Source organism: Drosophila virilis, chromosome 2 (genome assembly GCF_030788295.1).
Source record: "Drosophila virilis strain 15010-1051.87 chromosome 2, Dvir_AGI_RSII-ME, whole genome shotgun sequence".
In the NCBI taxonomy this organism is placed as follows: domain Eukaryota; kingdom Metazoa; phylum Arthropoda; class Insecta; order Diptera; family Drosophilidae; genus Drosophila; species Drosophila virilis.
In genome coordinates, this window is record NC_091544.1 from 17,930,791 (window position 1) to 18,051,269 (window position 120,479).

Here is a 120,479-nt window from a genome sequence, read left to right on the forward strand (position 1 = left end):
TTTATCGGTAGTTCGTCGTTCCTATTTTTGGGAATGTTTCTTTTATAGCTATATAGGCCGCACCAGGAATAAGAAAGCCTAAATTCGTAGTATCTCATCTATTAACGAAATGTAAAATATATCGATTCATAATCGAGAACTGCCAATAAAGACTCTCGGGAGCTATTATCGCTGATCCAACATTCATTTCTTCAACAAATTTCAATTATTAATTTTTTATTGTTATAGACTCTGCAGAACACAGCTGCTGGTAATACTTCAAAACTATCGATAGCTACCATTTTAAATAATCGACAGTTGATCGCCTTAAGTCATTTTAAAAGATCATCTCTACTGCTTTTTTTATATATCTCTCCAAACTATAGTGAGATCTCTGTCTACCGTATTATGTTCCACGTAGTGTTGGATTAATGTTTTTGGGAACACCCAAATAATCATAATTTTCATGATTGAGTTGACAGCACGACGTCGAGGAGTTTCTGAGACGGTCTTTGAACGGTTTGATTGGTGTTATTGACACGACCGCTGAGTGTGCGTCTTACCATGGTTTTTTAAAAACGTTTGTTGTTCAAATTATTGTTTCTACTGACATTGACCATAAATAAGGCAGCAAGCATTATATTTTATTTATAAGCTCAATGAAATTGATTTTATTTGAATTTGTAGCATGGTTTAAGTTTGTTGTCTATTTGCAATTTAATTATAAGTTTAATATTAAGGTAAGTCAAAAATTTAAATTAAATATAATAGTCTTAAAAATAAATGGGTATGCATTTTGATTACACAATTCGAATAAATTACGTTTCAAGTTGTTTTTTTTTTTTTTATATATGTATGATATATATTTTCTTGATAATGGGTTCTGAAGATCTTTTAATTACGTATAGTTGTTTGCTTGGCTTAGTTTAATAAACCAATTGCTTTGCAAGCGCTGTAGTTATAAAATTGTTATGCAAATATGTTTCGTACAAACCTAGGTATAACTAAAATCCTTTTTTTCTAAATATGTCGTCATAAATAAATTGTTTGATGTACAAAATGTTGACAGCAAACATACCTAATGGCTAAAAAAAAATGTTTCATTCTTGACTTTTGATTATTTTTGTGATAAGTAATAATATTTTCTTTGTTGCTTGATCGTGTACAATCAAATAATATTTTGTTAATTTATAAATGTAATCAGTACGAGTTGCTCTTAACTCAATTCCGCAGGTCACTACCATCAATTGCAATCTCAAAAATCGAATTGGAAAAAAAATTTATTTAAATTTGTTTGTGTTGTTTCCACTTTAAAATTGTAAATAAAATAAATGGACCTTACAAAGATATTTTTGGCAAATTCATTCTACTGATCCTACGATGCGTTGAAAAAATCTATTGGGTCGAATTGATGGCTGTGATACATCGGAATGCGGCATTATCTGAATCCCGCCGAAAAGTATGCAGCTCAGTGTCGCAAAACGTTGCTCTCTATATTGGTCGAGATTCCCTCACGAAAATGCCGATTCTCGGGATTGGCTAGCACCGAGGCAATGAACTTGGAGGTTTCCAACTGCAGCTGGTTCAAGCGATTCTGCAGAATCTCGTTGCGTTGCACCAGATTGATAGTTTTAAGGGCTATGGATAGCAGTCCATTTTGTGGGTGATATTTTGGGATTTGTTGTTCCTGCTGCATCTGCTGCTGCATGATTGGTTCGCGAACGAACACATAGTCCCGATCTTTCTCCTCATAATTATCATCATCCTCATCCATGTAAGAGCTATGATCACAAAATTTGGCTGTTGCTGTCTTGTTGTTTCCACAGCCACTGCAGTTGCTGTTGCAACAATTGTTATTAGCCGTGGTAGGTTGTAATACTGTTTTAATGTTGAATTGTTTGTTGTTGCTGCTGCTGCTGCTGGAATGTGTACGCACTAACTGAGATCTCATCTTGTTGTAATTGAGCTCCATGCGCTTTAAATGCTTCGTCTGCTCTGATATTATCTCGGCGACATGACCATTTGCAGCTGAAGTCGAGCCCAATGCTACACGTCTTGCGTTTTGTGGCAGTCTGGGTGTCATTCTGACACCACGGCGGCGTTTCCAACGACCTGTTGAGTTCACCGACCCATTGGCAGCTGCAAAACAAAACAAAATCAAACGTTAAGTTAAAGCCAAAGTTCAAGTAACTCAAGGTAAGCAAAGAAAACATTCAACATGGCGTGCGTCAACTTGCACAGTGACACAATCGCAGCGAAAGTTGATTTTCCAAGACAGGCACCCTCGGGACCCGAAAGTATGCAATGCAATATTTTGCAAGTTATTTCTAATTTAACTCTTAAGTCACAATGTTTTGCATATAACATCTAAATTCTTTTTAAAAGTCACAGTACTTAAAATTACTTTCTTGTTATACCCTTGCAGAGGGTATAATAATTTTGTCTCGAAATGTGTCACGCACAGAAGGCGTCATCGCCGACCCAATAAAGTATATATATTCTTGATTAGTATCAACAGCCGAGTCCATATAGCCATGTCTCTCCGCTCTAAAGCTATTAAGGGAACGATCGATTAAGCTTTTACATAATCGATCTTTTTGTTCAAAATATATTACTTTAAGTACTTTCATCAGATATCTTACCAATACCTGACATTTATAAGTCTTACTGTGCCCGCTACATGTATAAAAAATCGTATGAAATTTAGACCAGCACACAGCTATAGCTGTGGAGAAGTAGGATCTATACAAAAAGATTCTGTTTGCAAAAATATTTCAACAAACTCAGCATTTTTGAACTGCACTATTCTCACTTATCTGCAAAAGGTAAAACCCAGCAAGGGTATTAAATCTTCGTCGTATCGAAGATATCATTACTTTCGCGTTATAGTTACCCAAGCTAAACAATAAACTATGGAAAAGTATTGAGGGTTGATCCTGGCTAATATTACAGTACACAAATATTTAAACACATAATAAAACTTAATTAAATGAAAGTCTGATCAATATTAAACAAATGCAAATGACGCCATGCAAAATTAAATATATATATGAAATATATATATTCCCTCACTAAAAAGAGAATTACTATAGAATGACGAATAAAAGGCAGTCGCACTATTTCTTTCTAATTGATTTAATTTGCATTAAGATTCCACCGAGAGAACAACAAAACTATGCCAAAATAGGAAGAGTTCTCAATCTAACAAATAAATGAATGCTTCTCTTGTCAAAAAAAATTGACAGGCGAAAACCCACATTAAGCAAACTGAATCTTATATTGTTTCTGGAAAAAGTTTTAGTTACAAATTATTTGCTCTTTGAAAACAAATTTAATTTTCAGTTTTAGACTCTTTGATTGATGTTCAGCTTTTGCTAATCAGACTACCTGTCTCATTGTGTTCTATCTAAAAACATGTGTTTCTCTCAATGTACACGAAGTGTGTGTGTGTGTGTGTGTGTGTGCTTTGTGTGCTCATCGTGTGTGTCACAAAACGTGACCACAGCCGGGGCCAACATTTAACAACAAAAGCAGCAGCAATTGCGAAGCGTTTCGCATCAATTTGGAATACTCGTATGTGGGCACATGTACAATAAACGCGCCCTGCTTTAATCATAGGCATCGCACACTCGTCCGCATCGGCCACCAGCCTCGTCTGTGGCAGCGTCACCCTCACAACAGAAATCATATTCCAATTGGCATTTCCGTAACTGTGTCTATGGTCAGGGTCAGGCGGCAGCACAACAGAAAAGCTGCGTCGTCGGCAACTGTCAGCTGCTTGGAGCACATGGCAATGCACATTCGTGCATGCGCTGGTGCCTGCGTCAGAGCCGGTGCCGGAATCGGGTCTATCTGACCGCATTCAGAGCTTTGTTTGCCTTTTGCTAATAAAGCACTTTCTGATATACTGCACCAGTGCTGTGAAACGTGAGAGCGGCCATTGGCCCAAGGGCGTGTCCACGGGGGAAAAACGAGCAAAGAATCAGCTCTAAGCGTGTTTCTCTGGGTGCGTGTGTGTGTGTGTGTGTGAAGGTGATGCATTCAGAACGTTATTAATATAAATGCTAAAAAAGCAATCGAGAAACGTAAATAATACAACGAACTAGGCATCGATTAAATCTTTGAAGAAGATTATGAATTATCAATTAATATTCAATCCAGCATTTGCCGGTAAATAAGCTATAGATTATTATTGTCAATAAAATTAATAATTATATGAAAATATAAAATTATATGCTTATAGCTATATTTAATTAGGCTTTATTTTGATTATACAAAAAGTAATGAAAACGTGTTCCTCTCATTAAACTAATAGTTGGTTTCTGATTACAATAATTTTATCACAAAAGGTTACGTACTTATACAAGTTTTATTTATTATAGCCTTGAAGAGGGAACGATAATTTTGTTTCAAAATGAGTAACGCATAGAAGGAATCATCTCCGACCTCATAAAGTATATATATTCTTGATCTTAGTGTTTGTCTGTTTCTAAGAAAGCTAGTCTGTCAGTTTTAAAGCTATCGTCAGGAAACTTTGCTTAGCTGCCATTGGAACGATCGGTGAAATAAGAGTTTCTTCTATTAAAAACTTTTTGTTTCTTAAGATATTTAGACCAAACTCGGTATTTATTATTTTCAATATGCACCTCTTATAAGTATAAGCAAAATCTTATCAACATCGGACAATTATAACATGTATCTGCAATAGCAACGATAGGTCATGTCATGGATGAAAAATCTTATCAGCATTAGTCCAATATATAATATAAAATATTCTGTTTTCAAAGATATTAAAACAAACTTAGCATTTTCAATTTGCACTATTTGCACATAATGCAAAAGGGAAATGTTTGCAAGGGTATTGAATCTTCAGCATGCCGAACATATCCTTACTATCTCGTTTTTTTTTATTAAATTATATAATTCTATTGTTATGCAAATGACAATAAGCATATCAAGAAAAAACAATCGACAATAGCATTTATATGAATTCCAGCGATACGCAGGCAAAATCTATTTCTAGTAACCCCAACTGACTGCTGTGACCTATGACTGCCACCCTGTTGCATTAACTGTTGGGCTAAGCAATTTCCAATGCGAGTTTTAAACATATTCAAAATGATGCGATTTACAATTGAATACGCAAATATTCGGTTTGCAATATTGTTGTGGCGTTGACTACAATATTGTAGCTGTTGTTGCATACCCCCCGCAAGTCGCATAGTTGTCGTATCTTTCTGCAACGCTTTATTCCGGCCGTGTTCGTCATCGACTTATGCAAGAGGCATGCCGAGGTCCCCCACGAGGCACTTGCCCCCACCCGACTAAACAGCCCCAATGAACATTTATCTACCTATTTGTCGTTACTCGCACACTGCGTTGACGTATGGGTTTGTGCTTACGTCGGGGGGTCTAACGGTCTTGAGGTTTGTGGGTCTTATGACATGGCCCCATCATCACCATCAACACGGCGCGTTCCCACGTGCCAGCCACTCGCATCAAATTAGTTACCATTTATGCTTAATTAAAGCAAACAAGGTTCAAGCCATGGCATTAGGCACTTCCAACAAAGTCTGCCTCAATTGCTTTCTAAATGCATGCCATTTATTGCCACAACCGGCGTCTACATATATATATAAAAGTTAACAGGCCAAAAGTTGAACCCGTGCACACTGACACAAAAAGCAGCTACTTTGTGTAAATAAATTGATTTAGGGGTATATCAAATATGTGAATAGTCTACGAATAAATAAAATAATTTTTAAGGCTTTTTGTTAAATGATCTTGTTTTCTAATATTCTTGCGTGTCTTTGTCAATCAAAAATCTAAAGATTTTTTTATCATAGGATACTTTTGCAATAATTTAGAAATATTTTCAGATATTTTCGTATATTTATATTTATATATTATATATAGTTTGGGATCTAATAACACATTACTCTCATGAATAAAGAAATTTAAAACGAAATGGTAATAGTTTATATAAAAAAAAAAAAAAATCAACTTAAGATTGTTTGCAAATATTACTGTGTGATTTGCTGCCCACTGTGGATACCCAGGTTGTTACGTTGTCATTGACTAAGGGGAGAACGGGGGAGAGGCTCACAGTCGCCAGCACGTGGCTTTGTCACACCCATTTAGCATTCAACATTTTAACGTGTTGCTGGAAATTAACAGGAAACACAAAACAAAAACAAAAATAAATATACAAAAAAAAAAAAAAATGAACAAATAAAGAAAGCAAGCAAAGGTTCGCCAAGCAAGGCTGTTTAGCAGATACCCTGTGATATTAAATTTGTTCTACTATTTGAACAGACATATTCATAATTAAGTTAAGTATATATAAGTTTTTTATATCAAATATAACCCTCTTTGAGATAAGTAAGTTGATAAGAGAAAATGTACTTTTGATACTGATCAAGTCGTACACAAATGTACAAATTATAATTACCCTTTTGCTTATTGATTTGGCTACAGGATATGCAAAGAAAATCACTTGGAATGAATTGCGCTGAATATGGCAGCAATAATGTAAACAGCAACAACAAAAAGCATGGCTATAAAAAGCCAAGTCGGCAAAAGCTAAAAGCAAGCAAACAAATGTGGGAAAATTGTAAATAAGCTAGCAAAAGTAGCACAGTTGTAGCAATAACTGCAACAACAACAACAACAACAGCAGAAGCAACAACAACACCAATAACGACAATGAAAGGGCTACAGAAAACGTGCCACATCAAATGACATCGAAATAGAGGTTACGACACACACTCACACGTATATAAACGTGTGTGTACGATGAATTTGTTGTGAAAATAAATGCTTATACAAAATTTATGCAAGATTCTGCTGTGCTCATTCAAGACGCTGCCTTTTCAGCTATTCGTAATGTGTACGTTGCTTTTTACACATTGACCATTTCCCCAATACGTGAAATACAAGAGCTTTTGGTCAATTAGTCTCACACTCTGATGAATGATATTGCGATGATGAAATTACAGCTTGTCAACGTTCAAATACATTAACGAGCCCTGAGCTATGATCGATGGATATTAGTCCGAGTTAAGAGAGAAACCTCTCTCTTTTCTATTTGTGAACATATCTGACTCTGACTCTCTCTCTCTCTCTCTCTCTCTCTCTCTCTCTCTCTCTCTCTCTCTCCGTGCATCTTTATCTATTTATTTCTCTTTCTCGCTCTCTCTATATTCTTTATCTATATTTGAACACACTCAAGCCCCATCTTAGTGAATCTTTCTTTATTTTATTGTTTTGTTCTCCTCTCATTCGATTTTCACAATTTTCATCCCTTTCTAGCGATACGCGTAAAAAACATTATGTAATTAAATTGCTAGACCCAATAATTATTTGATTTACTTTAATTACAGTTTAATATACAGTTCCTAGAACATTAACTATGATATCTATTTAACCCTGTGTTATTCTTTATTAGAGTGCGTGCTGCACTAGCAGCTAGTTTTTAACATCAACTCATCGCAACGGACTGGTGCCTAAGACTTTGATATTTCAAGAAATCTCCCGTTGTTTCAGTCAACGTCAGCCGCTATTCCTATCCTATCTTTACATGTAACCATATACCGCTTATATAAATGTGCTGTGCATAACCACTCAAAGAGGGCGTGTCAGCATGACAAGAAAAGCAGGAAAATGCTGGAATTTCTGACGCAAATGGTTAACATAACCATCTGGCAGGCTAAAGAAGACAGTCACAGCAGCAATAGCAGCTGGAGGCACGTGGAATGTACTTGACATCGATATACTATAACGCAGCTTATTGAGAGCGCCCCCAGCTTCTTAATCTGTCTACATCCCTCACTAACAGTCAAGCTGTTAGCATCAACATAACGCAGGTAGCTTACGTGAAACCCCTAGAAATTTCCTTGCAGTTAACGACAATCGTTATGAATTTCCTATCTAGTCATGTGGCTTAGAACTCTTATATAAATGGGTTGTGCAGGTATATTTAAAAGGGCACATTGCTGACGCAAGTTGCTACCACAACTACGTTGCATTTAAAACAAAAACAGCGGCAACATAAAACACAAAGCAAGGGGACACACGTGAAGTGTACGCAACATTCTGCCACGTGATCAAGCATAAATATTAACGATTGGGATCAGTTGCAATTGAAGATGGACAACAGTGTAGCTTGAACAAGCTTACATAAATTAATTAAACGTGTTCCAGTAACGTGAGTGCCAGCAACCACCTGTTGACATAAGAAAAATCAAACAACAAGCCACACTAACAAAAATAACAACAATGACAACGCATGTCTAGAAACAAAGGTCTCTTCTGTTCATGTTACGTATACGTCCGATGGGACAGTCACCATTTATACTCACCATATCTCAACACTGCGCTGTTTTGTGCGACTCCAGCCGCTTTAGCATTGGCAAGTGCCACGCCCATTTTGCGAAGCCGTCGCCCATTCCTCAACTCCACCCCGAGCACTGTCTTCTCAGAGAAACAGATGGTGGGCGCCATTGGAACTGCAAGCAAACAAAATGCAAAATTAATTGGGCATCAAATTGATTAATTGATTGATTGACTTGTTGCCCAAGTGTCAGGTCCAGGTAAAAATAAGCCACAACAAAAAATTCAATAATACGGCCACGGGTTCAATCAACTTTTTGCAACAGTTATTTGTCTGAGTACTTTGCAAATGTTGATTAGGCTCAACAAAGATATTGTGGAAGTAGTCAAAAGTTCAATCATATTTAACACGTGCCACAAGATAAGTGATGTCTGAAGTGCTAAGTTATATTTTCATGTCATTTCAATGGGTTTCTTGATAAAGCGCATTAATTTATTATTGCAAATATAGTTGAGTAAATTAAGAAGGAATATTAAACAGCCTCAATATTTTTTTTGATAAGAAAGAAATAACTAAGCATCACAGAAAGCAGAAAGTTGCGTACATTAGCCATTCAGCCCGCAGACTTCAATAACTGAAACCGAAACCAGCTGAAGCCATCGTTTGTAGCCATAGCAACTACAGCTAGAACAATATTTAATTGTCTTGTTGTCCCTAAGCGGCTGAAACTCATTAGCCATGCCCCAAATCTGAGCATAGACTGTGTTTATATTAGCGGGTTTTGCCATTTACGCAAAAGGTAAATAAGCCGGGGCATATGCATATATACAAAATTCAAAAGCACGAGAAATTCGCTTGCTGCTTACCAATATATATATATAGAATTTCTCGCGCTTTTGAGTGTTGTTCCTGCTGTTGCGGCTGGCATTGTTGTGCTGTCAGACAGATGAGCCCAAGACAAATTTAAATTGAAGAGGCCCACAAACAACAAGAGCCGCAGCAAAATGTTATTGCCGGCACGTGTATCTCTTGAGTGTAATTACATTTAGAAAGTGTACGGCATTGCGGCCACCAAAAATTATTTTCCTTGGAAATCGCTTGTGGGGCGTTTTGGGGCGTGGGCGTCACAAGGCGTCGCATCACGTCAAATAAGCGGCTTTCACAATGCCAACAGAATTGTTTTCGATATGTCAATATGCATAGCTGAAATTACAATTTAGTATTTATGTGTTTTGCCCTTCAACATCCGGTAGAATAAGAAATATTTTCAAGCTTGTAGGCCCACGTCTAAGCCAACGTCTTAGCCACAGCTACGCATAAAATGTAACAAAAACCATGAAGCGTAACGTATGCCAAGCTCAACGAATAGCCCCACTGGCATATTTGACGTGCACGCGCCATTTTCTGTATCCCTTGCGTGTGTTGAGACGGGGAGAGAGGGTGTCGGGCAAGCTGGATGAGATTTTGGGCGAAACTGAATCATATTCGCACAAGCCGTAAAGAAATAAGCCGGAAATGTAAAATAGAGACAGCAGCTAAATTGAAGCCTTAACGGATCTTTTAATACACTTACGACACTAATTTTATAAATCTTAAAAAATTTATAAAAAGAAAAAAAACATATAAAAGCTTATAGAGTCTCATTATGTTAGATTTCTACAAAATAAAATGCTCCTTTTTGCCCGTTTCTATGTCAAATATTAATCGAGAGTAACTATGCTTAATATTTAAGCATTGACGATTTATATCTCAAAGCAACCTCTAAAGTGGTGATTTATATCTCAAAGCAACCTCATGTGGTTTCGCATATTTCTATCTTGCGTTCTTCCTGTGAGCATCCAGTTTAAGACATAAAGACTGTGAAAAGGCAGTGGAATGTTGTAGCTAGATTTTCTTCGCAATGCCATAGTCAACAGTCTACGTTGACCAACTATCGCTTACAAATATATAAATAAAAAAAAGGTCGGAAGAGAGAAAACCCCCTTGCGTATTCCACTCACAAAGTGGACTGGTGATTCTCGCTTGCGTCGAACTGGACACTAAACGAGCAACACGTGCCACTGCTGGCAAAAAAAAAAAAAAAAACAAAACAAAACATTGACTCATACGCAATCTTAAGTAGATATTACTCATGCTAGAAACAAATACGTAACGGGGTGTGCATGTCTGGCACATGAGTCGGGTATTTTTAAAACAATTTGAAACACGCGTAGGCCTACCTGTAGATACCTGGAGGTCATTTCAATCAATGGCCATAATGAGAACTGCCACAGCGTGCGCATAAATTAGCCAAATAATTATTCGACACGACATGCCAGCAGTCACAAGTCAGGCTCACCTAAGAAACAGAAACCTCCAACTCGTTGATTTTTAGGAAACGGCACGGGAAATTGGCCGCACAAATTGTTAGAGTGTTTTTGGCCAATTACTTTCGCGAAGGCGACTGACAGCCAGGCCAGCATCGCTCTGAGCCCATATTAAATTGATATTGTCAACGCAGCAAAAAAAAAACACATAAGAGAGCAAAAACAAACAAACAAACAAACACAAGTTCAAGAAACTCTTGCTGCTTTAGTTGATTTTGAAGGCGTTTTCATATTGAAGTTTATTTGGCGCACATCTTGCGGGATGACTCGCTGCCGGGGCTATTGTATCGCAACAGCAACAACAACAATGGGACGAATGCTTATGATATGGTATTTTCTTACGTCTGCTGCACACACACACACACACGCACACTCATACACAGATACACACACATACTTAGAGTAGCCGAATCATCTGCCTTTCCTGCTTATGTTCTGAGAGCACGCAAGTCATGAAAAGCGTTTTATATTGCACATGGGCTTTATTTTGTTTAAATGCCGTAATATATTAGCCTTTTAATTTGTAAGCATGTGATAACTCAACATTCATTAGCTTAAGCAGAAGTTTATGTGATACGAGTATAACCCTTAGCATTGAAATTAACACATTAACTATACGCAATGTAAACATAAGAAACGCATGTGCATAAAAAGTTAGCATTTGTAATTTTAAGCTGTTCGTCTCACATTGCGTATACGTTATACTTTCAAGGCACCGCCTCTCATCAGTGGTCCATTTCAGACTATTGAATCGCCATCTCAGTCATCTCAGTCTAATACCCTTACACGTGCCGTGTATCGCAGACATAACAAACAAGAAAAATTTATTTTACTGCTAACAAAAACGTTTTAAGCGTTGAGCAAAAATTAGAAAAGAAAACAAGCGAAAAAAAACTTTCCATTGGCGTTTTTCCCATAAACGTTGTTTGTTTGGGATTTATACACCGACTCGCACGTTGCTCAATTTATAGCCAAACAGTGGGCAGTAAGGTTCATTTTAAATGTTTAAAATTTAGTTTGGACTCGCAAAAATATGAAAATAAAAAGCCTAAATGATTTAATATGTTCAGCCATCAGTTTGGCAATTTATGGGGATTCACATAATGTTAGTCTAATTTTAAGGTCCGGAAAAAAATGGATTATTTCTGATTTAAAATGTATTGAGCATTTCATTATTTTTTTCTGTGGTTCTTTGTTTCAACCTTTATATTACATTATTACATATATTTACATTTGACATATTACATATATTATATATATATATTATATCGCATGCAATCCACATGTGGAATGTATTTGAATATTAAGCAACAAATTTATGTTAATAAAATTAAACTGCACTTAGCGTGCACGTATATTAATTCCATTGGGATTCTAATCTATGCAGAATTGTGTAGACTTCGTTTTTACTATCTAATACTTCTTTGACGTCAGCTCGAACTGTTTGTTGCTAACGAAAATTGCCGACGTCTACAACAATCATAAAGTAAAGCAACAAGACAGGTAAAGTGCTAATTTACTTGTTATCTCAATTCCGTAAAAGGTAAGGAGAAACAAAATATACTAAAAAAAAATGCAAGCTATGAAAGGGACGGAACAAATATACCGAAGCTGAGACAATAAAAATGTCTTGTAATTGTAATAAAACATCTAGAGTTCACAAACGTGTCTTAATTTGGACAGAAGAGCCCAATACAAATGATCTAAGCGTTACAGCGAAATCAGAATATAAATAAGTAGAACCATGTCGCAAACAATAAGAAATCTATACATACAAATAGGACTTATCAATAAAGAGCGAGAGACGAGAACGTTATGGGTTTTGGTAAGTGTGCAGTATTGCCAATTGAATTGCCAGCTAGGCGATAAAAATTTATGATGGCAGCAAGCAAAGCAAATAAAAAGCGAAACATTAAACGAGCCACACGTGTACCAAACGATGACCCAATTGCCTTGGCAATGCCACAAAAAAACCGCCAGCGCCACGCGCAAACTGTGCCCAACGCAAACACAAATACAAATAACAATACACTAATACGAAAGGTTCCACAAACAGCAGCTTGTTAAAGAGTCAGAGAAGTCAATTCCCCTCCCAAAAAAAAAGCACCTACAGACATTGTGCTATTAATTAGGCCGAATCTTATTTAGTTACCCAAACGGACAGCCCACAATAAAAACACACCAGTTTTTCCATATATAATTATGTCACGTACAAAGGGCTTATCACGTAGCTAACGGAATTGCTATTGCTATTTATAATTAGCTGAAATCACAAACATTATTACTTATAATAAATAACGTCAGCAGACTGATTATTTCAAGTCAATAAGTTCCATAAGTCCTGCGTTCCACGAAATATTAATAAGTGTTATTATCGTTGCTTTTCTTATTTTTTCCTAATTGCTTCTAAGAAAGGATTTCCTTGAATTGTTCTAGTCTCATTTCCAGTTCAGTAGATACAAATAAATTAATTAATTAATTACTAAAACTGTCCCAATCTCAAATATTGTCTATAGCTTCAGGTTCCTGTTAGTCCGGGTAACTTTGCTAACATTAATTGGAATTACATGATAATTACGTTATGTGTCCTCCATTGTCACTTGGTACAAAACGAAGTCATATAACATTTTATTTAATACATTTGCTTAACCGCCAATTGTATTGTAATACAAGTTTGTTTGCTTGAAAAAGCAAAAAAGAATCTACAAATTTCAAATAATGAAATATGACAGGGCAAAAAAATTAAAAGTAAAAAATAAATAAAGCAAATAACCAAAACAAAGATTGTGTTTGTTATAGAGCGAAAGACTTGCAATACAATAGATCAGTTGTAGCGCGTCTTGTGTTGACGGCACATGGCAACCAGGAATAATCAATTGAGCTAAACATATCCGACTGTCAAAATGCAATAAAATTGGCATTGTTCTCTGTGGAACCGTGTACGCAAATACAAATTTAAAACATGACACAAAATGCGTCGTCCAGTGATGAATGTTGGCCATTTATTCATACCTATGTGAAGCATTCATTTTCAGTCCCCATTCAGACTGTTTTTTTTTTTCTTCTTTTTTGTTTTTTGTTTGTCTTCTTTTTATGCCCAGCATATTTAATGCATTGATAGCTAATTGGAGGTAGCTTTTCAGCTTAATGAATGAACGCGTTTAACGGCCCATGCATTACGCTAATGTGAAAATTCGAATTTGAATTTGAACCGGAATGAGAATGCGAACGTGAATCTAAATGTGAGCATTTTATTCCGCTCGTTTAATTGGCACATCATAAAATGCGAAACATTTAACGTAATTAATTAGTCTCGCATATATTAAACGCACAGACACACTTATAATACCTACTAGACCGGCACGTGTAGCGCCTGCTGGGCACTGGGGCGTATACTTGATGTGGCATTACTTCCGCTTTCGACGCACCCATAAGTTCTTTGTTGAAACGGCAAAAGCTCTACAAAGCTAATCATAAAGTAAAACAATTCACATCAATCTTCAATCCATTCCTATTAAAAACTCGTCTATTAATAGCTATCACGTGTTTCGATTCAAACAAAAACCACAAAATTCAAATCAACGCAATTTCAACGTTGCCGTAAATTATCAACAATGATACTACAGTTTTAAAATATAACCAATAATTAACTTGCTGCACTTGTTCAGATATAAATAAATACAAATATAAATATATATAAATAAATACAATACAAAAACGTATTTGCAAAAATTGCTTAGTCATTCACTTGTTGTTCATTTAAAAATATCGATCAAATAAAATTATATCTCCGTATTTTTAACAAAATATCTCTTTTCTTCCTGTAAATAGCAGACAGTCTTCATATATTAAGCATACAACGCTGTTTAATCAAAAATTCACAAAGTTCAATGCAAAAGTGACATATACAAGAAAGATAAATATTGACAAGAACATTTACTTCGTATCATGACTGTGCAGTTCCTAGAATTTTCAATAGATAAATTTGCATTGGACAAATGTGAAATTTCCCTTTAAATCCGTTCTAAGCTAAGCAAAAACTCATTGAAAATGCAACACATGCCGCCAGTCAAAGCCGAAAGCAGAAAAATTTGTGTATTTTATTTATAAACTGAATAAATACTATAAGGCTTATCGGACAAAACTATTTATAAGTAACATATGCAAAAATCACATACACAAATATTAGTGTTATTTAAAGCAACAAAAATGCTAAGCGCGGGGCTTGATAAGTCATTCGGGCAAACACGCGAAGCACACTCATGCATATATATATATATATATATGTATGTATATATTATATATACATATATTCGAAAACCAACTCAAGCTTTTGAGTAAGCAAATGTTCGTGGCACAGAAGGAGCTGCAGCTGTGGCAGCCACAGGAAGATAGAAACAGACATAGAAAATACACCGCAGACCATGGCGAAAAACAAAAGCCAACTAAAAGGCGGCGCGTGTGTTTGTATTTATTATTGTTTGGCCATCATCATCATTATCATTATCATTACCATTATCGTTATCATTGTCTTTGCGGTACTGGGTCTGGGACTCAGACCTCTTCTGTTTAATTTATGTTTACAAAAATAATTCGCTAATGTAGCCATTAAATTAGCTAAAATAACAACAGTAACAGAATTTAGAAGACCTCGGGCTGCATGTCTACTAAATGCCCTGTTTTTAATAAGCAACAAATATATAAATCTTCAAAAAAGAAAAAACAATCAGCAAATTTGGAAAAGAAATCACTGCTTACAATATTGTAACAAATACAAATCGATTAATTTTGTTATGCAAATAAGAAAATTTACAAAATAAAATATTGCATAATATGATTTTTTCATTAGTTAAGTGCATTTTTATTTTGATGTTTTCTCAAACAAAATATTTACTAATTGAATAGAATTCACTTTCCATTATTTTAAGGCAAATTACTTGTGTAAGTTCGGAACGCAACTGCAACATTATTTATATGAAAATAATTTGTATTGCCTAACTCACAGTCAAGCTGAAATACCCGTTGCTACATTGACAGGGTATATACAATGATCAAAGACAGCTTCGTGTCTCTGTTCTCTGTTTACCTTCGTCTATTGTCATGTCAAAACTGCCGCACGTGCGACACTTAATGACCGCCGGTCATCACAATGCGCACACAGTGTTCGTAGTGCATTGTCGGCGAGAGACGGCGAAAGACGACGCATACACACTCACAAAAACACAGATACACACACACGCTCGCACACACAAAAGCAAACAGCACGCGCGTGTGGCAATTTACAGTTATATGCGATGGCGTGTGACTCGCATTATTGGGTCAGTAATTAGCTATTCTAGTTATCGCAGTTGTATTTATTGGCGCTACACTGCCGCTAATATAAATGCCCCCGATGTGTACATATGGCCTACGATGTGCCACTGTGCTAATGGCCGCAAATCCCATTACGATTTGTAAATCGTTAATAATCTGTTAGATGTGAACGCCTAAATAAAACGATTTAAAAGCGTTCAGCGACAACCCAACAAAATATTAATCGTGCTGTATAAAGGCCTTGCTAATACTAAACAAGGTTCAACAAATAATTACTCATACACCATGTGGTACTCAGAAGTTATATACACGGTAACCTTATTTGCAAGTTGTGATGAAACAGTTTGAATCACTAAAAATGAATGAATGATAAATTAAATATTTAAACATTTGCAGCCAAAATAATACAAAGATTACACCGTAAGGGAGAACGCGAACAATTGACAGCTGGAAAGCGCTTTATCGATAGTAATATGAATGATTTTGCCTTACTTATAGTCTGGATTTTAAAAACTGACAGCATTCACGTAGTTCAAACTTATTGTATTTTAAAACTGGAAAGCCCTGAGGTCTGCAACAAATTAAACAATATGTATTTTACATTTCAGCATGCAGTCTGTACAACAATGTATCAAATAAATAACAGAATAATATAAGTTTTTATTAATTTAATCAAAATGTATTTCAGCGGCAGTTTTTACTATTTACACATTAAATTAATACCCTGACCCATTGAAAATGGGTAAAGCGGCTATAATGGTTTTGTGCAAATGTATGTAATAGGGCAAAGGACACATCTCCGACGCCATTAACTATATATAGCCGAATCAATCTAGTCATCTCCGTCTTAATATGTATAAGCGGGCCGATCTCAGAACCTGTAAGAGCAGGAGACTGGAAGAAGAAGGTGCAGGGTATCCCATAGTCGGGCATTCCGACAAGAGCACTGAATCTTGTTTATATTTATACCTTTATGCAATGCTTATCTAATCCTTGCACAGTCCAACAAATATTTCGCGAATAACCAGCGTAAGCAATAAAATGAATAAAAACCCGACTTCATTTCCTAATATCCCACGAGCATAAAAGGGACATATAACTAAGCTCCCTAATAAGGCGTAAAATTAACATAAAAAATAAACAAAATTAATTGTCATTGAAAATTAGTCAAAGTTTTATTGGTTTTGCTACCGTTTAGCAGACCAAAAAGCGTGTATTGTATTTAATTTGGAAATGCTTTAACATAGTCCACACACACACGCAAGGCGATTCCATACACGTGTCGCAGCTAAAGCCGGTATACAATTTAAAAGCCAAATTTAAAACGAAAAAGCGAATTAATTTGTAGTTGCCTGCATAAATTAAAAAGACTTTGTCATTCAATCGCAGTTAGAGAAGCGGACGCGGCCGTCAGCTACGTCGACTGTGACGGTGACAGCGGCCGCGGCAGCGGCAGCGACGGCGACTGCAAAATGGCGATAATTTCGTTGCCACGAGCTGCACACATACATACAGACTGTTAATGTGTGTGTGTGTGTGCGCGCGGGGAATGGGAGCGCAACACAAGCCATAAAGTGAGTAAAAAAAAAACAACAACAACAATTCACCCAGCTAAACACTTTTAGGCAAGCAAATACAAAAACATTCCATACTCACTGTCTCTTGCATGGCATTTTCGTATATTCAAATTAAGAATGTAGGGCGCGTGAGAGAACATGCAAAAAGAATCGCAAAAGTTCCGCTGGGTGCACAATTTCAAAGTTAACAAACACACGAATTCACTCTCACATGATGTTAATGAATTTTTATGCTGCTGTCTCTGATGGTCTTGTGTGTATGTGTATGTGTGTGTGGGGTGTGATTTGCTCTTGTTGTTTTTATTGATTCAACGGCGCACGTGTTGCGGCTGGGGTAGTCGATCTGGCAGCGCTTCTCTCCCCTTTTGCCAACACAATGCGGGGCAGAGAGTCAGTTTGTTTGCAGCGATTTTTCTTGTTTTGCTATTTTTCGCTGCTGTTTGTTTTTATTTTCGAAGGCCTTTTATTTGTGTATTTTGGTTAAGCTTGAAGTTTCAATGCACAACGCGTTCGAGCCTTAATTATAAATATATTATTATGGAAACGCCATGGGGTGTCATGTATAGAAGGGCTACCCTGTTCCTGTTACACACTTAAAAGGATTGTTTGCATATTTCAATAACCTCCACTTGGTGAATATATGTATATACTATTAATATTACGTATACGTATTCAAAATGAAGGCCATTCGACTAGTCTGTAAGAAATGAAGTGAGAAATTTAACATAATATCTATTTTACTCAATGGTTAGAATTAATGTGTATAGTTTGCTTATAGCCGATTTCAGACCACTTTAATTTGTTGACTAAGCTTCTATTTCCGGGATAATCAATGTGTGAAATCTCTGAATAATTTGATAACTATTTGCTCACCTCAATTCATTTACATACATCGTTTATTGAAATTACTTTATTATAATTTTCGTTAGATTTACTTAATTCTATTAGCTACGAATTATGTGGTTTTTAGTTGGTTAAATAGTGACCACAATTGCAGCGCCTGCCGGAATCAAAGTGGAATTTGAAGCCAAACAAAGGCCTTGATTCACACAAGTTGTCGAATATGTTGTCAAAGTCACAGCTGGATTCACTTTATTGCTGAACACGATAAAAATAAATAATAATATAATAAAGCGTCGCTTACGACAAGCAATACGCATTTGTTATTGTTTTTTTCTTTTTTTATCTTTCGGTTTTTTGTTTAAGTTTACTTTATGAAACGCTTCGCACGCTCCACTTAATGAGCGGCAATTTCCATTAAGAATTCTACAAGTGGGCCTGGTACCAGAAAACGGGAACGGAAGCATCAACGGGCAATTGACATAGGAGTAGTTCTAGGAAAAATCAGGTGGAGCTGTGCAAATGTTATGAAAAACTCAGCATTTGTAAAGAGATAAAAAATGTTAAGCATATGTTTGGCTGCGCTCTCAACTTTTTATAACAATGTATGTTATTGTTGTTTTTAGTTATTTTTTTACTTGTATTTTTAATTTATATTCTCAACAGTTTTTATAAATTAGAGTGCTATTGTTCATTTTATTTGTTTTCTAACTTGCATTGCTATATTTAAAACAGATATATTTTAAAATGCTTTCAAATCTGGTATATTTTATTTTTAGATTATGCTCACTTGAGAAGTCAACAACACGCATACGCCATGTGCAGCACTTGGACAACTGCAGTCGCAGCGTGCGGTGCGAACAAAAGGCCAAAGGGCTAACATGATGCGTCAGCAATCAAGGGAGAAGCATACACAGGGAAATACATGCACACCCACACTTGAGCACACACACACATATACTTTATGTTCGCCCTTGAGAAGGTGACGCAAAAAATTTGATTAGGAGCTATGCTGCATGGCGGGCAGCATAAGCACAACACAGAGCCACAAAGTTCTTTAATGCATGCCCATACACAAGCACGCACACACACACACACACACACACACACACACAAACACTGTTATATTGATAATAGCAAAAACGAGCTAGATAACGCGAGAGTAAGAAGCGGCGAATGCGAGCTAAAAGCTCTCTTCGATATTGAACTGGTTGCTGGTGGACATTTATTTATGTTTTCATCTTTCTTTTTATGGTGTTGAAAAGCGAGCGGCTAATACTAGAAGATGAATGGGCCAGTTTATGAGAATAGGTAACTTACCCGTTGGTGTGTTGGAAAGCGTTGAGCAGAAAATGTAGCTGGAATGTTTGCGTTAACAGTTGTTGTTGCTTAACAGCTGTTGCCTGCTGCTTTGTTGCTGGGCACACTCTAACACAAACTTAGAAGGCAGGGAGCGGGCGACGCAGCATAAACACGTTTTATTTTATTTATTGCACACTCATTGAAACTAATGAGCATTCTTGTTGTTTTCACACGCTTTTAATCTATTCCTTTCTGGGCAGTCTCACCGACAACAGCAACAACAAAAACACCAACGATAAATGTGGCGCTGACTGCGACGGCGACGGCGACTGCGACGCGAGATGTGTGATTGGAGACAGACGACGCGAACGACGCTACTGTTGGCGACACGCGCGCAAACAAAACTTTCGCTTTCGTTACGCGATAGACACCAGCACTAAAGCACACAAATACATACACACATATACCGATACTATCTTACCAGTTCTCAGTCAGACACAAAGTACGTAAATGCTGAGTGCCTTGGAGCTATGAAGTTTTACTCAGCAGACTTATTTTAGCGAAGCGCATCCAACGACAGCGCACAGCAGAATGAAGCCGCGCTAGCACTGCGCGTCGTTTAAATATACGCTGGCAGCAGCAGTGGCTGTACACCCGACGCAAATGTCGAAAGTGTGTTTACCACAACAGTGGTAGGCAGAGCCATGAGGAAACTATTTTTAGTTAAGCTTAGTCGAATTAAAAAAAAAAAAAACAAATACCACAAATAAAAAGAAATAAATAACTATATGCTTATAAACATATTTTTAAAGCATATTTAAGTTTTGCTGGGCATGTATGTTCATTCATATTTTCGACTCTATCCACGAAATTCAGGGTTAATTGTTTTCATAGCATTATTACCTTAACAGCTCGTGCGGCATTATGCGTACACCTTATCGAAACACTCTTGAATCAATAAAAGAACTGCGTGTGCGAGTGAGCATCACAAAATAAACAAAAAAAAAAAAAAAAAAAACAATATAAACAACAATCAATCGTAGAGCAACTATTTTTAAAACAGTAAATCTAATCTTGGCAAATTATGGACACACATATCATCTAAAAGTGCCCACGCGTTTATTTTTGATGCCTGCCAAAACCAAAAAATGTTGCCAGCAACAAATGTTGCCGCAACAAATGCTGAAGCAGTACAATGTGTAAGTATTTAATCTTTGGGCCTAGCTCGCGTTTGTCTCTCTTTCTCTCTCTTTAGCTCTCTTTTGGTTACACTCGACCTGGCTCCACCGCCCTTTAAGTCAATTTTGTCGCACGTGTCGGAAATTTTGTTACGGCCGATTGCTTTTTCAATGGTTTGAGTTTGTGTTGGTGTATGAGTGTGCTTGCGACTGGTTCTGTGTGTGGCTGTGAATATTTTGTTAGATTCTCTCATGCTGATGCGCGCTGTACGGACTAATAAAAAGGTAATTCAATGCCCTATGCCACGAGCAGGTGACGCTCGCCCAGTTAACGGTAAACATAGTCAGCGGGTCAGCTTTCCGGTTTTGCGATTCCTTGTCAAAATGAGCCGCTGCAAAACCAAAGCAGAGCAATACACACACACACACACACACTGCAAAAGGCGTAGCGAAAACAATAAAGATGAAATTAGCATAACACATGACTTGCCTCTCGACAGTCATCAGCTGTCGCCCCTCTCTTATTCACTATCCACCTACTGACAATGCCTGTGTGTGTTTTAATAGGTGGGTGTGGGTGTGTGTTTGTGTTTCTTTTTTTTTTTTTTTGCTTGGCGGCAGACACTTCTCAGTTTCAATTGCCAACACGTGTGAGAGCGCGAGTCGAACAAAGCACAAGGAGAGCAAACAAATGTAGCTGCTGCTGGTGGGTATTTTGTGGTGGGGGGGTTGGGATCTGGATCATTCCACTCCCTAAAATGGCGTCAGAGTTGCTGTAAAAGTTTTGCGCGCCAACGAAATGGAAAATTAACTTGCACTCGGCGCACGCAGATGGAAGGGGACAGAGGGCGCATAACGGAAACGGGGGCGTGTCATGCTGTTGTCTCGCACTTGCGTCAATGGATAGCGCGATACAAGCATAACGCCAGCCATGACCATTAAAAGTGCGTAATCAGACGGTGGCAAATTTACTTTTGCAAGTCGAATCAAACACGCGCCAGCCGCAACAACACCACCGCCCCCTTTCCCAATAACCAAGCAACCCATCAACCGATACAGCGACACGGTCAATGTTTCTGGTCTTAAACAAACGAAAACAGGAAGGTATTCATATGAATTGAATCCACAACGAAAATCGTATGCTCTTTGAATATGTATATTAACAGAAGTGCCCAATAAAATGTTCATTCGAAATATTGTTTATGCGAACTCAATTTACCTCAAGTATATGAAATAGAGATGAGCTCGTGTCGTGTTGTTTCGCGCGACAAAAGCAAAATATTCTTAAAAGAAATTCTGGAATACAGTGAAACTTTCCATAACGGACAGCTCCCAGAATCTGTCTTTTTGCTTAACTCCAATTAGGCATTTAACATTTATTAAACATTATTAGGGGTTCCGTCTTATAGCCAGACATAAACAACGCCATTTAAGGGAGCTTTCACTGCAAACATTAGATTAACGATAAACCACTTTGAGGATCAGTAAATATGCTATTAATTGTTACATGTTAGGAAACACAACTATGTTTCACATAAATACATTTTATACATTGTGTAGGGTTTCATGCAAACAGTTATACCTAAACAGGTGAAAACATGGTTCGTATTATGTTTAAGCAAAGTAATTTCCCGACACGCGCACAACTCTGCAATACGTATGGACATTGAATGTATGTGAGTCGCTTTTATGTCGGCGCTTGCCAAAATAATGTCAGCAATATGGCATGACAGCCAGCGATATACATATGTACGGTTATCAATAGATGTCCGGCGGATATTTTTAGACGACTCAGCGAAACGCGCATGTAACAATAACAATATCAATAATCATAATACAAATAAGTTGACTTGTACTTGGGTACCGGTTTTTCTTGCATGTGTCGAAGCTAAATTTTGTTAGTGTTCGTTATTTTCGGTGTTATTTTTGTTATTTTTAAAATTTGTTTGGCACTGCAGGCACTTCTACACGCGCAATGTCAAGGCCTCCCCATAGAATGCCCGAAAATAAAATGACCAGGTGTAGAACCTAGTAGAGAGACACGCGCCGAAACATTGGACTCACATATACTTACATATGTGCATATATATGAATTTGTTCACATCAATTATATGCGCGCCAGTGACTCCCGTTGCCCCCCGCAGCTTAATGGTAATACGCACACTGATAGTGTCAAACTGATAACGTCTTAAACACGTCGACATCACAGCCAATTTTGCTAGCTAATTTCTAAATCGCAAAAATGTTTGGCAATATTCTATATAAAAATCAATAACCTGAACTATCAAAGATTAAAAATTTAAACCTGTAACGGTTGCGAAGCGCGTAGCAGTGAGCCTTTGAGTGCCATCACAAATAGCACACTCGCCTTGCAAAAGCTGAGTGCAAAGCAGCATATTAAAACATTTTCTAGAAGCAGTTCACACAAGCAGTTTAAACAAGCAGTGCAGCTCGTTTAACGTATTTTCAACTGGGGTTTGGGTAAATTGCACGCAAAGATACATTTAAATAAAATGTTTTAGACTAATATTAATAAGGCATGCACATTGAAGAGCGAAATATGTTTAAATTATAATGATACACTTACAGAGTTAATAAAGACATGAAGCTTAGCTAATGTTCTCCACTTGATGATAGTTCGTATATATATCCTTAACAGTATATTTTATATTGTCAAAAGTCGTATTGCTGTTCAACAATTTAAAGCATAAATTTGAAATGAACGGAAATATGGGACGTATTCATAATATAGGCGAAAAGGGATGAAAATATGACTTGAGTTTTGAGTTTTGAACATATCAGTAGGCTTTCTATGGATGAAATCTGTTTGGTTTTCATATTTAATACGCGTAGGCTTAACATTTTTGGTAGGTTAATTGTGTTGTTGCCCAAACGGCGCAGAAAAATCAATTTCCAACATTTCAATAAGCAAATGCTAACTACTTGCAGCCCCGTTCCAGTTCCAGCTGAGCCTCCACCTTGGCAAATTGAGCCTTTGCCAACGACACCCAACAAACAACAAATAATGCCCAAAGCACCGAAACTGAAGCTGCGGCCAACAACTGGGGCCGACAATAAAAGCAGGGCAAAAAATCTTAAAAAAAAAAAATAAAAACTAATCAAAGCAGAACTCATTAAGCATAGTAAAAAATTATGCTATTGTAATAAAATGGTTAAGCCGAAGCCGAAAATCGCACAGGCAATCGAATTAAACAGCCAATGGCCGTGGGCGCTGGCCAAGCGCTGCCAAACAAATTGCCGGGAAATCCCAAGTACCCCAAGTATCGCAAGTACCCCCAGAGAGGCACCAAAGTGCCAGGGCCAAGACCGACCAGGTTGCAAGTTAGTTTTCATCGATAGCGAATTTATTATGCAAAGCAGAAGCGGTAAAAGATCAAAGCGCAGCGATAGCAGATAACACGCAAAAAGTACAAAAACTACCAACTGCTGCCCAGCGATCGATGAAGAGGCCAACGGACAAGTCGCTGATGTGGACGAACTGAGCTGAGGGCGGCCCTTTTTTTTTGCCCGCACAAATAGATTAGTTTCACATGGCATCGAGAGCCGGGGTTTTAGGGCGCCATATTGCACACTGGGCCCGCCAGCCGCCGGCCGCCAGCAGAAGTTATGAAAAATTAATAATAATGTCGAATCGATTGATTTCAGCGAGTGCAGCCGGCACCAGCCGGCACCAGCCGGCACCACTGCACCACCTAGACGATCGGTCGTCCTCCGTTTGGATCGAATTGACTTGGTCAAGTTTGGTTGCCTCCGGCGCCTTTTGGACCACTCAACAACAAGCCACACGCTTATGTTCTCTCTCTTTCTCTTTCTCCCTTCATCTCTCTTCTTCGCCCAGTGCGTGAGTGTGAGTGTAACTGTAACTAAAAGAATTAAGAGACGCGAGAGAACCTCTCCGAAACTTGAAATACCCTGTGAACGAGTTAAGCATTATGTATGAAAAATGTTATTTATTTTAATTATTATTTGATTAAATATGTTATAAACTTAAAAATATTCAATTCTTCGAGCTTTAGAAAGATCTTCATAGAATAAGATGTATCAAAATATCAATGTTATATTTTTAATAAGTATTCATGCTCGAGTCGGGAGTGCTCAAGTGGAAGATGCCGTGTGGCGATGCCAGAGCGAAGCTTTCCTCCACACATACATTAATACGTATGTCATGTAATTAGCTTCTTCTTCCCTTATCCCCATACTATATGAAATGTTTACTCGAATATCTCGGTTTTAACAGTTCAATCTTAATGAAATTTGCGGGCCTCAAATATCGGTTTGGTGCAACTAGCTTTTAAAATATTCGAGTTATACCGTCAATATTATGAGAAAGGGTGCCGAAATATACACAACAATTATAATAATAATATACCAGATTTACAACAATATATATTTTTAATTTAAAACCTGTAGCTCGGGCCATGCCGAAGACTCGTACAAATTCAGGTGTTTTTTTTTAGCTTTTTTATTATCAAAGCTCTTCGCGTTTAAAGTTAAAATTGTATGTTCTAACTGTTAGTGGTTAGCAAAGAAGTATCGAATGTTTGAAAATCTTAACTTTTTTTCAACCAGAAAAAAAGGTTTACTAATAATTGAAATCTCCAACATGACCAACGCTAACAATTTGCTTTCAAAAACAGACAGCATCGCCCCTCCTATAAGCAGACTGGATTCTTCCAATATTCGTCCATTTTGCAAAACAAACATTACAAACTCATAAAATCGGCACCTTCAAAACAATAGCCCCATAACACATATTACTAAGCCTACTCCACAAAATATATCCGCAATTATAACATTTCTGAAACAAAGTACAATCTAGCATCTATTTAAACATTGCTAACATAAACAAAACCCAAGCACCTTTAACTTTCAAATGGCTAAATTCGACCTTCTATTATTCAGGCTAATATAAAAAAATGATGATAAACCATGCTACATGTAAAAAGTAAAAAATATATAATATCTGAAAACTACAAGGTCTGTAATAAATATGTATCCTTCCAATGAAAGTCTTGGTTCAACTAGCGTTACATAGTCTGCAAACTAGCTGAGATACTCTTTGAATAAGTGTCCAATGCTTACATATTTGGTGTGCACACTTGGCGCCGCAAGCAAAAGTCGTACATTTTCATCACTCGGCTAGGAAACAGTACGAGAACCTGAACCAGAACCAGAACCAGACGAAGACCCTAAACCAAGTCCAAAGCCCGAAGAAGAGGCTGTCGTCATTGTCTGGCTTAAACTTTTTATGGTCTAGCCGTCTGTCTGGCCCGTCTCGCCCGCTCTCTTTCTCTCTCTCTCTCTCTCTCTCTTTCTATCCCTCTCTCTCTGTCTCTGTCTCGTTTGTTACCGGGTGATGCATTTTTCATGACCAGTTTGTACGATTTCCGCAACGCAATGCGCATTTTCATGTAATTCAATTCGAGGCTTTTCGGTTTTTGTAGGCGCATTGAACCGGCAATTTTACAATTCTATTGGCGGCGGAGTGTTGGGCCCACCGCTGCGCGCCAACGCTAACATGAGCTAATGAAATACGACATTTGACTCGTGCGGCCGTATTTATAGGCGTGGGATAGCTCTCGGCCAGAATGTCTACAACTAGAGCAGGGGTATATCTGCGTGTGAGAGAGGCGTTGATATCTTCCCAGTTTTACGATGCAGCATAGTTATGCCTGCAGGCCCAACAATTACATATGCATACACTAACTTGGCCAGATCAATTGCTGGCCAGGGCTCGGTGCCATCAAAGCCTTAACCAGGCGGCAAACGGCGCGTGCTGCCTGACTTCCGCCCCATGACTGACCCAAAACAGCTGCCGCGACAATGTTGGTGGGGAGTGGACTCAATCTTAGCCCAGCCGCACTTACGTCTAGTTAATATGCACGCTGTCAACTGATAGCTGCGGCCCAGGCAGACGTGTTTGACTCACCACGTAGCCATGTTGCCAGCGGCTTTTCGGAGACTCTTGCTGCGCCACGCGACTAGTTCAAAGGGCGACCGATCGATATGTATGTGATTTGTTTGCCTAAATGACTCATCATCATTCGACGTTTAGAAATGACCAAAAAACTAGCTGACTGACTAGCTTTAAACAAATTATACTTTAGTAGCCTCTGAAGTTCTTGCTTTATAAAATGTTTCATTTGTGCATTTTATCTTGTTTCCAACTTTTTAAGTCCCTTGCGTTTTCAATAACCTTTTTGCTTGTTTACTTTTTATTCATTGTGAAGCAGCTTGATAGTGATTTTAGATGGGCTTTAAAATATAAGCATATAAGTATTTGATAAGCCCTTTACGGGGTCTAAGGCATCCTTGGTTGGAGGCTATTTTTCTGTAGCTTTTGAGCGCTTCTTAATCAGCTGGGGAGGAAACTGCGTATTCCAATATTCCTTTACAGCTCCTCCTTGTTGGCAATCTAGCCACATGTCCCACTTCGCTCTTATCATTCTAATTGCTTTATTACCTGGGCTGCATCTTGTGCCAATTCCCTTTATCATACCTAGTTGGAAAATGGTGATGGGCACTTTTTGCAGTAGCTTTCACATGAAATTCAATAACTGCAGTTAATGACGATCCCAAAGGTCAAATCTTAAACAGCCTGAATACACACACTTAAGACCCATTGTCGGGTCATGATGATGAGTCTTATCTGTTTTTATCTCCCTAGTCAAACATCAACTATTCCACATTCAATAACACTCCATCCCCTTTTTTAAGGCACCATTTGTAGCCAATTAAAGGTTTAATTTGTATTCAATTGCTTGCCTCTTGCTGTCTTACACCTAAATGCGTTCGAAAATCCGTTGATTTGGCTGATTGAATATGCATTGCATATAGCGTCGATCCCATATGCACGATTTGCTTATGTTCCATTCGTAATATGCTAATTTTCTGTCGGGCAGCTCATGAAAGTCCAACATTTACCATAAAACTGACTGATAGCTGAAATTCTAAGCCATCAAATGAAAGACACGAGTCCTGTTTTCGAGTCATTGACTGCGGTTTTATGTTTCTTAGAATGTGCTGGATGTATGTACAGCTGATGTCGTGCCTCCTCCAATGGGTCAGAGCTATAAATTATTGGGCAAAGGCTTCAACTAGTTCACCAAGTTATTTAATGGCCTCAATAATAAAATTGCGATATTTTTAAATTATAATAAAATATATTATAGACGAATTGTCTGAAATGAAACGGTAATAGTAAGCCTATTTTAATTAAATTGTGAAAATAGTATGCTTTTATTGTAATTTCAGAAAAGAGAACAATTTAATGAAGGCCCTGAGCATTGTTAGTAAAAGCTATTTAATAGTTTGCCAAAAATAAATAAACATAACATTTTCACAATCATTTGTGATCGCAAATCTCACAAATCTAACCAAATATTAAAACCTCATTCACACCTTGCAGCGCCATTTTAATTAGCTAATTAGGCACAATTAAACGTCAACTTAATACGAAAACAATTCACACAGACATGCTCACACGCTCTCATACTGTCACACGCACGCGCTGCCCCATTGGCTCACACACAAATTGGCTGTCTATTGTGGTGGAAAGCGAAAACAAAACCAAAAGCAAAAGCAAACAATAAAGCAGTAAATAGATTTTTTTTGAACGGAGCTTAACGAATGTTGACCAATCAGCGAGCCGCATGAAAGCAGCGCACACACAAACAGAAACGCACACACACGCTCACACCGAGCTTGCGGGCTTGCGCAGAGTTGCCAACTCATCTGAAAGCCGCGCTTTAAGTATTGGTTAGTATGGTAATACACAAACAATAACCAGGAATTATTCATATAAAGCTAATCGGCGATTTGATCAATCAATATGCTTGGGTAAATACTCGATGTGGATATTTTTGGCTGACAGTAGTCAGCGGCCGCAGAAATGCAAACTTAATTGATTTATGGCTAATTTGAATAGATTACCAGCTAATGACTTACGAGAGCCGGCAACAACACACAGCTCCGACTGCCTGTCTAGGTGTGTGTGCGTGCGTGTGTATAGGTGTAAAAAGGGGCGTCAACAAATGGCACGCTCGCTCTTTGCATTGGTCAGTTGGCTGTGTGTGTGTCGCTGAGTACCTGTGCCAGCTCAGGCGGATACACTGTCACAATAATAAGCGACATATATGTTAATCTATTGATATGTATTTATAATTTATATCTAAATTTATATTATGTCAATAAATATTATGAATTAAAATATTCTTGTATTTGTTAAATGTTTAATTTTCATATTCATTTTTTAACTATCTGCCTATTTATGCATATATCTCTTTTTACCTATATAATTATATCTATACATATATGAATCTTTCTAAACCTATTCACACACTCTCTATGTAACTCTCTCTATCTGCACGGCGCCCGACGCTGTCTCTCTATCTCTCTCTGTCTGTCTGTCTTCCTCTCTATTCACTTTCTATCTGCCTTCTCTTAACATCCCATTCAATCTGGGTTTTTTCTTCCACTTTAATTGCATTTGAATTTATTTTCTTTAACACTGACCTAACAAATATCCAACACTCATATTTAATGTCTTTAACGTCAACCCTCAGCTAGTCAGTCTATATTTCTCTCAGTGGATGATCGTTGATCGTATTGGGTGAGCCACACAAATACTAATGCATGCATCCCAACTTACGCTGTGTGTGTGAGCTCTTGAGCTGAAACTGAACGAAAGCTACCTTACCTGTTTCGAAATCAAGTTTGTTGCTTCTGTGTCGCTTCGGTGATCCGCACAGAAAGGTGCTCGCGCGCATTCTACACGGTTGGCTACACAGAGCGTTTTGTGAGGCAAGCTGAACGGATTTTCAATAGCCAGTAAGGCACAATAACGACGACAATTCAAAGCCGTCGGAAGTTTAAAGTTATCGTCATCGAAAATGTTATCGGCGGGTCGGTTTCTCGGCTTAACGTTTGATACCTCTTTTCTGCAAAACAAAAGTTCTAAGATTCACAAAGCAATATCTCATTAGATATATGCATAATTAGATTTGCAAATGATTCCGTAAGGTTCGTCGTTTCAAAGAAACCCCATAAATCTTGTCGAGCTACAGATATAATCAAAGTGTTGTGAAGGTCCATGAATATGCAATGTTTGAAATGATTTAAAACAAATTGAAAAAAAAAATAAAATAAATAATAAGCAAAAAATCATATTTTATTGTGCAAAATAAACCATTCGAGAGTTGAGATCTTTATGCAAAAATATTTCAATTGTAATTGAAATATAAATTGTTGAATACAGCAACAAGTTCGCTTAAGTGCCAAACATTGTGCAAAACAAAATAAAAAATCGAAAGATTTATAAATTATAATTTATGCGAAAAAAGCATTAAGCAAATACATTTTAAAATACCCAACGTATACGCTGTGTACTCTGCTGCTGTACCTGCTGTACCCAATGGATATCGCAAATTAAATCTTTCGAGAAAAGGTAAGGAAAGAGCCCAAGGTCCCCGTTAAAGCTCGCACCCGCGCCCGAACTCACACACGCGCTGGGAGATAAAAAAAAAAAAATAAAACCAAAACGCGATTTACCAATTTCATTATTAACTTTGATAGAAATCAAATAACAAAATACTTAAAAAGCCAGCCAACAGTTGCGCACAATCACAGAGCAAATGTAGCCACAACAAAAGTCAACACACACACACACACACATATATATATGGTCACACGGGCAAATGTATCTCGGCGTTCTTCATTTCATTCAATGACTTTTTGGTGGTCCCTATTCAAACAACTCCAAACAAATCAAGCACCAACTCGATGGCACTCCAAACGTCAACTCGAACAAATTTTTTTCAACTCTGATAAGTTCACTTGACAATGAGTTGCAACTAAGCCAGGCCAACCAGTCAAAGCCATATAAACAGACACACACACAAATACAAACACAGCCACAGAGCCAAACAGAGAAATACAGTCTGCCAAAGCCGGGCCCCAAAAAAAAAAACACACACACACACACTGAAGATGGCCGCAGCCGGTAGTGAATATTGAAGTACAAAATTGAAATTCATTTACAAAACTAATTTCAATTGTTGCATTTTAAAGAATATTTGTATAAACGAGCATATCGAGATTTCTTCTTGGCGCCAGCTAAAGTGCCATCCAAGGTTTTCACATGCGCAATGACATGGAAAGTGATAGTGGAGAAGGTATTTTTGTGCGTAGGAAAAGTTGAAAATGTACTAAAGAAAAAGACAAAAACATATAACGTAAATAAAGATAAAGCCTTTCATGCAAATGAAGACAACATATGTTATATAACTATTTGCTTAGCACAAGTATATTTAAAAAAGAAAGCCTGAACTGATGCGCATATTCTGGCGAGAGTTTTGGCAAATTAGTATACCTTATGTTCATGTTTAAAATTCTTCAAGTGCGCTCAAAGCTTACCAAGGTCTACAAATTGAATGCTTGAATATATATATATACATATATATTCCAGATCAACCACAACTGTCATTCTATATGTTTCTATGCGAACTAGTCTGTCAGTTTTAAAGCAATCGTCTTGAAACTAAGCATAGGTTCGTCTTTTTGTTGCACGCAGTACATATGTCAAATTTGATCGGTCAACTATATAGGAACAATCGTTCGAAAAGTAGGCTCTAGTGTGATATCTATAGCATGCTCACTACACATATGCAAAATCTTATCAAGAGGGGAATACTATACCATATATCTTTGATAGGAACGATCAATCGAAAAGTAGGTGCTTGTATGGAAAATATTCTGTATATCAAGATATTTTCATCAAACTCAGCATATATGCAAAACCGTGAGGCACATGTCAACAAGGGTATTAAATATTCGGCTTGTCAAATATATTCTGACTTTCTCGTGGCAACCAATTTTTCTTGCTATTGTATAATTGAAGCTTCAGAATGAAATGCAATTTTAAATGTTATTTTGATACTCGAATTTATTTGATTAAATTTATTAAAACTTGATGGCAAATAATTTTTGTGGATTTTAAGCCTAACGACTCGACTTTTGCTTGGCTAATAAATATTTTTAATACTTTGCGAATAAAATGTAACATGCAGTTATTTTAGAATATATATCTACCTATGCTCATCCAACTTTCCAATTATTGTCTTCTATTAAAACGTTTATGCAAATTTTAAAAAATCCATTTTTTTGTTTAAATTTAATCAAATGTCAAATTTTTTCTATATTTATCAGGAATTGCAATCGACAATTTGGTTTTTTTATTTTTTCGTAAAAACGTATAAGTTTTGAAAACTAATAAAATATATTTGCTAGACGCTCCTTACAATGACAATGATACACATTAAACAGGCTTTTTTTAAAACGCCATAAATAACATTTTGGTATCTAATATACACATAAAAACTGACAAATTTTCCATTAAATTTGAAAAAACAAAAAATTATTTAAATTTAAATGCGTCATCAAATTAATGTGCGCCTTGTTATGTATAGGCTCAACAATTTAGCATAACACGTCTAGAATGCCTAATCGAATTTTAAACAGGCTCCAAGAGAGACTTTTGATTTATGGAAGTGTATTTGAGGCACTTAAAGTGACTCATTTGCCACAAATTAAATATCATTTAAGCTTATGCAATTTGATCTATTGTGGAGCTCTGAAAACCCTTTGGGTATTTAGTATAACTCTTGTAAAGCATTTCGTTAACCTCGGCGTCAACTTACCGAACTCTATGTCGAATCACATGCCATAAATCATTTTCCTTATGCAATCCAGCATAGAGCCATGAAACTGCCAACTCATCGATACGATACATTATACGATAGTTGGGAGAGTGCTCAGATATGACCATATATTTGTATATATGTATCCTCAATCGCTTCCCAATGCCACTGAGCGTTTTCAACGGCTCAATTGTTGACTGAGCAACAACAATGCAAATCAATTCTTTAGATGGCTCGCCCTCAAAATACGCTCTTTTTTACTTTGGCCACAATTCAAACAATACCAGCAAAACTGAACCAATTTCGGTTCATGTCCATGTGTGTGTGTGCGAGTGTGTGTAATGCTGCGTGCTGGTCCCAATAATCAACAATTGTTGCTTCATTTCATTAGCAATGAAAAAAGTCTGCAGACATTTATTAAGACTCGCATATTGATTGATATTACGCTTATCATTATTATTGGCTTAAGAATTTAGACAAATTTTAAACGAGTTTATTAATCGAAAAAACTGTCGATGTCATTCTCAATTTTAGGAACTGCACAAATATTTGCAAACGTGCCGGCCACGAAATGTACGCGGATAAACGTGGCCTAGAGAAGCCCGGCTCAACGCTGTCGGCAGCGGCAGCAGCAGCGGCGGCAGCGGCCGCGGCAGCAGTGGCAGTCACGCATTTAGCCACGCCCACTCATGCGCATGCCCTACAGCAACAACAGCAGCAGCAGCATCATCATGTGCTGCAGCTGCAACATCAGCAGCAACAGCAACACTTGCAACACCAGCAACATCACATGCAACAACATATGCACACGCATCATAACTTCCAGCAACATGAGCCCACCACATTGTCACAGCAGCAACACTTGCAGCAACAGCAGCAGCAACAACAGCAGCAGCAGCAGCAGCAGCAACAGCAGCAGCAGCAACAGGCCAGCCAACAACAGCAGCAACAGGCAGCCGGCATGTTTACACGGTAAGTCTTAGCGCCAATTTAAAGCACGAACCAGAACCTATACACAAACAGCTCCAATTTCGGGCTTATCGCTCGACATCTGGTTGGCTTTCTGGGTCTACAAATCAGCGCCAGCAACGCATCAAAAATGCGCAACATGCAAACTTTTAATTTCAATTTGTTTCGCACGCTTCGATATTTGTCAATACACTTTGAAATACGGGTGTGTGTGTGTGTGTAAGCGAGTGTGTGTGATTGTGTATTTTATGTGTTCTAGAAACTGCAGAGCATTGATTTTCTTCTCGCGCTGCTTTCAATTTCTTTGGGGCTGGGATTTTATTTTTTTATTTTTTGGCCTGCTGCAGGCTGCTGCTGCTGCTGCTGCTGGGTTTTAATGGCCTCTTGTATTGGCAACTTGTAGTTCACATTTATCTGGCACTCGTAATCTGCTCAGTTCCAGCAGACTACGTCTCCACATCGCCAGCCCGTGCGTACCCAGCACCAGCAACAGCGCCAACGCCGTACTGCAATTCTCGCAGAAATTCGCAACAACAAACAAAAAAAAGGCCAAAAACAAGCGAAAACTCGCAAAATTCACTCGTTCGCCTCCTTCGCGGCTGCTGTGCCATTTTATTTAGCTCCAATTAATTAGTGCTTCAAATGTTTTGCCATAAGTTAAACCCGCACAGTGCGATTGACATTGCCACGCTGGCAATCGTACTAAGTCGAAGACGACAACGTTGTCGTCGATGCGATGTCCACCAGGATGAGGCTCACCGTACGGTGGGATGCTGGCGCAACGTCTGCTGGCCGTTTGCTTCTGAAATGTGTAAAACTCACGTGTGATGCTGTTGATGGCTCCGCCCCTCCTGCCACTAACTCCCCACACCGCAGATGCTGCCGCTTGCAACTTACAGAGACTTGCCTCCGCTTGTCTGCCTTTTGTCTTTTGAGTGGGTGCTACCTGTGGGTGTTTGTGTTTGTTTCTCTCTTGTTTATGTTGTGGTTCTTGTCTTTGTTGTTGTCGGTGGTGTGCGCTTGTTTGCCAGGCGGCCAATTGGTTAGCGGAAGCCATTGGCAAAATCATACAAATTTTGATCGTTTTGCCATCATACAATCTCTATTTGGCGCAAACAAAGCTCCTCTGTCAAAAGCACCTAGATATTACTATCTAGCGGCCATTTTCTGAACTGAATCCGTTCGAACCCTGATTTCCAATATTTTCACTCTTATTAAACCCTTAGCCAAAGAAGTTGCCACAATCCACGACAAATCATATGTTTAAAAGAAAAAGATCTTGACTCATATTAAAACAATTGTAGGGACAGCAATTAAAAATATCTCAGGCCCCAAGCATGGAATGTATCCAAGCATATTTGTTAAATGTCAACTTTGGGCAACGCGACTTTTATATAATAATAATATAAATAAAACAAGCAATTATAAATTAAAAATTAATTTAAGCTGATTGATGACAAAATTGAACTAAATCCTGGGTACACGGCTGTGCCAAAGGCAAATATAATAGGTTTAGGTCATTTATGACTTTTTTTCCATAAAAACGAAATTAAAATAAAACCCCAATTCACTTATAATTTTATAATAACGAATGGTACGCAGTTTTCAAAAACTTTCTTTTGATAATTTATTGTATTAAATGGATATATATAGAAATTTTTAACTAGAAATTAATTGATGTTTGTTCATGCTGTTTGCAATAAATAAATCGCGATGAAAGCGGTTTTTTTTTTGAAAATATACATCTATATAAATAAAACAAATCATATTATATGAAAACTATTTAACATTGTCATATTTAGCTTCCGTTCCCTCTCTCTCTCTCTCTCGATAAACAAACTATGCAAGTTCGATGCATTCTTTATTCAAGCTCAATAGGTTCCTGTCTCGCAGTTTCCATTCAGGGCAGCCACTTAGCAAGTGAAATATTTGAAATTCCCATATCGAAATGTAGCAATTTTAACAATTTTCACCGGAAAGATTTCATTGTGTGCTTAAACGGCGCGCGACTCTTTCATACGCGCAGCACAAATAAAAGCCAAATGTGTAAATAGGGGCTTCATCCATAAAATCTCATGGATTTCTATAAATATATTCTACGCTTAGCGAGTGTCGAGTAAACAATCTGCTGTGGCAGCGCCATGAAACCGAAACAAACAACCGTTAAACAACGAAAACTATATCAATATGCTTTAAATAATAAATAACACTAATTAAAGCCAAGAAATTTTTAACACATGCCACAGCCAACAACACAGACAAACAGACAGCGTACCACTTCCAAAAGGAAGCCAAAGCCAGCGCTAAGGAAAAGGTAAAATTTCAATGGAGCTGGCCAACTGCATTGAATGCTTCCTACCGAGTGAAACCAGCCAAAACCGTTGTTGCGTATTGTGGGGTCGGCCGTCCGGCCCAGCAGGCCAGCCAGCCAGCCAGCCAGCCAGCCAGCCGACCAATGGTGTTAATTTTGTCAATTAGCGGCCGCAGATACATTTGTATCTGTAACGTTGCAAGCAGCATTTTATGCTGCTAATTTCATTAACACATTTCGAATCGGTATCGGCGCAAGTTATTTACCTCGAACGCAGTAACAATTTGTGGCTCCAATTCCAGTGCACTGCATTTAGACCAGATAGTTCTCTGTATAGTTCAGTGCATCTAATTCTTTGAGCCAATATTTGATGACGCGCGTCCAAGTTAATTGATGCGCCTCCTATGACTGAGCAGTTTTTCCCCAAACGCTGCTCGAGATGCAATGCTGAGCAAATATGTAAGTGCGCCATGTGCTCCCACCTTCATATTGAGGCGGCCGGGAGTAGCTGCTGCCTCAAACCAAAAACTAACCCCGAGGCGCGTCAAATTATTTAGCTGCGGCATCCTTGTGCTAATTGCCTGACGTTGCCGTTGCCGTTGCCGTTGCTGCTGCCGGTAAAGTGCAGCAGCCGCATCAACCATCAATCCAGAGAGCTTCAGAGTCCAAGTCTGGGACTGAATTTGAGCCTGAGCCTGAGCTCTGGCTAAGTTGGGTAATTTCTGGCCAAGCCACCGCCGGGCAAAATGTAGAGGCCGAAGAGCCAGAGCCCGAGCTGAAAGCTGTAGTCAAAGCCAGAACCCAAGTCATGGGAAAATTTCCGTACACACACAATTTGGGGTTTGGCTTACGCCTCAGTCGCTGCCGCTGCCGCTGCCGCTGCAGCTGTCTCAGCTCGGGAGCAACTCGGCTACGGCACAAAAAAGTCAGTTTCGCACGCAAATTAAGATAATCGAAAGCAAATGCAGCAACGGTAGCAGCTCCATGGTTAGCGCTCTGGAAACGGGTTTAGTACCCGGTAGCAACAAATCATAAAAATATGAAAAATTATGCGGCGGCGGCGGCGTCGGCGGCGGCGAAGATGTTGTCGATGATGACGTCGAAGTGTGCTTTTGGCAGTCCATCATTAAATTGTGGCTAAGATTCCAATCGAACATATACACAATGAGAGCATCAGGAATAGCAATTCAGTTCATTCTTTTTTTGTTCCTCCTCCTCTTTTTTCTCTGTGTATTCTGGCAATGAATTCAAATTCTAGCGGCTCTGCTGCTTGCCAGGGTTGCTGTGGTGCCTTTCTGCTCTTTGGTAATATATATGCATCAACATAAAAAAACAGTAGCTGCCGCATTAACCACTCATGGTTGCAGCTTTTTTTATGCACACTAAATTATATGGATGGCCGCAATCGGCGTCGTAACTTTAGTTATCTTAATTGATTGTGGCAAATGGCAAACAGACCTGTGCACATAAAGTTTATATGTATTCCAGAGGCAATACAGCCTGTCATAATAAGCTAAGTTATGGCTAAGCAACAACGCACTAAACTGATTTTGGATGAAATAAAGACTTTTGAGAAATACTTAAGAAACATCCCAAAACAACAGCTTACGACTTAAATCTTAAATCTTAAAGAATATTTTATTACATTTTGAGAACTTACTTAGCTCAAAGCTGTATGCCTTCCTAAGTGTGCTTATATGATTCTCAAACATACGTTTTACAAGCTTCTTCCCAGCATTTAGAGTAGATTATAAAAGCTGATTACACATATAAAATATATATATATTAAACAATTTATTAAAGCACAGACTCTCTCAGCGCTTCTCAAAGTTATCTATGCATCTCGTATAATATAAAAAAAATTAATACGATTAATCAACAGTTTTTTTTACATTTATAATTGTTTAGGATGGTTAAAAACTGCAGAAAGCTTTTTTTTTTAACGAAATACAAATTTTGAAAACCCAGTTTTAGTTTTCTTTTCATTGTTGATTGCTTGGTTTGAAATTCTTTTGTTTTATTTGAAATGCCTGCTGACTTGTTAAATGTATTTTAATTTTCTATTCAATCACTTTATCAAAAGTCACTTTTTTAGCACATCTCATATATAGTACTTAATACCTATACTTGCAAGAACTGAATTAACAGACAATAATTGTTATAATTTTTTTGGTAACCTTTAAGTCAGACAGGTAGCTAAATGAAAAACATCACAAATCCATAAAACTAATACTTGAAGAAAAAAAGAGAAACAGAAACCCAAAGAGTTGCCACCTTTGCACACATACTAAGCCCAAGCGATACACCTCGGAGCTGCTGCTGCGCTCGGCGGCGGGCCATATAATTTGGTTAAAGGCCGTAGCATAGCACAACAGCAGCACCCCATGGTTATTAGATGGCCAACTTAAACGTGGCAAGGATCGTTTTCATTTTTTTTCTTTGCCCCTCTCAGTTTTGGTTTTTGCTTTTTTTTTGCATACTAAACGTCGCCGATGTTAATCTGTGTGGAGCTGAAGCGGCACTGGCACAGCAAGGTATCGATTACTGCCACCGGGTTACGCAGCCGCAGACGCGTTGCGTTTTGTGGCAGACAATAAGCCACACACAAACACGCACACACACACACTCCTACAGGGCCGTGGAATGAAGGACCGACAAGTGTTTCCCAGAAATTCCAAGAAATTTTGGGGCCGTACCAGAAAAGCATTGTGCGGCGCCTGGCAATTAATTGTGCGCCAACTTGGCGGTGGTCGGGCGTGGGTTCAACGCAGTTCGTTCAGTATAGGATTACAGTCCAGTACAGGCCACTCTGACAGTCAGTCCAGTCTGTCAGTCTAGTCTGTCAGTCAGTTCGTCCGCTTTGCATGCTGAACGCGCGTTCATTATGCGCCGTTTTGCACTATTTTCCTCACAGAAAATCATTAGAGCTGCCCGCAGCGTTGAGCTGGACCCAACTATATCGTGGGAATATGGCAAATAAACTCGCCCAAATTACACACTCACACACACAGAGAGAGAAAGAGAGAGAGAGAGAGAGAGAGAGAGAGAAGAGAGCGAGGTAGATGAGGTGCGAGTGTGCCTAGACAATTCGTAAACCGCAGTCGCTCCAGGAAAAGTGCAATAAAAATTTGCGCAAATTTCGTGTTTCTGTTGGCCGCAATTGCTATTGACTGGGCCTATCCATGGCTGGGCCGATTCCAATACTGACTTGGGCTGACTGACGCCCCATGCATATTAAAACTTGCGCCTTAGATTGATACCTGTGTTTTTGTCTGTGTGTGTGTGTGTGTGTGTGTGTGTGTGTGTGTAAGCAGATGAGATGTAGATCCAGCTACAGATGCAGATCAGATACAGCTGTTGGCCCTGGGCACCTGTGATTTATTTGCTGCGGATTTTAACGATGGCGCTGAGGGACGCCATAAAAACTTAAAGTTCGACCCATAGAGGCGCATTTAAAATGCATTTCCGCTTAATAGTTTGGCATTATGTTTAAGCTTTATGTGCTAATTAGTGGCCCGACGGGTATATTTTAGGCCGAGTCTTAGCCCTTATTTTGTGGGCGTATTGCGTATTGCTTATTACCTCTGCAGAGGGCTGCTGTCCGTTGCAGCCTGCCGCCTGCTGCCCGCTGAGTTGATGATGACAACAACAAGATTTGCGCCTAATTTCTGTGGAGCACGTAAACTTTGTTGGATATCTCTCGCTAGTGAAGCGTAAAACAAACTGCGGTCCAAGTAGCTTGATTAAGATCTTGACTGCCGCACTGAGATTAAACATGTGGCAGCTACCAGTGGCAGTACCAGCACCGGTGGCACTGGCACTGCCTCTGGCAGCCATGAGGGTGGAAGATTTTTAACTGAGAGGCAGCTCCTACGCCCGCCTCCAACAGAAAAACAAACACAGGCACAGGTTGGCTGCTGACGCCTCGCTAAGAATCGTGTTTATGCTTTTAATTAGCAACAACAACTTGTACAGTAAGTAGTTGCAGCAGCAGCAGCAGCAGCAGCACACAGCACACAGCAACAACTTGGTGCTACTTAGTGCAGATTTCAAGGTACCGATAGATATATTAAGAAATGACATGACATGTCTCGCTCACTCCACCTCATCCTGAACCTCGCTCAGATAAATTTTGATGTAGATTACAAGCCAAAGATGCGCGGGAGTTTTCTGGCTTCCATACTTATAAATCTCTTAGTTGTTGCTGATGTTGTTGTTATGGCCATTAACACGTTTTCGTCTTTTTGGCGTGCTTTACTATGGCTGAACATTATCATATTATCGCCCGAGCAGGCATCTTGTTTATGATAAATATTTAAAAACTTATTAATTATGCCACAAATAGGCAGGCGCAGAGGCTGCCAACTGCCCAGAACGGCCAACTAGCTGGCATTTTACTCAGCTAATTGGGAATTGCTCAAGTTGCCTTGGCATGCGTTCCGTAACGAGTGTGGGAGGATGATTCGCCTACGATCCATAGATTTAAGTAGCAGATATTGATTTTGAGTTCAAATTCTAAGTACAATTCATGCTCATGCATATGTATTTAACTGCGGCATTTTATATAAATTAAATAGCGTGAATTTCAAAAGTTATTTCTAAGTTTATGTGTACAAAATAACATCTATATAAATACTAGTCAACACATTTCCGTGGCGAATAAATAAAATATCAATGTTGGCATTTTCTCTCTCCTTTTTTATAAAAATACCTATGGACAAAAATATTGGTATTTTTCATCTCTATAAGAGATTATAGATTGGATTGCTGTTGGACATAGCAAAACATTCGAAATAGGCCCAGTTTATTCCATTGTCAAGCAATACAAACAGTTTCAAGTACGAACTGTAGACAAAATCAGTCAACCAATCAACTAGTGCGACCCTTCACCAACACTAAGCGACCACGCCCACTAGCTGCCCATGGCAGTGCCAAGTGGCATTGCCAGTCGAAAGCAATCCAATCATATGTTGTCTGAACTCAGGCGACTATCGCAGCATTTAAATCAATATTCGTTTTAATTGTACAAATCACCTTGACTTAATTCTGAGTGTGTGTTTATGTGTGTGTGTGTGTATGTTGAGGCCCCCCCTCGAGCCGACCACTCAATTCGGCTCAAATCTGTTCTATTATGGGCTGTTGGCAAATGCCGCCGCCTGGCAAAGGCGATCGGATGCAGGCTAAGACAAAACAGACGGTCCCGTGGCCGTGGCGCTCGTTTGCATTGCATGCGGCAACAGTTTGTTGCATGCAACGCGGACGCACACACACACTTGGGAACGTGTATCTCAGAGATACATGTGTGTGATTGTTTTAAATGTTAACATGGCCATTTAGAGGCAATAACAGCGGCAAAATGGCAGTCCCCGTCTGAGAAAGCCAGAAAGGCGCGGGCACTTGCTGTTATTACAACAATATTACCAATATTTATCAAGCGCTTGCAAAATGCCCCAGCCAAGAGCCAACAATGGCAACAACGTCAGCATAAATAATAAAAAAGAGAGAAAAAAAAAACTAAAATGCTTATACGCCGCGTGCGCCGCAGTCGTCGACGCCGCTGCATAAAAAGACAAATTTATGATTTATGAATTCAACCTTGTAAATAATATGCTCACAAAAGTACACACGGACAGATCGCTAAACGCTTGCGCCGCCGCGTGCTCGCCGGCGCTCCTCGTTCAAACAACTGAGCAACCCAGCGCACAACCGGACAACCCGACAACCAGACAACCTACCAAACAAAACTGACCAACCTACTTGTACAATTTTCCGCACAAGGCATGTGGCAAGTGTGCCCCACATCGACCAGCGGTGCAACAGTGCAACAACAATTGCAACAACTGCAACAACTAGCAGCTAGTTGTATGATTTTTAAATGCGCGATGAGTTATTTATGCATCTCGCATGCGCTTTTGGTATGTGCGAGCAAATTAACCCTTCGATGATACAACATACAACAAAGTGACTTGGAACATTTCAAAAGTGTTAACTGCTTCGATATTCATTTGTAATTATAGTAAGAGGGCTTGCAAATTCTAAGAATGTTCAATAATGATTTTCAATTGTAACTAAGTGATATGCTTTTTTTTTTTTAATTTTAAATATGTACCTGAATAATTTCAAAAAAATGCTAAATTTCAATGATATCCAAGAGTCTTACGGCAATGATAGAATGATGATATAATTAAGTTTAATTAAATATCTTATTGACATTAACGAGGTTTTTAAATATCCTTAAACGGATCCTTGTCTTTGCTATTTTCAGATAAAATATATTGGGAGCGTGAATAAAATACTGTAAATTTGATTGATTATAATATGCCCAATGGAAAGAATATCTGTGGAGAGTACTAAAAATAAGTAGGAGCTAGTATCCACATTGAATATGTGAAGAGAATACTTTTTGACAATTTTGAGGAACAATTTTCGCAAATTACAAACAGAAAAGCAAAAAGGGAAATAAATATTATAAAAAAAATCGTAAAATGATTAAAGAAAATCAAATGACTTAAGCAAAAAACTTACATAACATAAGCAAATGTCAAAAATGTTTGTTGCATGCATTTTATAGCACAGTGCATTGCCATGGGTTAAGCATACAACAGTTGCCAGTTGGAGGCTGTGAAAACATATGCGCCTATGGCGAGTGTCGGCGAGGTCCATTATTAAGCTGTAGCTGTGAACGTGCTCATATATATTCTAATTGTTTTTATATTTCGTTTGTATAACCATCTTTTAATTATTGCCTTTTGCAGGTTCGATGCAAACAAATCGACGAAGGGCGCCTCGAAGATGCGGCGCGATCTTATAAATGCGGAGATAGCCAATCTGCGGGATTTGCTGCCGTTGCCGCAATCGACGCGCCAGCGACTGTCGCAGCTGCAGCTGATGGCCCTGGTCTGTGTCTATGTGCGCAAAGCCAACTACTTTCAACAAGGTGAGTGGAGTGGAGTGGAATAGAGTGGAATGGAGAGGAGAGGAGTGGTGGACAGGACAGGAAGGGGTATTGCAGCTTGATGCATATGCATGTTGATAATTGGCTGCACGTTGATTGAATATGCATGAGTCATGGAGTTTGGCATGGACCCCACGCCGCCAAACATGCGCCATGGCATTCGTTTAGCCAAAAACAACCGCTAGCTTTGGGTGCCCACTGAATAGTACTGAGCCGTTGTAGTTGTAGTTGTAGTTGTAGTTGTTATGGTGGGGATACCACATCATTCATATGTCTATGTCTCCGTCTCTGGAAATTGTTTTTGGCCAAGTAATTGCCTAAGCGTCTAGGCACGCACCCAGGCTGCAAATTGCCACAGTGCCGCAGCCAGTTTTCGATCTCTGGCATTCCCTCACCCCAAGCTCTCTCCCTCTATTTAATGTTCATCCTCCTTTAATGCGCATGCGCACAGGTCAATGCGCAGGCGCAACTGAACGAGATCAACTCAGGCATTGCGCGCTCTTTATTTTTGTTTTGTGGATAATTACGAAAATTGTTTTTCAAATTAGCGTTGTGCGGTACATAAGACCCATAGATAACATACACACACACACACACACACACACACACACGCATACAAATACGTACATACCGTACTGTGCTGTTGGCCTGGCTCTTAACTTGGCGAGCATCTTTGCCAGGCCATGTGAACTCGACGCCAGGCCCGGTCTGCCTCAGCTGCGCTCCCCTTTAGCCAAGGCAATTTCACAATTGCAATGGTAACAACAACGTCTGCCTTGCATTGCTATAAATATTGCGATAAATCAAAATGTGCGATTTATGTGTTCTACAAATTGCAAAAAATTAAACTTAAGTACTGCTTTTTTTCTCTTCTTTGCCATCTCCCTCGCGCTCGCTGGATCTAACTTACTTTTATTTATTTTTATATTTTTTTTTTTGGAGCAATAAGTGTGAGAAATTGTCGGCGTTTGTTAGCTTGTCGTTTGCTCTGGGTATGTGTGTGTGTGTTAGTGTGTGTTTATATTGTTGTTGTTGTTGTTGTTATTATTGTTCATTGTCATTGCACCGTTTAAAAGCATTTATAATCACAAATTGTGTTAATATTGGCACGCTATCGCATCTGTTATGGAACATCTGAGCGCACGCGGCTTATCTTCAAGTTCAGGGCATTATATTTTTTTTTATGCATTGTGGGTGTGGGTTGCTGTGGGTGTGGCTCCAACTCTGGCTGTGTCTGTGGCTGGGGCAGGGGCTGGGGCTGGGGCGGCGCGTTGAGATATGCGATTAATGAAATATTTATAAGCCAAATTGAGTTTTCACAAAACAATTATTAATGCGCGTCGTTTTGTGCAGATTAGCCGACGGCTTGAATTGCATTGTGAAAATACTTGTTAAGCACATTTTCATTCGCTGGCCTATAATACCCTATCGGCGGGTAGCTGGGAAAGTTGCATGAACTCTTAATTCATTTCGTTTTTCTTGAAGCTTGTTTGTCAATCCTCTTTTTCAGCCTGCACGCAATAATGCGCTTAAGAAGCAGTATTTAAACGCAGTATTTTAATATGAGAACAATTTTGTGACTCTGCCTATTAAAACCAAAGAGATTTTCTCAAAAAACTTAATTTCGATATCGATTTTTATCGATTGCTTGGAAACAAGAAAGAAATTCCGCGGAAGCTAGGAAAACCCTCTTATTTCAACACGAACAGACAGACGGGCATGGCTGATCTATTCAGCTATTGCTGCTAATCTCCCTGTCACATACATATGCACAAAATCAATATACCCTTTTTAGCCATTTTCTTTCGATTCAGGGTATAATAAAATAGATATCATCTCGATTTGAAAAGGAACCAGGAATATTTTAATTTAATGCTTAACCAATTAAAATATTTAAAAGAACTATGTTCATCAAATAATGAATTCTAACGTAAATTGTGAAAAATTGTTAGAAAGCAGATAAGAGTTAAATAGAAATTCAAGATATTTAAAAGCAAGCGCTTTAATGAGTTTCCAATGAGTCTTTCAAGCGGGCGGCATGCGGCCACGCCCTTTATTTGAGTGCCTTAACCTGGCTAACAATCGATTCAAAATTGTTTGCGCAAACGGATTTCTTGGTATTGTTGTTATATTAAAACACTGCAAAAATCTGACTGCATTCATGGCCTTTCCGTTCAAGTTCAATGAAATTACCAGTTGCGGTTGCTGCCGCAATGATTGTTGTAGCTAGCAGTTGTTGTTGCTGCTGCTGTTGCTGCTGCTGATGTGACTGTTTCTTTTGCCTTTTTGCCAGGTGCGGGAGTATCTCGTAGTGTTTTAAAAATAATTGATCTTGATGCTGGCTGCGGCGCAGCTGCAAGCTGCTAACTGCAATTGCACTCAGTGATCGCTGTTGATTTTCGCGTTGTTGTTTTTATTCTTACTGCTGCAGTTGCCGCTGCTGCTGTTGCCATCTCAGTGACAATGACACATTTTCTTTTTGTGATTCACTTGTTTTTGTAATGCAAGATCGTCGTCGCTTATTGTATGTAGAATATAATCAATGAATGCACAATCAATTGCATCTAACAATCGCCGTCAGAGACCAAGTCTATTATTAACAGATACTTTTTTAATTAGCTTCACTAAGTTGTATGCATACAAATTACACACAGAGAGGTATGGGAAAATCTAAGATAGTCAAACAGATTTACCTCTAACTTAAGGCGGATGTTTAGGCGCGATTGTAGCTGGGCGCGGCTGTGAAAAGACATTAAAGGTCAATAGCTGAAACTAAATTAATTTAATTAAATATATACATATATACAATTTATTTATATATATTTTTTTGCAGTCTTCAAGCGTCACAATGCGCTGCATCAACATCATCAGACAGCAACACCAAATATTGGCTTCTCGAAGGTAGGAAAAATAAACAAAAACATATTTATAGGATAAAATATAGATATTTCTTAAATTTTACAGAGAATAATATACTTATATATAAAAAAACTATATAATTTTATAATTATTAATATTTATTAAAGTATCAAATAATTATGCATTTCTCGAATTTTCAAATTTATACCAACATTTTTGAATATTGTATTAATTTGCATGTGAAATCATCTTATAATCCCAAAAATGTTTTATTATCCCTATCACTTATGGTTTTTCCATTAATTGTACCTTCATCTATTACTGTTTGTTTTAAAGTGTCAGCAATTCAATCAGTCTAGTTTATTCAAAAGGAGAAAGGTGGGATAATCATAGCGTTTATCTCATTTTTGCAAGATGCAACCAATGATGCGTTGGCAACTCAATTAAAAATTTCTGGTACTGCCACTGTGTCAGTTGAAAACAACTCAATTTAACTGAGGCGCGTTGACAACTCAACTAGTGAACCGAAAGTTCCCGGGAAAACAACTCTATTAATGGCAGCAACTGTGGCATATCATAAGCCAGAAATCATTTAGCCACCGCCACTTGCTGCGCCAAAATAAAAGACAAAAAAAATATAATAAAAAAAAAAGGAGAAGAAAACAATAAATGCTGCTCTTAGCCAAAAACAACAGCAACAGTAAAGAGCAGACAGTAGTCAGAAGTCAGTAGTCAGTCAAGCTGCCTGCCGCTGCCACTGGCTGCTGCGACTCTGGCGATGGTCGGCAGATTGATCTACATACCTGTGCGCACTCGTGACTGAATTAAATACACATATATAAATATATAGGTATATGTGGGTACAAGTAAGCAGGATAGCAACTAACAGAGTCAATTTTCAGTTGTCAACTCCGGCAACTTCTTTGGGCTAACAATTTATTAGTGCGCAGACGCGAAAATGAATTTGCATTTTCAACACAATTGTTGGCCAACTTAATAGAGGGTGTTTCTTTCACAAATACTTTAATTTGATTTCAACATCTACATTCGAAAGATAAACTCTTAAATTGTTTCTCTTGTAAAAGGCTTCGAAGTTGACTAAAATAAAGTCTAAGTTGTTAAGAAGTTCTTGTGTAGTTATGAATATTACATTTAATATAAATCTTTAATATTAAGGATTGGCAAAAATAATATTTTAATCTTATATTTTCAATTTTTATTTTATTAGTTTTTCTTTATACATATTAAGGCATTTATTTTCTTAAGCGCAGTCTTAGTTAACTCCATATTTGTATATTTCTTATAAAATAAGAAATTTATAGATTTGAGTATAGTTTTTTTCAATACAGTCTTAAGTTGTCAACACCCTTTATGTCCAGCTAGTACAAAACATATTCATTTGTCTTACAGGCACTCTCCGGCTTTCTCATGATGCTCACACAAAATGGCAAATTGCTCTATATATCGGATAATGCTGCCGAGTACTTGGGACATTCCATGGTAAGTTGGCGTTTTCTTTTCGTTGTTTTTTTTTTTCGGTTCGCTTTAGAGAACAAAAACGATTTGCGCGAATAATTAGAAAAGCGCAGTCTATGAAAGTTTTTGGCTAAAATTGCTACAGCCGTTGATACAAATCTCTGACAAGCGACAACAGGCAACGACGACAACAACAACAGCTACAACAACAGCAGCAACAGCAGCAACAACTGCAACAACAGCAACATTGATGTCGACCCAGCAACAACAAATATTTGTTGCAGTTTTTGTGCTGGCCGTTTGCTGGTTTGTCGGCTGGCTGCTGCTCCCGTTGACAAGTCAGCAACAACTGACTGCCACAGACTCGATTCATTGAGCTTACATAAATCTGCTGCTTGTACTACACAAAAGTTCCTTAAATCTGTTGCAAACAGCTCAACTTTGTTAGCTGCTGCTGCTGCTGCTGCGGTTGTTGTTGCTGTTATAGTTGCTGTTGCCGCTGTTTCAAGTTTTGTTTATCGCACGTTTACGCTGCTTAAATAGCAAGGTTATACATCGTGGCCTTTCACTTTGCATTTGAAGTACTAAAGCTAAATAAATATATATGCCTGAGCTGCATAAATAAATGCACTCGCATGTGGCACATGTGACATATCTCCGTTCTACATAACGAATACTAAAACGAATACAAGTGCGAGTGCAGTTACTTATTCATCTAAAACAAACAGCCAGACTTTGACAAAGGTACAACCGCTGATTCGTATACATATATGCCAAGAGATTGTTGAATGTTGATGTGCTCCACCGGTTGCTGTTGCTTTCCAGCACGGACCATGGCGGAGGGGGCGTATGAGTTTTCTGCACTGCAACTGCAGCAACTGTCAAAAACTTGTGAGAAATCGCAGCATATTGCCGATAAATCATATTCCATGCTGTCCTAGTTGTGCCCAGAAAAATTAGATACATAGATTGTTTATACAGTTGTCGTTGTTTTTTTTACTGTCGAATTGCTTTATATAGGTACAACTCTTATAAAATAATCGTTATCAATTTTGTTCATAAATAAATGTATATGAATATTTTCAAAAGTTATCCTAGAGAGCATGATCTCAATTTCATAAAAACTGTAGCATTCTGTCTTAGAATAGTACGTTAAGTTAACGCGACTAAATTTCAAAAATTGTACATTTTTTTTTACCAATCACAAAATTGTAATATTGGGCATGAAATATGTAAGTACCTGTTCTTCCAATACCTAAGAAGTTAAGCATTTCATCTATTCGCTGCGAAAGATTGATTCAAAGTGGATATGCTACTCTGTTAGAGTAAAAAATAACTAAGGAATGGGTATGTGGCAAAATTCACAAAAATAACAATTTCGTTTATATTCGATCAAATGTTTTGCTATGCAAGTTTTCTGTTATTATTCCATAAGACACGCCTTGAAAATGTTTGGTGCTGAGTTGCCATATATTAATCAATATTTTAAGAAATATTGTCAATATCTTCGTTTTGACATTTGCCTCTTCTTCTTCTGGAGAATTGGCCTTCAATCCAAAAATGCTTAAACAGCTTTTATTTCTTATCTTAGGAGAAAAAAAAGTGGTTTTAAAAAAGTTTTTTTAATCTCATATATGTTTTAAGTTACTTAACTCTTCCGAGAAATAGTTTGTGGAATTTAATTTTAATTATTATATGCAAAGGCATTTGAAAAATTCAAATAAAAAAAACACAAAATATACTTTACATTTTTAGTATAATTTAATTAATTTTAGTATAATAGTGATGACATTTTAAAAGGCAACGTTAAGGCACTGCACTTTATTAGCCAATGCCAAATTCAAGTTGCAGTAGTTTTCCGGCAACTTGTTGCCCAAGCAACGTCAGTTACCTGAGACTGGACTAACTTTCATATCGAGTAGACATGGAGACCAACATGGGGCTACAATTTTAAGGCCTGTCAAAGGCGAGTGTAGCATAAGAGCCCACACACACAAGCACAGAGAGAGGCTGGCAGGCCAATTGGCAAGCAAGACACTTGACAGCCTTTGGCCTTTGGGCCAGGCCTTATCAGGGGACACCCACAACAATAGCAGCTAAATGGTCAAGCGAGTTCATAAATTGTCCGTATGCCATGTGTTGGCATAATTACGGCACAATAACTGCTCACATGAGCGGGCCCAAAAGTGGATTGCCCAACCTTTTAATTTGTGGCAGGCAGCAAGTCGAGCTCACAGTTAGTTAACGGCCAAAACGGCAGCAGCAACAGCAACAGCAACAGCAGCAACAACAACAAGCAAAGTTAATTAACAAACTGCCAAAAATGTCAATGAAGGCCTTGTTGCAGTTGCAGTTGCTGCCGCCTGCTGTAGTTGTTTTTGTTGTTGTTATTGTTGCTGCTGCTGTTTGGGCATCATAATTCCAATTCGATTTTTGCATATTGCCATAACAAGTTGCCATTGTCATATGTCATGTAGCGACAGCGGCCATAAATAAATTACAAATGCAACAACATGGCATTGTTTATTGGCCGATCGCTTGGTCTATCGCTCGCTCAGTGTTGGCCATAATTGTCAACAATAACAAAAGCACATGCCAGCCCCAAAGCCGATGACCGTGCGAAAGTGGCACTGCATTAGCTGACATATCATTAACAAATTAAATTTGTCATCCCAATAAATTGCTATTAAATACATGTCACTTAAGATTCTTCGACTTAGATTATCTCTCTGTATATACATAAAAATACATTTTTTATTTTTACAAATACATTTTTTGTGTTTTTTTTATATTTTTATCATTTTTGTTGAAAATAAATATATTTCTTAAATTCTGGATTAATTTATTATATTCTCCGAATTATTATTTTTTAAAAGAAAAATATTTTTATTAAATTTAGTTTTAAGAAGATTTTACAGTCGAAAGCAAAAAACTTTATGCTAAAAGAAGTTTGAATTTCCAATAATTAACTCATGAAATATATTTCCTTTCAAAATGAAAATATTCACTTTAATGTTGTGGTAAAGTAAAACACATTTTACTTGCTTTTTTTTTAAAGAAGAGTAATAAAAAATAAAGGCTAAATATCTTTAGGGTCCGATTTATAAAATCAAAAGATGCTAAGCAGAAAGGATTTTTAAGCTTTTAGCATATAAGAAATCCAATATAAATTCAATTTATATAATATAAATCGTTTAACAGCATAATTAGTTGTTATATCATAATGTAACATGACACTTGTTCATCAAATTCAAATTTCTTCTCTTTTGACCTGCGCGCAGGAGGATTTACTTATACATGGGGACTCCGTTTACGATATCATTGACAAACAGGATCACGCAACCATACAAGCCGAACTAAATCGGAACGTGCCACCGCAGCCAGGTGGCAGCAGCAGCAGCAGCAACGTCGGTGTCGGTGCCGGCGTCGGCGTCGGGGTTGGCGATTCGACAGCTAGCAATGGAACTGGCGGCGCCTCAAGTCTGGAGGGGGAGCATCGCATGTTTCTCTGTCGCATGAATGTTAGCCGCAATGCGCGACGGCAAATGCGTTTCGGTGATCAGAAGGTGAGTGCAACACACACACACACACACACACACACACACACAGAGCGCGTTGTGTGTGTATATGAGTAAGCGCGTGTAGTCTCTGACAGAAATTGATGAATGAATCACCTGGGAGCGTGTTGCGTGTAACACTTGGAAACCACCGAGCCGAGAGCCTGCAGTCGCAGTCGCAGTCACTGCTACAGCAGTCACAGTAACAGCCACGCAATGAATTATGCATGAGCCGGGCGCGCATGCGTCGTCTGCCAACCGGCTGGCCAGACCGGGCTGGTCATACATCTTGCCAGGCACACAGCCAGCCAGCCAGCCAGCCAGCTAGCTAGCTAGCAGACACTCAGACAGCCTTACGCTTTACTATAAGCTGACAAACGATGACAGTTGATGTGGAACGGGTGGGTGCCGCATTGCTGTTGACTGCTCTGATTGGCCGCCTCTTCTGATCATCATCATCATTATCAGCAACATGTTGATGATGACGTAAAAGAAAAAAAAAGAAACAGAGAAGCCGCAACAATATAAATGAATGCGAGCACAATATGAAGTTGTCAGCCAGTCAACCAGTCAGCCAGGCAGCCAGTCAACCAGGCTGCCAAGTACTTGGCTCAGCAGGCAGCCAGGCAGGCAGGTTGAACCAGACAAGACCAAATCTGTCAACGTGTTTGCGGCCGAGGCGCGACGAAGACGCTGTTGAAGACGACGCGTTGAAATGATGTGAATGCTACCGTATGGAGCGCTGTCACAATCTTGTGGGCGGTCGCTGGTCTTTTATGCATATCTTATATATATTTTTTTGCCATTTTTTTTTTTATTTTTTCTTGTTGCTTCTTTTTTTATTTGCGCTTGAAGTGCGCAGATGTGCGCTGAGAGTTATGGAGATAAACCGAGGCGTTGACAGTTGCCGCAAACGTTTTTAATTAAGTTGAAAGTTGGCACTTTAATGAGGTGCAGGAAGTGTTGCCTCTGTGGCTTATATTTTCCCAGCTACAGCTTATGACACCACATGTACCCACATGCATTCTGCTGTTTGGTGTAGGCTCTTAGAAAAACTTTAAGATGTAACATCTAAATAAAGATAACAGCAAGTAATTCAGGTCGTAGGCTATGGCTATGCTTGCAATGACACTAGCTTAAAGTGGCACTTAAGCATTAGGGTTAATCCGACAGAAGCGCAAATGACACGGGCAACATGGGTATTAGATGACTGCCAATTTAACTAGATGTAATCTTGAATTTAGTTTAATTACGTTTTCTCAATGCTATTAATCAAGTTTCGAGTTTTTTGAGAGGCAAGCTTTTATTAAAAACTTTTTTATTTATTTAAAATATTTCGTCTACACGGGATTTAATCCCTAAGCTTCGTGCTCAGTGTATCGATTCTAAGTCTACCGAGCTACATAACCCACTAGTTGGAGCATGCACGTCATTAAAATAAGAATGAAATAAGTAAAAATTATATAATTTTAAAATTGCTGCTGTAGTAAAACCGTTATCCTCACTTTCGACGCTTAGACACCTAAACAACACAGGCCAATGACCTTAAGTTAACAATTATAATTCTCTGTTGATTTTTATGTGCTTACTACAAATTTTAGATTCGTCGTCTTACGACGAAATCTACTGAAAAGAGAAGCAAGTGGCCATTCAAGAGGATTCAATATTGCCAAAAAAGTGAAAACTAGCTATTAGCAGATCAGATGTTTAGCAAAAAAGTTGCACACAAGCGTTTTTGGTGAATTTTCCACACTTGCGGATGGAATTTCTGAAAAACCCCTTCTCAACGAGCATATTCACATAAGATAATTACAGTAGCTACAGTGAACATTTCAACTTTCGAGCTCTTATAGTTTCGACTGCGGGTTGTTCACCAATCAGTCAGTCGGTCAAGACAGTCCATACAACAGTTTTACATATAGAAATATAATTGAAAATGTGAATATTTGGATTTTTGCAAACAGCTCTGGTCACACTTTTAAATTGTTGCCAAGCCGCAATTAATAATATTGCACTATTAAGTATAACGTCTAATTGGATATTGATGTAATGAAATTGAGTGTATTACTCATTGGGTTCACACGCTGATTCATAGCGTTTTGTTAAACACAAAATAAGCGGAAGTTATACGGGTTTTAGGTTTCCATTTGCATATCTAAAGACTATTTGGATAGGTTCTACTAAATGTTTGGAGTTTTAAATGTCGCCAGGGATTTGGACCCACATGAACTGGCAGCGATAACCCAGAGCGCAAACCAGAATGCGGCACATTCACCCGGCACTCGTTAATATGCAATAAAAATGGACCAATAAATAATTATGAATGAGGTCAGCATAGTTCAGTGCTAGTACCCAGCAAAGAGCATAGACAAAAGACAAAAAATAAAAACCCCCAACAGCAACTACAACAACAACAACAACAACAACAACAACAAGAGCAAACGATGGCGACAGCGCCGTGGCAGTGGCGCCTGCTCCCCAGCCTAAGGTCGTCTCATTTACCAAACCAGCAACAGCAACAACAACAACAACAACAGTGGCGTCTGCGTCATCGATGGTTTGGGATCGGTTTCGGCATCGGAATCGGTTTGGGATTCGGGCTGCATTTGCATTTAAGCAGAAGAAGCGGCCATAAGCTACGAAATGCAATTGCAATGGAAAGCTAAATGCAGGCACGTTTTAATTGGGAGACAATGGCTGAGGCTTTGACTGAGACTGAGACAGAGACTGGGTCTGGGACTTCCATTGAGACTGCCTGGTGTGTGTGTGGAGGCAACTCCAATTGTGTGTGACTGTGACTCTGGCGTCCGGCTTGCGTATGCTGGCAAAAAACATTTCAGTGATTGCCTTTTTTAAATTATGGAATCAGAGTAAAATGTCTATGAGGCCCGAAGCATGCCAGCCCAAAAATGGCCACAGCTAGCGGCGACAACGTGCGCGCCAATTTTCGTGGGAGCCGCCGCCTCAAACAACAACAACAATATCGAGCCTGGCCAAAGCTGTAGTCGCACTCTCTGTCTGTTTTATTTTTGCAGGTCGTTCTGGTACAGGGTCACTATTTGTCATTCCTGCCGCTCTGCAGTCGGAACGAGCCCGTCTTTTTAGCCACCTGCACGCCCATCGCCATGCCTGAGACGCGCGAGTGTGTGGTTCAGGGCGCCACCAATGTTTTTACCACCATACACTCCATGGATATGAAAATCGCACACATCGACAAGAAGTAAGTAGTGCTCGTTACGGGACATTTGCCCAATCGAAATCACAATTATAATGCATTCCATATGCAAATTCTCAAATGTTCTCATTGCAGTGGCGAGTTCCATTTGGGGTATGACAAGGCGTCGCTACAGGGCACATCCTGGTATAATCTGATACACAGCGAGAATCTACGCGAGGCTCAAAGCAAGCACAGGCTAAGTAAGTCATAAAAATGTTTTTATTCATGTAATTAATGTCAAAAGAGAAGAGGGGGAAATCTAGCTCAAGATCGAAGAGATATTAGGAATTCTAGTGTGAGAACCTTGCAATCAAAATGTTTGTCAAATAGAAAACAGAAAGAAATACTGATATATAATAGAATATTAAAAGGTAAATAATTAATAAAGCAAACAGAGGAGCTAAAAATCTAATTAGCCCACAGATCAAATAGCGTTATAAATTGATGGATCACTATAGAATATATGATCTTAATTTCTATCATATTCATCTTAATAATTTGAGCTGAGTACGCTAAATTCTATTTAGAATTATAATTGGTTTTGCAAGCAGTTTTCGGCCAGTTTCCCATGTTTTCATAAACATATCTATCGCCCTTTTAGTTACACAATCGGAACAGGATCGTAGTTGTATACTGCTCGTGCGCATGCAGCGCTCCAGTGGTGAATACACCTGGGTGCATGTGGTGCTCCAGGTGCGAGATAGTCCAGACTCAACCCAGCAGCCAGTCATTGTGTGCACCAACCAGGTGCTGAAGTAAGTAACGGCCCACATACGCAGTCGACCTTTTGCTAATAGCGCAAATCTTCTTAGTGATCGTGAGGCTTCCATAATGCTGGCCAACTCTTGGCTGTATCACTATTACACAGTGCAGTCGAAGATACAATTTGGCATGCCGCTGGACAGTGCTATGCGTGTACCGCCTGGCAGCAGCTCCACCGGCTACTATAGTTCGCATCAGCAGCCGCATGGAGGTGGTGCCACCAGCGTTGGTCTGGGCATATCCGGCGCGACCGCAGGCATGTCCAGCGTATTCGGCAGCCATCATGCTCATCATCACCACCATCATACAACGGCAGCAACATCCTACCATCACCATCATCCGCATATGGGTGCCGCCTATGGGGGCGTCTACCATGCAGAAGGCACACTCGAGCTTAAGGAGGATCAACAGCTATATGGCTATCAGTCGGGCACCGGTCCGGAGCCTGTAGATTATAGTCAAGTGAACGGCACGCCCACCGGCAGCAGTCAAAAGCCCACACAGTCGGCAACACCGCCGCCGCCCAAGAAACGAGCGCGCAACAAACTGGAGCCGCTTTATTTGCATGCCGAGCGTTCACCGGCGGCAGCCATCACGCCGGAGCCGGACTGCTATGCACTGCATCCGGGCGCTGCTTATGCTACAGCAGCAGCTGGGGTGGCGGCCAGCAGCAGCGATGCAACCGCCTCGGTGATTTATGCGACCATTGTGCCAACACGTCCGCGTTTGCTAAACAAGACGCTGCCGCCAGATCCGGCGGATTTTATTGAACAATGGAATCCCAGTCCGCCATGGTCGGAATCGGCGCAGAAGGCATCGCTGGATAGCTTTGGCTCCTCGCATGAGCTGAGTCCCTGCATAACAACGACGCCACCCACGCCGACCAGTGCCACGCCCCATCATGGCGGCATTAGCGCCCAGACAATCGGACCAGCCTTCAGCTTTGAATGGATGTCGGATCCGCTGGTGCCGGTTGCCTACCAGCAATGGTCGCCAGCAACTGGCGACCATCACCAGCATCTCTCCCAGCATCTGGCAGCGGCACAGCAGCAACATCAGCAGCACCAACATCAACAGCAACAGCAGCCGCATCCACAGCACACACAGCTAACACTTCACGGTGTGCATGCGGAGCGTGTGGAGCTTGCCGCCGAAACGATGGTGGGCACGGGTCGTGCGGATGCCACCGAACCGGTCGAGGATAGAGGTTAGTACAATTTGATTGGCACGTTTCAATCAGCGTCCAATTGGCGACCAACTGTTAATTAATTCAGAGCTCAAAAACAAAGTAGCGCCCAAAAACAGAAACATATCCAACAAATAATGTTAAATCTTTTGATATTCTGGAGCACCCAGCATTAGGAATTTGCGCTTCCGCTAGCTAAATGACACGCTTATGCGCCCTCTCTAAAATATATATATATTTTCTTTCTTCTTTTCTGTATTCCTAATCAACTCAATTCAGATCCAAAAAATTAGTGACCTGCGCATTATGCAAAGCTCGGAAATACCCAGCGCGGCTCGGCGTGCAACGGGCAGGTGATAATCACACTTAAATTAATTGCCACTTGTCATCTTAGCATTTAAATTATTTTTATCTAACTCTAAACAAAAAGAAAACAGACAATAACAAAAACAATAATAAAAACAATAGTAACAATAGTAATATGTAGTATAGATATCGTTTATAAGCATTATTCAATGGCCAGCTCCAGCTATCTACTAACTAATTTGAGTACAAAATGCTCATATAACATTTCTCTGTGCAATTTTGTTTAAAGCTTGAACATTAAAATATAAAAACAGTATGAATATAAGGCTTGAAAATTAGTTTTACGATAAGCACCTGGAAAAGCAGAAGAGCTCTATTAGTTGTAAACCATTTTTAATGGCGTTTTTATGACATTTTTTATGAGTATTTTTCGTATCGGTATTTGTATTTTGTTTCTCTAGACAAATTAGGTTAATTATTTTATTTATGAAAAGATATTTATAAACAATATTTATTACCAATATACACTTTGCTTTTGCTTATACAATAAACAAACAAAAGTATTTTGAGTTGAAAATTAAAAGAAAAAAAACGACAAATTTGATTTTTATTTCAAATGATTTGAGGGGTGACTAACTTACACATAGGATCCGTAAGAAAATATGTTTTCTACTCTTGATTTTTAATTATTTTAATAAATTTGCAAGTCTTTTTTTTTACTTTAAATAATTTTTAATATGATTAACATCTATACAACATATTTAAAATTATAAAAAATATTTATAAAATATAAAATTGCAGATGAGATAAATATTTAACTTTTTAATATATTATAAAAAATATACAAAATTATTTTTTCTAACGGATATACAAAATCTGTGTTGTAGCTCGTTAAAATAGTTTAAAAAATATATGGTTTTGTTTATTCATTTTAACCGCCCACATATATGTTTCTTTTTAGTCTTTGGTAATTGATAAACTTGGCCAAAATTGATTTGCCTAAATAGGAAATATAATTTATTTATGACCGATCGTGATAATCACCATCATCAACTGATATCCAGCAAGCTCATCGCCTTGTCAAATAACATGTACAAATAATTCTCATTGTCTGCCGTTTATGTGCTCTCAAGGCGACTCTCAAAATTTATGATCAGTCTTAGACTTAGACTCAAGCACAAGTTTTTTATGGTAAATGTCATGATTTTTGGTTTCCATTAAATGCATTGCACTCTGAACCAGCCACCGAAACCGCAGCTCGAACAGCCCGTTGGCCAAGCACCCAAACGCTTTCGCCCAAATATCCAAACGCCACTCCCCAATCCCCAAAAACCCAAACAGACTTGGTAATAGCGCCAAGCCGGGGCCAAGTCATAGACATTTTCAATTTCAAACTACTCGTACCACTTCATGGTGACGACGCTGGAGCTGCTGACGCAGAACAGACGACAGTCAGAATCGAAATTCACACACAGCAGCAGCAGCCGTTGCTGGCCAGGCTGCCCGATGAGGCAGGCTCCTTTATTTTTCGGGTTTCGGCTGCTGCGGATGCAGTTGTAGAGATCTGTGGTGATATCCCACAAATATTGTAAGTAGAATGGCCAAGCAAAGCAAACAAAACAAAGCACAACAAATCGAAACGAAACAAAACCAAATAAAAACCCAAGCTAAACGGAACGAAACGCTGGCGACGCAGACGCCGCAGCTGGCGCGATTGAATGACTCCTCGTCGTCGGCCGTCTGAGATACTGACTGTCTATGGACTTGGACTGGACTGGACGACGACAACGACGACACACTTACAGGCGACGACGGGCCACAGCAGCATTCTCAGAAATATTGGTGTAGGTCACAGCCAGAGATAACATGCTGCGCCATCGAGTGTGTGCGCTGGCTGGCTGGCTGGCTGGCTGACTGGCTGACTGCTTGACTGGATTGGGTCTCAGTTCTGGCCTCATTGTATGCAAATGTGCCACGATCAGCGACGAGCCACCACCCGCCCAGGCCGTGGCAGCCCACTGATGCTGCAACTGCAACTGCAACTGTGACTGTGACTGCGACTGATGCTGTTGATGCTCCTGCTCATGGGTGCCAGAATCGTTTTGTGTGCGAGAGTACTCGTACTCGTGTTCGTATTCGTACTCGCTGTCGTACTCATACTCGCATTCACATTCGAATTGGGTTTTGAGTTGTGCGATTTTTGGCATTTTTGCATTTCCTTTGTCCTAGCCCAGACCTTATGTAAGCTCCTTTGACCGCAAGGAGCACGGAGGATTGTTACATATTTTCCTCAGACCTCAATGTGTGTATGTGTGCTATTAGCCCCAAGCACACAATCACAATAAAAACTCAAGGTACTAATACATAACCGAATCAAAGATACCCTCGACAAGTTAATTTTCATTTATTTGATTGCTCTACTTATATTAACTAAACAAGTTTATACATTGTTATAAGCCTGGCGACTTTAACGACGAGCGACCTTTTACTTAGAAGGAATATTTTGATGTGGAATATGTAGAATTGTCTGGAGTCGCGATTGCTGTGAGATCGAAACACAAACAGTTTACCTCACAATTTCTTTTATTAAACTGAAAAACATTAACATTAAGATTGTTAACGCACCATGGATCAATTATATATATATGATATAACAGTTTTAGGGCTGCAAACTATGTTTTGAGGATATTAAACAATTCCAAATTATTTAAAGCTCACCCATTTCCCAGACAGATTCTTAATCATGTACCTTAGGAACCAAATGGCAAAATTGTAATACCACTGCAAGGGTATTCAAAAAAACTCAACAGAAAAAAAAAAACAAACAAAATTTTTAGAAATAAACGTCGACGACAATGGAAATGCTGCACACACAAAACAGAAAACATTTCAACAGGAACAACATGTAATTTTTGAGCTGCTTCAGCCCCAGCCCAGACTCCCCAGACTGCCGCCCGTTGGCCTCCCCCCCTTTAAAAGCCAACTCAGACTGAGCTAACCATATGCAATGCCTGGCTTGGCCCGTCCGGGGTCACGACACTTTTTGTGGCAACCACAGACGATGGCAGGCCAGCACAGTCAAATAGTGGGAGAAGTATGGCAAAGGCATCAAGGCCTAAGGCTTGTGCTGCTCCTGCTGCTGCTGCTGCGGCTGAGGCTGCGGCTGCTGTTGCTGTTGCCCCTGTGCCTTATTGTTTGTGCAACAGCAGCAGCAACAGTTGGCGCGGCTGGACATTTTGGCTAGGGTCTGACCGATGGCAATGGCGACTGCGACTGCGACTGCGACTGCCTGGCGTCAAGAGAATGCGTTGCGCTTGTTCCTTGGCTTTGATTTCGTTGCATTGTGGCCATTTCCTAGGAAAAAATGTTACATGAAATTAATAAATAGGCAAATAAATGTTAAACAGCTGCTGTTTTGTACGTGTTTCTCTTGTTGCTGCTGCTTTGCCGTTTGTTATTGTTGTTCCTGCTGCTGCTGCTGCTGCTGCTGTTGTTGTTGTTGTCATTGCACGCGCACGGTAGCCATTGTGCTGCACACAGGGTGGTGGTGATGTTCCTGTTCCATGGCATTTGCATAACACCAAAGCTAACAAAAAAAAAGCCAAAAGTCCAGCACAGGATGTTTCCCAGGCCCTGCCAGATACAACTCTTGCTTCTGCCGCTGTTGCTGATGTCGGTTGCACTTCCTATCTGCCGGCCGCCTACTAAGCAGCCAGCTAACTAACCCCCCGCCTCTCTCCACCCTTTTGGTAGCCCGAAGCCATGCCAAATCTCTCGTGCTCGCTTTGCCACTGCATGCCAAATCCTTTTTTTGCAGTTCACAGCAATTGCTTAGTCCGCAATGGGGCCGAACTAAGCGGTTGCATTAGACTTGCCACGGCACTAATGCATTTATAGTCCAAGGCTCTATGATATACTCTACTCCGCCCTTACCAAAAGCCAGATGCTATAACTAACTTAAATAAAACCAACGATGGGGCTTGACTAAAACCAACAGTAAATTGTACCCTGTTAAAAGTGTGTCATGAGCTTGAGCATATATCGAAATAAAAGAAATATAATTATATTATGAGAATATTGGATAAGTAAGGTATGAAGCACATTTATATATAATATAAATGTTACTGCATTGGATTTCAACAGTATTGAATTGGTATAATTATGAATACTTTTTTCTTCGCTCATCTTATTTAGGCATAACTTAAGTTAAGACTAGAACTTAATACATTTTCTTTTATTCAAAAATGCAAGCAGCCGCCTCTAAAGCACCATCTCACTTGCACACGTCCAGAGAACTTCAAACGTTTGAATTTCAAATGGGCCAGAGAAAATGCTATGTCAGAGTCAGCAGTGGTGCTATATTAATATGTAAGCCGCACAGGGGGAATGTGGGGATAAGAAAAAAACATAATAATTCGTCTATAATTTATACACAATTGTAAATAAAATGTGTACAAGCATAATTTACACATAAACAAGACGATGCGCTACAAAAAAAAAAAAAAAAAAAAAACAAAAAAACAAAAAACTTGCAACATCATCACACGCGGATGTTGCACAGTGACTGGTGAAGGTGCAGGGTGAGCTGCATGGCAGAGGGAGCAAGCAACGGTGCTGGCAGCCGATTGCGATTAGAATGCAGAGCGGTTAGAGCAGAGCTGAGCAGAGCAGAGCAGAAGATGGGCCAGACCAGGTGACTGAGAAATTGATCAGCGCTGTGGCGGGACATAAACTAAAAGCTTATTTAACATTAATTTCGCCACGAAAATCACACAGCAATTTTAAACATCAGTTACATGGCGCAGGCAGCGACTGCCAGATCCAGCCAGGCAACCCCATTGGAAGCCACCGCAAACATGCGAAAATGTGCCCAAGCGACGCGAGACGCGCCCCTGCTACTCGCCCCACTCGCGCAGCTCGTGTAATCTAAGCTGCCATTAAACAAAATACAAGAAAAACTTACGAAAACATATGCTACATATTACCGCCGATCCCAACTGAACTGCAACGAGGATGACAACGGAGGCGGAGCGGAGGCGCGACGATTCGCATCGCACAGTGACGGAAGTAAAGAAGCAGGCGCACAGTGGTATCGATTGGAGAATTCTGTTATAAAATGAATGCTGATGACAATGGCTTAACTACTATTTAAAATATCAGTAAAATAAAAATAAATGTTGGAAAACTTTTTATATTTATAAAGCATCAATAATTATCAAATTATAAGAAATGAATAGCATGTAAATGATTAAATATAAATGCATTACCGAAGAGTTTTTTTTTTATTTTGACTTAAAGTGTTTTTAGATTTGTGTTCAACGACTGAAAATAAAATACATTAAATGTTTTGAAATAGTATTTTTTGATTATTTTTTAATCGAAATTAAAATTTAAAAATATAATATTGATTTATACATATTTATATAGGTTTTGGTTTTCTGCCCACAGTTAAATGTAGCTGGCTGGTTCGCAGACTCGGCTCGCTTTTAGTGGGAGAGCTGCGGCTCTGAGCAATTGCACCTGCCTGAGCCTCAGTTTTAGCCTATGCCTAAGCCTGAGCCAGAGCCTCAGCCAGATTCAGAGCCAAAGCCTGCTCTTTTTTGAACTGTGGCCATGTGCGATGCCGCTACAAGCAGCATAGCCCAGCAAGCTACAAAGATTTAGAGCGACATTAGAGCAGTCAATCCATCATGACTGAACATTACCATAAATTACACAGAAATAATTGATTATTACGAGTAGACACAGAGACCAAAGACAGAGCCCAGGCGCACTCGAGATACAGCAACAAGCGCCCAGTTCATTCTGCGTGTGCATCTGTGTGTACATTTATGTGTGTGTGTGTTTGTGTGTGTGTGTGTGTGTTTGTTGGGGGCAATGGTGCAACTGCTGCTCCGTTGCTCTACGCAGTTTAGCGAGCGCACCGATTTAGTTTAAATTACGTTGGGAAGATGCGCAACGGTCCCGGCCAACAAGTCGTTCAAGTTTTGACCGTCTGCAGAATCAGTTGGGCAATCAGCGCTCAGACTAAGCACTTTGAACTCCACATACTGCTCCACACGCCTATCAGCCTGAGTAATTGCAGTCACAAACCGCAACTCTGTATTTCCATTATTGTAAACAAATATTTATTTAACCACACAGTTGGCAATGATTCGAGTGTCAGCCATTTGAGAAATGGTGGGGCAGACACATCAAGATCAATAATTGCTCTTAAATTAAACGTAACACTTTGGAGTATATCAAAACATTAACAAAGGAAAGATATGAGCTAGCTCCCTTTAATTTCCCTTCGTCTAAAATAAGATTTCTGCAAAAATAAAAAGAAAATATATATACGAGTTAAAAGTATTTCTGCTGAATACCTTTATTTTTACTTCAACTTGGTTTACTTCTCAAGGATAAAATGCGTTTGATTTATATATATCTCAAAACTAAATATACAATTTATTTATCGATGAGGGAAGCTCGCTGATTATGCTGATGCTACCTTTCTATGCGCTTCTCACCCGCTTTGTAACTGATTATTTGCATTCGCTTAAAACTGAAATTTTTCAAGTGAAACTCTCAACTTTGTTGTGAGCCGCCTCTTTTTTTATGGTTACTCAATATTATAACGAGCTTCGAGCCATATCTTTGGCCAATGATCACCAGAGACAACGTTAACCAAGGTATGCGTTAGACAGAGATGAAGAGAGTATTTAATAAGGCTACTGTCTCTCGGATGATACTTTGAATGATTGCAAGTGGCGATAATAGGGCAAGACACTGTGCTGTCAGTATGTCAAGTGGAAATGGACGACGCTTTATCGCGCTAACTCTTGAAGTTTATTACAGTGACATTTCAATTCTTCTGATTGGGATGATTTCGGTACCAACAATAGCCACGGCCGAGATCCCCACAGATCACAATGCCAACTGGCTAAAATCAATCTCTGCAACTCGGATTACTCTCTCCGTCGTCTCTCTCTTCTCTCTCTATCTCTTTCTTACACACACACACACTATCTCTTGCATTGATATTGCGCTGATTGTTGAAATTGATTGATCGTTGTATTTTTATTGAGTGATTGATATAAATGCTGTTTGGCAGCAAATGCAAAGAGCTCGAGCTGAGCACAAAAGGAAACAATAGTTTCAATTACAATAGCCCCAACTAACTGGGGTATATGGTTAGGAAATCTCCACAAGGGTTTTCGACTTTTGGCCATGCAATCGTATTGAAAGCTGCGCTAAAAATATTATTAGCCATTGAAATATTGTGTTTCCAAGGTGTTCGCACGCCAGCTCCAAACTCCAGGCTTCAGCTAGAGCTTATTGCTGCCTTCAATGTTCTTATCAAGATGCTTTCAATGTGCCGTTTAGGATTTTCATTTGCAGCATTTAGCTGCGAAACGCTCTATAAAAATAAAAAATAAAAAATTTTAAGCTGCTCTCGTGGCGAACTTGTGGGCGCTCTGTGAATTCGGATACGGATTCAGGTTCAGGCTGGAATCTAGCGACTCGACTGTATGTTGTTAGTTACTGGAGATGTGGTGGCCCCCACTCTACTCTACTCTACTATACTCCACGCGGCTGCTTCTGCCACGTTGCCGACACTCGTAAATTACAATAAATTATGTTGAAACTGATTATTCGACACAATTTATGAGGCCCTTTAAGTGGGCGTGTGCACTTTTATTTTATTGTGAATGATGATGTAAATGATGTTGGCAGGCACATTTTCATATTGTTGTTGTTCTTGTTTTAGTTGCTGTTGTTGTTTTTGTATACGTTGCACAATCAGCGACTTGGGTCAAGCTGTGGGTCGAGTTGAGTGCGGGTCAAGTTTTGGGCGACAAGATGGGTGATGGGTTAATGAGAGAAGCCTTTTTGGGAAGGCTCATAAATTACGGCCTAAGCCAAATATGGCGTTTATGTGGCAAGTGCGGTAATTGTTAGTTAATCAACAAAGTGGTTGAAGCTTTAACAATGCTTGCAAGCTTCCTTGGTAATTAAGGCAGCCAAATGGAGTAAAAAAAATAACTGAAATTAAGCGATATTCTTTTGTAATTACAACTAAATTGATATATTGACATATTACTATTAAAATAACCCGCAATGAATATAACTTTTCAACGTTAAAACTATAAATATAATTTACTATTTTCTTTAAACAGAAAAAAATATTTTAAGTAGGCTCCAGCGCTACAAGTACTTGCAAGCTAGTCGCTAAAAATAAAAAATAAAAGTAAAATAAATAAAATTAAAAAAAAAAACTAAGAAAATGTGGGAGTGTGTTAACAACAACAACAAGAGCAACAAGCACCGAAACCCTATCGACAACGTCAAATCTGCGACTGCGTCGGAACGCTGCCGCAGACTTATAAAGCACACATCATCATCATCATCAGCAGCAGCAGCAACAGCAGCAGCAGCATCGTCGGCAGCAGCATCATCAACAGGCAATCGGGTTAAACAAGCAGGCCAAAAGGAGCAGCAGCTTCGCTCTGAAGCTGGGGAATAGCCTTGGCAGCGGCGTAGCAAAAATTTAATTAAGAAAATCAAGCCGAAAACTGCGTTGGGCGAGGAGCACTCGAGCGACGCCAACGACGGCGACGACGCTCCAGCTTTCATATCTGATGGAAAAGCAAGAGCAGCGACAAAAGCAACAACAGCAACAAGAACAACAACAACAACAGCAGTAACAACATCTGAAAACGAGCGCTGCAAAAATTTGATGCTTTGCTTTGGCGCAGCGATTTGGATCAGTGCGACACAATGAGGACCACCATCAGGCTGGGCTGTAAACTTCGGCTCCATGCGGGTGTTTGCTCTTGTCAACAGCAAAAAAGAAAAGAAAACAGCAAGAACAGCGAACGGATTTCAATGATTATTCATTGGGCAAGGCGCATATAATCGCACACACTTGTCTGCGACAAACAATTTCAGCAATTAGAATATCAAGCAATGCAGATCTCTGGCGATGCAGCAATTGACATTACCAAGATCAGAGAACACAGCTCGCACACCCTCTGCTTTTGCAAATGTGTGTTTGTGTGTGTGTGTGTGTGTGTGTGTGTGTGTTGCTTTAATGACATTTCTGGAGAACAACAACAGCAACAGCGAAACACAAAACGCCCAGTGCTTTGTGTGTGGCAGCAAACGAAAGACTTAGGACACAAACTTGCAAATTAAAGCACATTAATTTTGCAGAACAACAAGACGAAACGGGCAAAAGCAGTTCTCCGGCGCGTTTCCCGCTGATTGATTACAACAGTTTGTGCCGCTGCCGCTGCCGCTGCTGCTGCTCTTTTGTGCCTGGGAAAAAAGTATCATAATCATAATAATGATAATAAAAATGGAAAACTTCTAGACGCCATATAAATCAGAGCAAATATGAATTGCTGTTTTGTCTGCGCATTTTGCTCTCTGCTGACTGTTTATTTGTTTTCTTGCTGGTTTACGTTGGCTTTTGTCAATTGCCAAAGACTTGCGCGTCGCACAGTGGCGCACATCAGTTAACTTACTGGACAGATATAAAAGAAATTCATCATAATGAAAATAAACTAAAATATATTATAAAAAGCTGTGTAATTTTATTCATAATCTAGTTCAATATGTTAACTATTTTGGTCAAAAAATTTTCAAAAAAAATGTTTTTAATTTAACTTAACAGAAAATAAGGAAACTCTGTTAATCATATTTTATAAAAAGCCGAAATTTATAATTATTTATATATGTATATATTTCTTTTATTTAATTAGAAAAACTAAAATTAGAAAGCACAAAGCACTAGTACTATATCCTTGTGGATATAAATAATCCTTAAGCTTGTGCCAAAGGCAACTACTTCATTCTTCACAGGTTTTGCATCTGCAAAAGAAGCAGCTGCAAGCTATTATATATATTTATCAAGTAGAGCCCTTAAATTCAGCTACTAGCAAGAGTAAAACTGAGTTTTTGTTTCTAAATAATCAGATTAAGCCACACTCGAGAAGCCCAATTGGAGAATGCACTCTGATACTATAGACTCTTCTTCTTTATCTGTACAGTTTATTAACCTCTGCTGCTGGATTGTGGTTTATTTATTAATCTTAATAAGCTGATTGGTAAGCAACCGCAATCGATTTAATTACTTAGATTATGATAAGCCAATTGGGCTAGCAATTATGTTTTCTAAATATTTAAAAACTTGTCGAGGATTCGCTTTCCATTATCGCATATTCATTTAGCTAGTTTGGCACTTTCACCACTGTTCGAATGGTGCTGACTGCATTCATTGTTCCATTGCGCTTGTAATTCTGTCTGGGCTGCCTTTGTGCTCAGACTCTGGTGGAGTTTCAGCTGAAGCTAGAGATCGGAGACGGCAGTCGTTGGCAGTTGCCAGTTGCCAGTTGCTGTTGTTGTTGTTGTTGGCGGCTGTGGTTGTCGCCGCCACAGTTTTTTTTTTTTTTTTTTTGGAGTCCCCATTGTCTGTGTGGGAAACTGGCGCGCTTGGCTTGTAAAAACTTCTGGTGAACAATGTATCCGCATCCACTGTCGTTCGAGTGCGCACAGTTTTCAATGCCAAATGGTTTATGCATCGGCGCATTACCAATCATAAGCATGGGGCATAAGCATTTCGGACAATGAGCAAACGCCACATAAATTTTACCAATGGCCAGCTGAGAGCGATATGCATATGCGGATAGTTTAACCTAGATACCAGCTGCATCCAATCGATACAAAACGCGTTGCATCTTTTGGTGCCAATCATTATATTTTAACAGCTTGTTTGCTCGCTTGTTTTACAAATTGAAATCGCCGTCCGCTTGGCGTCCACGCTGCCAATGTTACAATAAATTTAAATAAACACAAGCCTTTTTGCCGACGACTCGAATGGGGGATTTGGATGTGGCTGTGGCTCTGGCTGCGAAAGAGGCTGCGATGGTGCCGTTTGCATCCTGGCCTAATCGCTGCGTTTAATTTACTTAAATTATACTAATGATCTTGAGCGCTCCTCGCGGCCAAGTCGCTTGGCCACAACTCTCAAGTCTCATTTGTTTTGGCTCGTTTGCAGGCGGCTCAATTGATTTGGCCAAAGCAGCCGCCAAAGCAGCCGCCGACGACGACGACGACTTTGCCCGAGTGGACGCTGCTGCTGGGGCGAGTGCGAATGCGAGTGTTGAAATTGAGGGCTAACAGCGACTGGAACGTTGTGCGAGTGTCGCTAGATATGGCCTGACATTTAGATGAAGTGTCTGTGAATCTGAGCCGGGTCTCTCTCGATGCCCAGCTCCAGCTGCGTTTTGCTCTTGCTAAATGTCGACAATGTCGTTGTCTTTGCTGTTGCCGTTTTGCCGTTTTGCCGATGCAGTCGGTCTGCAGGTCGCCGTGTAATTCCATTCATAAACAAAACTTTAATTTTATTGCACATTCGAGTTGACACAGTCAACAGTCAGCGCTGCACAACAATCTGCAAGAGTCTTTGCTTGTGTGAAGGCGTTGCCAAATGGGTGTGGGCATTGGCCAGTTCGAGTGCCCGTGCCAGTCGCTATGGGTACTCACAAACGATTATCATAGACCTCAAAATGGCTCAATTAGTTCTCATGGGCCGCCATTTGACGATGCGGCTGTTGGCGGCGTCTTCACCAAAGTTTATTGATTGGCATTGCATAGTTTTGGCTCAGAAGCCGCAAGAAGTTGGATACTTAAAGGAATTTTTGGAATGCGACTCTTGAATTTGCTGGAAAATCTTCAGCTTATATCTTCATATGTTCAGTTGGGACTTGCCCACTTGATGCTTGAACTATAATTTTCTTGGTAAAGAAAGCAAGCAATATTCAAAGTGTGTTTTAAATGAAAGATTATCACTGTCTTTTGGTTAGAGAATAAATTTGTAAATAAGTTCATTCAATGCAGGAAACTACTTTTTTAAGAATATACACAAGAATTCAAGTCGGGAAAGTTTACAAAAAATCTTTGCTTGTCGAGGAAATCGAATTTTATACTAAGCCCTTACTTTTTTATCAAATGGTAACTTTCTATTGGTATATGTATTTAAAATAAGGGTTGTCTGTATTTGTTTCTCTATATGCTTTTTATTTGGGCCAACTTTGGCCTCTTTTTTTAAAGGAATGCACATACTTGACTGCCCACCACAAAGCGATGTTGGCAGCAACAATAAGCCACAAAGCCATTAGCAATTGAAAACAAATAAGCCTGGGCCAACCAACTGCGCCAAGCCGTTTTCGCCATTGACACCCATGCGAACAGTGTTAATTAATTAAAAAAGAAAAACTAATAGACGATTGCGTTGACAAGATAAAATGGCAAACATTTAAAGCCAAGAAATCAACACACAGTGTGCACTCACACACACACACACACACACACTCAAGATATAGCCAAATGTAATAAATTGTGACAAAAAGTCAGCCAAAGTATGTTGGCGAAGGCGTCAAGGTGTGACATTGACCCTCGATAAGTAGTTAACGGCCTGAGTGTGTGTGTGTATTTGTGTGTGGCACAAATCTAAAAACGTTATCGTAGCAACAACAACAGCAACAACAACAGCAGCGACAACAAACATTACAATTTAAAAGTGCATAAAAATGTTTATTGGCCGGTCGAAATCAAGTTCGCTTTTAGTTTTCCAAGCCACGACAATGAAATACACTGCGCAACCATGTGGAAAGATTATAAATTGAATAAACGAATGAAAAGTAATAATTGCTTCAACATTCTAAAAACTATTTCAGATATAGTAGAAAGCATTTAACTGAATGTTGCCAGTCTGACTGATTGTATACAAATATTCAAAACGAAAATAAGCAACATATTTATAGATCTAAATTTATATGGGAACTATGCAAGCATATTAATTTGGTTAATATGTAATTTAATACTTTGTTTGTAGCTTAGTGTTATCAGACGGTCAGGGCCAGGCTTTGGCTTTGCTGTTGTTGCTGCTGTTGCAAGTGGCAGGCCTGCAGCTGCAGCAAGAACAATAACAACAACAACAACAATATAGAACACAGCTGTGCCTTAGACAAGCTCAAAAAGCTAAATTATTGCCAAGTTCTTTCTCATATTTTGTTGGCGTTGTTTTTGCTTTTGTTGCTGCCAGCACAATTTTTGCAAGCAATTATTGCCAATATCAGAAATATTTTTGATTTGCAATTTTCTCACGGCCCAGAGAGCGGGTAAAAGCCTTTCACAAAATTGAGCAACCAATTGGTTTGTCAATGGCACAATTGAATCTTTCGAGCAGATTCACAATTAGCCAGAAGCAGAGTCAGCAGAGTCAGCAGCAGCAGCAGCATTAGCAGCAACATACTGACAGCAACAACGACAACATTGGCGCATACAAATGGTGTTAAAGCCTGAGCGCAAAATGTAATTTGTTTTCACACAACATAATCAACATGATAACCCCAGCCAAAACGTCTTTAGATTGAGTCTAATGATGATAAACGCTTTTACTGTGAGGTAACTACAGACTTCTGACACCGACGCAGACACAACCGATGCCCACACCAATGCAGCTCGAACCGTAACCGGAGAGAGAGCGATCGACTGGCAACTGGCAACGGCGGCAACAAGCGGCAACAGCCAACAACGACGATGGCAACGGCAACGGCAACTGCAGCATTTGGCTGCATGGCCAATAATAAGTCAACATTCCAAGGCGTGTTAAGAGATGCTCGATTAAATGCCTCAATTGTGGCTCATATTGAACACCAGGCGAGCGCGACCCAGCAACATCGACACCACACACCACCTGTCTGCAAAACGCTTGAAGAAGAAGCAGCAGCAAATAGCACCGCCCCCACCAACGGTCAACTTTGTGCCCATTGCCCATTGCCCGTTGCACGTTGCCCGATTCTGTTGCCTGTTGGTATTGCCCGTTGCACGTTGCCCTGTTGCAAGTGTAGCTGTTGTTATTGCTGGCAGTGCTTGCCTGACTTTTAGCACTGTCCGCTCGAACGCTCCGAATGGGCGAAATCGTTTAGTGTCGTACCTAACTAAGAAAACGTATTTTCAATATCGAAATTATTATTATTAGCTGACAGCAAATCGCAGTTTTCGACTGTTGCTGTTGTTGCCTGGCGTTGCCGGCGCATATTGTAATAAATGGACAGGCCTGTTATTGTATGCACTTTGTATATGATATGCGAGTACTAACCCAAAACTTAGCTCGCGCACACTACAATAATTGGGCATTGTCAATTGCTTGAACACCTTGCCGCCTCTCCCAGAATGACAATATATGACAATATTCCGTTATCATTTTGGCGTTATTTAATTGATTAGTAAATATTTGAAAAATCCTGAAAATGTGTCTTAGCCTCTTAACTTGTGATAACTTGTGAAGCATAATAGATAAGGATTAAGTGCTGTTTCATTAACCATTTAAATATAATTCTTATAAGCTTTACATATCAAATTCTCTGCTGAGCTTTGTAGTATATTCAAGGTTTCATTGTGACCAACCCAAGAGCAGAGTCAACCTCTGGCATCATAATTTTTATTTTTTTTTTTGTTTTGGCTCGCCATCTGCGACTGCTGGTCGGCTTCTAAAGGTGAGAAACTGGCCACATTGCTCGCGGGCAGCGCTGCACCCCCCTAACACACATACTCAAACACACACACACAAACACACCGCATCAGCAACAACAACAAAACAACAGCGCAATTATATGCCATTTTATAAATACAAGTATTTTCAATAAATATGAGCATTTCTATCGGAAATTTATGCGCAAATAAGCAGGTGTTTAGTTGTGACGAGTCAAACGCTGCCCGACAGCAATGTAAAATACATAAATGCTGAGTTAGGCCGAGAGTGGAATCGATGCCTGGTAGTAGTCGTCATAGTGGTCATGGTTGTGGGTATTTGTGGTATGGGCATAGCTGAATGGCAATCCGTTACAGTTGTCGATCAGCTAACAAGATAATTGTACAAACACAAATACAACAATGAGGCACCACAACGAGAGCTGTGATAAGCAACACGTTACCAGTATCAAATTACAGATCTTCCAATTAACTGACCAATAAGCGGCGTTGCTTTTAATTTGATAATAGTGCAAACTCACGCCCAATGGCAACAACAGCAACAAACTGTTGCCCAGTTAGCCAGCAACTTGTTGGTAACAACAGCAGCAACAACAACAGCACGCAATGTAGCTGCAACATGGACGCAGACAAAAACAATAGACGCATTTGTAAGACGCCCCAACAGGGGGCTAATAAACTCAAAGCAGAACAATTGCTGAGACTTTTGACAGGAATATTATATAGAATAGACATATACACACAATAATTTAGCTTTAACAAAACCTAACTACAAATAGCAAATCATATTACCAAGAAATCTTAACTATTTTGTTTGGCAACAATAAGAAGTTCTAAAGGGCCTGTAATGATTCGTTAAGAAAAATCGTATGAATTTAACATTTTAAGATTAAATTGCATAAATAAGTGTATTTGGCAATAATGATTAAAGTATTATATTCTTTTTTTCGTGGATACATCACGCTTTGCTCAGTCGAAAAGTTTACATGTTGGCCCACAGATGGCGCCAATAAATATCGTTCGATATGATTTTTAAGGCAGATCTGAAACTTTTATAACTTATAATTAAATTATTAAAAAAGGGGAGATTATTCTCTGTTGAGTTGAACAAAACAAAAGAAGTGTAAGGAGAGGTGCTTGGAAAAATTAAAAAATCCAAGTGACTAATGGAAAGATTTTGTAATTATTTTATAGTTTATAAATGTCATTAGACATTAAGCTAAATTTTAAAACTAGATAGCTGAAGAGATAAATAATTCAATTCAATTCGTTTATTCCTTCAAATTCGGATGAAAGTTCCTGAGAGAAGCCAAGTTTCTTGTATGACGTACTGTCAAAAGTCTAAGTATTCGTGTTTCAGTATCTGTTACAATAAATAAATCGGCAGATACTTAAAAAAGCATTCTTAAATTTCGGATTTTAGTTATGAAGCTCCTTTTAGAACCACTTACCAAATAATGTTTAATGGGAAATTATTGAAAACTTGGTATGAGCATTAAGTACTTAAATATGAGCTAGGCACAAACACTTAGCATCAATCAAACACTAAACAAGAGTTTAGAACGGCAGCAGCTGAGTTGCCAGTTGACATATGAGCAACAGGCAGCAACAGCAGCAGCAGCAGCAGCTACAGTTGAAAATGCTGAAAGAATAAAGAACATTTGCCGCCACACCAAGTGAAGCGGCTACTACACAGAAACTGGGATCCGGTAACCGGGCCGCCGGCTGTCTAACAAGCAGCGGCAGCAGCAGCAGCAGCAGGAATAGAATAGAGCAGAACCAGAACCCCATGCATTGAGAATTATGTAACACAGCCGCTTGGACCGCAAATTTGCAAGTCAAGTCTGGGGATGTCACTGTTTGGATAGACAGGCGGGACAGCTGAGCAAAGCGGCCGCCGCCGTCGTTGAACTTAATCTGCGAGCATGATTGTGCAATATTTGTAGAGTGGCTGACGACGACGAGTGCGCGCGTTGTCCTGGCAAGGTTGTTATGGACGCACCAATGTTTGTTTGTGCCTGTAAACATGCCGGCCGATACACCAAAAACAAAAAAATAGCAAGCCCCCAATCCCAATCCGAGCGTCAGCAGCTCCATTTCAGTTGCAATAACGGCAGACAATGATCTCGAGACGCGACAAATTGCTGCAGCAGCCCTGGGAGCAGCTGCGCTATGCACAGCATCGCGAGAAAGTGATGTCCGCACGTCCAGCGATTGATACCAAGTCGCCGCGCCAGCACGATCATGTGCAGCGCAAGTGGAAGAAGCAGCAGAACGAACGGGAGCGCCAGCAGCAAATCGAACGTGAAAATCTACGTCTACTGCAGAAGCTGGGCGATATCATGAGCAGCAAGCGCATGAATAACCTGTGGCTGGAACCGAGACCCAAGTATACAAAAAGAAGAGCAAACACCAAAACAAATCTATTGTACTAACAGTTTCCCCACTTACCATAGTTTTCTCAACCGGGAGAAGCTGTTTCCGACACGCCCTTACTCCAGCCTGCCACAGATTGTCACCATTTACGGCGTGCAGCCACCTGGTCCCGTGCTCTATGGCATGTTGTCCAAGCCGTCCGTTGTAAGCCGCTGTCCCACGTGCAGTGGCAATCCGGAGCGCACTCAAGTAGCCATACCGGAGCAACGGCTGCCCTGGGCGATGCCGCGCAAATCCTCTAGCCGCAAACAACAGAAGCAGCAACAGCGCTGCTATCACTGCGGCGGCGTCAAGAGCATGGAGCGTAAACTCTTCGATGATTACTCCTTTGACTATGAATAACAATTCAGCAGGCAAATAAAAGGAACTACAAATTTATTAAACAAACGACATTTAAGCTTTGGGTATGTTGGGCGGCAGGGTGGCAAAGGTGAGAAAGCCCGTATGACCGGGCAGCACTTGAGGATTACTGGAGGTTAAATACTTTTTCAGCTCCTTGGGTTCCTTTGATTTGATGTCGTCATTTGGATTTCTCTCTGTGCTTTTAGGTGCTTTGAGAAACTCCAAATCGATGACCGGCAGTGAACGGGTTTTGATCACACTCTCCTGTTGCAGTACCTCCATTGAGCATATCTCGTTGAAGCCCAGCTTGGTGAGCACATTTATGCAGCGCTGCGACTGTTCTATGCACGGTGAGAACGAACAAAAGCGACCGCCTGGAATTATAACGAAGATATATGTACTTTATGAGCCAATAAACCAGATAGAAGATTCATCCCAAGTTTTAAAGCTGTCCTAACAAAACCCTACATAGATTTGTCTTTTTGTTTTATTTATTATTAAATCTTTGACACCCCGAAGATAAAAGTTGTTTCTGTGTTTGTGTCTGTACGCTGAAGATTAAAAGCCCATTACAAAAACTTATTTTTCGACCGATTTTTTCTATAACACATGATATTCATGACATATGGTGGGAATGATAAATAAGTCGTTGGTTCCAGTTGTTTTTAAAAAAAGGTGTTTATACAAGAATTATCGACAGGTCGTTCTTGTGGAAAACTCTATGATCTAATACTCCGATTCGAAAGGTTCCGACATATAAACAATATAAAACAAAAAGAAGTTCTATGCAAGGTTTCACAACGAAAGCTTTAATATTAAAAGACTAGTTAATCATTTAGAAGCATCTATAGACATAATATATGCACTTTATGGTGTCGAAGAGGGCTCCTACGCGTTTCTCATTTAAGTACAAACTTATAATAATTTATACTAGCTATAAAACACTTTATATAAGTCTTTAGCATATTTAGTATTGCTTGAAATTGATGTTAATATTGCATCCCGATGCAATTATCATATTATACCACTTACTATGGTTTCCATACATCGATATACCCATACGATACCGACATTCCTATAGAAATCACGGCTGGAATGGTGCAGCGCGCAGTTGGTTTCACTAATGAGTGACAAAGCTGCCCAACGGGGCTGCCTGACCACGTCAACTGCCAAAAGCGGGCGCATTCAATGTCAAACACAATGAAATGGCCAAGACAGACAGACAGAGAGAATGAGAGAGGGAGATGGATACAGTGAGGGAGACAACTGACTGACCAAGCCAAGTCTTGATTGCGGCTGCCGCTGTCGGCTGCCGCGCCAAAGGGCGCTGACAACTTGTTGTCAAGCGCTGACCGGGCAGTCGCATTTCACTTACCCGACAACTTCAACGCCTTGAATGCATGTGGCACCGCCAAATCCGGCGCGGGTAGATCCAAAAACACCGCATCAGCCGCACCATCCAGCTCACTGGTGAAGCCCAAATTGCACACATCTCTGTGATAAACCGTTACAAAGTCGCCTAGTCCGTGTCGCTTGAACTCGTCGCGCGCCTGATCTGCTCGCGCCTCATGGAAGTCGAAAGTGTGCAGGCGACCCGTGGGCTTTAGTGCGCGCAGAAAATAGTGCGACAAGGACCCGGACCCAGTGCCAGACTCAACAATCACTGCGCCGGGTCGTACCTCCAGCTGATGAAGTATCATGCTTATGTCAGGCGTGTATATAATTTGTGTGCGATGTGGCAGCGTCTGCGTCCACAGTTCCGGATTTGGCTGCAACACGTGCGCCCAGCCTTTGGACAGCTCCACGCGACTGCCATACTCCACCCCAATAATACCTGTCCGCGATACACATAGATATTAGTTATCAACACCTAGCTATTGTATATTGTAAACACCTACTTTGTACTTTAAGTGAGCCGTAGGGCGTCTGGAAGATGTTCGCAATGGTTTCGCCTTTTTTGTTTACTATCGTCGGCACCGCTTCGATGGCGTGCATGGAGTTCACGCTCAGATAGAGAATGACAATGTCGCCTTGCTCTATGTGTGTTTTGGGCTTAAGGAAACTCATTGTTATGGTCGTTATTGCCGGCTATGATCTAGGAATCGGCGAGAGGAATGGAGAAGCGTGGGCCAAGTATGACCGCGAACGGCAATATAAATACTAAATGGTGTGACCAGAGTAACTTATACAAAATATACTAAAGGAAAGTTAAGACTTCATCCAAACTAAGAGAGTTTTTAGAGATGTGTACAAGAAAACATGCACACTCTTACTCAATTAACAATAATTTAAAAATGTCGCATAAACAAATAGGTTGATATGCTCGCCAGTTGCAACAAAAGTGTTACCATTTTTCAAAAATTGTGCAAGAAATACTAAGCTGTTTCTGTTGTTACTTATCAACACCTTTTTTGCATGCCAAGCAGCCCACTTCACGTTGATTTGCTTCTTCTTTCCCTCTTTTGGTTTTTTACTACAAGTATGTAAAGCTTGCTTTTTGTGAATTTGTCAAATAATCTGTGAACATCCGCAAAACGGCTAATAAATTTTTGCTAATTGCAATACACAATGTTTGACAAATATTCGTTCTATGACGTTACAACTAACTTATGTAAATTGCATTGTTTTTTCCCCTATTTTTATGCTCGTTTAATCGGAACTTCCTAATTGTGCCGACTTATTGAAATCCCAATTGAAACTGAAAATTCAAATTAAAGCAGCCGCAATATGGTCCAACGCTTGACTTTGAGGAGACGCCTGTCGTACAACACCAGATCCAACAGGAGGCGCATGTAAGTGTCCAAAGCGTATGGTTTTGTTGTTGTAATCTAATCAGACGCTTGTTTACAGTGTGCGCACTCCCGGTGGCCGTCTGGTCTACCAATACGTAAAGAAGAACAAGACTGTGCCACGCTGCGGCCAGTGCAAAGAGAAGCTTAAGGGTATCACCCCATCGCGCCCAAGCGAGCGTCCACGCCTTTCTAAGCGCCACAAGACCGTATCCCGCACATACGGCGGTGTCTTGTGCCACGGCTGCCTGCGTGAGCGTATTGTGCGTGCCTTCCTCATCGAGGAGCAGAAGATTGTCAAGGCGCTGAAGAGCCAGCGCGAGGCGCTCGTCAAGCCCGTCAAGAAGGTGGAGAAGAAGCCCACCAAAGCGGCGGCTACCAAGAAGCCCGCTGGCAAGACCGGTGGCAAGTCAGCTGTCAAAACTGCATCCAAGAAGCCCGCACCCAAGGGCGCCGTAAAGTCCAAGAAGTAAATATGTGTAGGATATTCATTGACTTAAGAATTGGACGTGGAAGCATTTTGTAATAAAGAAAATACAAGTTGGAAAAATTTAAAATTTTTGTTGGTAATATGTAGTTGGCCGTTGGGGGGTTCATGTCTATGCTAAGAAAAACAGCTGAGCGGCTTGGTAACTTTTTAGGCGTTGCCATTCACCGTTTTAACGGACAGCATGTGCAACTGCTGCTGCTGTTATATGTATTAAAAAATTACGATGCCACAGCAAGCGAATGTCAGTAAACCTAATGAATCGTACGTATATAATAAATAACTTATTTTTATAGTTAACATGATTTCACAGCATTATAAACTTACAGCACAATAAAAGTGCCATTTGATACGCCAGAGCATGCCAAGATAGCATATCGCGTGTTGAGTGTGGATCAGGAGCCACGCAGAAACTTTGTGCAAAAAACGTTGAGCCTGGAGGACGATGTGCTAGTGGTGCACTTTAGTGCCGATCAAGTGAAAAATCTGCGCACCGCCATAACGTCGTTCTTTGAGTGCCTGCTGCTCTGCCAGGATACCATCAAATTGTTTGGCCCAGAACAATCCGAAACCGAAACGCAACTAAAGAACAATGCCGGAACACAGTCCAGCGCCCACACCGCATAGAGCTATTTACGGTTTTGCATTTTATATACTGTTCACCGTATTATTTTTTGTATATGTGGCGTGGGCCTTCCTGCCCGTGGAGCTGGGCCTGCACTCGTATCTGCCGGACAAGTATTTTGCTGTGTTTGTGCCGGTGCTAATTCTGGTGTGTGCCTTCTTTGCCGTCATCATTTATCCGGCAATTAATCTCTCACTGACGCCTAATATCGATTCGATTGCGTCGGTTGTCGATCTTAAGCTAGTACTACCTAAGGGCGCACAGTTCACATCTTGGTCACAACTGCAATGTCAACGCTCCGTAACGACGGCCCATCGGAATGCATTACCAGCAATCCAGTGTAATCTGTGCGAAACGGAGCACATGGCAAAGACTCGCTCGCCCATACCTCCCCTAAGATTTCTAGACTTGCAAGAAGTAAACGCCACATATTATAACTAACTATTATAACTCCCCTATATTTACTTTCGACGCACTGTCGTCCACCCTTCTTCTGGCTCCACAAACGATTCCGTTTGTTGCTTGCGCGTCTGGGAACGTGTTACACGGCCGCTGCTTGTTGCGACCGCGTCCTCGTCGCTCTCAGCAGCATTCATGTCATCGTCAGCATCCTCTTCATCGTCGTCCATGTCCTCGTCGGATGACGAGTCCCCTTCAATGGGAGTGTATGTTATTTTGACATCGGGTCGGAGCCAATCTTTGCCCTGCGGCAATTTGCTGAGCTCTGTTTCGATCTGTGGGTACTGGGAGGCCAGCGCCATTTGCTTGTAACGCAGCAGATTGCGGCATATTTCGGGTATGGAGTGATCGTCGCACAGCGTATTAAATTCCTGATCCATCAGCTCTTCAATCACCTCCTGCAGCTCACCCTGCGTTATGTTCTCGTTGCCCACGCAGTACTCATATGTGTAGTCCATGATTTGTATGGCCATCTGCGGTATTGTTAGGTTAGAAATTGTGTGCGAATAGAATGCGATGTGCTCCCACCTGCTGGCCATTGCGTCCGCCCATCCCATGCTCGACGGCCAAGCGCAGATTTTGCCAATTGTTAAAGATTCTTTCAACAATTAAGCGAAAATTCTTTTGGAATTCGGTTTGAGTTGTCGTCGCTGCCATCGTGTGCCTTGCCAGTGTTGTGCAATTGTGAATAATCCCTTGACATTCACATGTAAATATACGCGCCGACAGCTGTGCCTTTTGTTTACATGCCGACGCGCCATAAACTGCAAAACGGAAATTATGTCTGACAGCGAAAATCTGGAGCAAGCTTTAAATGAGCATGACTTGAGCACGGAAGCTGCCTTAGCAGATGTCAATGAAGATGACGATGAAGACGAGGATGCGGAACCAATTACCGCACAAAAGGTGAGGCGACTACCTTGCATATAAACTCTGTCGTCACTTGTTGCATTTACGCGCAGGTACTGGATATACTCGAAACAGCTTGGACAAATGAAATGTGTGCCCCGGAATTGCTGCAACATCAGACGGACATGCTGGAGCTGATGCTCTCACAGGTGGCACACATGGAAGAGCAAATGAAGGATCTGGACAAGAATGATTTTCGCTTTGTGGTGCACCAGATGGAACTGGAGCGCATACGATATATCATGGCCAGTTATTTACGATGTCGCTTGCAAAAAATCGAAGCCTTTACCCAGCACATCATCAACCAGGATGAGACACGTGATGCGGCTGACAAGCGTCTATCGTCGGAGGAGGCCAAATATGCTCAGGATTTCGCCCAACATGTGGACGAATACTTTACCAAGGTGGCCACTCGGTATATGCCCAACCAGCAGCGAGGCGAGGCCGAACAACGAATTGTCGCGCCCAATCTCATGAGCCATGTTTTTCTCAAAGCGAACGTGGCAGGTGCGTTTAGCGTATACATATAATATATAATTTAAGTTTTAATTATAACAAATATATTTGCTTTTAGTGTCTGGCGTTATAGTGGGCGTTGATGACGAGGAAGTTGATCTTACGCCAGGCTCACAACATATTATACCTTATCAACTGGTGGCTGACTTAGTACAAAAAAACCAAGCGCAACTTATTTAAATTTATTTTTTATATAAATTAATATACTAAATTATATTTGAAATGCATTTAAAATTGATACACATTTTTTCGCGCTCAATTGGCAGCCAGTGTTGTTATACGCGCATTGTTGCTGCTTCATCGGTAACAGCTGGCGACTTAGTGGTGACGTCACAACATAAGTTTCCATTGGAATTTCTTAGGTATACACGCCACGATTCGTCTCAGTTGTCAATGTGGCGCGCTTTTACGCGTATAGCAAAAACACTTGAGTCCCTTGGTCAAGGAGGCGCAGTGCTACCTCAGCAATTCCAACATTCCCAGCTGTACAACAACATACACAAAACAAATTACCTCCGCTTACACAACCAAGCGTTGCTCACAAGACTAAAACACAGAATGTCCACTGTGAAGCCAAAGGTTGTTTTCGTATTGGGTGGCCCCGGTGCTGGCAAGGGCACGCAATGCTCAAAAATCGTTGAACGTTTTCAGTTTACGCATTTGTCGGCTGGCGATTTATTGCGTGAGGAGCGTGCACGCGAGGGATCCGAGTATGGCCAGCTAATTGAGGATTACATACGTAATGGAAAAATTGTGCCCGTTGAGGTCACGTGTTCGCTGCTGGAAAATGCGATGAAAAACTCGGGCAAATCGCGGTTTCTCATCGATGGCTTCCCACGCAACCAGGATAATCTGGACGGCTGGAATCGTCAAATGTCCGGTAAGACGGACTTGCAGTTCGTGCTGTTCTTTGACTGCGCTGAGGATGTGTGTGTTCAGCGCTGCCTGGGCCGCGGTCAGAGCGGATCCGGCCGTACCGACGACAACATGGACAGTCTGAAGAAGCGCATTCAAACTTATAACAACGACTCGTTACCCATCATTAAATACTTCGAGAGTGTCGGCCAGGTGAAGACCATTGATGCCAGTCCCGATGCGGACAAGGTGTTCCAGGATGTAGAGCGAGTGTTTGTGGCCAACGGCTTCCAATGAAATTGCCCACTTACTTAGTTCACGTTCTAGATTCAATTATGTGTGTTTCCTTATGTGTGTCTAATCTTAATTTTATCTCCCCCCCTTACTTAAATATATATTTACGCTTGTTATCATAAAGTTTACACAGTTGCGATACGATTTTTGCGTGAGGGAATATGGGCATATTAAAGATAATAACATTTTTGTTACTTAAAAACAACAGCGGGCTAGTATATAAAACGGCAGGTGATAGCGGGGCTTAACTAGTCCTTGCGCAGCTTGTCCAGGCGCGCCTGCAAATCTGCGTCCGCATCGGACATGGGTGTAGAGCCACCGCTGCCGCCAGTCGCAGCAGCACCTGCACCGGCACCAGCAGTAGCAGGTCCGCCGCCGGCACCACCTGCAGCGACAGCCGAAGCTGCTTTCTGGGCACCCGCACCACCTGCTATCGACAGAGAGCCGGAGGCAGTTGGCAGATCGCCCAATTGTTCGCCTAGCTGCAGGCCCAGTTCGTCTAGCACTTGAGAGACAACGGCATCGGTCTCTTCCTCATCGCCCTCATCCTCCATGGCATCATCGATGGCGTCGTTGATCATCTCCTCCTTCATGTCCATCATCTCCGACTGCTTTTCGAAGTCCTGGAGTATCTTTTGTATTTGCGGGAGATTCAGTTGTCGATTCATATTCTGCATGGCCTTGGTGACACCTACAAATATAGGGACGGATGAGTAAAATATGAATCACCCATGGGCAAACCCTCCCACACCTTTCATTGCTTGGGCCATTGTGTTTTGAGATTTAAGCGTTTGTATTTTTAGCGAGACCGCTTGAATGTTTGCCTTCATGAGCATAAACTTCTTGGAATATCGACGCGTGCGCACTAGATCCTTGGCCATGATCTTGACCGCATCCATTTGACCCTCTTTGGCCATTTTCTTGATGTCGGCAATGATTTTCTTCTCTTGTTGATCCATTTTCATCCGTTCGCGGTCCAAATCACGCATTGCCTTATTCAAGGCACGCTGATTCTTACGCAGCATCTCATCCGGTGAGATCTTTTTGCCAAAAAGCCAATCCATTTTACGAAATTAATAACTATTTACGACTTAAGAACTGTGTAGAAATAAAAGTCTTGTGAATTACTCATCAAAACAATTGTGGTGCAGCGTTGCCACAAAGTTTTTTAACAGCCGTTCTTGTAGATTTAACAGAAAACTCCCACAGTTAACAGTTAAAGCGTGGTAAGCAAAGTATTTCTGTCAACAAAATAACGTTTGTTATTAATATGTGCCTCCTTACTTATTAGTTCAAAATAACTGTGTATGCCAATTTACTTAATAATTTCAAATGTACATACGACAATTGAAGGCAGATTGTTGGAATAATTTTATAATTGAACTAGAGCACAGTTTCATTGATTGTTATTCATTTCTAATAGGCTTCAAAATTTCAAATTAAATACATTATTGAAATATATAAATACATTACTCAACTTAAATTTGCTTAAGTTTGCTAGTAAAATCTTGGTGCATTCAAAAATTGTGTTGTTGTATTGTTTTTATTTTTGCTTACACTTTGCAGAACATGCGAACACCATACTACGCATTACACCACACTACGTATAAATGTTATGTTTACGTTAACGTTTTCGCCTACGTTAACGTATGCATAGTTCTGCCCACAACAACAGACGCTAAATCTTCCGTGTCTTGTGTTTAATTTTTTGCAGTACAATGAAGGAGTTCGATGATATTAATTTTAGCGTGGATAAATGTAGGTGTTCCTGTTGTATAGCCTGACTTGCTTTAAGCACTTTCTTTTCCCTTACATAGACACGAAGGAGCTGACACGGGAGTGTGTGGGCGGCAGCGATTTGCAGCAGCGTAAAAAGGAAATTGAGGCCTACAATGAGCAGACGTCGGCAACGCTCAAGCAAACCTGCAAAAAGAACTATATGCAGTTCATACAAACCGCCAAGGAGATATCACGTACAAAAAAAAAAATGGTTTTTTTTTCCTTCTTGCCAGAGCTAATGTCAAACGTATTCATAGATCTGGAGTCGGAGATGTATCAGCTGTCGCATATATTGATCGAGCAACGCAACATTTTGGCCAGCATGACCGATGGCAAGACGAGCAGTCACCTGAAAGCGGACAGTATCGAGGCGGAGAACAGTGCAGCTACTGAGGACGTGGAGAACAGTCATGCCACACGCGCTGTTAAGGAAATGGTGCAGGGTTTTAATGGAAATCTCGAGGGCAAAACGTTCCTAAACGAGGGCGCACTTATCGAGCTGGATGGTAATGACTACCGGCCCATACAGCGTGTCTTCTTTTTTCTGTTCAATGATGTGCTCATCGTGTGCAAAGTGAAGCATGATAAGTATGTCAGCTTAATATATAATTCTTAACACCTCTCATATAATATTTATAACATCTTTTTCGCAGACGGCTCGAGTTTCTTACGGAATACGATCCCAAGAAGATAGCCGTTATTAATATCAAGGATCTGGATGGCGTCAAGAATGCCATTAACATCATAACGCCTGATGGCTCCAAGATATATCAGAGCATAACAGCTGCCGGCAAGAGCGAATGGATTGAGAAATTGGAAGAAGCCTTTCGTTTTGATCAGCAAAAGAAATCAAAGAAGGGACAAGCGCCGCAGCCACCAAATCGTGCCAAGCAACAGCAGTCCCAATCGAAAAGCGCCACGCCTGAGAAGCTGCCTGAAGAAAGTCCCACAGAAAGGCAGCCAAAATCCCTGGAGGATGAAACGCCCGAATGGCTAAGCACGGCCAGCGAGGAAATCCAAACGCTTGTAGCGCAACGCCATTTCGAGGACGCACAGTCGCTGATTAAGCGCACGCAAGAGTTTCTGCGCCTGGCCGAGAACAAAAAGAAGCTGCTCCAGGCGGACAACATTGACGCTAAGGTCAAACAGCAGGAACAAAAGCTCACCAATGTGCTGCTCCAGGAGCTGTCCAACAGTCACAATCGCAATTTACAAATTGCACTGCGCTCAGCCCGACGACCCCTGAAGATTCTCGTCGAAATGGGTCGTTCCCGACAGGCCAGTGCCACATTGCTGAAGGTATGCACGGTTAGTCTGCGTGTCGCGCAACGCGAAGCACGTCGCAATAATGCAGAAATCTCTGAGCTTTTCTTTTGCGACCTGACTCAGGTAGCATGTGATTTTCTCAGCGCCTTTGAACAGCAGCCTGCTTGTGTTAGCGGTAAATAACAATCCATTAGGATAGAGTACATCATAGATTTAACTAATGATTACTTTTGTATAGCTCTTGTTGTCTGGTGCAATGCGGAGCTGCAGTACTTTGCAAGCCAGCTGATCAAACACTATCTAACTAAGGGCACCTCACTGGAGGCAGTGGCCAAGTGTGTAGAGCGCGTGCGCAAGCCTGCCACGAAGCTTACAGAGATTGGTTTGGACATAAGTTACCATTTAGAGGGTCTGTTGCGCACAACGCTGGAGTCGCTTATTGAAGAGTGCAAGCAGCGCCTGTTGGACGCGGTAGGTCGCACCGAGGAGAGCTGGCAGCCGTATAATTTGCAAACGAAATCAAATTTAAAGCGATTGCTGCTAGAGTTGGATGCGCTTGGCATTGATGTGCGTTCCCAGACCACAGGCGATACATGGCTGAATTTGACACAGTCCACTCTCGTCTTTATACGACAATTCCTCCAGCTGACCGAGCACTGCGGCTGCTTGGCCAAAGGGGAAACACTGCTGCCGAGTCTGGAGAAGTTGCTGCGTGATCTCTTTTTGGCACAGCACGCATTAAAGCCTCCTAGCGACATGGCCATGGATGTAGGTTGACAAACGATAAGTTTAATACTTTGTAATAACTAATCTCTTAATTCATAGCCCAACTTTGTTATAAAGAACAAAATATTTCTGGTGGACAATCTGCTGCCCATCGCCATTGAAAAGTTTCGCAAGACATCGGGTCGCCAGTGTGAGACACTACGGGAGCTGCACACGAAGCTATCCCGCCAGCACGGGGCTCCAGTGCCGCGCCAGCGCAGCGTCTATACGACCGATGTCTTTTAAAGAGTAGTTTAACTTTACCTTTGATTACATATATAATTTTTTATTTTTCTTTTTCGTTTTGCTTCAATTATTTATAATATAATTATATACATATATAACCACAATAATAATAATATTTGTAAAATTAAAAATCGAAGCGTGTGCTGCACTATATTCTCTGTTTTGCTTATTACAATTTTCGCTGGGCGCGAGATGTGCCCACAATTCTATATAATATATATTTATATATATATATATATATATAAGTATATATATATATATCCGATTCATTTCTATATAAACTAATGTGTAAACAAGTTCTTTTTTAATTATTTGCTTGTTTTAATATTATTTTTTGTTTTTGTTTTCCGTTTTCTTTTTTTAGCTGCACAAAACAGGATTTTACAAATGTTTGGATTTTGACAAAGGATTTACTTATGTTTTTTTTTTTTTTCAAAATTACATACAAGCAAAAGCTGGCCGCTTTGGCGCCCCCGGCTATTGATGTGTGTGCGAAGTGTGGGTGTGAGTGTGAGTGTGTGTGTGTGTGTGGAAGTGCTGTTGCGGCGGCGCCTGCTTCGTTTTGTTGTTATTGTTGTGTTTATTTATAATGTAAAATTCTTAACTAAACTGCTTACTAATTATATTCATTTATATTTATATATATATATACTTTTTCTGCATGCAAATGTGTTTCGTGTGCGAAGAGGAAGTGAAGTGTGGGTTGGTACAGTACACTGTGGTAGCAGGGTAGCAGTCACTAATTTAAACAAATTGACAAATTAAAAACTTATAATTTTGTGTTGCATTCGCAATTATTAATTTACGTTCGATTTTGTTCACAAAAAACTTCGCTGCCGACATATATATAAACACATGGACAAACTAAAAGCACTCACATTTCTGACATCGTGTTCTCATCTGGTATGCATAATCTCAACGCTCCAGCAATGACTAATCCATGCTGGGTTCACAATTGAAAAGGACCCAGCATTTAATTCTTTTGATGAGCGTAGTAGGTAACGCCGACTGTTATTACTTTTTTTTTTAGTTTTCTGCTCTGTATTTTTTATTATTATTATTGTTATTATTATTTTAGGTTTTTACTTTGCAATTTGTGTTCAACTTTTCATTAGACTTAGCCTAGGCTTAGTAGCTACAAGTACGCTTAATTTTTTTTTTATATATTTTTCTTTCTTTTTGTTTTGTTTTATTTATATTATAGAATTTTTACTTCGCTCTCATGCATTGTACTGCTGCCACTGCTTTGTTGTTGCTGTTGTTGTTTGTTTGTTTGTTTGTTTGCTTGTTGTTATTAGCATGCTATCGAACAATGTGTTATTCATTTTTATTATTTTTTTGTAGTTGTAATAAAAACCTATATGCGATTATTACAAAATGAAAAGTGTGGATTCCCTCTCTGGTGTTCTTCTTTTTGTTTTGTTGTTTTTGTTTTTGTTTTTTTAATAAATAACTTCATAGACAGTAGCCTTTTTATCGCCCGAACCCGTCACAATATATTTGTCGTCAGTTGATATGTCGCAGCTAAGTACGGATGATGTTTCCTTCGACTGCAAGCGATATAAACAACAAAAATAAACAATTAGCAAATACAAATTGATTAATAATATACATATATATAGTCATATGTGCCAATTGGTTTTTCTGTCAAGTGTGAATGACTTTTTAATAATAGGAGCCGCTAAGAGAAACCTTATAAAATATATTTAACTTCAGTTTAATTTTTATATTTTTATTTTTTTTTTATTTATTGTCTTTTAACTTTAAATCTGGGTGTATCTATTGTATTAGTTTCAAAATTTTCTAAGTGGCTACAATATTAAAAATGCTTTTATTTTGTTATTGTTTTGCATGTTCTATAAAATGTATGCATGTAGTTTTTTAAAGATTCAACTTTTTGGGAATTATAGCAAAAACTTGCAATTTTGCCTCTATTGGAAACGTTGAATTTAAAACTAATATGGGTTGACTTTTAGTTTCTATTATATATATGTGTATCATCCCAATTGATATCAATTATTATGTTAAAGAAAGCATAGAAGCTTTCACACGGACAAATTAATTAAACTATATAGTTGACCCTGCTTTTGCATATTTTTTGTAGGACATAGGAAGTATTTATTTTAGATCTAGAGTATTTGCCTCACCTGGAATATACTGGCACCGTATGGTGTTCGCCATGCGTTAAGCAGGTTGTCTTTGCCGGTGGAAACGAACCATTTGCCACAGGTGGCAAACCGCAACGACAGAACGCAGCTCTCGTGCAAATGGAGCTGATACTTGTCTGGTTTCGATGCATGCAATACTTCCACATGTGAATTCTCCATGCCTACGGCCAGCCAGTCACCTTTTGCAAAAGAAGGAAACATAAAATACTATATGTTTTATGAGCATAAATGAAGTGCATACTAACCTGTGGGACAGTAGCCAAGCGAGAATATTTGAGAACTGAAATCGTGCTGCTGCAGCTGGCGACCTTCGCGTAGGTCCCACGAGCGCACTGTATTGTCCAGGCCGCCGGTCCATAATCTTGAGCCATCCGGACTGATGTCAATGCACGAGGCACCGTCCGTGTGACCCTGGAACTGACGTACCAGTATCTCATTGTGCAGATCCCAGACAGCGATGTTGCCATCGCTGCAGCACGAGAAGCACACCTTCGAATCGGGACTGATGGCGAGCGCATAACAGGCAGGCGCCGCTGAGGTTAGCTCGGCCTTGATGCGTGGCGTTGGACTGGCCAAATCCCATATCGATAGATTCGATGCCTCGCCACCGACAATGAGTGTGCGTCCATCCGGCAGCAGTTTCACCGATCGTATATAATTATCGCGCTGCAGGCAATCCAGCTGGCTGACGGGATTCTTATTGCCCGGCTGTGAGATGTCCCACACCTTGACGCAGCCCTTGCCGCCAGTATAAACGTATTTTGTAGGATTTGAAATAGTCACCGCACAGACGACCTCGCCATGCGATAACGTATTTATTTGTCGCGCATGTCTTGGTATGCCAACGCCTACCAGCGCGTCCGGCGGAAATGGCACCGGCTGCAAGCTACCCTCGCCGTTCATATGGAAAGAGTATGCACTATTCCCAAAGAAAATATACATAAGTACTCATTTTTAAACGGATATCATTTATGGTGCACTTACGGCTTTCCACCCGTTAGTGCCGAGGGATGTGGAATGCCGTTTGTTCGTACATGCGCATGCGGATCGTACGGCAACGGCGGTCGTCCATAGGCGGGATCCGATGGTGGACGCTGATAGGGATCCGCCGGTCGCTGATACGGTGACGCTGGATAGCCAGCCGGCGGTGGGCCACCTTGTTGCATCATTTGTTTAGGATTTGCGCCCTGAGATGGTGCTGCAGCGTTTGGTGTCGGTGTACGTGCCTTCGCGCCCGGTGTGCCCGGTTTATCCATCTATCAATTGTAAAAATAATAAATTAAAAAAAAAAAATACAATTAGTTTGATATTTAAGTACGTTTTCACCCTCTGACCCGCTTAATAATGTTTGTTTTAAAACATTGTTTAAATTTTAATTTAATAAGCCATGCTTCATGGTTAGATTATAGATATAGAAATGTCTACCCCTTAGTGCCAATCAATATTTGCCTTACATCTTTTGTCTTGAGGCTGGGTGTGGAACGCGATGAACTGGAGCCTGAACGCGAAGGCGGGCGCTCCTGTTTAATGCCACTGCCGCCCGGTTTGTCCAGACGCTCGCCGTTTAGACTCTCACGATCACGCACCTCCATTGATACATGTTCGCCGTTTGGGCGTGGTGAGTGGGATTCCTGCAAGGGGCATTGGAACGATAGTTAAATTTCGAGTGTTTTAGGCAATGTTATTTTGTTATTTAATTTTTGAGGAGTTTGTTGCATGAATGTCAGGGCCGAGACTCAACTCACCATTTCATTTGCAACATCTACGACTAAATCTTGATCGCTTTTCTCGCCTTCATCGTCCTGCAAATAATTTTGAAAAAAACAAACAAACAATAAAACAAAATTCGTACAACGATAGCAACGACAACACAAATAACAATTTAGTTGTTTATTGCACTACACTACAAATATAATTATAATATATTGATTTTCATTTCGACTTTATGAAGCGCATGAAGTGACAGTGGATTAGAATAGACAACAACTACATATGAGGTAGGCTACTATATATTATAAGAATATGTTTTTTTTTTTTATTTGGTGAGTTGAGAGGCAGCAACTGCTGATGACATAATGAGTCGAGTATACTATATGATATATGCGTTTACTAAAACACGATACTCACTTGCAGTTTTTCATCTTTTCGACGTTTCGAGTCGTTCTCAATATCCAGTGGCGAGCGCGTACGATATTTCTCACGATCCGCTGGTGAAACCGAATTGCGCTGCAACAGAGCAATAATTTGATAAGAATTTGATATTATAGGATTTTAGTTGACGTTGCTTACCAAGCGCTCTTCAGCGCCCGCTGGTCCCTCTAAGCCCATGGGCTTTATATCCGGCCTTTGATGGTCAGGCGGCGCTTTAAGCAAGCCCTGTGGCCCATGTGGCAAGCCCATCGTGGCACCCAATGCACCAAACGGATTTAGAGCGCCCATCGGCTGTGGCGGCCCGCCTGGCACCTGTTGTGCGTGTATTTGTTGCTGCAATTGGAAAGCCGCAGGCAGTTAGTTAGTTGAACAAATGCTGATGTAAGTGCATGAGCTTTAAATTTTCTGTTATTTGGCTTTGGGACGTAACAAAAGCTATTTTGATGCAGCTGTGCGCGTGTGTGCAGACAACACCAACAACATCGAAAAGTAGAAAAACAAGCGGCGGCTTAGAACTGACGCAATATTAACATCAAAACTAATAATAAAATGAAAGGCACCTTCTGGAGAGGCGAGCCAGAAATAATGCAACAAGCAAACAACCAACAAACGAACGAACGCAAACGGCAAATAAACAAAATAATAAAAACTTACTAAAAGTTGATGTATTCCATGTTGCTGCTGATGCTGCTATAGGCACACGCATATTGTACGCACACACACATCGTTTTCAAAATTATGTCAAAGGCATTTTGTATTGATCGTAGTTTGTTTCAATATTATACAAAAAAAATATAAAAAATAACAAGTTGGTCAAATAAGTCGCAAAACTATAAAATTGTTGTGTAGTACACTTTTCGTTAAGTGAATCACGGTAGTTGGTAAAAAGCGCCGTACTAAAAAGCCTATTTTGTTCAAAGTATGAATGTTTCTAGAATTTTCAGTATATTATATTCACATCTGAAGATTGTCGCTCAAAATTGTAAATTGTTCCGCGAATATGAAAAACACATACAAAAATCTTAAAATAAATTAAAGGTCATCGATCAAATAACAGAAGGAAAACAAAAATCTTAGCCCCAAATGGAGGTCAAATCAATACTGGATTCAGGATTCACTCGCAAATTGCGAATCGGGCATAAATGGAAATAGTCCTCTTAATGAAATAGAGTCCGAGAAAATAATTTTATGATATTAAGTCTAATCTACTGTACACATTTCCATGTATGATAAATATTAATAGATGTTTGAAAAATTTTCTATTTTGGATAATACAAATTTTAATTTGATATTTTCGACTGCTTCAAAATTACTTGCTGTCTTTTCATTTTTAAGTTCAGTTGTCTTAATTATAAATTTGGTAAAAACAATTTATGAACATAATGGCCGGCTAAAAAGGATATCATTTAATAGTTTCTAGTTTGCGAGCACACGATTTTTTGTTTATTAAATTTAGTAGGCCAATTTACTCATATAAATGCAAATAAATTATCTTAATTTTAGTAAAAAAAATTGAAATTCTTAATTCGGGTTAATTTTTCTAAAAGTTCTTATATCGATTCCTACGTTGTGAATAAGGTAAAAAGTCTTACGAAATCAAAATGTATATACAATTAGTTCGCTATAACGTAACTTGGGCATATCACTTGGTGACCATGGAAGAACTTACCCCAATGATCAGATTGAGTTCCTGCATTGTGACCTGCTTCGCACGCTCTACCGCTTGCAGCACTTGTTGCTGATGATCGGCCTGTAGGAATGGAAGTAGCTGGTTGATCAGTGTGTTTAGACGCTTGGCGATTTCCGTTTGCTTGTGCATTTCCACATTAAGGCCATAGGACATTTCATAGTACTGCGTTGAAACGTGTGGGAGAATATGATTAGAAAACATACTGAAATTGAAAGTTGATCATTAATAACTATTTTTACCATAACATAATGGCGCTGCATTTCGGTCTTTTCGTTTGCCAGCTTCTCGCACTCCAATTTGATGCTGAAATTCACAGGAAAAATAATCAAAAGGCCAAATTAGTTTAGTTGAAAGAAATCTCGGGCAACGCTTCCGTCGTCGCGCCGGCTAAAAAATCCTATGACCAGCAACGCATATGGCGCGTTGCCTGGCAAACCGGTTTACACACAGCCAAAGACATGCGAGACTGAAAAGCAGCAATAGCCCAGCAGAGAATGTAATCATGAAAAACTACAAAATTCAATTTTTTGTTTTTGTTGTTGTTATATATATAAAAGAATTCGAAATCGGAAATTCTTTATTCTATTTTAGTGTAGAATGTTCGTTAGAGAACAGTTTTTTGAGACTTTTAACCCTTGAATTGTGCGAGATAAAAACTACCTACCATGCAGATGCATGAAAAAAGAACGGACGTTTTCATGACATCACTTTACTATAGCTTTGCCCCGTATAAAGCTTAACTTAAAAATATATTATCCAAATGTATCTAAACAGTGTACATAGAGCGGTCATACGGAAAGTATTACATAAACTTGAAATTAATCTATTATGCATCAAAATAATGATGGAATTTTCCTAATCATATAAGCCTATCTTTAAGCTGTTTGGTTGGGTTTCCTATTGGGTAACGATGTGTCGTAGATACTTGCCTGTGATATTGTGCCTGCAGAAAATTAAATTCCTCCTTGATGCGCTCCAGTGTATCGGCAATGGTAAATTTGATTGGACCCTGAGGTGGTGGTCCCTGTACGTATTGAAGATGGACATGGGGGCGAAACACAATTAGCAAAACACTTGATTGGGTCCCAGTGCAATCTGTATACTTACCCCGGCGGCGGGGTGACGCACCGGTGCGGGATACATTGTTGTTGTGTTGCTGTTCTTGTTGTTATTGTTTCTAAATTGTTGCTCAACCAGGGACGAGGGGAAAAACAACAAGTAACAGTTGTAGTTTTTTGTACCGTAATTTTTTTTTATATATATTTTGTTCGTAGCCTGTGGTTGAGCGAATTGCTTATGCTTCCTCTTCCTGTTGGCAGCGCGCCGCTGCCCGCTGCTGCTGGCACCCTGAGATTGAACTCTCCTCTGCCGAAATTAGCAGCACTAACACCGGAGCATGTATATAATTTTGCAAGCGTTTATTTGCTTTTGTTGTGATTTTAGGTTTAGTTTAACTCCTGCGTTTCCATATTGTCTAGCGTTTTGCGGATATCCTGCAATGGGAATTTTTACGTTTCTTAGTTATTGGTCGTTATTTTGCACCATTTTTTTCGATACGTAGAATCTCACGCACATACATACACACACACACTAACACAAGCGCGCTCACGTATTTTTGAGCATCTCAGCAATGGCAGCCATGCCAGCAACAACGAGTGAGCACATATACACACACACACACATTTAGAGGACTACGCACGTACGAGGGTATGAGTGTGAGTGTTTACCGCCGAAAAAATCAAACGCACAGTTGCATGTGCCTGAGCAAATTGTTACGCAAAAAATAAGCATGCGGCATAAGGTAAAAATTTATCGTTCACTTTTTAGGAAGCATGGGATGTTCTTGCTAAACTATTTCCACATTATTGTGGCATGTAATATTTGCAAAAGCAATGCACGCTGCCCGCACGCTCTGTACAAACAAATGTACCCCGTGCAATACACATACAGATAGACTGCAATTACGCAGGGTTGCCACCTTTAACCGGAGCAAAAATATTGCCACTAGGCAGGAGCCCAAGACACTTAGTTATATTCTAATATAGCGAATCCTGCCTTTAATCACTTTGAGACATTGCAGCAATCAACCAAAATATTTTATATACAAACAAAGGAAATATCCAACAGAAATTGTAATTTCCAAGCAACACTACTTGCGACAGCGAGTTGACCACTCACACATACATGCAAACAGACAGACAGACTTATACACGCGCGCGCACCCTGAACGGACGAGTGGCAAAACTCATACACACAAACACACGCGCACACACGAGCGCAGCGCAAAAGAAAAATTGGCCCAACAAAAAATAAACAAAAGCAATTAAAAAACGGAGTAGTTGGCAGTACCAATTTACATTTGGGTGTTTAGCTTTCCGTACAATTGCACATTTTATTGCCACTTTGTGTGCGTACACATACACTGCACTGATATTTGCACGAGCCGACTTTTTCAGTGCAAAAAAACTTAATTTTTTACTCGGATTTTGCCTGTAAAAACTGGCCTCTTCAACCGACCGACCGACCGACTCGCTACGTCTGACAGCCAGCCTGCGCGTCGTGTATGTGTTGTGTGGCGTTCTCGTTCTCGTCTCTATTTTTTCGCATCTGCTTTAGCCGTCTATTTTGCAGTTCGATTTAAGGCTGCTTTTAATTGCTATCCGACAATGTTTTAAGCCGCACGCAATGCACAATTACTTATGAAAGTTAGTAAACTTCGCTGCCGATTTGTTTTTAAACCTCGAAAGTAAATTTAATGCGTGGAAAAAATAAAAAGCCGACGATATATCGCTAGATATATCTCATCACTTTATTATTTATATGTATCGAATGGCCGCCACAATTTATCGACTGGCCCCTTTGATTTATCGAATTTGATGGTACGTCAATGCTATCAACATGCAACATTGTAGAGCACGAGCAACGATTGATACTGCACGTAATCGAAATTTAAAAATCAGTGCAAAGTAATTAGCATGTGATTAAATATATTTAATTAAATTAAATAAATATATGTGCAAATTTTACACATATGTTTACATTATATAAAATTAAAATTAAAATCATAAATAAATTTGGGTACATTCAAAATATTTTGAAAATTGTCTTTAAATAAATTTTGTACTTTGAAAAGACGAGACTATCTGAAAAAAGCTTATAAATTACTTCATTAAGACGACAACTATCAAGGGAAATTATAAAGGGGGGGATCTTTTGCACATCCCGATGATTAGCAGGGATTTGTTATTCAAGCTCAAATGCATGGACGCATTTCCCTTACTAAAATATAAAACATATATTATGATATAATTGCCATATATGCATCATCGTTCTATTTAAATTAAATTTCTGTCTGAAAACGCTGCAAGGGTTGCCTGTTATTTCAATAAATAAGGCTTAAAGCGAAAGTCACCCTTCTGTTGCCCAACCCCTATTAATCAAAACTCATATATAATATTATGATTCTTAATTGCATTTATTTAATTGTTTTGCTTTTGCTAATTGTTTTGTTCCCATCACAGTTGGTTATCACAGTTGCGTTGTCTTTTGTCTTCTTCCAAGTAGCTGCCCTTTGCCGGATGCCTTACCAGGGGCGCCACAGTTTCTCGCCCTCCACTGGCATCGGCGATGGTGCAGGACTCTCGCAATCACTGTGATAGCCTGATGAAGCGGGGCTAAGCGGCGCCGAGCTGCAGTTGATGCTCAGCTCGGTTGTCGCCTCCGATTCGGACATTGTTTGTGCCTCATGGAACTGCTGTAGATTCTTGTAGACCCGGCCCAGATGCGTCATTACCGATTTGCCGAGGTCAACGCTCATGCCAGGTGTGGATGCCATAACACGTGACACCTCATTGACTGCATTCATGTAACCGTTGCGGAAGCTCTCCAATGGCATAGCTGGTGACGCTGGTGTTGCTGTTTCTGATTTGCCCATCTTTTGTTGGCGCATGAATACCACAGCTGATTCAAGCATCTCGGCCTTATCCATGCGCAGAATGCCATCATCGCCGCGCAGCTCGGCGACAAGTGTCTTTAGCGTGTCCAGACACTTGTTGATGCGTGCTCGACGCTGACGCTCCAGCAGCGGTTTCTTCACCTTCTGGTAGATCTGTGTTTTGCTGGTGTATTCCATTTTTACGTAAATTTATATGAATTTCAAGTGCGCACAGGCGATGCAGAAATGCTCGTAGTTGCCTTGTTGCTGGCTGTATCGTGAATGATGCCCTTTGGTTGCCACTGCGTCGCTTTTATAGCCGGTTCCAAGTTCAGAATCCACCCTCGGCCAGTGCTACGCATGAGCGCGCCCCGTCTCGCTCGCACGCGCATGTCCGTTGCATGCAATGGCAGGGCTCTCCCTCTGACGCGCAGGCGTCATCAGGCGTTGAGCAGAGGAACAGCTGCAATGTGCGGCTGGCATGGAGGACAATCGGCAATCCTTGTGGCTCGTGGCGTGGGAACCGACCTGAAAGTAAGTTTCTCACACAATTTTTTCTCGTTTGTTTTCCTTTTGGCCACATGCTTCGCTTTTTTAAAGGATCAGAGCACAAATTTTGCAGCTGTCGCTGTTTTGGGCATCGCCATGCAGTTGTTGTTGCTGTTGTTGTTGCTGCTGCTGCTGCTGCTGCTGCCGCTGTAGTTGCTCTTTAGGCCGGTGTTATTATCCTTAATGCATACTTCACTGCCTCATCCTGTGCGTGTGCGTGGGTCGTTCCCGTTCCCATTGTTATCCTGCCGTGCCATCTTTTGCTTATTGTTTCATCAATGTATGCAGATGATGATGGCATAATGCGGTCTCTGCCCCGATCCCTGTTTCTTGTTCTCATTGCCCGCTGAGTGTTTATTGGACACAATTAGTGTGGCATATTGGCTTCCTTTGGCTTTGGCCTATGGCTTGGGCTACCAACCAGGTCAGGCGGACGCCGAAAGTGTGCTCTGATCTGGCGACGCGTGGTTTAGCTGATGTGATCGCTGGGTGATCGGTGGCTTAGTTGCAACCCCCTGACATCTGGTATGTAGTACGTATTTAACACTTATCATTAATAATTGATCAATTTCTCGTTCTTGTTATTGTTTTTGTTCTCTGCGGCTGCTAATTGATAAATTGATAATTAATTGGAAAATGAGATACCAAAACATTTTACTATAGATTAACAATCATTAAGTATCTGTGTTAGTTAAAAGGTATTTATTTGCAGCACGTGCGGTCGCAATCAAAACGTATACTAATTAGTGTTTAATTAGTTAGGTTCAGATTTTCAGATTTCCCGTTGGGAATCCAATTGCATAAGACGAACCTTTTAAGTGGGTAAGAAAGTGGAATTTGTTTCAAAAAGATTCGATAGATACTAGGAGTTACTCTGTATAATATTCGTATAATAAAATAATATAAATATATAGTTTTTCTAAGAAAAGACAAGTCACAGTATAATAATAAATAATAATTTCGGTGTTTACAACTCCAATTTCAATAAAATAAAGTAAATTGACGGCTGCAAAAACAGCTCTAGAAGTGACTTATTTAAATTTATGAAGATGCCTTTTGACATTTGTCAAAATTAGTAAACCTTCCTTTTTAGAATACAGGGTACACGAATCAAATATTCCTACTTCAAAATGTATTAGGTAAAAAATATAAGAAAGCAAATAAAGGAGTTTTTTTTTTAAATAATATAAATAAAATAGACTTTTATAAATTTAACTTTCGTATATTTTGAAAGAATTGAAAATCAGCATATTTACATTTAATTCATTTGTACATTTTACCTATTGGAAAATTAGCATTCCATGAGTAACTGTTATTTAACAAGCATATGAATCATTCTGATTGGAATGTGCATAACTGAAATAAATAACTGGCTTCAGCAATTCCAAATAAAAGATATAAGAGTTTTGTTTTCGTATTTGTTGTTCATATTTATGTTTTCATATATTTTTCTTAAACTAAAAACATTTATATTGGCTAACAGACTTCTGGCTAATTGCTATAATGGAGTCAATAAAACGTGCCCTATCACAGACCTAACTTACAAAACTGCGTAACACTTAATTGGAGACAAAATGAAGATCATTGTAAAGCATTGTAAAGCTACAGTTGAATTGCGTGCGTGTCCCGATGACTGCCCGGCGCCATCAATTACCACGGACGCCAGACGCTGCCGGTGTTGCTGATCTGCAGCAAAGATTGAGCGGCGATGGGCGTGGATGAGCCGGAGCTGCAATCACTGTCACTGGCATAGCCGCTGGAGACGGGACTGTAGGCGTCGCGGCTGCTGCTTGTGGAGTAGCCAGAGCCGCAGTTGATGCTCAGAGGTGCATGCGGTGCCATTGGCGATGGCTGCTCCACGGGCTGTTCCAGTTGATTCAAACGCATGCCGAGATGTGTCATCAGTGTGGTGCCAAAGGCGACATCTACTTTGGGCAATGCAGCCAACGCGCGGGAAACTTCATTGGCGGCACGAATATAGCCGGCGCGAAAACTGTGCTCCGTTGCGGATGCAGTGGCATTTGCGGACTTGGTTTGCTTCAGCTTGCGCAAGTATTGCACAGTCACTTCCAAAATGTCGGCCTTCTCGAATTTGGCATCGCTAGTTTGTGCCACGCACTCGGCCATCAGATCCTTAAGATCGTCCAGGCACTTGTTGATGCGTGCGCGACGTTTGCGCTCCAGCAGCGGCTTCATCACCTTGCGGTACTGATAGGTCTTTGATAACTCGTATTTGGTGGCCATGGTTGTTGTTTGTGATGTAAGAAGAGATGTACTGGTTGCTTGGATGCGTGTGTACTTCACGACGTTTGCGTTGAGAATGTTGCTGTCGTCTCCAGTTACCGCTGCTTTTATAGCTGCACGTGCCGACTTCGACTTCGACGTTGACGTCGACTTCGACTGCGTCTCGTGCTCAGCGCACGCACCCAGAGAGTTGCCAGCAGAGAGCTGAGGCGCAGCAGCAACAACAGTAATAATAGCAACAACAACAACACCACCTGCCGAGCAAATTACTCAGTCATTGGGTCGCTCGGCTAGTCGGGTCGGGTCGGGTCGGCTATTCGGCTCTGGGCGCTCGGCTTTCGTTGCGTCTGCGTCTGCGCCTTGTAACGATCCTCGTCCGCTGGTGGTTGGTTTTTCTCTTGTTGCCTCGGCAAACAAGTTTCTGTCTTGGCAGGGGATGAAGCTGATGGTGCGTCTGTGTGTTGGTGGTGGTGGTGGTGGTTGTTGCACATGTTCAGCTGGTTGTTGTTGTTGCTGCTTTTAGCTCTTCTCTGTTTTCTTTTACATTGAGGTTCGAATCGTGGGAAACACTTTGCCCTCAAGTTTCCCACAAGATTTTTCTCGCTCGTTGGTGTTATAAGTTATAATCGGCCGGCCGTGTAGGGTGAGAGAGTGAGAGCCAAAGAGCCAAAGAGAGAGAGAGAGAGAGAGAGACCGAGTCCCCGAGTTGAGCCCTTATGCACATTGCACAGTGGGCAAAGCACATGCGGAATTTTGTACAACGTTTAATTGAATGAATTCATAGGATTTTCCAATACATGTTTCTAGTACGTGTAAAATTCTAGAGTCTAGGTAAATGTATTTTGTGGATTTTACGTGCTGTGCTTCTAACTTGATACGGTTAGTTTTAGGATTTCTGAAAGTGCCTGTGCGTGGGAATTGAGTTTCAAAAACATTTAGTGTGGCAAGGTAAAATGTGGAAAATTTGTTGTTGAACAGCGTGGCATGTTTTGTATTTGAAACGGTAAGTATAAGGGATTTCGGTACTAACTGTGTGAATGAAATCTTGGAAATATTGCGAGTGGTGACTCGGGGTAAGGTGATTTTGCAAGGTCGTGGTGTATTTTAAAATTGACAACGTCTAGAAAATTTCGTATTAAGTAGATGTGAACAGATATTTACGTTTATTTGCAGGTTGCGCTGATGAGCATGGGAAGTATATGAAAAAGGAATTTTAGACCGAAGTGGAAGACAGTTAAGTTGAACCAGAAGAGTGGGTTTTAAAAGATTTGAGAAAGAAATTAAAAAAAAAAACACAGATTCCATTTGCTAATGGATTATTCTGATATTTATTTTTATTAAATTTTAAATTTTGCAGCACATTAATTTTGTACCAAAATATTTATGCACTTGTCCCACGGTAAATCTGACCGTGCCTAAGATCGAGTCATGGCGAGTGGTGTGGACAGTACTGCCGAAAAAAACTACCACCTGCCTTTTATTTTTTTCTTGCCCGACGTGGCCCAGAGGTTCCTCTTTGCTGTTGTTGCCGTCGCCGTTGTTGTTGTTGTTGTTGTTCTTGTTGTCAATTATGAATGCTGAATTGTAGCTTCTGTTGAACACTTGGGCCACGCTAAGTGGCATGCCTGGGCACGTCGTGGGACCGGGGACCAGGAATCGGGTAACGAGCATTTAGGATAGGGACGCTGTGCGGGGCATGCAAACTAAATGACTGTACAGCAAATTGACACACACTAAAGATTAAATGTATCGCATTCGTTAACTATATAAACAATATACGTGGCCAGTTTGGCCACGGGCAGGAAGTGCGAGCAGCCGATCGACGGCGAGAGAGTGAGACAATCACATTGAGCGCAGGGGGATGAGATGGCAAGCCATGATGAGCATGGCGTGCTGAGAGTGTGCTGCACAGCAAGCCGTTACAATCTTTCGAGAGTGTGAGAACATTTTTTCAACTGCACATGGCGAACGGATCGTCGATCTCAATAGGGGCACATTTGGGTACACAACGGGGTTGGGGGTTGCTTCGCATATTGTCAATGCAATGCCCTTCCATCGTTGTGGCTCTTGTTGTTGGTGTTGTTATTGCCGTTGTTGCTGTGGCTGTGCAATTGTATGTGTGTGCATGCTTGAACCGCGTAATAACGCGCGACAGACACACGTAAAATGACAGGCTAGAAGGCTGAAAAGAGGGGTGTGTGGGGCGGCACAGGCGTGAAAGGGTCGCTGCACTGTACTTCGAGAAGCTTACTGGGCGTGTGTAACTGGTATGCAGTTATGCGGTTTATTGAATTGCAAAGTTTCTGGAGACAGGATGTTATTATCGACCCTATGCGAATTCAAGCTTTGAGAATTCATCTGTTTTTGAAATTGATAAAGGGTCAGGCGATGCATTTTAGAATGTCCCATAATTAATTAGGCACTAGGATCATAGTTAATTAAATTACCATCAGCCCCTTTACGTGTGAATGATCACTGTAAACATAATAAATAAAAGTAATAAAATAATAATAATAATAATAATAATAATAATAATAATAATAATAATAATAATAATAATAATAATAATAATAATAATAATGATAATAATAATAATAATGATAATAATAATACTAGAAATAATAATAATAATAATAATAATAATAGTCTGTAATTTCAGTCACTCGGGTCTTATCGAAACAATTATTTAATAAAACCACATATGTTTAAACCTAATACTTTTTTATCGAATTGAACTATATGTGATTTACCATAAATATTAAAATCAATCTGAAAACCAATACAAGGCATAGTTTTTTTTTATATTTTAATTGATTTTTTATTAGATTAAGAGTTAACAACATTTATACTATTGGCACTATGAACTAAACTCTGATAGATTCCGAGTATGTAAATGTATATCACAAGGTATTTAAAGTTGGCATAAAGTTGGTATTAAATACTTAATTGACACCTAGCCCGGGACAACGTTGACATTGTTGCCATTGATGTCTGCTTGGCCGATTGCATTGGCAACTTGTTTCCCACTTGCTCATATGTTGCATGCAACTAGTTTCGCATGACCGGCTGACTGGCTGACGGGCTAACTGGATGGGATGGCTTCATTGAAGAAGTATTTTCATTCATACATTTGACCGTTTCTATCTACCGGTTTGTTGTTGTTGCTTGTTTGTTTGTTTGTTTGTTGCTGTTGCTACTGTGCATGCCAATAAAAGCTGCCGTCTGCGGTTTCCAGGCAAAAGAGCAATTGATGTGTGCCCATTGCTGTCTCCTGCAGCATGCGTTCGTTGGCCTGATTTTGGGCAATCTCCTCTAGACTCTCATAGTGCTGGCAGTGGCTGATGTTGTTGTTGTTGCTGTGGCCGCTGCTGCTGCTGCCGCTTACGTTGCACTTGCCGCGACGCTGCAGCATTTTGGCAATTAGATTCTTCACTTTAGACATAGTTTTGTTTAGGTTGTTGTTAGCGCTTCGCGTTGCAAATTTCAACTGTGCTACTGGCGTGGCAAGTGTCGCGCTTATATAGCTCAGCTTCCCGCCCAAAAAACACCACAACCACCACCCAATCAAAGAAGAGCGGCAGCACCCAGCGACAAGTGCCACATGGGCAACACATGTGGCCAGCACGCGGCTGACTGATGTTGCAAGTTTCAGAGCAAAAAGCAAAAGCAACAGCAGCAACAACTGTGGCAACAGCAGCCGCCCAACGCTTGCCTGCCACGCTTTCAGCGCAGGCTCATCAGGCCGAGTGGAGAGCAAGCTCAACACGTGCAGGATAATCGTGTCAGTCGTCCGCACCCCTCATTGTCGAGGCTTCCTTTCCCTTATTTTGTTTTTTACTTATTCAATATAACGAACGCACAAAATAAATATTGAGAGCGTCGAGCAGTTGTGGTTCCCATGGATAAGGTTCGATGGCCCTCAGTTGGTTAGGGGAAAAATATCCCACGGTTCGAGTGGCAGCTGCTTGCAATTTAGGCCACAGCCCGGTTCGTGTTGCTGCCGTTCCTGTTGTTGTTGTTGTTGTTGCTGTTGCCTCGGTGGTGGATGGATGTTGACTGCCTGACACATATTGCACTTGCTGCCTGGCGAAAGTCTCGTTCGACCTCTAAAGCCTGCTCGGACAAGTGTGTTCATTGGCCGTTCATTTCCCAATTATCAAATGCACACAAAACCCGACCCAATGCCGCCTCCCGCCTGTTTTTTGCACCTGATTGATATTTGTCGGCTTGGCCACTTGTGGAAAGCTTGCGCCGGCCGCAGTCGCGTGGCGGACGCACTTGTCTCGTGCTGCGCAGCAGCAGCCGCCTGCGGGGCGTTGGGCGGTCACGTGGCCGTTATGTATTTGATTTGCTTGCAGCCTCGGCTGTGGCGCAAGGTGCAGCAATTAAGTTTTGTGGCGTTTGTTTGATCGCCACTTGATTGCGTTTTCGGGCGTTTTGTGGATTATAATTTGAGTGCTTTTTCAGTCAGTTTTAATTAAAGCTGTGGGAGGGTTAGGCACGTGCCACACTTTGGGGAGTTGTTGTCTAATTGAATGTGGCCTTTAATGGTGACCACAATATAAAAGTCTTGCACTGCGTTGTTTTAAGTGTAGCATTCGATTTCAAAAATTACTTTACACGCATTTGTTTTAGTATGCTTAACTAATTAGAATCTTAGTAAGTTTTGCGCTTGGGTTTTCCCACCATTTAAGGCATTTAATGTTTAGTTCTTTTAACAATGCTGAGCAATACAATTGTCCAGTTATCGTGCAGCTAATTTACAGTGTTGTAGCTTAAACCTAAATATCTTTGAAGTTTCCTGGGAACTGTTTCCCTAGTTATGAAGTAAATGTGTACATTACAACTATTGGCTTCCCTTTATGCATTGCCAACATTATAAATCAAGATTATGTGTGGGATTGAAGCTGTTTAAAGAGTTATTGTTGTATCAATTAAAATAAAATGCAGCATATTGCAATCAATAAAAGCAAAATGTTCTGATCAAGCTTTTGTTGAAATTTTTTTTTTTATTTAATGGGGGGAAGGTGTATTTTAATATTTGGCATTATATTAATCTTTGTCTTATCAAGCTGGAATGTGTTTTTATATACCTTTCTTGACGATGTGAAATTCAAAATTAGTTTATTCAAATTTTTCAAAGACACACAACTCAAGGGCATAGATTTCTGTGATGTCATCTTTGAGAGTTGTGGTGTGAATGTTTTTGTTAATCAAAAACATTCCTGAGTACCCCTATCTTGGCAGGCTAAAAGATTGCTCATAAACAAACGATTTTAATTTATTTAAATATTTTCTTTCTTGAAGATTTGGTGTGTGCAAGTCCTACTCTAATAAAGTTTTGTATTTAAAACTCTCCAGATATATTTGGACTAATTGTTCTAGATATTTTTAAACTTTTTCGGATGAAGTTTTATGGGTAAATACTTGTTCAATATTCAATCTTTAAACTGGTACTTGAAATTTTCTCCAATAAGATATATATTTCAGAAGCCCTTTCAATTTAATTTAGATTGTTATTTGAGGCCCTAATCACCTTTACGATTTGTTCTTATAAATGCCACGCTCTTGAACGTATCTGAAAGATTGCAAATCTTCAAGTCTTGCACCTGATGTCAATTTTTTTTTGAGGCCTTTTTTTTGCTCACGTTCTGCTCGCTTATGACCCAATGCTCATCAAATCAAATCCACGATTGACGCTCAATTGATGTTGGCCGACAGTAGCACTTGTATACATATAAAAAACTCAATTCCAATCACGTCAACGGTAGCGCCAACTTTTCACCTTCGGCTTTGGCCAATCAACGTTGCTGTGGCTGATGCTTAAGCTGAAGCTGAAGCTGTGGCTCATAAACTCTTCTGCGGTTCAATTAGCGCATGTCGTAAAGTACAAATAACTATTGCGCACAATTCCGCAGAAACCTCGAGGCAGACTTTGGGGTATAATCATTAAGCTGAAGCCAAGTAGCCGACATCGCGACGACGATTTAAATTAAACAATCGACAATGACGACGACGGCGACGCCAGCAACAACAACAACGAAAACTGCGGCAGCAACATAATGACGACAAGAGTGAAAAACTAAAGTAAAGCAGCCAGTAATCAGTCAGTCAGACAATCAGACAGTCAGTCCGTCAGTCAAGTCGTCTGGGCAGCCACACGACGCTGATAATGCGCGTCGCGCCGACGCAATAAATGTGTGCCGTCGACAGTCGAGGCCCTCATGTTGCTGCTGTTTATGTTGCTGCTGTGTTTGTAATCGCAACCATATAAGCGACTTAAATGGCAGGTGTGCACATCGCGTGGGAAACACACGACGTTTCTCGAGCGGTTCTCACGATATGAAAATCGAGCAATCGACGCACATACGAGCCACTGACGACGGACGACTGACGAGTGCCGAGCTGCCGATCCGCCGAGCTGCGGGTGCCACTTACCGCAACGGAGTTACCAACCCTTCTTATTGGCATGGATGCTAACTGGAGCTCTGCAGATTGGGTACGTACTAGTAGAGTCAGACCGCAAGTAATTATAAAATTAAGAATTTTAATGAAATTTCTTATTCTGTGAGCTGTAATTGGACTATGCGTGTGAAGGAATCAGGAACTGAACTGAAAATATAAAAGATTTTCAATTTTAATTAAATCAGCTCTAGTGATAAGTACTAGCTAAATTTTGCTATTTTAGAAAATATAAAATATCGGTTACTATTTAACCTAATTATTCAAGGAGGTATTTAAGTCCGTGATTTGTCGAAATATCTAGGCACAGACTTTTATAAATAAAGGTGAGAATCCTTTGAAAAATAACATTCATAAGAAATATTAATATTAATCTTATAAGGGACTATCAAGCTATAATTACGCTAAGTTGGGCTTCGAACCCCGTTCAATTTCTCAAATAGCTGAGTTACTTCGTCAGCTTATGTATCCAGGAGTACAGGATAATTACTTGAACGTCTTCATAACTTAAATTTGCGTTAAGCTTATGAATGGGGTTATTAATAACTATTATAAAGTCGGATAATTATTTTTAAGAGTCCTTAAGATGTTATATATAATATTCACATATGTACTAGTTTATAATTTATCTGCTAAATAAGTTAATAATATATTGTAGGTCATTTAGTTAATGCCAATCGGTGAATTTTCTAAAATTATTTGAATATAATTACTGCTAATAAGAATATTAATTAGCTCTAAGATACAACAAAATTTGTTGAAGGACGAAGCCATAAAAACCACATCGATCCAAGAACATTTGTAACTTTTCATCAAATTTTACTTTTGGCTTACAAGACAAATCACCACAGTCCGGTCAATTGTCTGGGCCTCTCTCTATTCTCTGGGATCTTGGCCAGAATTTTACGGTTTAATTGCAGTTACAATGCGTCAGACACGCAACTACACAATCGTCTTTTAGTTATTGTTGCTGTGCATCTCAGTTTTAGGGTCTATCAACGATTTCCTTTCCCACGCATTGCAAAGAGCGAGGGAGAGAGAGATTTCTAGATCTCTGCACGTCTGGCTACCTGCAGCAGGTCCTGGCTGCAGGACCTGAAGCCCGAACTGCAGTGCAGCCTATAAAAGGCGACGCTGCATTCGAGAAGAGCATCATTCACACAGCATCCTGCAAACCGTGCACAGCTAAAGCACTCAAGAATATCTCAAAAATGGCACCACAAACTGAAACTGCGTACGTCTCGAAGACCCAGCATTATCTGAAGGTGAAGAAGCCGCTGCTGGAGCGTCAGCGTCGGGCACGCATGAACAAGTGCCTGGACACACTGAAGACACTTGTTGCCGAGTTCCAGGGCGACGATGCCATACTACGTCTGGACAAGGCTGAAATGCTCGAGGCGGCACTTGTCTTCATGCGCAAGCAGCTGATCAAGCAACAGGCGCCGGTCTCACCTGTGCCCATGGACAGCTTCAAGAACGGTTACATGAATGCCGTCAGCGAAATCTCACGTGTGATGGCCTGCACGCCGGCTATGAGCGTTGATGTTGGCAAGACGGTGATGACACATCTGGGCATTGAGTTCCAGCGCATGCTGCAGGCAGACCAGCAACCAGAACAACACCAGCAGCAGCAAACCGAATTGGAATCCATGCCAATCAGTCGTTCCGCCAGCCCCGCATCTTCTGGCTATCACAGCGATGCCGAGGACTCTGAGGCAGCAGTTAGTCCACAGTCCGGCAGCCATTCAATGTGGCGCCCCTGGTAATCCACAGAGATAACAACAATCTACAACTACAACCATAACAACGAATCATGTCTTCCAATTGACTCGATGTAAACTGTGATAACAAAAGCTTTACATAGATCTAAGCATGACTAGCTTATAAGATACCAATCTCCGGCTTTAATAGTTTTAAGATGTACAAATTAGCGAAATGATGCTTACTAACTTTAGACTATAAGAGAATATTACAAGCTTTAATAGTAATAAAAACTAAAACTTGAAAACAAAATGATATTCATCTTCTTTATTTTCCGAATTTAAGCTTATTTTATTGGGCTTTTCATTGTCAGTTGGGTAGCTTGCCTAGCCTATTTAAAAGGCGGTTATCAACATTTTAACTTATTGGGTTTAACTACTTTTAAACTACTTTAGAACAACTTTTGCTGGCAGAACACGCCAACGAAAGATTAAGAAGAAGAACCTTTGCCCAGATACTCCACCCCCAGCTCCGCCCACCCATCTCTAGAGCGACGCGGCCCCCTCCTCTCAGTCTGGCAACCTGATAAAAAAAATTAAAAATCTAAAACTAGTTTTTCTTAATAAAAACCTGGCGAATGTAACTAATGACAAACAAATGCTGCATAGGGCAATTAGCTACCTTGAAAGATTTTTATTAAATATCTAAAAAAGAAATTTTCTACCAAACAAACTTAACTAAACTTATTTAGTTATATTTATAGTATTGTAAAATCTGCGAACTTGGAATATTAAAAAAATTTTCCTTACCAACATTTTTAACAAACCATTAGAGTTTTAGAGGCCCCGAATCTATTCAAAATATCGTTGCATAAGGTAATTCCTGTTAAATTAATAATAATTTCACTAATAAAAAACTGATTTTACATTCACTGCAATCTTCATTAAACTATAGAAAAAAAAAACGAATGAGTGCATATCTATAAACATCCTAAAGCCAAACATTTCTTATAGAAGGATTATGTAGCCTTTGTAACAAATATAAAGATACATATATTTAAGGAATATATATATTTATAAATACTCTCAAAAGAATAATCCAATAACATATATAACTGATCCTTCTTAATATTTATATCTTTTCTGAAAACAAAGTAATGTGTATCACCTTATCTAAATATCTGCACCATTAATAAAACTTATACACCTTATCAGCGATAGACTATCTTTTAAAGTTCACTCTTATCTACAAGATTGTATTAGTTGTAAGAAAACATGTACATATACAATCAAACCACCGTTAGATCCTGTACATAGCCGAAGGCTAGTTTAGATAGATATAATATTTATGATTTGATTATTTTAATAAAGCCTTCAATTTAATATTTAAAAATACATAATTTAGGTTATACTATGTCATTAGAGTCCCTTTTTGAGCTCTGTTCCTTATTTTGCTTGATACAATCTTTTCTTTACTTTGGCATGTTTGAAATGAAAATAGTTTAAAATCAGTGCATGATCATTTCTCAAAGAGGCTGCTCACGCAATGTACAATTGAGCTCAACTGTACCTATTCAATATCGCATTTCGTCTGAACCTGTTGGTGTTTGCTTCAAAATATTGACACTCTTCTTTGTATAGCGCAGCTATCAAGATCAAACTTCAATATCTGTTAGTGCTGCATTAGAAAATCGGAGCATTGATTGTGAGCTGAAACTCAATATAGAAATAAGATATTCCATCTAATGGGGACAGCTCTTAAATCACAGAGCTTATCAGTATGCGTAACAGGATTCCGGCGTCTACAGTTTTGTAATTAGTCTTGGAAGGATTAAGCGGGACCAGACACGCTAACGACTAGAAAATTGAAAGACCTGTTCGTGCGCGTAGAAAGATTGAGGCAAGGGGACGATAATTTAGATATATTTTAATGAGTTTTCGTTTTAATAGGGTCTGGGTTTTGTTGGTGCTTGTTTATGCCTAAATGGCTCCCCAGAAACTCTGTTGTGTCAACGCAACCAAACACCCCAGCTGCGAACGAGTGCGAGAGTGAGGGAACCCGAGCTCCCTAGGGTCTCAAGTAGGAGGTCCTCACCCTTAAGCTAGTTTTCATATGAAACCTTAGCTGCAACGATCAGCGACGCCCCTGAGAGGGCAAACCAAAAACCGAGTCTGAGACCTGTCCACGCCTCGCATGCTCATCGGACTGATCAACATGCACGTGTTGCCCTCCAATCTGCATATACCGGACCCCTCGGTGTCTTGTGTGGTGCGGTGCAGTGCGGTGCGGTCTGTGTGTGTGGTGTGTGGTGTTGTTGAGCCTGGTTTTTAGGGAGGGCGGCGACACTGAGTTAAACTGTAATTACAACCCCTTTTGTGAGCTGCACGTGCGTTGAGTGATGGGCGGCCAAAAAGCGTTTCTCTGGCAATTGCCCATTGATCCTTGCATTGTGCACGTCCTAAACTAACAATGTCTGCATTCCCAGAACTGCCTCCCGCATGTGCAACAAGCATCTCACATACTAATTTGTAAACTAAAAGATAATTCAACATGTCGCCCTGTCTCGTGTCAAGTGCGCTGCGTCTCTTGCATGTAATATGATGACAAAAAAAGGACCCCACATGTGTCTGCCAAGCCAGACCAACAGAATTTTATTTTTATAACGCATTTATGAGTGTGCCGCCTGTGCGTGCATGTGTGTGTTTTGGTGTGTTATTTTATCATTACAAAACCGCCGCGTGGGTCGCTATTCAAATGTATCTGCGATTTGTAGATACATTGTTGTTTTAACTGCGGCGCACATGACTTTAACGCTCTGGCTTCGAAATGGATGGTTTTTTGAGGTTCTATGTGGGACTGCAATTGCAACTAGACCAGTTGAAGTGATTGCCGTCGTCGGCTCTAGGGTTACATTCTGTTGAATTTTTCGCACGCCTCGTTTGAAGTTCACGCTGACCAGAGAATAGCGGAAATACCGTAACATCGGCATAGTTAACACTAGCCGTGGAAAACCCGAATCCTGTAACTGGACCTGATTGCGGCCCAATGGTTGCGGGCATTTCCCGCTTCTTGCTGCCGTTGCTGCCACATGTGTGAAAATTCGCTGCTCACAAGTTACGCACGTACCTTGCGTTTGCCATCTATCGGGGCCGGGGCACTTGCTGCATATATTTTGTGGATAGATAGTACATCAGCAAGACGTGTCAGTTGGCGACGCTGCAATTTGGAAACGGCGTCGTAACACCAAGCACCCCGCAGTGAGAGAAACGAGGTCGTCACGTGTTCAAACAAGACGAATCACGTTCTCATGCCCAGTTCCAAGCCCAAGTTCAATCCCAAACCCAGTGCGTGTGTGTACGCACACATTTGGGCCAGGAACCTAAACACTTGCAAACAATGGCAACCGGCGAGGGGTCAGGTTGTTGTTGATATATATTTTTTTCTTTTAATTTTTCAAATCTCTTCTTTTTTTTTTGTGTGTGCCACAGGTTTTGTTTCGGGCTAATCTACAATTTTGGAACCTTTAATGATCGGCAACGATAAGAAATCAGTGCACGTGTTCATCGAGAGAGCAGGTCAAAGATTTCACTGGAAACGATTTTAGGCCAAACAAGGTACCACGGTAGCCCAAAAACCGCCACAGTGGTAGCTGCTATCTGTCTATATCTGTAGTCTGTGGACCCCCAGCAGGGCTTTTCGAACAATCTTTTTTTGGTTTTCGGTTTTCGGTTTGCCATACAAATTTGGTGGCTATTCTATTGGATCGCATGGGCATGCACGTGGGCCATGAAATGAAAACTAGGGGAATGAGTCAACCAAAATAGAGCGAAGGACGACACACAATTGGAACAAACAATCGTGCATTATTATGATATGGTAGAATGAGTCAACCAAAACAGCCAAGGCCGTAATTTCTACTTCCATGAAATAATCCTGTAAAGCTCGGGCGAAATGGTCAACTACGGATTTAATTGTTTCTAAAGAATATATTGCTGGTAAAATTTGATTTCTTAAAGAATTGATTTCCTATAATGAATAACTGTTTGCGAAATCAAGTCATCATATATGAATTGGTGTTTCAACTAAAGTATGTCATCTTAAAGTTTCTTTGCACTACGTGGAGAGCTACGAATTTCTTGTTTATTCTATTTCTGATTGGAAGAGATAATATTCTTTTAATAGGAGCTGAAAAATCTTCGCTGCTTGCTCTTATATTAATTCTACATACACCTATATTAAAAACGTACATTGGAATATAAATTCGTTTCATTGCTATGATTTAATTAATTGTTTTTAAAAAATTTGCACATGTATATATCAAATGTATGATATCTATTGGTATATCTTCTTTCATAAATTCAAATTCAAGCTAATTATTCGAATCGGAAATTGATGCAATTTTTTTCTAAAGTATCTAACGTCAATTGCATCTAAAATTAATAATATCTTGGCACATTCTTAAGTTTTTTATTCTTCAAGAATATTTTAAAATATATAAAGTGCATATATTTAAAGTAAATGCCATTTCATTTTTGTTAATTGCTAATAAAATTGTATACCATGTTTTTTATAAATTTAAAATATTTCAAATTTATTATTATTATTATACAAAAGTTTTTACCATATCTTGACTATTTGATTTTCGTATGTTTTGTTTATTGCGCTCATAATTATTATAAAATATTGAGAATCATTTTTATCAGGGAGTGCATTGGAATAAATTACTTGCATTCCACTTTTCCTTTTACTTTCATCCACTCTCGAAAAATGAGCCTGAAGTGCATACAAATCAGCTAGGTTTTAGATAGCAAATATATATAGAACTTTAAACACCCCAGGCTGTCAAGTTCTATCTTATCTGACTGACTATTTATTGCTTTACTGTGTAAACAAATGCTTAGATTGTTGCCTTTCTTTCTAATAAAACCTCAATAGCTGAGCTGAGCTGAGCTCAACAAAAAACACACACACAAATCAGCTCGACCAAACTCCTAATCACAATGAGATCAAGGCGAACCTTATAATCATAGCCTGGATCTAGGAACACATCAATAGGACTGCACAATCTTCGGGTTCAAACAATTTTGAAACGAACTGTTAACGCCAGCCTACAACTTCTCACCAGGACACTCGCTGCTTGAATCTTAATTTGTCTCCCTGGCCTTGTGTATAAAAAATAAAACACTCTGTAGCTCCAACAAAAGTAATGAAAAAAGGAAACCCAACGCACATGGGCTACAAATATTTATGGCCAAGTCAAAGACAATCCATTAAGTACAGGATCGTCCCCGAAATCGTTCCCATGGCTCTGTGCTAACCTCAACGCCTCACGCGCCATCACGTGTCCAACTTGCGACCGAACCGAAGTCCAAAAAGGACAACGCTGGCGCACCGCTGAGCGTGTGTATGCTCAGCTCTCCCTCTCTCGCTTAGCTCCTCCAGGATGCACACAAAGTGCCCCTTAATAAGGCACAGACAGGGTAAGAGCGGGGGGGCCGACCGCTTCGACTCGCCTGCTAATTGTGTGCCATCGAAATGAAATTAAAAGCAACTCCTTCGGCTTTAGAATGCCTGACACGTTTTTAGATATTTATTTTTTTCCCTTGTCTTTCCTTCTTTTATGGTCCTCCTTTTTTCTCGCTCGTTTGGGCAACGCCTCGAGGCACAAAAAATTTATAAATTTCAAATTACAGCGCATTAAATGATCCCAGTCTCAGTGCCAAAGTGTGTTTGCCTATTCAACTAGTTGATCTGGGCCTCTGCTGTCAGGCCATTAATTGTTTGGGTCGTTCAAGCGTTGAAAATTGAAAATATTCTCCCACGTTTTCGGGGGCAACGCTGCACACGTGTTCAAGACCCGAAAAAGGGATTTCTATGCCAACCAAAACGAGATAAGTGCATAAAGAGCTGCCAGCAGCAGCAACAACAACAACAACAACAACGATAACAACTGAGGAGCATATAAAAACCAAAAGTGATCAGCAAAAAGATTCTTTTTTTTTGTTGTTGTTTTTGTTTTCAATAGGCTCGAAAAAGGATCCTTCGAAAAACTGTGGGAACTGGTAGAAAGTCTCGCTTCTCACGATCCTGGCGCAGGATAAAATTGCCATGCACAACAAGCAGGTGCGAGCGATCCAGCATGACATGCCTTCACACTCCAACGCATGCAGGTTAATGGCGTGCAGGTCCGTCCCAGCGGTCCGTTTCGAAACACACCTGCCGTTTTTTGTGTGCATGTGTGCGAGTGTGTGTGCACAGGATTTTCTCGTTTACTCGTTTTGTCTGTGCACGTATCCTTGTACTTTCCCACACTCGCACAGTATCTGGTGTATCTTTCTGCCTGCCTGCCTCTACCCTCGCTGTCCCGACCTGCTGTCGGCTTGGATTTCATTTTGGTCCTGTGCGGGTATAAAAGGCAGCAGTTTCAGAGGATCAGACATCATTCGAGCACTACGCTTCGTACAGCAAACAACTCAGCTAAAACGCAAACTTAAATTCAAAATGTGCCAGAGCCAGAACATCGTCAACAACATGAACATCAAATCGAACAAGAAATCCTACAGCGTGAAGAAGCTGCTGCAGAAGATCTTCAAACAGCATCAGCAACAGGTCGAGGAGCAGCAGAACATGCAAAACACACACAAGGCCAACTCATTGGAATCGCTGGAGTCCATTGAGAACAGCCGCAACGCCGATCTTGAGTCCATCGCCAACAAATCCTGCGCCGCCTCGCTGGAATCCTATGAGAACGAAGCCAATGAGCGTCTCTCCGCCTCCTGCGAAATGGAGGACTACGAGCTCGAGCAAATGCCAACTGTGCCAGTACACTTTGTGCGCACCGCTCATGGCACCTTCTTCTGGACCGCCGCCTCCGATCTGCCCGCCGACAACGATCTTGTCGAGCCACTGTACTGCAGCACCGCCAATGAAATAGCCGTCGCTCAGTTCCAGGATCGTTGGGTGCAAGCCTAAACATGCGTTTGGTCAGCCAAACACACACGCAACAATGTCTTCCATTTGGGGCCGGTGGTTCCAGCTTCCTGCTTTAAGGCGTCTTCTGTTAATTTTTTGAAAAAAATGCAAACAAAATTAACTGCAAGTCGCTTAACACTCAACTGAGCTTTACAAAATTGTGATAAATTTTAACTCATATTTTTACAAAAATATATATACAATTTAAAGAAAAAACAACCAATTTTTGTTCTCATTCTCAAATGGCATTCAATTATCAATTTTCAGCTACCCCTAAAAAAACACTACTTAATAACCTTTGCATAACTGCAAGCCATTGTTGAATTGGGTGACTCATTGGCCGCCGGCTAATCTGGTGGCCAACACTTTGTAACCATCGCTTGTTTGTTCGGGTCTACCTGAGCAGGGCTCCTGCAGTCCCTGCTAAGCCAGGCTTATTGTTGATGTCTTTACCTGCGCGCAGGTAGATGTCATTGTGATAGCAACAGCATCCAACTTAAATTTAGGGGTTGATTTTTACAGGTCTAACCAGTTTTGGGCCAATCAGAAAATAAACGAGACATCGTTGATCGCGCCGGTTCCAATTAGACCTGGCAGTTATTTAATTACTTTACCGCTGACAAGAAGAAGCTCTGCAGAGATGCACAATTGATTGCATAAATGATTCAGGCATTCACATTATATATGTATGTATCTTTGTATCTGTATCTGTATCTACATCTATTTACAGTAGCTACAAGCTCTTAATTGCTTCTGTGACGGCAACTTCAGATATGCTGATGTGCTTCTTGCATGAAATGTGAAGAGATGTTCGCCTGATAAAAGTAAAAGTCAGCACAAGCACGTGTGTGTGCTTGGGTGTCTGTGTGTGTGGCAGTAGATCAAATTTGAAATGGGAGCACTGGAGGTGAAGATATGTGAAGATTTGCTTTAAAATTCATTGAATGCATACTCAGCACATATTTCCTGCCAATAGATAAGCATGAAAAAACAACTGCGTATTTATGATCCAAAACTTTGGTCGAATTTCATATATACTATACATACCTACATACTATATATACTATACATTGAGATATATCTTACATATATATATACAATGGACTTGCGAGCCCCTATCTAATGTAAGCTTTTCAATATATATTAATACATAAATGTATTTTTCAATTAAAGATCTATAGATTCTTCAGATTTATTTATGAGTATGACTGATATTTTGAAACTTTTCTTTGCATTTGTTTTAAAATATAAAATATTTTAATTATTTGTAAAATAAATATTTGGAATTTGAATATTATTAAATATGTTCCCTTCAATGGTCTTGATTTTATTTAGTAAAAAAATTAAACGCTTAAAACTTCCGAATCTTTCGAGGACAATGTTATCTATTGAGATAATCTCATAATAATAGTGTATAGGGTTTTGATATTCTTCTAAGGGTATCTCTTTGCACTCAGAAATGTAACATTTTTATACAACTTTATCGAATCTTTGACTATTATATAATTATTAATGTATAGTATTATAAAATCATTTAAAATGACTAAAAAATTGTGAAATTTTCTTCAAAATAAGCGGAGCTTCGAATGAAATAGCATTAAATGATATTATGAAATGCTTACACTCGTTTAAATTATTCCAATTGGGATTTAATGGGAATAATAAAACCTTTTTAATAGGCTGAAAAGTGTTTTGTGAATAAAAAGATATATATTAGTTGTCTTTAATATGAGAACTTTTGTTTATTCATATTTAGTTCCTAATTTAACATTTATAAATTATTTAAAGCTTAATTTAGTTAATTTGATAAGACGCTTTCAATAATGAACATTGCAAACATTTAACTCTAGAAAACTTTAGCAAATTATTAGGAAGTCAGCGCAATCAAAGTGTATTGAAACGCGACGTACTTTAGTTATATCACAGTTGAAATACAAAATTTACAAATATTATCAAAATAAACTTAAAAGTATTTAAAAACAATGCACAGTGCAACAAATTCATGCGATATGATGCGACAATTTGCTTTGGAAGACAACGGATTTTGCTGTTGTTGTTTGCTGCTGCTGATAATGGCAGCAGCGAACGGTTAATAGCCATTTGGAATACTAAAGATAAGATCTAGAAATTAGATGATGTCGCCAGGAATGCAGGCAGCCAGTTGATTACCAGGGCCGCCAGACGGGCTCCGAGGCGCCCGACTCCTGCGAGCTAACTGACGCCGTTTCGGATAGCGCTGTGCCATCCACGGATGTCACATCGATTAGTTCGTCCTTACCCGCCAGGAAGGCGCTGTAACTGGCTGCGGCAGCGGCGCCGTAACCGCCCAGCAGCGGAAAGGCTAAGCGTCCTGAGGCGTACCCGACGGCGGGCGGTTGTTGTTGTTGTTGTTGTTGCAGCAATTGGGATTGCAGCTCAATTAGTCGCGTCGATAGAAACTTCATAATCTTGCGGCCAATCTCATCGGTTTGCTGCGTCTGCAGCAGAACTTGTGTAATCTGATCGGCAGCATGAACATAACCGGAGCGAAAGGACTCGACGTGGGCGGCACTGGTGCTGGGGGCAGCTACATTCCCGCCGCCAGCGGTGCCGACGGCTTGCAGCGAGAGGCCGCCGCGCTGCTTGAGTTTGCGCATATGATCCACCGTTAGCTCGAGTATGTCGGCCTTCTCGAGGCGCGTGACATGCTCGCCCTCCTGCTGCAGGCACTCCACCATCAAATCCTTGAGATCATCGAGACACTTGTTGATACGCGCACGGCGCTTGCGCTCCAACAGCGGCTTCATCACCTTCCGGTACTGATAGGTCTTGGACATCTCCATGACCATGTTGTGATTCGAATCACCTTCACTATTTCTGTTAAAGTTTTGATTTTTGGCTTGAACCGAGCTACACGCACATATTCACGTCGATATCGTATTTTCTTTGGGGCGGTTGCGCGTGCGTCGCGCTTTGTGTTCCGTTCAACAGGCGGCACGTTTATGAAATGAGTGGCAAACAAGTTTCCAACGTTACTTTTATACGACGCTCTCCCTGCAGCGACTGGGCCTGAGCTCCCGCATGATCATTCGCACACACATCCACATACACATATACGGGGCTGTGGTGGCATTCGTGCCTTCGGTCTCGGCTCGGTAGCGGCACTCGGCAGCGCACACAAAGAGAGGCTACTGTGAAGTCCGTTGCAGGCACACGTTGGGGTTGGAGTTGTCAAGTTGCCAGGCAATCTACTGCACAGTGGGTCGTTGCTGAATAAAGACGTGCTAGTTATAGTTGGAAAATTTGAGTTGGTTAGCTAAATAAAAACTCAAATATTGATATTTTTCGTTCTACTTAACAAAATATTAGTCTTAGTCTGGTTTGATTTATTTTGTTCTACAAATATATCAAATTATATACGTATTCCACTTTATTTAAATTATTTCTATATATATGAGAAATCGAGAAAATAATTATATATATTCCCAAACATCCGTTGCATACTTTTAAGAACATGTTTATATCTCATAAAAGCTACACCAGATTAGAATACGAATGTAGTTATTTTCATGAGGATTTTAAATCAATGAAAAGATTCGTATATCTGACACATTTTTTTAAGTCTTAAAAAATAGCTAGATTTGATAGTGTTATTATAAAATAAATATTTCAATGTTCCTTAAAGTATGCAACGAACAGCTTTATTAGTTTCATTTTGCCTGTTTTCTTTATAAAATTAATAAACATTTTTAATTTACCGTAAAATGCATAACCAAAAATTTTTATGTAATATTTTTAGAATTTATAAATGAGGTAATTCTAATATATATACTCTTACTTGTCGTAAACATCATCAAAACATGTTGTTTTCTAGCCCTGATTTTTAATTAACTAATAATAACAATAAATGTTGTTTTTCAATTTAAAGTTTAATTGATTTACTATTGACGAGCTAAAGCTCAGATGATATATATTAGTTGCTCCCTTTGTTTCTATAAATGGTTGTGCTTCTTAATGATAGACTCTTCGGAGACTTATGGAGCCTGGCAAATATCTTCTATTATCGTATCTACTGAATGTTATCAAACATATATCTTTATCGCCAGCTAAGCCCCATTGGAAAAACTTGGATGTAAGACGAGCGACCTATGTTAAATCTTATTTAACAATACATCTTCAATTTTCAACACTTGGCCCACTGTGCGATCTTTGGCATATTATTGCGCCAGTTTACGAAATCGAGCGACTCGACAACACTGCTTATCTGCTGCCTTTAGATGAGCGTGAGCGAGAGAGCGTGCCCTGTTGCGCTCTGGCGCGCGTCGTCGTCTTCAAAAACGGATTGCCGAGTGAGTCGCAGTCGGGGCTTTAGATTTTGGATTTGGAATGAGAATGGGTCTGCGCGTGGCTCTCAGTGCGCCGTCGATGTTACCGCTGCTGTCGCCGTCGCCGTTGCCATCGTCCATGTCATACTTATTGTCAATGATGACAGTTGCGCTGCTGCTTCAGCGGCGGCTCCTATTCGTCGTCTGCGGCTATTGGGCTCTTTGGTGCTCTCACTTACTCACACACACATATGCATATGCACAAATGGGAGCCTACTACGACTGCGACTGCGACGGCGGCTGAGAGTGTGTGTTGTGTTGTGCCTACTTTACGAGACCGTGGGAAACAGATTTGTCGTGTGTTTCCCACACGTTGGACGGATGGCTGGATTGTGATGCGATCCGATGGATTGCTGAAATGTTTTGCTGCTTGTTGTTGTTGTTTTTGTTGTTAGTGCTGCTGCTGGTTGTTGCTGGTTGTTGCTGATGATTGCTGTTGTTGTTGTGGCTGCCGCTTGTTTGGGGGGCTTTAACTCGCGCAATTATGTCGCATGCTTGGCTGATGATGATGACTGCGACAACTACGACAACAAAAACAACAACAAAACTATAACAACAACATTGAGTGGCTAGCATTTCGTTGAAGTGTATCGATTAAGCGTAACAGTTTCCAGCTTTCCTTACAGTATTGGGGTTTCCAAAACTTTTGCATAGCTTAAGTTGTCGCCTTCGTTCATCGCAATAAACTTCAACATCCGGTTGTCGTTCTAAGATGATGTTTTATTCCAGCTTTTCGCTGATCTCGGCTACAGCGACTGGGCAGCTGCCAGCTGGATAGCCGGACAGTCGGGCAGCTGAGCAGACCTGACACTATGTGTATAAAATGTTGCCTGTTTTTTATTTATCGCCATCACAGCAATATGACACTTGTACTTTTTTTTTGTTTTTTTTTTTTTTTTTTGCCAGCCCAAGCAGTTCCCATGATGCTGCAGAATCTCTGGTTTGTTTGTTTGTCTTTTGCCCATGACTTCCGTTAGCCGTTGTTTGTGGTTGCTGGCTTGGCCTTTTATTTTTCTGCTGACTTCGAACAGCAGCAAAAATAATAATAACAACAACAACAGTTACAACAATAACAGCAGCGTTAGCTTACAAGCTGACTTAACTTTCAACTTTGTTGTCACACGTGTCGTATGAGTAACGCAGTTGCATCCGATCACACGGCGCATGCAAATCACAAACACACACACACACACACATGCATACAACGAATCACATCAGCCACAAGCCACAACCAAAAACCATTTTCAACTAACCTCAATGCACACTAATTGCTTGTCATATATATTTTTAAGCTTTGCGCTAACTTTGCGCAAAACTTGTTGCCTCGTTGCCTGGTTGCCGCTTTGCCGCTTTGGTCGCCTGCCGTGTGAACCAAAAGCCAAAAGCCAAATAAAGGCTTGTGGCTTAAAAGTTTGAAATTGAAAAACACAACCTCACAGCTTAAATACTCTATCAGAACATTTGAACAACTTTTATAAAGTGCCTAACAAATTGTATGTAAAGTCTTGTAGTTTATCAGTTCTAAGCCTTATTCAGATTTTTTTTTTAATATTTTATGAGGCACTAACATTTAGTCTATACAATTTTCTGGTTAAAAAAAAAACAGCATCTTAAGCTCTAAAAACCTTCCGGATATTAACCTTATCAATCATACTTAACCAAAAACTATCTCCGTTTGTTTTCTATGTTTGACCATGAACATAAAATAATTTACAGCACTGTTTACAAGCTTATCAACACTAGTTTTAGATATTTTTACTTTTTGCTAACTTGAGCAATTAAAAACTTTTACCCAGATTTAAAAAGGATTAAAAAATTTTATGAAGGATTAAAAATGCTTCTAGGCAAACAAAAATAGTTATTTAGAAATAGTTCTGATCCATCTCCAAAGAATTAAAATTTGGTATAGCGTTCGTAAAGTTTTTACTTGATCTGCTTTTTCTTATTTTAATGAACATTTTATTTCTAAGGATTTCTAAAATTAACACACGAAACCAGATAATATGCATACATCAGACACAGAAAGGGTATAAAATAGCAAAGACACCAACTTGGCATAAGTCTGCCCCATCTGTCTACCAATAAGGCGTTAAGGCAGGCGCATGCGCAGCCCGGCCAGAGACAGAGGCGCTGTTGAAGCTGGAGCTGCCACAAGAGCATCTTAGTTGCTGTTGCAGTTGCAGTCATAGTCAGAGATGGAGTCAAAGTCGCTTTCAATTTAGCAAACGTGCAGTTCAAAGCTAGGCGCTGATTGGGGGCAAATGTGCGGGGCAACGATGCCGTCGTCGTCGTAGTCGTCGTCGACGTGCTGCGGAGAGTTCAAGATTAATGGCGACCAAAGCGATAGAGACGGTGGCTCACAAGCTGCAGGCGTGCGGTGTACACGCGATTGGCACGAGTTTGTTGCATTTGGCCCCCGGCCAGTCGAACGGGCCAGGCTCTGTTTCGCTCTACGGCCAGGCTGACTGGGCCAACTAGTTTTCGAGAATAGGCCCGGCGCTGGTTTTTGTGTGGGAAAGAGCAAAGGACTGTTGTGGAATCAGGTCACGGCCTCATTAGATCTGCCTTTGTGCGGAGCGTGTGAACAACATGCTATAATCCCCACGGCTAGGATCGACGAGCTCATAAAATGAACTTATCAGCGCCGGGGCTCAGAGCCTTGATTATAAATGACAACAAACAGGCGAACAAGTAGCAATAACAGCTGCTCTCGACAACATCAACAGCAGCAGCAAAAGCAACAACAAGACACCAAAAAATCACAAGAAAGGAAACAAAAATAATAACAACAACAACAATAGTGCCCGAAAACTCAAAAACCCGAACAACCCAAGTGAAATTCTTATAAGCCCTTTCCCACACTCGCAACGGTGCGCCGCCTGCGCCAGGACGGAAATGCACAGCGTCTTAGTTTACAGGGGCTACAATGGAACAGGTGCAGCTGCTGCCCCCAGTGAGGACTGTGCAAGCAAAATGGCTACGTCACTGCGCCCAATCGGTTTCAGCTGGACAAGCAGCAACCAGCAACAACTAGTGGGCCCTGGCTCTGGCCCCGGCTTCGGGTACCGTGTGAATGTGAAAACAAAGTCAGTCGTGCATAAATGACGGAACAGGCGATGCACTGTGGTTCCAAAGCAATTTAATGTGCTCAATAAGGTGCACTTTTTTCAGTTAAGTATTTGTAATTTAATATTCAAACAGGAAGCGCGTCTGGAGACGCGCTTTTCTTATACTGAATTTTTAAATCAATAGAGTATCTTGAGGCCAAAGATTTGATGAAAGCAAAATAAATGTATTAATTTTTTGTGGTAACAACTTCATTAGCTTGTTTCTTTATTCCTAATTTTATTTCCCTGCTCTCTCATTATTAAAACAAACCTACAGGTACTTAAGAACTTATACCTATGTCTCTATAGCTGATGCTTGTATTTCATTCTTATGGTAATCATTTTAACTAACAATAAACATTTTAGCAGCAAGCAATTTGAGCTAAAAAACGTTTTTTTATTACGAGCGATTATAGAATTCATATTCATATTCATATAACACGCCCAGTTGCTAGTTGCAAATATGTTCCTAAGTAATTTTTACGGCTTACTTTATTTTTAATTCAAATTCAAAATATTTTACCACTTTATTAAGTCGCGTTTTTTATTAATTTGCATAAGTACCATCATAAGAAAAGATTATATATTTCCATAGGCATATTTTTATTAGATTGTTATTTTTTGTT

The 120,479-nt window shown here is 40.1% G+C and overlaps 19 protein-coding genes and 1 long non-coding RNA gene across 31 annotated transcripts; 11 read left to right on the plus strand and 9 right to left on the minus strand.

Annotated features, from left to right (window-relative positions):
- Positions 1–773: 773 nt before the first annotated feature.
- On the minus strand, positions 774–20,293 carry Cipc (Clock interacting protein circadian). 3 transcript variants are annotated; one of them, XM_002053459.4, is made up of 3 exons: positions 19,728–20,293; positions 8,340–8,486; positions 774–2,118 (listed from the first exon to the last, which is right to left on the minus strand). In XM_002053459.4, the coding sequence occupies exons 2-3, from the start codon at positions 8,479–8,481 to the stop codon at positions 1,448–1,450; spliced, it is 813 nt and encodes a 270-aa protein (XP_002053495.2). In that variant the 5' UTR covers positions 8,482–8,486; positions 19,728–20,293; the 3' UTR covers positions 774–1,447. The 3 variants fall into 3 exon arrangements, with proteins under 3 accessions (XP_002053495.2, XP_070063122.1, XP_070063123.1); XM_070207021.1 differs by lacking the exon at positions 19,728–20,293 and adding an exon at positions 17,647–18,053; XM_070207022.1 differs by lacking the exon at positions 19,728–20,293 and adding an exon at positions 6,007–6,142 and having other exon boundaries at positions 8,340–8,479.
- A 9,356-nt stretch (positions 20,294–29,649) lies between these two features.
- dysf (neuronal PAS domain protein dysfusion) lies at positions 29,650–56,731 on the plus strand. The gene is made up of 11 exons (XM_032436828.2): positions 29,650–30,353; positions 33,139–33,576; positions 42,640–42,821; positions 45,673–45,740; positions 47,109–47,198; positions 50,456–50,740; positions 53,767–53,951; positions 54,042–54,148; positions 54,550–54,703; positions 54,761–55,917; positions 56,176–56,731. The coding sequence occupies exons 2-11, from the start codon at positions 33,176–33,178 to the stop codon at positions 56,187–56,189; spliced, it is 2,643 nt and encodes an 880-aa protein (XP_032292719.1). The 5' UTR covers positions 29,650–30,353; positions 33,139–33,175; the 3' UTR covers positions 56,190–56,731.
- A 15,371-nt stretch (positions 56,732–72,102) lies between these two features.
- LOC6630990 (uncharacterized) lies at positions 72,103–73,521 on the plus strand. Its single transcript, XM_002053456.3, has 2 exons — positions 72,103–73,132; positions 73,200–73,521. Exons 1-2 carry the CDS (start codon positions 72,864–72,866, stop codon positions 73,519–73,521), a joined length of 591 nt encoding a protein of 196 aa, XP_002053492.1. The 5' UTR covers positions 72,103–72,863.
- Positions 73,522–73,537: 16 nt separating this feature from the next.
- Trmt61 (tRNA methyltransferase 61) lies at positions 73,538–75,682 on the minus strand. The gene is made up of 3 exons (XM_002053455.4): positions 75,420–75,682; positions 74,897–75,355; positions 73,538–73,895 (listed from the first exon to the last, which is right to left on the minus strand). Exons 1-3 carry the CDS (start codon positions 75,586–75,588, stop codon positions 73,573–73,575), a joined length of 951 nt encoding a protein of 316 aa, XP_002053491.1. The 5' UTR covers positions 75,589–75,682; the 3' UTR covers positions 73,538–73,572.
- A 299-nt stretch (positions 75,683–75,981) lies between these two features.
- On the plus strand, positions 75,982–76,867 carry RpL34a (Ribosomal protein L34a). Its single transcript, XM_002053454.4, has 3 exons — positions 75,982–76,000; positions 76,239–76,313; positions 76,372–76,867. Exons 2-3 carry the CDS (start codon positions 76,249–76,251, stop codon positions 76,781–76,783), a joined length of 477 nt encoding a protein of 158 aa, XP_002053490.1. The 5' UTR covers positions 75,982–76,000; positions 76,239–76,248; the 3' UTR covers positions 76,784–76,867.
- A 36-nt stretch (positions 76,868–76,903) lies between these two features.
- Positions 76,904–77,863, plus strand: Tcs6 (Threonyl-carbamoyl synthesis 6). The gene is made up of 2 exons (XM_015172385.3): positions 76,904–77,061; positions 77,127–77,863. Exons 1-2 carry the CDS (start codon positions 77,024–77,026, stop codon positions 77,422–77,424), a joined length of 336 nt encoding a protein of 111 aa, XP_015027871.1. The 5' UTR covers positions 76,904–77,023; the 3' UTR covers positions 77,425–77,863.
- PIG-P (phosphatidylinositol glycan anchor biosynthesis class P) lies at positions 77,390–77,864 on the plus strand. Its single transcript, XM_002053453.4, has one exon. It carries the CDS (start codon positions 77,390–77,392, stop codon positions 77,861–77,863), a length of 474 nt encoding a protein of 157 aa, XP_002053489.1. The 3' UTR covers position 77,864.
- Positions 77,854–78,546, minus strand: LOC6630935 (pre-rRNA-processing protein TSR2 homolog). Its single transcript, XM_002053452.4, has 2 exons — positions 78,410–78,546; positions 77,854–78,354 (listed from the first exon to the last, which is right to left on the minus strand). The coding sequence occupies exons 1-2, from the start codon at positions 78,536–78,538 to the stop codon at positions 77,884–77,886; spliced, it is 600 nt and encodes a 199-aa protein (XP_002053488.1). The 5' UTR covers positions 78,539–78,546; the 3' UTR covers positions 77,854–77,883.
- Positions 78,547–78,652: 106 nt separating this feature from the next.
- On the plus strand, positions 78,653–79,540 carry Sld5 (DNA replication complex GINS protein Sld5). Its single transcript, XM_002053451.4, has 3 exons — positions 78,653–78,787; positions 78,844–79,297; positions 79,365–79,540. Exons 1-3 carry the CDS (start codon positions 78,662–78,664, stop codon positions 79,484–79,486), a joined length of 702 nt encoding a protein of 233 aa, XP_002053487.1. The 5' UTR covers positions 78,653–78,661; the 3' UTR covers positions 79,487–79,540.
- Positions 79,541–79,652: 112 nt separating this feature from the next.
- Cmpk (cytidine/uridine monophosphate kinase Dak1) lies at positions 79,653–80,583 on the plus strand. The gene has a single exon (XM_002053450.4). The coding sequence runs from the start codon at positions 79,700–79,702 to the stop codon at positions 80,456–80,458; it is 759 nt and encodes a 252-aa protein (XP_002053486.2). The 5' UTR covers positions 79,653–79,699; the 3' UTR covers positions 80,459–80,583.
- Positions 80,575–81,603, minus strand: Vps2 (vacuolar protein sorting 2). Its single transcript, XM_002053449.4, has 2 exons — positions 81,207–81,603; positions 80,575–81,146 (listed from the first exon to the last, which is right to left on the minus strand). Exons 1-2 carry the CDS (start codon positions 81,517–81,519, stop codon positions 80,704–80,706), a joined length of 756 nt encoding a protein of 251 aa, XP_002053485.1. The 5' UTR covers positions 81,520–81,603; the 3' UTR covers positions 80,575–80,703.
- A 463-nt stretch (positions 81,604–82,066) lies between these two features.
- Exo84 (exocyst 84) lies at positions 82,067–84,664 on the plus strand. Its single transcript, XM_002053448.4, has 6 exons — positions 82,067–82,213; positions 82,273–82,428; positions 82,492–82,822; positions 82,888–83,675; positions 83,739–84,268; positions 84,326–84,664. The coding sequence occupies exons 1-6, from the start codon at positions 82,174–82,176 to the stop codon at positions 84,509–84,511; spliced, it is 2,031 nt and encodes a 676-aa protein (XP_002053484.1). The 5' UTR covers positions 82,067–82,173; the 3' UTR covers positions 84,512–84,664.
- Positions 84,665–84,881: 217 nt separating this feature from the next.
- On the minus strand, positions 84,882–93,335 carry gro (TLE family member transcriptional corepressor groucho). 10 transcript variants are annotated; one of them, XM_032437216.2, is made up of 14 exons: positions 93,218–93,335; positions 91,628–92,013; positions 91,450–91,544; positions 90,760–90,823; positions 90,500–90,682; positions 89,485–89,520; positions 88,969–89,163; positions 88,807–88,905; positions 88,425–88,481; positions 88,134–88,310; positions 87,664–87,935; positions 86,925–87,598; positions 86,659–86,858; positions 84,882–86,061 (listed from the first exon to the last, which is right to left on the minus strand). In XM_032437216.2, exons 2-14 carry the CDS (start codon positions 91,661–91,663, stop codon positions 85,954–85,956), a joined length of 2,196 nt encoding a protein of 731 aa, XP_032293107.1. In that variant the 5' UTR covers positions 91,664–92,013; positions 93,218–93,335; the 3' UTR covers positions 84,882–85,953. The 10 variants fall into 10 exon arrangements, with proteins under 10 accessions (XP_032293107.1, XP_015027457.1, XP_015027460.1 ...); XM_015171971.3 differs by having other exon boundaries at positions 92,902–93,326; XM_015171974.3 differs by having other exon boundaries at positions 92,878–93,326.
- On the plus strand, positions 89,135–90,682 carry LOC116651254 (uncharacterized). Its single transcript, XR_004304256.2, has 2 exons — positions 89,135–89,211; positions 89,280–90,682. It is a non-coding gene; the product is annotated as an uncharacterized lncRNA (long non-coding RNA).
- A 639-nt stretch (positions 93,336–93,974) lies between the features above and the next one.
- E(spl)m8-HLH (Enhancer of split m8, helix-loop-helix) lies at positions 93,975–94,727 on the minus strand. The gene has a single exon (XM_002053446.3). The coding sequence runs from the start codon at positions 94,650–94,652 to the stop codon at positions 94,104–94,106; it is 549 nt and encodes a 182-aa protein (XP_002053482.1). The 5' UTR covers positions 94,653–94,727; the 3' UTR covers positions 93,975–94,103.
- A 1,680-nt stretch (positions 94,728–96,407) lies between these two features.
- E(spl)m7-HLH (Enhancer of split m7, helix-loop-helix) lies at positions 96,408–97,334 on the minus strand. Its single transcript, XM_002053445.3, has one exon. It carries the CDS (start codon positions 97,245–97,247, stop codon positions 96,654–96,656), a length of 594 nt encoding a protein of 197 aa, XP_002053481.1. The 5' UTR covers positions 97,248–97,334; the 3' UTR covers positions 96,408–96,653.
- A 2,722-nt stretch (positions 97,335–100,056) lies between these two features.
- Positions 100,057–100,728, minus strand: E(spl)m6-BFM (Enhancer of split m6, Bearded family member). The gene has a single exon (XM_002053444.3). It carries the CDS (start codon positions 100,687–100,689, stop codon positions 100,441–100,443), a length of 249 nt encoding a protein of 82 aa, XP_002053480.1. The 5' UTR covers positions 100,690–100,728; the 3' UTR covers positions 100,057–100,440.
- A 4,128-nt stretch (positions 100,729–104,856) lies between these two features.
- Positions 104,857–105,722, plus strand: E(spl)m5-HLH (Enhancer of split m5, helix-loop-helix). Its single transcript, XM_002053443.3, has one exon. The coding sequence runs from the start codon at positions 104,921–104,923 to the stop codon at positions 105,473–105,475; it is 555 nt and encodes a 184-aa protein (XP_002053479.1). The 5' UTR covers positions 104,857–104,920; the 3' UTR covers positions 105,476–105,722.
- A 6,112-nt stretch (positions 105,723–111,834) lies between these two features.
- Positions 111,835–112,601, plus strand: E(spl)m4-BFM (Enhancer of split m4, Bearded family member). The gene has a single exon (XM_002053442.3). It carries the CDS (start codon positions 111,912–111,914, stop codon positions 112,380–112,382), a length of 471 nt encoding a protein of 156 aa, XP_002053478.1. The 5' UTR covers positions 111,835–111,911; the 3' UTR covers positions 112,383–112,601.
- A 1,498-nt stretch (positions 112,602–114,099) lies between these two features.
- Positions 114,100–115,377, minus strand: E(spl)m3-HLH (Enhancer of split m3, helix-loop-helix). The gene has a single exon (XM_002053441.4). The coding sequence runs from the start codon at positions 115,208–115,210 to the stop codon at positions 114,548–114,550; it is 663 nt and encodes a 220-aa protein (XP_002053477.1). The 5' UTR covers positions 115,211–115,377; the 3' UTR covers positions 114,100–114,547.
- Between the last annotated feature and the right edge of the window lie 5,102 nt (positions 115,378–120,479).

Coding starts and splice junctions, on each gene's coding strand:
- Exo84 (XM_002053448.4), top strand. CDS start 82,174: ATGAAGGAGTTCGATGATATTAATTTTAGCGTGGATAAAT. Junction 82,214..82,272: donor TAATTTTAGCGTGGATAAAT/GTAGGTGTTCCT, acceptor TCCCTTACATAG/ACACGAAGGAGCTGACACGG. Junction 82,823..82,887: donor TGCAAAGTGAAGCATGATAA/GTATGTCAGCTT, acceptor TCTTTTTCGCAG/ACGGCTCGAGTTTCTTACGG.
- Tcs6 (XM_015172385.3), top strand. CDS start 77,024: ATGCCACAGCAAGCGAATGTCAGTAAACCTAATGAATC. Junction 77,062..77,126: donor GTCAGTAAACCTAATGAATC/GTACGTATATAA, acceptor ATAAACTTACAG/CACAATAAAAGTGCCATTTG.
- dysf (XM_032436828.2), top strand. CDS start 33,176: ATGTACGCGGATAAACGTGGCCTAGAGAAGCCCGGCTCAACGCTGTCG. Junction 54,149..54,549: donor TCAAAGCAAGCACAGGCTAA/GTAAGTCATAAA, acceptor TCGCCCTTTTAG/TTACACAATCGGAACAGGAT. Junction 54,704..54,760: donor TGCACCAACCAGGTGCTGAA/GTAAGTAACGGC, acceptor AAATCTTCTTAG/TGATCGTGAGGCTTCCATAA.
- Trmt61 (XM_002053455.4), bottom strand. CDS start 75,588: ATGAGTTTCCTTAAGCCCAAAACACACATAGAGCAAGGCGACATTGTC. Junction 75,356..75,419: donor CGGCTCACTTAAAGTACAAA/GTAGGTGTTTAC, acceptor TATCGCGGACAG/GTATTATTGGGGTGGAGTAT. Junction 73,896..74,896: donor CAAGGCGTTGAAGTTGTCGG/GTAAGTGAAATG, acceptor TTATAATTCCAG/GCGGTCGCTTTTGTTCGTTC.
- gro (XM_032437216.2), bottom strand. CDS start 91,663: ATGTATCCCGCACCGGTGCGTCACCCCGCCGCCGGG. Junction 88,906..88,968: donor CGGGCGCTGAAGAGCGCTTG/GTAAGCAACGTC, acceptor GCTCTGTTGCAG/CGCAATTCGGTTTCACCAGC. Junction 87,599..87,663: donor GCACTAACGGGTGGAAAGCC/GTAAGTGCACCA, acceptor CTTTGGGAATAG/TGCATACTCTTTCCATATGA.
- Cmpk (XM_002053450.4), top strand. CDS start 79,700: ATGTGGCGCGCTTTTACGCGTATAGCAAAAACACTTGAGTCCCTTGGT.
- Vps2 (XM_002053449.4), bottom strand. CDS start 81,519: ATGGATTGGCTTTTTGGCAAAAAGATCTCACCGGATGAGATGCTGCGT. Junction 81,147..81,206: donor AATGGCCCAAGCAATGAAAG/GTGTGGGAGGGT, acceptor CTATATTTGTAG/GTGTCACCAAGGCCATGCAG.
- PIG-P (XM_002053453.4), top strand. CDS start 77,390: ATGCCGGAACACAGTCCAGCGCCCACACCGCATAGAGCTATTTACGGT.
- RpL34a (XM_002053454.4), top strand. CDS start 76,249: ATGGTCCAACGCTTGACTTTGAGGAGACGCCTGTCGTACAACACCAGA. Junction 76,314..76,371: donor AGATCCAACAGGAGGCGCAT/GTAAGTGTCCAA, acceptor GCTTGTTTACAG/TGTGCGCACTCCCGGTGGCC.
- LOC6630935 (XM_002053452.4), bottom strand. CDS start 78,538: ATGGCAGCGACGACAACTCAAACCGAATTCCAAAAGAATTTTCGCTTA. Junction 78,355..78,409: donor GCGGACGCAATGGCCAGCAG/GTGGGAGCACAT, acceptor ACAATACCGCAG/ATGGCCATACAAATCATGGA.
- LOC6630990 (XM_002053456.3), top strand. CDS start 72,864: ATGATCTCGAGACGCGACAAATTGCTGCAGCAGCCCTGGGAGCAGCTG. Junction 73,133..73,199: donor TGGCTGGAACCGAGACCCAA/GTATACAAAAAG, acceptor CACTTACCATAG/TTTTCTCAACCGGGAGAAGC.
- Cipc (XM_070207021.1), bottom strand. CDS start 17,707: ATGTTCTCTCACGCGCCCTACATTCTTAATTTGAATATACGAAAATGC. Junction 8,487..17,646: donor AAAATGCCATGCAAGAGACA/GTGAGTATGGAA, acceptor GTTTGCTTGCAG/TTCCAATGGCGCCCACCATC. Junction 2,119..8,339: donor CAGCGCAGTGTTGAGATATG/GTGAGTATAAAT, acceptor TTTGTTTTGCAG/CTGCCAATGGGTCGGTGAAC.
- Sld5 (XM_002053451.4), top strand. CDS start 78,662: ATGTCTGACAGCGAAAATCTGGAGCAAGCTTTAAATGAGCATGACTTG. Junction 78,788..78,843: donor AACCAATTACCGCACAAAAG/GTGAGGCGACTA, acceptor ATTTACGCGCAG/GTACTGGATATACTCGAAAC. Junction 79,298..79,364: donor TCTCAAAGCGAACGTGGCAG/GTGCGTTTAGCG, acceptor ATTTGCTTTTAG/TGTCTGGCGTTATAGTGGGC.